The sequence below is a fragment of the Vanellus vanellus genome (assembly GCF_965231255.1).
Source record: "Vanellus vanellus genome assembly, chromosome: Z".
In the NCBI taxonomy this organism is placed as follows: Eukaryota; Metazoa; Chordata; class Aves; order Charadriiformes; family Charadriidae; genus Vanellus; species Vanellus vanellus.
In genome coordinates this window covers 36685228-36829406 of record NC_138908.1, presented here as the reverse complement: position 1 = coordinate 36829406, position 144179 = coordinate 36685228, and positions in this window count along the sequence as shown.

Below are 144179 nucleotides of genomic sequence, written 5' to 3'. Positions count from 1 at the left end.
ATGGGCCCTCAACAACTTCTCTGGGCAACCTGCTCCAGTACCTCACCACCCTCATAGTGAAAAATTTCTTCCCAATATCTATTCTACATCTACCCTCTTCCTCTACCGTTACACCTCATCCTATCACTCCATGCTCTTGTAAAAAGTCCCTCATCCCAAGTGAAATATGGAAACAAATGAGAGCTTCCGTACATCTTGAATTTCATTTCAAATACTGACCAAAGTGTGTTGTATTGAGTCATTTTAACTTAGTAAATTATCTGCTTTTACTTAAAAAGTAGACACTATTCTGTCTACAGATAGAAAAGCAAAAATGAATAGCAGTCTATCTGTATTCTGTAAATGACTGAAAGCCCCAAAGTCCCATATCTGCTTCTAACACGCTTTGCTTGATACCAAACAAATATTTTCCAAGGCTCTTCTTAAGCCAAACTTACTATCTCTTCACAGAGACACATTTACTGCCCAAATTTGAAACAAGAGATGTTTCTGTGTGAGAAAAATCCTTCCCTCCATGTCCCCTTTTAGTCCTCCATTCACCTTTCCTTTTGTACCAGCTTACAGTAGTGGTCAGCTGTGACTCCGTGCAGATCACTTTCTAAGATGTAACCAGTTACTGCACAACCCTGTGGGATTTCTTTGAGTTGTTTTCATTCACAAACCCTTTCATTAACTGGTTTCTTCATAATTTTCCCCTACCTTCCTGTCAGTCCTGCTGAAGTAGTCAACAGGAAGACCAAGTGCATGTCTTTATGGCTTACAGACAGGGAACTGCAAAACAGATGGGGAGTCCGGGGTGGCAGAAAGTTAAGATATCTAGAAGGTGGACATTGGCATGCATCAGAATGACAGAATTATCCCATAGTACCCAGCTAAGAACTGCATTTCTTCAGAAAGTCAAGCTATCTTCCCTGCTTTCCATCCTGCAGCTGCAGACTTTTCTAAATCTGACTGGAAGCACCAATAAAGAATTTTATGAACACATGCTGACAATAATTAGGGAGACACTCCAAAAGCCTTTGGAAGCGGGTTTTATTAAGCAGATAAAATCCAGAGCAATACTGGAAAGCTTCTAAACAAGAATTTTTATTTCCTTTTGTGGCAGTTTAGTCTTGGCTGGCTGCCAGAACTCCACTCAGCTACTCTCTCACTCTGCTTCCTTAACAGGACACGGGAAGAAAATAAGATGAAAAAGCTCCTGGGTTGAAATGAAGTCAGGGAGATCAGTTACCAATTACTGTCATGGGCAAAACAGACTCAACTTGGAGAATTCAGTTTCATTTATTGCTGATTAAAAATAGAGTAGGATGCTGAGAAACAAAGACAAAACTAAAACACCTTCCCCCTATCATGCCCCTTCTTCTCACATTCAGCTTCTCTCCTTCACTCTCAAGTCTTCAACCTCCTTCCCTTGCAAATGGCACAGGGGCATGGGGGTTACAGGTCAGTCCATAATGGTTCCTTTCTGCTGCTCCTTACTACTCGCACTTTTCCCCTGCTTAAGTATGGGGTCCCTCTCCACAGGATACAGTCCTTCATGAACTGCTCCTCTGTGGGTTCCCCATAGGCCACAGCATCTGCCAGAATACCTGTTCCTGCGTGTGCTTCTCTCCATAGGCTGCAGCTCCTGCCAAGACTCTGCTCTGGCATGGGCTCTTCATGGACTGCAGCTTCTTTCAGGAAATCTCCACCTGCTGTGGTGTGAGGTTCTCCACAGGCTACAGTGTGGATATCTGCTCCACCATGATCCTCCACAGCTACAGGGGAATCTCTGCTCCAGTGCCTGCAGTACTTCCTCCCCTTCCTCCTTCTCTCACTTTGGTGTCTACAGGGTTCTTTCAAATTTTTGTTACTCTTCACTCTCACGCTGCTCTACAGCATTCTTTGCCCTTTATTAATTACATTTCTAGAGGTGCCACTGGCTTGGCTGAGGGGCTTAGCTGTGGGGCTCAGCTATGCTCTGCAATAAGTCTGGCACAGGGCAGCCCCAGGCTCTGCTCACAGGCAGCACTCCTGCAGCCCCTCCCATCCCCTTGCTACCAAAACCTGGAAATGTAAATGCAACACACATTTGTTAACACTTTCTTCCTCTCACACCAAGCTAGCACAGGAAATGTCAGCACTCACTTTCTTTTCTTCAATCCCTTGCCATAAAAACATCATAGAAAATAGCACTGTTCGTTAGAATGGGAGGGGACTAAAGATGAAATTATTTCTTCTTAGGGAGAAAAATCTGTGAAGAAATTTCTTCTTTTCCTATCTCACTTCTTAACCATGCAAAGAAATGTTTGTAGAATAGGCATTCCAATCTGATTTGTTTTCCTGTTGGAAGTAATTTATTTCTCTCAGAAAGAGCAGAAGTCAGAAGGAAAACAGTACCAAGACAGTCAGAAAATGTGACCTTGAGAAAGATACCAGAGGTGTTGCATCAGGACAGGACTGATGGGCTAAAGAAATTGAGTGGTTTGCAGAGATCACTGAGGGACAAGAACGTGCTCTTATACACACATACATGGAAACACAAACTCACACACAAACTTAACTAGTTTTCAAGTCAAAATTCATTATTTTTAGGGCCTTGCAACATAAGTAGCAGGATAAAGAGTTCCACAAGCCAACCTTCAAGAAGGAGGATAGAACATATTTTTACATCCATGGCTGAAAGCATAAAAATGAACTAAACGTTAGGACAGGAGAAGAAAGTATGAGTCAAGGGTGTTTTCCAGATGAAACCAGACCTGGCAGACTTTCTCTTTGTTAGATTTACCATCAGTGCTTTTTAGGAAAACAGAGTCAAACTTCCTTTCCAGGCAGCTCAACCACTGGACCCTTTCATTTGTCAAAGCCACTCTCACTATGGTGAGAGCTGCTACCTAGCTGTAGCCCCAGCTGAGATAGGCAAGAAAGGAAGTAGAGAGTACCGTATTTGGCTGGGATGGAGTTAATTTTCCAGATAGGAATTCATATGGTGCTCTGTTTTGCATTTGTGACCAAAAAAGTGTGGATAACACAGGGGTGTTTTAGTTCTTTTTGAGCAGTGTTTGCACAGCATGAAGGCTTTTTCTCACAGTGCCCCCACCAGTGAGAGGGCTGGGGGTGTACAAGAAGTTGCAAGGGGACACAACTGGGACAGCTGACCCCAACTGACCAAAGACATATCCCATACCATATGGCATCGTGCACAGAAAAAAAAAAAAAAATGGAAGAAGGAGGAAAGGGTTGCATTCAGAGTTATGGCATTTGTCTTCCCAATTAACCATTATGAATGACAAAAACCTTCTTTCTTGGAAATGGCTGGATGCCTGCTGATGGAAAGTAGTGAATGAATTCCTTATTTTGCTTTGTTTGTTCATGCAACTTGTGCTTTGCCTATTAAAATGTATTTATCTCAACCCGTGAATTGTATCACTTTTATCCTTCTGATTCTCTTCCCTATCCTACCGGGAGGAGGCGGGGAAAATGTGTGAGCAAGAAGCTGTGTGGAGCATAGCTGCCCACCAGCATTAATACACACACAGGGTTTTATCAAGAAATGGAACAGCTTGCTTCTAGGACAGAAACGGACTTCATCAATTTTCACTGCTAACTGGCATGCCATAGTGAACACCTAGGAAGACAGGTGGACTGCAACTGGAGCAGCTACTGACACTGTTCCATGGACAGTAGAACACAGAACACAGAACACATAGGCAGCTGTGGAGGAGTACCTGTACTCTAAAGAGGTGTGGAAGGAAGTCAAGAGCCCCACTTGCCCACTACTCCAGTATTCCCAGTGTCCACACTACTCCCCCAATTCTCCCTAGTATGCTCTCCAATACCTTGCATTACACAGCTAGCTGCAAGGAGAGAGCCTGCAGCCTTTGTCCCCTTCTCCTGACAATTACAAACTATTCTGCTTCCCCACTCTTCTCCAACTCACCAAGCACTGTAGGAGGCTCTAATCATGTTCAACTGGAGCTTTCAAGCTTAGCACCTACCAGGTAGGTGTCTGCTAATCACAGCAAACCAATTTACAGTGGCTTAAATGCCACTGCAATCAAAAGGAACCTGCCGCAGACCAACCCTCTGTATGCAACAGTCTGCAGAAGTCCTACACTCCTAAAAGTCATGTTTTATCACTGGCAGTTTTGTCTGTGTGTATGCCTCTATTGGATAGCAGGTCTGGACATGGCATTATTTGCTACTTCAGTCTTTGTCCTGTCACACAAAGACAAAAAATAGTTGTCCTGGTTCCGGCAAGGATGGGGTTAATTTCCCCAAGGAGCCGGCAGGGGAGGCAGGTATTCCATACCACGTGACCCATGCCCCGCTATAAGAGGAGCTAGCCGGGGAAAGGGAGTCAGTCGCTACTTGGGGGTGGGCTGGGTGTCGTGTCTGGTTGCTGCGCTGCGTGGGGGTACTGTAATTGCATTCTTATATTTCTTTATCGGTGTTATTGTTTTTTCTTTCTTCTTCCATTTGTCTGTTCTGTTAAATTATAATATTTCAACCCACGAGTTTTGCCCTTTTCTGCCCATTTTTCCCACAGCTGTGGGAGTCGAGCGAGCAGCTGCACCGTTCTTTGTTGCTGGCTGAGGCCAAACCACGACAATAGTCCTCAAACATTCTCTGAAATAAGGAGCACCCTCTTTCCCCCCCTTCATAAACAATTGCAGTGCACTTTGTGCACTTTCCAGATAGGACTTCAGCTTTCAGTCTGCCCAATCTTCAGTGATTCCAATGGGTTACAACATCAGTGTTTGTATTGGCTTCTTTGGACAGTGTAGTAATACCAGGTGAAAGAACTACAGAAAAAAGCAAGAGTCATTCCATGGTATATGTATTCTGCTTACTGGGATACTGGTGAAGGCAGTGTTTTACTCCTAACACTAGTAAACTGGACAAGGACCTAGCAATGACTGCCCACCACCTGGCCCGTAAGCTCTCAGTAATTTCGTGATTATCACATCCATGCTCCTGGTTTCAAAATTAGGTTCCTTTAAGAACTGAGAACACAGAAAATTTAGTTAGGCATGGGAAAAATCTGCAGAAATAGTTCCAGGTTTGATCAGTCAGCATTTTTCAGGCTATACAGCTGTGCTGGGAAGCTCCTGAATAGCTTGGTGGTTGAAGCCTAATAGTGATAGATCTGTAGCATAGGAGCCAAAGAGTCAATCCATGACAAATACAGCATGACAAACAAAGGCAGTAAGAGCAACCTTCACTCAGAGAGCTGTGAACACACTGAAGAAGATTAACCATTACTTAGATGTTTGGGCACATACTGGATGTAAGACTCATTTCTCAGCAAACAGGCAACAGTAATCACAACTCATAACTTGCAAAAGGGCTTTAAGAAGGCATTGCTCTCATGGTATAGAGGCTAACAATGAAGAGGAGGAGGTAGAAGATTTGTGTATTTCAGCTGGGAGACCTTAGCAGTCTCCTTTCCACAGGTGAGATAAGAAAGGTATGTGGGAGTGGAAGGATAGATAATTCAGCAACCAGATTTGATATCACCAGAAAAAAGAGCAGAGTCAGGAGGCTAGTTTAGTAGAGGAAAGCAATATTGATTCTGAAGGATACTGAAGATTCTTCATGGTGAACAGGGGTGAGACACAGAAGTGGATTACAGACTGTTAAGTTGGAGATGTAAGTGAGAACCAACCTCAGCAGCAGCATTTTAATAGCCTGCTGTCACTAGGGTACTGCAGGCCCACATAGGACTTTGCTCAGATGTTCCAGCTGTTGCAACAAGTAACCAACAATACCATACCCTTACTGGGGATACAACAATGAGGAGTGAAGCAAGGCTTAGGAAAAGACAGGGAAAAACACTCAGGTCTAAAGAACAAGGGAGATGGGATGGATTGGAAGGCATTTGCAGCATGAAGGCTGCAGGCCAGCATCCCTCACAGAATGAACAGTGTTTTAAGTAGTATCATTCACTAGCCAACAATCACATTCTTTCCCATAGATGGAGTTGTTCAATGGATCTCCAGAGCACTTCATTTGTATGGGAGATGGACTGTAAGCAGACATGCTTCAGGGCACATTTTGGGTGGGAGAGTGGTTTGTAGAAGACCAAGATACTAAGCATGTGAATCAAACACCAAAACCAAGTCCCATTTTATAAGGACTCACTTAGAATCATTGAATCATAGAATTGTTGTAGTTGGAAGGGACCTTTAAGGTCATCAAGTCCAACCATTAACCTACCCTGACAAAACCACTTCTAAACCATGTCCCCAAGTACCATGCCTACCCTTTTTTTAAAGACCTTCAGGGATGGTAAATCCACCACCTCCCCGGGCGGCCTATTCCAATGTTTAATAACCCTTTCAGTGAAAAAATGTTTCCTAATATCCAATATAAACCTCCCCTGACATAACTTGAACCCATTTCCTCTCGTCCTATCACTTGTCACAAGGGAGAAGAGGTCAACCCTCACCTCTCTACAACCTCCTTTCAGGTAGTTGTAGAGAATGATAAGATCTTCCCTCAGCCTCCTCTTCTCCAGGCTAAACAACCCCAGTTCCCTCAGTTGTTCCACATAAGACTTGTCCTCCAGACCCCTCACCAGCTTTGTAGCCCTTCTCTGGACACGCTCCAACACCTCAATGTCCTTCTTGCAGTGAGGGGCCCAAAACTGAACACAGTACTGGTGGTGGGGTCTCACCAGTGCTGAGTACAGGGGGATCATCACTTCCCTAGTCCTGCTCACCACATTATTCCTGATACAGGCCAGGATGCTGTTGGCCTTCTTGGCCACCTGGGCACACAGCGGGCTTATATTCAGCCGGCTATCCATTTGCCAGATTCATGTACGTTATTCTGCCTGGACTTGGTTTAAATGTGAAATACAAAACTAGACTCAAAAGATTTCTTTTCTACTTACATGCTCTGACTTAGAAAGTGGTTTTAAGAGTGGATTCAAGTGATTAGTTTGGTCCTTTGAGTAGTTTCCTTAGAAAGTCAAACATTATATCAGTGTATTCGCATTCTACAGGGTTGTGAATAGGGGAAATATTGAGAATTATAACTCTTCCAGGCTACCCAGAAGGCATGCCAAAAAACAAACCATGATCTCACTATCAGCTCTGTAGGGACACTGTGCTCAACAGGTCTTGGCAAGAGCAACTGGAACTGGTACAGGCTCTTTGTCTCCCACTAGTAGACTCCCATTTCCTTTTAAAGAGAAGGCCAGCAGACTGTTCAAAAGCAGCCCTGCACTGCACAGACCACTGCTTTGTTGCCCTTTTGGAGAAGCAGGTTGCCATCTGGCAGCAGTGGGTCTCACCCTTTCTTGAACAGAGCAGTTTTCCTATCTGTGTTGCTAATTCCCAGGACATCTGCAAGTCATTTCTCCCCAGAGCTAGTATAAGAAGGACCTCACCCCAGCTTGCTGCTCCTCCCCTTCAGTGCATCATGAGTGTTCATGTAAAGACTGTGCCAAGATAAAGGTGTCCTTCAACCACTTTCAGTGCCAAAGCTCTTACACCAGTGGACTACAGCTTTCAACAGCTGACCCTTATGCGGACTGAGGCTTTGGCAAACCAGCATGGTTATTTAATCTAATAATTTTATAAATTGGAGATTTCTAGGATAGACAGAATGCAAAGCAGACAGTGGTTTTGCTAGACAAACACGGGGGAGGGAGGGCCAGGCTTCTGGCAACACCAGATCTATTGTAAAGTATGTATTTGAAAAGGGTTTTGAAGACCAGTCAGCATGGTGCACCGGATGGTGGGATGTGATTACAGAGGAGTCAAACTCCAATTATAATGTAATTACACTACATATGATTTTTTGATAATGTACAACTAATTAATCCAAACTAGATTATTAACTACATTTGCAAGACTAATGCCCGTTTGCCTTCATATTCATGTGGCTGGGACTTACACTGTAGGTTAAATGTTTTCATTTTAGAGCCTGGAGAGGCTATGCAAATCTTAGCCTGTATTTTTGTGACTGAGGACCATTAACCATACTGTATTGATACAGAAATAGATCTTCATCATTTGGTTAATCTTCTGGTTATGTGAAACCACTAGTAACTGTGACTACAGAAAACCAGATTACGGCAAAATTAGACACTGTCTTGTAGAGCAAAAGCAGAAATTTAAACTATGTATTTTTTCTGCCACTTCTTCTGTGTGACACCAAGCTCCCTCACCATTGAAACACAGTAAGAACCTGTCACTCCATGGTTCAGATATACATTCAGTCACAAGCACTCACTTTCCAAGTCCTGCTAGATTTAGTTTTGGACTGGAAAGGCAGCATATGAAGAACAAGACTATAACCTCGCACAAGGTCTGCAATATGAGAGCTGTGGATTTTCAGCCTTTCCCAGCCACTGTAGAGGAAAGGCAAGTTCTGGCTTCGACAAGGTTATCTTCAGTTTTCCCATCACTCATGCTCATGGTTTGCCAGATTGAGAAGAGAAACCCACGGAGCACACTGACTTGGGGACCTGTGGCAGTTCTTTGAGAGTGGCAGATGTGCGTGACAGTTTGTAATAGGAAGCCACCTTTCCATAGAGCTGGGCTGTGAGTGTCTGCTGGACAGCAAGACAATTCTGACAGCCAGCCTATCCTGGGGGCTTGGCTTTTTCTTCTGCAGAGGCAATGGTCTTATCTTTTAAAGAATGATTTTCTCAATCCTGCTTATTAAAAGAAACCAAACAGAGAAAATTACCTTGAATTTCAGGCTTTTAAAGCCTTTAAAAAAACATACCTGGTGCTGTTGTTTTTCTGTGGCTCATACTCACTCCTCAGAAAAGCCATTCCTTCTTTTGCTTCTTTCTGACTTTCATTCTTGGGATGGTAAGCTAGTCTTAGCTGGACTTGCAGCTAGCAGCTTATTTCTGGTATCAGTTCAGCAAGGACCAGAAACTGGCTGGTGACCTTTTCTGTATTGTAGTAGGAAACATTTGTCCAGCTTTTGTGACAGCACAGAGAGGAAAGGTAGTCACTCTTTAAAATGTTGTCTGTGCTTTTTTTCTCAGAAGAGGCAAAGGAATGACAATCTGATTCTTCTTCAGGCTGAGTGATGGACATCGTTTCTTAGGGTCCCATTTTTCAACACCTGGAAGTCTTACAGAGATGAGGCCAAATAAGATTTTCAACTGAAAGTGCTTTCCAGTGAAGATGTGAATTTGTTTACAGTCAATTTTTTTTGGCAGTAAGCCAGCATGAACTCTCAGTTCTCAGATTTTCCCCCGCCATAGATAGTTCTCTTGCTGGGAAGACACCCACAAGAATGAATGTTTTGTGCTCTAGTCTGACAAAAGGGATAGGAAGACTGCCACAGAAAAGGAGTTTCTTACACAGGTCTCACATATTTCCAGCTATCACAGGTCCTAAGTTCCTTTTTACACCTCAGCAGCAGCATTTTCAATGTCTCAAACGCTAATTCTAACTCAGCTGAAGTATCCAACTTCCCACAAAATTTAATTATGTTTATCATGGGATGCCGTAAAATAAAATTCCCTGAAAGGACATACTCTTTAATTACAATCACATTTACAGCACATTTGTGACTGTTGTTTTGACTACCAGTAAGGAGGATTAAACCATTTTTCTACATGAGTGAATTAAAGCTGCCCCAAGGCTAATAGGTTCTGGCTATTTATTTTCTAACTAAGTAGATCACTTGGCAAGATTAAGCTGCTAACAGTAATCAAATTGTCCTCTTGCACTATCATAATTAATGTGAAATATATACTCTTAATATTCTCCTCATTAGCCCACAAAGCTGAGGCATAGCATGAAGTGAATAAATACAACATAACTTTCTATCCTTTTTTACAGCTGATTGCTTCATAAACCCTACTGCACTGTTTGGTTTATGCAATTGTCTGAGTACTCCTCTGGAAGATCAGGGTAGGCCTCTGATCAGGATGAAAGATGATACTGCTGCACTCATTCAGGATCCAGAAAATGAGGAGTTTGCTCAAGTTTGGTTTGCAGGATGAAGGACCATCTGGCGAATTCCAAAAAGATGTTGCATAATGGAACTTGGGCCAGAACTATATTTGCCATCAGAAAGTTCCTCCTAACATCTTCTTGAATTATCCTTCTGGCTTTTTAAATATATTGCTAGTTTTCCATCCTCACTGAAGACAGACAACAGCTTATTCCTTTACTTGCTGTACCAATCTTCTTTATCTGAAAAATAGATAATGACCATACCTCTACACCATAACCTGGAGATGAGCAGTCTCTGGCTTATATGGCAGCACATTCCCAGCTTTGAAGAACTACCTGAGGCACAGACTGTCCACACTTGCTCGATTCCTGCAGAATTATTAAACTAACGGAAAATCAAAAGAGAGATTGTAAGCATGAAAACTAGAGAACATGCACCACTGCAAACATGATTTTAGAGCAAGATGCCAGCAAAATGTTTTGAAAATGATGGGAGAGTTATGTGTGCCAAACTGCCCTTTGCCTGTTTTGAATGTTTACATTTCATCTGAGTTAACACAGTTGAAAATGCAATATTATCTGACTGCTCATGCCTCAGGTAAGGAAAACAGATTCTTCCTAGACATAGCAAGTTCTCACAGTGAATGAGGGAAAAAATGTGAAAAGAGAAGTACTAAGAAGAAAGATAGACTCATCAGGTGAAATGTTCCTGAAAGTAAAAAATCCATACTATCTACCACTGGTTGGTCATGTCACATTGAAAGCAAGTGAGAGAAAGCTGAGGGAAAGCTTAATATTCATTTACAGTGTAAAACCAGTTTTCCTTTCCCCCGGCCAGTCCTCCCTGCACAAGGTCTTACAGATATGGCAGAAACCTCACACAGACCCACACCACAGGCTTGATGAGAAGCGTCTCTCTGTAACCTGGGCTCTCCCCCAGCTCTTAGGGCCCTGCCACTCTTAGTGCCAGCACTCTTTCCTCTGGGATCACTCGCAAGCACCTAAAACCAGGCTTGATTGTTTTCTCCTTCTCCCTCAGCCAAGTTCTGTACTAGAGAGGGGGACTGTGGGAAGAGTGATTATCACTGGGATTTGATTGAATGTTTGTTCAAAGGCCACTTATGTGGGGGAAGGGAAGGAACGAAGTGCTTCTTCTGAGCCATCTGTAAAAAAGGTAAAGGTAAAATTGGCTGAATAAAACATAGGACAAAGCACTGCAGCTCAGAGCTAAAAAGAGAAGCAGAGTGCTAGTCGGGGATGAGGGAAGTTCTGTAGCACTCATAATTTGCACAACAGATATGAAGTTTAGAATCCAAGGACAGGGACATGATAAGGTGGGTAAAGATCAGTCTATGCTAGAGGAATCACCAAGGTCAGGTCAGTCTATTCCTGCATCATGACCACTTCTACAAAGAAAAAATGGTGGGTTGTTGTCTTAAGCGACTCCCTTCTGAAAGGAACAGAGGGTTCGGCCAGAGCTGCCTTTCAGGGAAGCTTGCTGCCTCCCTGGGACTTGATTTAAATATGTTACCAAGAAATTTCCTAGACTGGTACGGTCCTCAGATTATTATCTGCTACCGCTTTCTCATGTGGCTACCAACAAAGCCATAGTGAGAAGTCCAAGAATGATCAAAGGAGAGTTCAGGGCTTGGCAAGATCTTGGCAAGGGATCAGCAGTGCACGTAGTATTCTCCTTTATCCTCCCAGTTGTAGGGAATGACATCAAAAGAAGCAGGCAGACCCAGTTTATCAATACCTGGCTCTGAGGCTGGTGTCACCAGCAGAATTTTGGATTTTTTGGTCATGGGATTATCTATACAGAACAAGATGTATGATTATTCTATAAAGAATTAAGGGAAATCTCTAGATCAGTTGTCCATGTCCTTATGGGCAACTTCAACTTCCCAGATGTTAACTAACATAAAGCAGACACAATCAGGTCAAGGAATTTCCTGAATAGTATTGAAGATAACCTTTTGATACAGGTACTAAGGGAGCTGACTAGGAAAAGTGAGCTCTTAAATCTGTTGTTTATAAATAGAGATGATCTTGTGGATGATGTGATGATTGGTGGCTGCCTTGGCAACAGTGATTATTAAACGGTTAGGTTTAAAGTGTTTGGTGGTATGAGAAAAACTGTCAGAAGAGCTACTACCCTGGATTTTGGAAAAGCAGACTTCAGGCTGCTCAAGAAACTAGTTAGAAAGGTCCCCTTGTTTTCAAGGGTATTTAGGTCCATAAATGCTGGTCACTTTTTAAGAGCCACCTTTTAAGAACACAGGAGCAGGCAATTCCCACGTGTAAAAAGTCAAGCAAGTGGGGCAGAAGGTCAGCTTGGCTGAACAGGGATGTCCTTCTGGACCTTAGGAGGAAAAAGAAAGTGTATGGCCTTTGGAAGCAAAGTCAGGTGACACAGAAGAACTACTGAGATGATTCCTATGGCCAAAGTTCAGCTGGAGCTGAAGACTAAAAGTACTGTGGTGGATAACAAAAAAAAGGCTTTTTTAAAGTATGTTAACAGCAAAAAGGATTAAAGAAAACACTGCTCCATTATTATGATGACGTTGGTCACCTCACAAATAGAGATGAAGATAAAGCGGAGACATTAAATGCCTTCTTCACCTCTGTCTCTAACACCAAGAATGGGCCTTGTGACCCCCAGAACCCTGGGTGGAGGACCATGACTATGGGAGTGATATGCTCCTGGTCAAGTTCAAACTCGTGCAGGATTTGCTGCTGCAACGGAATGCACGTAAGTCTACGTGGCCCAACAGGATTCATCCCAGGGTACTGAAAGAGTTGGCCAATATTATTGCAAGACCTCTCAGTTATTTATCAACAGTCTTGGGAATCTGAAGAGGTGCCAGATGACTGGAAGCTAGCAAATGTTATTGCCATTTTCAAGAAGGGCAAGAAAGAAGACCCTGGTAATTACAAGTCTGTCAGTCTCACTTCAGTGCCTGGTAAAATTATGGAGAAGATTATTCTGGGAGTTATTAGATTATTCTGGGAGATATTGAAACAGACCCCAAAGAAAATGCAGTCATCAGTCAAAGCTAACATGGGTTTGTAAAGGCAAAATCATGCCTTACAAACTTAATGTTCTTTTATGACAAGGTTACCCACCTAGTGGATGAAAGGAAGGCAGTGGATGGGGGCAAGGGGTATTTTAGCAAAGCTTTTGATACTGTCTCTCACAATATCCTTTTGGACAAAATGCCCAGCATACATTTGGACATGTACACAGTATAATGCATGAACAACTGGCTGAAGTGTCAGGCTCAAAAACTTGTAAATGGGGTAACATCTGGCTAGTGACCAGCCATTAGTAGTGATCCCCAGAGCTCAACTTTAGGACCAGTTCTCTTCAATGCTTTTATCAATGAACTGGACACAGAAGCTGAGTGCATATTAAGCAAATTTTCCAATGGTACTGAGTCAGGAGGAGCTGTTGGTTCCCTTGAGCGTAGAGAGAGCTTACAGAGAGACCTTGACAAGTAAGAATGCTGGAAATCACCAACTGTATGAATTTTACCAAGGACAAATGACAGATTCTTTTCCTGCGATGGTATAATCCTGGATGTATGGATAGATTTGGGAACTACAGGCTGGAGTACTGCCCTGCAGAAAGAGATCCAGGAGACTTGGTTGATGATTAGCTCAATGTGAGTTAACAATGTGCCCTGGAGGCCAAAAGGGCATTAAACAGTGCATTAAGCACACTATGGATAACCAGTCACAAGTAGTGATTGTCAAATGATACTCAGAATGGTGCAGCTTCAACTTGAGTGCTGTGTGCGGTTTTGGGCTCCGCAATATAGGGAGGATATCAAGATATTAAAATGTGTTTAAAGGAGGACAACAAACATGGCAAAAGGCCTGGAGGGTGTGATTTTGAGGAGCAGCTGAGGATACTAGGTATTTTTCAGCTTTAAGAAGAGGAGATTGAGGGTTGACCTCATGGCTATCTACAACTTCTTCATGAGGGGGAGCAGAGAGGGAGGTGCCGATCTCTTCACTCTGGTGTCCAGAGATAGGACATGAGGGAATGTCTTAAAGCTGCATTAGGGGAAGCTCAGATTGGATATTAGTAAAAGATTTGTTACTGAGAGGGTCGTCAAGCACTGGAGCAAGTTCCCTAGGGAAGCAGCCTCAAACCTGTCAGTGTCCAAGAAGTGTTTAGATAATGCTCTTAGATAAATGGTTTAACTTTTCAGTTGCTCTCTCTGGAGTCAAGAGTTGGACTCAACGATCCCAGTTGGGTCCTCTACAATGCAGGATGTTCTGTGATTCTATGATAACTGAGATGAAAGAGCTCTTACCCCATTGTCAGCTGGCTGCATTTCTGTAGGACCCATATGAGAAACACATCATCAGACTTTCCCACCTTCCTGCCCCCATAGTCCCTCAGGTTTCACCAGGGGAGATGTCATGGGCCTGGTGTGTAGCAGTCTTTTCTGGTACTTTTTTACTGCTGCACTTCACAAGAGTACTGTTGCCCTGTGAATCTGGACCTTGGCGCTCAGACCTCGTTGGGCCTGAGCAATTGTTTCTTGTGTGAGTGGAAATTCCAGGACTATCATTCAACCTGCAGCACTAGATGTCCCCTGTCGTCTTCCAGTCCCAGTCCCAGGGGAAGATGTCCTGCTCTCTCCAAAGTTTTTCCTCTATAAATCTTCATGTGGACCAAAGGAAAGCAGTTGCTAGAGCCTGGTCAGCTACCTCCTCTTTCCTTGAGACAGCATGTGTCTGTTCGCAGAAGTGTCCACGAAAACAATTCCAGAGTCTGCCTCCAAACAACCCTACCTGTCTGCATATCTGAGCTAGAAAATGTGCATTTCCCCAGCAGGACAGTCCTTCCCCTAGGCATTCTACAGACAGCTGGAAACAGCCTCACTGTCTCCCATAACATCCTCATAGGTAAGCATAGGAAATGTGGGTTATATGAGTGGGCAGTGAAGTGGACTGAGAACTGACTGAGTGGCAGAGCACAGAGGGTTGTGATCAGCGTCACAGAGTCCAGTTGGAGGCCTGTAACTAGCGGTGTTCCCCAGGGGTCAGTACTGGGTCTGGGCTTGTTCAACATATTCATCAACAACCTGGATGAGGTGACAGAGTGTACCCTCAGCACATTTGCTGATGACACAAAACTGAGAGGAGTGGCTGACACACCAGAAGGCTGTGCCGCCACACAGTGAGACCTGGACAAGCTAGAGTGTTGGGCGGTGAGGAACCTCATGAAGTTTAACAAGAGCAAGTGTAGGGTCCTGCACCTGGGGAGGAATAACTCCATGCAGCAGTACAGGTTAGGGGTTGACCTCCTGGATAGCAGCTCTGCAGAGACAGACCTGGAAGTCCTGGTGGACAACAAGTTGGCCATGAGCCAGCAATGTGCCCTTGCGGCCAAGAGGGCCAATGGTCTTCTGGGGTGCATTAAAAAGACCGTGACCAGCAGGTCAAGAGAGGTCATCCTCCTCATCTACTCTGCCCTGGTGAGGCCACATCTGGAGTACTGTGTCCAGTTCTGGGCTCTGCAGTTCAAGAAGGACAGGGAACTACTGGAGAGAGTGAGCAGAGGGCTACAAAAATGATCAAGAGAATGGAGCACCTCTGTTATGAGGAAAAGCTGAGATACATGGGTCTGTTTAGTCTGGAGAAGGGAAGACTGAGAGGGGATCTCATCAATGCTTATAAATATCCAAAGGGTGGGTGTCAAGAGGATGGGGCCAGACTCTTTTCAACATTGCCCAGTGACAGGACAAAGGGCAATAGGCACAAACTGGAATACAGGAAATTCTGTCTGAACATATGTCATGGTTTTGGCATCAGGCAGCAGCAAAGAACCAGGCAGCTGCTCGCTCAACACCCACAGCTGCGGGGAGGAATCGGAAGAAAAAGGTAAAAATCGTGGGTTGAGGTAAAGGCAGTTTAACAGAACAGCAAAGGAAAGAGAAAAACAACAATAACACCAATAAAGGAATGTACAAATGTGATTACAGTACCACCGCTCACCCACTGGACCCGGACCACCCCGGCCTGCTCTGCGCAGCCACTTCCTGCTCCCACCTGCGGCCAGCTTCCCCTATAGCCTGAGCATAGCCCACATGTTATGGAATACCTGTGTCCCCTGCCGGATCCTTGGGGAAATTAACCCCATCCCTGCTGGAACCAGGACAACATAAGAAAAAATTTCCTTACTTTGAGTGTGGCAAAGCACTGGAACAGGCTGCCCAGAGAGGCTGTGGAGTGTCCTTTGCCAGAGATATTCAAAACACACTTGGATGCATTCCTGTCCGTCGCGCCTCTACGTGAACCTGCTTTGGCAGGGGGGAGGTTGGACTAGATGATCTCTGAATGTCCCTTCCAACCCCTACCATTCTGTGATTCTTTGATTCCCCGGTCCTGGTTCTGTGTTTACACAGGCTAAGAGAGACCCTTTGATGTGACACAAGATACCAGGCCAGATGCTTCTTACTCTTACTGTGGCTGTGTGGGTTTAGGTTCATGGATGTGTACCCAAGATAAGTGCTAAGGAAAGACTTCTGATAATGGAGAATTGAACACGGGCCTTGGTGAAACTCCCTTCCTGTTAAACTGGCACCAAGCAGAGAAAGAATACATGCCAGTTAAGCAAAGAATGGAAGAAAGGGACCCATCTGAGCATGTCTGCGTTGGCACAAGAGGTATTTGCTCCATGGCAGAGATCACAGAGTCATAGAATCATAGAACCATGGAATGGCTGGGTCGGAAGGGAACTTTAAAGATCATCTAGTCCAAAACCTCTGCCATGGGCAGAGACATCTTTCTTTATATCAGGTTGTTCACAGCACTTTCCAACTTGACCTTTAACAGTTCCAATAATGGGGCATCCAAATTTCTCTGGGAAACCTGTTCCAGTATCTCACCAGCCTCATAGTAAAAATTTCTTCTTTATATCTAAATCTAGCCTCTTTTGGTTTAAAACAGTTACTCTTTGTCCTATCATGACAGGCCCTGGTAAACAGTCTCTCTCCATCTTTATTATAAGCCTCTTTTATATACTGAAAGGCTACAATAAGGTCTTCCTGAAACCTTCTCTTCTCCAGGCTGAACAACCCCAACTCTCTCAGCCTTTCATCATTGGAGAGGTCTTCCTGCGCTTTGATCATTTTTGTGGCCCTCCTTTGGACTCGCTTTAATAGGTCTGTGTCTTTCCTGTACTGAGGGACACAGCTGGATGCAGTACTACAGGTGGGTTCTCAAGAGAGCAGAGTAGATGGGGAGAATTGCCTCCCTCAACCTACTGCCTGCACCTCTTTTCAGGCGGCCCAGGATACAATTGGCTGTCTGGGCTGCAAGCACACTTTGCCAGCTCATATCTAATTTTTCATCTACTGATGTCCCCACGTCCTTCTCCACAGGGCTGCTCTCAATCCATTCATCCCCCAGCCTCTATTGATACTGGGCATTGCCCTGACCCAGCTGCAGGACCTTGGACTTGTTGAACTTCAAGAAGTTCACATGGGCCCACTTTGCAAGCCTGTAAAGGTTCCTCTGGATGGCATCCCTTCCCTCTAGCCTAATAACTGCACCACTCAGGTTGCCATCATCCACAAACTTGCTGAGGGTACACTCAGTCCCACTGTCTATGTCATTAATAAAGATATTGAACTGTACTGGTCCCAGTACAGACCCCTGAGGGACACGACTTGTTACTGATCTCCATGGACAATGCACAGTTGTTCAAATAAGATAGCAGACGTGTTCAAATTGAGAAGTGTCCAGAAAAGATGGAAGAGGTGTTCAAAACTCCTAAGTGCCATTTCTTTAGATTTTCCTAAAAGTAACAGCTTTCAAACCATGTGATACGCGATGTAGTAAATCTGTTCTGAGTAGATGTCTGACGGTGGGGAAAACAGCTAAGTGGGATCGTACATGTCCGTGCTTCTGTCCAGATGCAGGTGACCAGATTCACTCGTGGTGGGAATACAGAAGAGAAATTCTTGGCAACAGAAGAGCATGTCCTGGAATTTCACTTTATGTCACCTCCAAACTGACAAGGCAAGGTAGTGTTTGTAGATGACTCTGGTGACTCTCTTCTGCATAGTCGGTCAAGGGAGGAACGCTAGGGAAAGAGGCAAAGAACTAGACAGACACAGAGACAGCTACATTTTTTTTCTAAAGCATTTTGTCTAGAGATGAGAAAAGCAAGAGGTCTTGGTCTCTAAATTGTTTCAAGGACCCAAGTTCCAAGAAAGCAGCAGCTAAGAACAGCTCAAAGAATATAGCTAGCTGAGGACAATGGAGCAAAGGGAGATTCAAGGAAGTTTATCTAAGGGTTGTATATGCTTACTTTCTACTGGCTCTGTTGTCTGGTATTACTAAAACATGAGGTAGGTAGGGCATTCTCAGATCCCGAATCAGAATCTACTGTGTAGCTAAAAGGTTGCCCCCAGAAAAAAAGCTGTATTTTGTTTATAAGAAGTGTCAAACAGCAAAGGTTAAAGCTCTTTCCCCTAGTGTGCAAATGATTTTAAACAACAAATTTTGTTTATTATAAACAGTGAAGTATTTCTTTATTTTACTGTCCTCACAGCTTTTTAAAATATATATAAATATATATGTTGCCACGTCTGTATGAACAAAAGTCAAGATCATTAAAAACTCAGCCCAATAGAGAACAAATTCACAAGTTAGGGCTATTACTGTATAGGGATTCATACAGGAATGTATGTCTCACTGCTGTCTCCAGCTGCCACTGTTAAATGTTCTCTTGTCCTTGATATTTTCTTGTCAGAACATCCTGAGACTGCCATCATTACTGGAAGCACTTGTTCCTCCATGCCGTAGCTCAAATTCTACCCTAGGAAAAACCCTCACAGGCCATTTAGGTTGTGGGTGAGGGAACAGATGTTACTGAAGTCAGAGCAGCTCACACTTAATGTCCTACCAGGGCAGTTTTAAAGCATCACTAATTTATTCCACAATGTTGGTAAACTGACGTCCTGGTTCCAGCAGGGATGGGGTTAATTCTCCCAAGGAACCGGCAGGGGACACAGGTATTCCATCCCACGTGACCATGCCCAGGTTATAGGGGGGAGCTAGCCGGGGGAGGGAACAGGAGCGGCTGTGGCGGTCCGGGTCCGGTTTGTGAGCGGCGGCACTGTAATCGCGTTCGTATGTTCCTTTACCGGTGTTATTGTTTTCTCTTCCCTTTGCTGTTCTGTTAAACTGCCTTTATCTCAATCCACGAGTTTTGCCTTTTTCTTCCCATTTTGCATACGGCTGTGGGAGTTGAGCAAGCGGCCGTGTGGTTCTTTGTTGCCGGCTGAGGGCCAAACCACGACAGCTGACCAGAAGCAGTTTAATTGCTAGCACAGCTCTAAAGGAAGCTAACTCATGGGAAAGGGCTATTCTAAAAATTAAGAGCAAATAAATTCCCCTTGCAGGCAAACTTAGAGGGAAGCCAGCTCTGGGAACAGTTGTTAACTAAATTAATTGCTCGCTTATAAAGGACGAGAAGAAAAAAAATCTCAAGCCATCAAGTGTTTTGTGGTGTTAGAGTACATGCTGGATTCCCACGTGAGTGGCATTAAGATGGAGTTAAAGGGCAGAGTACACATTGGTAAATTAAATTGCACAGATGGTGTAATTCCCCAGAAATAAACATCAGAAACACAAAGAAGCTAAGGTTGCACTTAAAATGAAATCTTAATATATGTAAATGTCATTAAAGCACTCAAAGATATTTAACTCTGCCTTATAGTGACACTACAGGAGAGAGAAGGGAAAGGGGGGAAAAAAGCACTAAATGCTTGCAAATTCTACCAAATTAAATGTGTTCATCATAAATATATGGGCTTTCTCTTCCCCTACAGCAAGACAAGGGATCAACGACTTCCAGCTTTTCATTGCTGCTAGATTACAGTCCTGACCCTTTCTCTGCTTTGGGGGACAGCTTCTAAGATCTACAGGTCTTGTGTGGGGGAACAACTCTTCCCCCCAGTGCTGAGATCTAATACTTGGCTTATGGGCATTCAGCAGAAAGATTTCTAGACTTCATTTCTAGGCTTAGTGACAATGCTTTTAAATCATATGATTTTCAACAAGCACAGGAAATTACAGTCAAGCAGCTACTGGTGTTCCTGAAGAGACTGAAAAGTGTGGTACGGGAGGCAAGGACACAGCCCGGGACTGTGAGTATGCCATAATGAGGGCAGGATCACAATCATCTCTCTGCAGCTTTGTAGCACAGGCTACTGTTTGAGATTTTCTGAAGTCAAATAGCTAAAGGTCTGAAATGAAGGACCAACATCAGTTCAGCAGGCTGTTAATGTCCAAGTTGTTTTTTTCATAGAACCACAGACTTATAGAATAGTTTAGGCTTGAAGATCATCGAGTTCCAACCCCCCTGCCATGGGCAGAGACACTATCCACTAGACCAGGTTGCCCAAGGCCATATCCAGCCTGGCCTTAAACACCTCCAGGGATGGGGTGTTTTGAAGGACAGTGACTTGGCACTAGGCAGTGGCCTACCAGAAAACGATGAATGGATGCAAGTCTGTGCTAGGGGCAGCAAGTGAACCCCCTCCTTGCCCACCTCCCCTCCCCAGGTACCTCTGTACAACAGGTACGAGGCCCTGGGCATGGTAGACTAACCAAAGGACAATGAGATTGACAGTCCAAATACATCAGAGGAGTTCCTAGGACCAGAAAGGCCTACTCACCATACTCTACCTCTACAAGAAAGAAAAGGAGGGTTATAGTTTTTTGGTGACTCAGCTCTGAGGGGGACAGAGGATCCAATATGTAGAGCAGACCCTACTCTTAGGGAAGTCTGCTGCCTCCCTGGGGCTGAGGTTAGGGACATCACGAAGAAACTCCCTAGTCTGGTGCGGCCCTTGGACTACTACCCACTGCTTCTGTTCCACGTGGGGGGCAATGAAAGTGCAAATTGGAGTGCGAAGATGATTAAAAGAGATATCAGGGCCTTGGGACAGCTAGTATGGGAATACGGAGCACGGGTTATTTTTAGTTCCCTGATTCCAGCTGGGGGCAATGACATTGAAAGAAACAGACGACCTCAGTCTATTAATATGTAGCTCTGTGGCTGGTGTCACCACCACAATTTTGGGTTTTTTTGACAATGGAATGGCCTATGCGGCAACAGGCCTGCTGTCAGCAGATGGGGTTTGTCTCATTCAAAGGGGCAGAAGGGTCTTTTCCCAAGAATTAGTGGGGGCTCATTGACAGGGCTTTAAATTGGGGGACAGTGGTATTATCAGGCTTGCCTGTGGCAAGCCAAGGGATGATGCACCAAGGAAAGAGGAATGGGGTGCTAGCAAGGGCCTGCAGCCATTCGCTTCAAGATGTGCTGGCTACACTGCAGCACATTCAAAGGCTTATGTAGATGGGCCAGGAGCTCCTGGGGTAACAGGAGACAATGGTGAGGCGCCGTTAATACATGGCAAAGGAATGCCTCCTGGAGAGCAGTGCAAAGTAATTATAACTCAATGGAGACACAGCTGAAGTGCCTCTATGCAAATGCATGTAGCATGGGGAACAAACAGGAGGAGCTAGAGACTTGTGCACACGTCCAGGGCTACGATCTCATTGGCATCACAGAAATGTGGCAGGATAGCTCCTACAACTGGAGTGTTGGCATGGAAGGTTAGAAGCTCTTCAGTAGAGACAGGCAGAGAAAACAAGGAGGCTGTGTTGCCCTATACATCAACGACCAGCTGGAATTCATGGAGCTAGGCCTAGGGATGGATAGAGAGCTGAATAAGAGCTTATGGGTCAGGATTAAAGGGAAATCAGGAGGAAGGGACATTACAGTGGGGATCTGCTACAGACCACCTAACCAAGAAGACCGAGCAGATGAGGCCCTCTATAGACAGATAGGGGCGTCATTGTGTTCACAGATCCTAGCCCTCACGTGCGACTTCAACCACCCTGACATCTGTTGGAAGAGTAACACAGCAGGGCATAGGCAATCCAGGAGGTTCTTGGATCATCTTGGCAACAACTTCCTTCTCCAAGTGGTAGAGGAGCCAACGAGGAGAGGAGCTATGCTGGACTTTGACCTTACCAAGAAGGAGGGGCTGGTAGGCAGTGTCAAATTCAAGGGTAGCCTGAGCTGTAGTGACCATGAAATGGTCAAGTTCAAGATCCTTGAGGCAGCAAAGGTGTGCAGCAAGCTGACCACCCTGGACTTCAGGAGAGCTGACTTTGGCCTCTTGAAGAATCTGCTTGGTATGACGTGCTGGAGGGAAGAAGGGCCCAAGAAAGTTGGTTGATATTCAAGGATCATCTCCTCCAAGCTCTGGAGGGATGCATCCCTACAAAGAGGAAGGCAAGAAGAAAAGCCAGGAGGCCTGCATGGATGAACAAGGAGCTCCTGGACATGATCAAAAGGAAAAAGGAGGCCTATAGGGAGTGGAAACAGGGCGGGTAGCCTGGAAGGAATACAGAGGAATCGTTTGAGGAGCCAGGGATCGGGTTAGACAAGCTAAAGCCCAGATAGAACTAAATCTGGTGAGGGACATTAAGACAAACAAAAAATCCTTCTTTAAGTATGTCAGCAAGAAAAGAAAGACTAGGGAAGATGTGGTCCCTCTTTGGAAGGAAACACAAGAATTGATCACCCGGGACAGAGACAAAGCTGTCCGGTGAGGTCCCTGCTGACTGGAAAAGGGGAAACATAACCCCAATTTTCAAAAAGGGAAATAAAGAAGACTCAGGGAACTACAGTCTCACTCCTGTGCCTGACAAGATCATGGAGCAGATCCTCCTGGAAACTCTGCTAAGGCACATATAAAATAAGGAGGTGAGTGGTAGCAGTCAGCATGGCTTCACCAAGGGCAAGTCATGCCTGACAAATTTGGTGGCCTTCTATGATGGGGATTCAACAGCAGTGGACAAGGGAAGATCAACTGGTATCATCTACCTGGACTTGTGCAAAGCATTTGATGCTGCTGTCCCACATGATATCCTGGTCTCTGAATTGGAGAGACATGGATTCGACAGATGGACCACTCAGTGGATAAAGAACTGGCTGGACAGTTGCACTCAAAGAGTTGTGGTCAACAGCTCAATGTCCAAGTAGAGACTAGTGATGAGTAGCATTCCTCAGGGGTCGGGTCAATACTGGGACCTGTGCTGTTCAATGTCTTTGTCGGGGCATTCACAAGCACAAATACAGGCTTGGCGGGGAACGGATCGAGAGCAGCCCTGAGGAGACGGACTTGGGGGTGTTGGTTGATGAAAGCTCAACATGAGCTGGCAATGCGCGCTTGCAGCCCAGAAAGCCAACTGCATCCTGGGCTGCATCAGAAGAAGCATGGCCAGCAGGTTGAGGGAGGCGATTCTGCCCCTCTACTCTGCTCTGGTGAGACTCCACCTGGAGTAATGCATCCAGCTCTGGAGTCCCCAACATAACACAGACAAGGACCTGTTGGAACGTATCCAGAGGAGGGCCATGAAGATGACCAGAGGGCTGGAACACCTCTCCTATGAGGACAGGCTGAAAGAGTTAGGGTTGTTCAGCCTGGAGAAGAGAAGGCTCCAGGGAGATCTTATTACGGCCTTCCAGTACCTAAAGGGGGCCTACAGGAGAGCTGGGAAAGGACTTTTTACTCAGGCATGTAGTGATAGGACGAGGGGGAATGGCTTTAAACTGGAAGAGGATAGATTTAGATTAAATATTAGGAAGAAATTTTTCACTTTGAGGGTGGTAAGACACTAGAACAGGTTTCACAGAGAAGTTGTTGAGGCCCCATCCCTGGAAGTGTTCAAGGCCAGGCTGGATGTGGCCTTGGGCAAACTGGTCTCGTGGGAGGTGTGCCTGCCTATGGCGGGGGGGTTGGAACTCAGTGATCTTCAAGGTCCCTTCCAACCAAAACCATTCTATGATTCTATGATATCCATCTGAATCGGTGGAGTGAAAGTGCACCAGATTTTTTGTTATACTGATCAAAACTATGAAAAGTGGCCAGCAGAAGCAGCCAGGTAAAAAAAAAAAAACAACAAACAACTTTTGATACCAAGAGGAAAGGGAAGGATACACATCTTGCTAATAGGTGTGAGTGCTTGGGTATCTAGGGTTGTTGCTTTAGAGATTATAAGCATTTTGTTTCGTATCTGCCAGCTAACCAAGCTTCCTCACACCCTTGCTTATGAAGAAGCATCAACCTTCTAGTACAGAGAAGTTATGACAATACAGATTATGTCATCTTGCAAGACATTTCACATACGAAGAGCAGATGCAATGACAGAATGAAGTCCACAAGTGAACTGTCTACCAGTCAGCCCTCCAGTGAGATTATATATGGAAAGTGGGAGGGTTTTGTGGAGGATTAGATAAATGGCTTCCTGTTCAGCACACCACCTCCTACAGCTCCACTGTCCCTTCGTGAAAAAAGTCTTAGAAGGTTAACAGCATCCAATGCTCTCAAACAAGGTGAGGCTGGTACTTGGGAGACCTACTGGAAAAACACAGATGCTGGAAAAGCCAAGGAGCGGCCAATTAGTCACTCAGCAGCTCGTGCACCTCCTGGCCATCTGACTCAGCACTCTGGCATTTGGAAGGGGTTATGAGAACAGAAGCACAAGCCATTGGACCTTTAGAACCAAAGAGGCATTTTTATTGCCACCATGAAACCTAAGTGAATTTCCACCCAGCAAATTCAGTCTGTATCTGATTTTAATCACGGCTATCGCATTCAGTTTTCACTTATCCTAAAGCTACTTCTTCCTTCCTCACCAAAACAGCCGGAGCATATAGGTTCACTTCCCTCTATGATCTGAGGTGTTTCAGACACACCTAGCAAAGCACCCCCTTGTGCCAGGATTTGTTCATGAGGAGCAAGGAAAAGCACTGAGAGGTCTCAGATTCTCACCAGGAACTTGCAATCCAGCACTTGTTCCAGTGTCTCATCCAACAGCAGGCCTTGGAGATACCTTCAAGAGAAGGTGATAGTCTGTGACTTTAGAAAAAGATGGCAGCAGCCAAGTGTCCCACAGAGGTAAGATTTCAAGACACACATACTTGCAACTGCTTGCTGATGTGGTGTCTTCCAAGTCAGGAGAGCAGCTAACATGTGTGCCCTGCTCTTTGAAGTACACAATGATCTGCTCATCCTTCAAGCAACCTTCAAGCAATTTTGTGTGCCAGGACCTGACCACTTGGATACCTTGCCTTTAAATGCCTTGAGGAAGTTGGTCTTCATCTTTCTGTACTGTGGTTCTCACCTGCAGGTGGGGTTAATAGCACTCTGTCTTTTGGGAAGGACTAAATTAATTAGTGCAAGGAAGAAAATGTGGTGGAATAGATCAGGTAAAATCCTCCCTAAATTAAACACAAAGCAAATGCAAGAACTATGACCTCAAAAAACAAAGAAGTATAGGTCATGATTTGAGCAACAGTCTCACACAGAAATGCAATAAACACAACTGATGAAAGGTGTCAGCATCATTTGTTAAACAATACTGCTGTCTTATTTTATTCTTCTCAGCAGTGGAAAGAACTAATCACAATCAAAACTGAGTTTTAAGGAAAAAAAAAAAAAAGGAAACTCCAGTTCACAGCTGCCTCCTTTTCCAAGACTAGGCCTTTCTTTGAATGCTAAATATAAGGACTTTTCATGTGCATTCATTGACCTTATCAAATGTCTAGATGAAGGGAAGAGAATATGATGATTAGCTATTGAATATGCTGAAATAGGAGTGAGGGTAAATTGTGTGTGATCTGAAACGAATTTTTGACATTTTGGGTTTCTAATCTCATTTTCATTTAACACATCAAAAATACAATTTGTCCTGCAAGCTGTGGTTTCAGTAATATCAATTAGTCAGCCTCAGGGCATGTGTGATTATCAAGAGATGAGTATAACCTTTAGAAGATGGGAAGATTTTTGTCTTGCACTTCTTCTGCGATATAATTATCTCTCTACAAGTGTATCTTTCACTATTAGTGCTATTTATTAGTATTTTTGCAGAGTTCATCAGAGAGAGTGCATGTAGAGAGAGTCACAGCCAGAGACACAAATCAATTTAAACAAAAATAGAAAATTAATTTTCTTCTTAATGCTTCAACACAATAAAATTAATGGTGTATTAGAGATCACACAGATAACCAAGATCTCTGCTTGAGAAAAAGATGATTAGCACTGGCTATTACCAGTGCAGTCACCAAGGTGACAATACCATCATCAGTCGGAATTTGCACCTGAGCCATGATGGAAAAAACTTCCTGTTTCTCCAGTGGTGGGAGACTCCCATTAACCTTGGATCACTCTCAGCAAAATGGCCACTGCTGAAAAAGGAGGAGGAGGAGAGTTGTCTTCATATTGTGCTATATGCTTTGGAGGAGCAAGAGTCAGATAGATTTCGGCTATACACATCCTTCCTCAGGTCTGAAGCAGAACCAGTAAAGTTGGAAGCAGTGCCACAAGTTGAACTCATGAACAAGAAGTGGAAACTTTTTGCAAAAATGTCCCTGGAATTCATCTCACACAAATTGCTCCAAATACAAGCCTGGTAGAAAAACCCCTGAAGTTAACCAGCCACAAAAGTATGCAGGCTCCATCGTGGTACAAGTGTCATGTCACAGTCTTTTTATTCATTACCGCTTGAAACTCTCAGCATTCGACAGACTTTTTCATAAGGACTGGCTCTTGAACTTCTGTTTTAGCTGAAGTCCATAGCGTGGACAATGGAGTGCTGTGTTGGGATCCTAAGCTAGAAAGACCAAGATATGATGAAGCCTGTAAAGTCTTCTGTTTCTACAATGTTTTGCTCCCTGAGGACACAAACAGGGTCTCAAAGCCTAGAAGCAGAGCACTTCTGCTAGTAAATATGTACATCTATGTCCTGTCATCCAGCAACCTTTCTCAGATAAATGGCATCTGTTTCAAAGACAGCTGAATTTCTTCTGTCCCACCTAGTGCTTAAACAGATCATCTGTTTGTGCTTACTGTTGCATTGGGTGGAGGTGACCACCACTTCTTGTCTGTCTTCCAGAAGTCTCTGTGTCTTCCCTCAGTGGCAACTACTTGATTCTCTAGAAACACTCCCCACTACAGTGAGTGAACCAGCAGCATCAGTGCTTCTTGGGAGAAAAATAAATTGTTCTAGTCAGCAAATCAGCATCCAGAAAGGTTGGCTTCCCCCCCAGCCCAGGCCTCAACCTCAGTTCTGTGCACAATGTGTTCCTTTAGCAGAAGGTCACAAATTATATCCTTCTTTTGTCCTTCTTGACCTGGAATTAATCCTGGCTACATTTATTGTAAAGAGTCTTGACGTAGACACTGCTCTGGAAGCCATCCAACAGGAGAAAATAGTACCAGAAGTCACAGGGATTGTTTCCCCAAAACCAGGATGCTAGGAATTCCCCTGAGAGCAGGGCTTTTCTTTTGTTTTAAGGCACTCTGAGTAAGCCTGGCAAGCTATCTTAGAAACAGCCAGTACCTGCCTATGGAATGCTACTTTCCCTCTCTGTTAATGAGTAACTGACTTCTGAAGTCCACGAAGGATTTCCACCTGGTTTTGATCTAATTAGCACCAGGACTCTCAACTCCAGCAAGCATTCACACTTCCCAGCTACTGGTTTGCATGATTTTAGGAAGCATCAGTTGAATGGCCAGTGTGTTGCATGGTTGCTGTCCTCATACACAAATTGAATTAAGACAGATCTCAAGGAAGTGTGATGTGTCATGAAAACTTCAAATATGCTGGGCCTGGGCTATATCATAGATGCTCCTCTGAGATCCTGACGTCAGGATGACATTAGCAGTCTCTTTGGAAAGAGAAGAGGAGCCTAAATTGGGATTCTGTCTTGGGAGTTAAGACCGGGAGTTAAAGTCATCTTTATCTTCTCTCCCCCAGGCCTGGCAGACTCACAAAACTGGTAGTGCTTTCTCACATTAAGTCTTTTCCACACTTATATGGACTTGCAGCCAGCAGCAGCAGAGGTGATAATAAGCAAATAATTAATTAAAGGCAGAAATGAAAATCTACCAGTCTCCTGTGAAATTTGATCACTGAATATTGATAAAAGAAGTGCACTAGGCCACGGAAGAGTCTGACTGCACTTTGAGCTGCAAGAGTTATTTCTTCCTGTCACATGAAACTTTAGATTTTAAATAAATTCTGATTGTTATATTTAAATTTTTATGAAATCATAACCCTCTCCTCTCTCAACAGAGAATCCCAGTCAGGATTGGAAGATTAATTTGAGAAAATAAATCCATATTATTATACATGTATTTTTTTTAATTTTCAATAGAAGTGGGAAGAAAGGGTAAACATTTTGATGAAGAAATTTCTTAAAGGAGAAAAGAGCATTTTTCACAATCCATTGGGAGAGGAGAGGACAGAAAAGAGCTGACACGAAACATTTCACCTAATTATTGTCTTTATTTTGCATACGGCCAGTCACATCCAATGTACCTGATATTAGAGATATTTGAAAGGTCTAGCAAACACCAGGGAATAACATCAGGAACAAGGTCCAACTTATTTGATCTGGTATGGTAACAACAGAAAGCTGGATCATGTCCCTTGTTATGCTAGGATCTGTACAAACAATACCACAAATTTAATGTCATAGACAAAGAAACATCTAATAAAAAGTTCTCCTACCAGTAGAAAAGCATCTGTACTTTCATAAATTTATTTACAGCCAGCACAGCATTCATCTCATACATGCACACATATCCCCCCCCTCTTCTGTGTCTCCCAGATCCCTAGGGGAGGCTATTCGCTCAGGGTTAGTTGCATTGAGTTGGATATAAAGAACTTCATTTAAGATACAAGAAGAAAATGGAGTATGATTTTTACAGCATGATTATCCTCCAGAGAACTATTACTATTTAAGATACAAGGAAAAGATACCTCTCCACAAAATACAGAGAGCTCAATTCAGAAACAATGCACTTAACGGCTCATCATTGTAGTGACTAATTAGACAAGAGACACCAGAATTTTCTAACCTGTCAACAGGATGCAGATTAAATTTTTCCAAGGAAAGGACCACTTTTGCTTAACTCCAAGATTCCTTTTCTCCTGACACAGAAAAAAATCAATTATTGAGAGTCAGAGCAGGCTCCTGGTAGCTACCTAGAAATGGAAGGCTACCTAGGAAAGAAAAGAAAGGATATTGCCTGCCAATATATGAACCAAATGGTGACAGAGTAAATTCCCATTACCTAAAGTAGTGCCTTCAAGATACTGATTTACTGTGCCTGATGGACAGTTCTGATACCAGCTATGGTTGCTGGTTGGCTTGGCCTGGAGGCACAGTGTATAACAGAGAAAAATCATTGCTTTCCAGAGAAGAATAGAAGCATGCATGGGCTGAGTTCTGCCCTTGGAAATAAGACAGCTTTTGTTTGTTTTTCCTTCTTCAGTGAGAATCACTTGTGAAGGTCCTAGGCAAAAAGATGTTTTTCAACATACCCCAGCAGTCTGAAAATTTGTCAAAATTGCAATGTTGGATTCCTCTGTTGCTCATCTTATTCAGATGACTTGGAGATGTAGCTTATTTCTAGATCCCATTGCCTGAATTTACTTTCAATGTGTCTGGCAGCTTAGATGATTGACTGGGGCCCACATCACACTGTAAAAGTGCATGTAGGCATTGCATAGGGTAGCATCTGTCTACTTGATTTGTAATGCTGGCAACACACTGATGTGTCCAATTAGTCATACACATCAGCACAGGTTCTGACTACCTGTTACCTCCTTAGAGATGGTTAGTTATGGTATGCCAACTTTATGCAATAGAAAGCAATGTCTGTAGCTCTGACCGAAGCTGGGATGCCCATATGGTGCAGTACTTGAGTCCTAGAAGGAGCAACGCACTGCCTATAATTCTGGAGCTGGACAGGCCTCAACCTTCTGCATCTCTGGAGAGAAAGGCACATGCCACTCTTTGTCACCATGTGACCACCTCTTGTACTTAGCCTAGAAAAAGATCTGCTACCTTAAGAATGCTATTGACACTTCACTTATTGTTGTTTGACTTAATTAAATGGCCCTGAGTAGTAACTGCCTGGGAAATGAAGGAGAATGTTTTTAACATGAATGCAAAAAAATGGCCAGTAATGTGTGTTGGGAAAGGTATTGGAAACATAATTTACCTGCTTTTCTGGGGAGCAAACCTGCCTTTACTGCTCCAAACTTAATGGTAGATTTGTGACTCAGGAGGACAGCACTGACCTATGATTTGTGAAGGGGCAGAATTTCTTACTGTCACGCAGCTTCCAGATCAATATGGTCCAAACTAGATTGACTCATAGTCATATCATTAGTGGCATTACTGCTGGATTGTGGACCCTGTGTTCTGTCCCACTCCAGCCCCCACTGATTTGTTTGACTGGCATTATGTTGAGCTGTGATTCTGGTCACCAGAACACTAGTACCTCAACACCATGGTTCTAGGTGTCCTCCCAAAACCCCTTTACTTTCTAACCAAGTCAGCACATTTAATTCAGCAGTTCTACAGTGAGCATTATCCTACAATATGTCTACATGAGCTCATAAAGTGTGACAGAACTGAAGCGCTGTTAATCATATAGACAGTCAGACACAGGCTGTAACTCATCAGTAGACCTGCATAAGAATAACTTTACTTCCATTCCTGTTGCTCATCCTTCAGTATTCCTTCTGCCAAGAATTTGCCCAGTATAAATATTTATGGCTGAGTTGATTTCCTGAAAATAAGCCTTTGTAGTGGAAACTGTGACAGAACTGTAACTCTAATGATGTCACAGACATCACTGTAATAGTCTTTCAAACCAAAATGAAATCTAAAAACTGACTGTAAAATATGTAATAATTACTGTTTCTTATTGTCCCTAGCAAAGTAACTTGTGCTCCTATGTAGATTTTCAATCCAGTAATCACATAAGGATTACAGACACAGCTGTCGTTACGTACACATTTAGAAGAAAAACTTTGAGAACTTGTTGTCATGCAGTCAGGGAAAAATAATGCATTTTCCAATTCCATGAATACTACAGTTTCTTCATTACTTTTAATTCTTTGACCTCCCTGGTTTTTATCCACAATTTCAGGAGACTCTTCAGGGCACTCTGAGGAAGCCTAGCAAGGTACCTTAGCGTGGGGAGGTGAAGATGCCACACCAATCACTGATAAATCAACTTCTGTCAAAGGCCTGGCAGAGACAAGCACAGCTACAGGAATCAACCCAACCTGACAAGAGCAGCTGGTATTTCTTTTTTTTTTTTATTTTATTTCTAATGCATGGTACCGTGGATGGGATTTATTTGAAACTTTCTCTCCTCAATAAGGAGTAGTTCAGCGGGGGAAGAGGTTCATGCCTCCATCCTAAAGACAGGTGAACTAAGTACCTTCTGGAACCACACAAACAACTCTGAAGGACACTTGCCTTTTCTAGAGAACTGAAGCCAGCCCAGCTGGCTTTCTCTTCTGGAGTTAGTCACCTTCATTAATAAACCCCTCTGTTTCCACAAGAGGGATCAAATCCCTCCCTTCTTGTATCCTTCACAGCATCATAGGTATCAATATGCTCGCATGCAATGATTCACCTCACATGTGCCACCTCCAAACACCATACACAGCATACACACACACAAACACACAAATCCCATTACCCGCATGCTTCTTTGTGACAGGGACTGAATTCCCTTCAGGAAGTAGTGGGTTGGTTGGCATTAGAGTTTTTAAAGACTATACGCGGGATGTGACTGTTCTGAGAGATAGATGGTCCTCAGTAATAGGACCATCTCAGTAAAAGTAATACTTTTGTGAGGGAGTAATTTAACCTTCCCACTGAAGTCCATTTAAGTATGAACCTGTAATCAAGGTTTAACACTGGTGAAATTTAAAGATTTCTGCCACTCACAGATTACTGTGCTACAGAAATATTGAGAAGAGGGACAGGAGTGTTGTGACTGGCTGTCTCCCACTCTGAAATCATGACAGAGTTGGCTTTATCTAATATATTCCTCTGAAAGATATATATCTAGCATGTTCTCCAGCAAGACTTTCATCGTCCTTTCACCACTCCCTCCCAGTACTCCACTATCTTTGCTGTAGAATGCTTTTCTCAGTTCTAGGTTTCTTCTGTTGCAACTTATTCCATTCTTCATCATTTTTAGGAAATCATAGTATTTCAAATTGAATTCTTACCCGTGATTTTGGGCAAGCTGTCTTGTCTAAATCCACTGCAGAACAATAGAAGACTTTGTCTCTAAGACCATTTAGTTATTCCATTTGGACTGGGTCAGGCATATTGGAGCAGAAGCTTTTGGATCAGAAAGCAGGACATAATGATGTAAAGAACTGTCAGCCTTATTTTACATTTCTAACAGTTGTTAGCTTCTGAAATAGGGATTTCGTTTTTTAAAAAACTTTTTACTTTAATTGTTGGTAATCACAAAGCCATGGCAATTACATAACATATACAGAAAGAGCCTTAATTTTATTTAGTACAATGCATTATACATAATTTTCTTAACACAAATCAGATTTTTAGTTATGCCATTATGTCAAGTTGTTTGAACAGAAATTGAAATTAATTAGAAGCCTCCAAAACAGCTTTTAAAAATCTGCTTTTATTTATATTGTCTGCCTTAAATGTGTTGAATGTACAAAGAGAAAAAAGTTAATCACAACAGGTTTTGCATCCTGAAATGGATTTTTTAAACAAAATAAACACAATTAATAAGCAAATGGGTTTAATTTCCCAGTTGCAATCACTATGGCTTTTAAGATCTCAGATTCAGTTCCCACTTAAATTACGCAGGAAAAAACATGTTCTGCTGACCTTTCTCCCAACTTCAACCAGTTTCCTCAACTCCCAGTAAACCTTTATTGGTAAATAAAAGAAAACCACAAGGACATTCTTCCTGCTGTATGTACATGGGTGTCAGGACGAGCCTACCTTCCTACACCAATATGGCCAGGTTTTTCACTAGAGCATTTCACAAGCCAGATTTAGCCAGTGTTTTGTCCCTGAAAATGCACAATAGAGGTAAATTGTTATAGCAAATGCTAGCAAAGACAGTTACCTCCAGAATTTATAATAATAATGATTTTTTTTTTCAATGAGTAAATGTCTATATTTATATTCAATATTTTCATTTAAATTTCTAAGAAAAATTGCATTCACTTGGAGCTACAAAGCAATATAGTAGCCTGAGGAAGGCAACAGAGACATCTTCAGGCAGGAATACTTGTCTTTCTCTGCAGATATAGAGATTACACAGAGCAGCAGACCTATGTAAGTCACAGCCATTCATAAGTAGATCAAGTATCCAAAAAAGATTATACAGTGATAGAACGTTTCTCTGGTACCTTTGTTTTTCTCTGTAGTTATATCATGAAGCCATGATGCCTTTTTGGAAACCTTCTAACTACCAGAATCAGAATCCACAGAGTCACTACGAAATTTTTATCTTGGTTTATGTGTTTTCCTGTGGCCATTTTCCAGTGGAGTCTTTTCTTATTTCACTACCACCATCTACCTGTCTTGTTCAGGATGTCTTGATGTTTAGCCAAGAGAAGCACAGCTGCTTTCAGTTTCCAAGTTACCTTGTAAGAACCATTAGCTGGTCACACAAGAGAGGATATAAAAGGATATAAAACAGCCTTAGGGTTTCTTGACACAGAAGCCAGAATATACACTTTTTTTTCTGAATATCTGCACTTCCAAACTTGTTAACATGACTATGTACTTCAGGAAAAAAATCACCTTCAGCAACAGGACCCCTCTATATCTTGCCTCTCCTTAGCAACTCGGAGAAGGAGCTAGCTCCAGAAAGGTGCAAGATTTGGATGCATAAGACTTCCTGGGTTATCTGTAAAGGATCCAGCTTCATGCTTACCACACCAACCCTGAGTATGAACCATGCATCTCCCATGCAGAAATAGACCTGTTACCAAGCTCTGCAGTTTGCCAGTTTTGCTGCTTTGCAAGATTGCCTCTCACAGCAGCATCAAAGCAGGATGTATTGCAATGTCATAAGCCTTTCGGCTCTGGTGATACCACTCAAGAGGCAATCTCAAATTCACTGAGTCCTCTAGCCCTGTGCCACACGTTTACATTTCTTCTTGCAAATGTCCTGAGACACGACAGGCTACTGAGAATAAACTTTCTCCAATGTTCTCCAACCTCAAAATGCCCTAAAAGCATGGGGCTTATACATTGTAGAAAAGCCAGGCCTGTTACTGGTGTTCACACTGCATGTATGTCATCCTGAGGCCCTTGCTAATAAGCAGTGTATAACAAAGCCCTCTTCTCCCACAATGCAGCCAATGTGTAACCTTCAGCTCACACTTCATCACCATCTTGGGTACATCCAACATAAAAAACTGACCTGTAAACAAGCTTAGCTTAAAATGCAAAAGATTGTGTGGCCCAGAATAATCCATGTGCTTGTTGCTACAAGAGACAGTTTGTAATTTAGTCAGCTGTCCCTAATATTTAGGATACAATTATCTCTTCAAAGCCATGGATATCCAGTGTCTGTGCTAGGTAATGTACAAACCTTCAGAACAAGAAACATGCAGTCAGCACCTAAGGAAACCAGAGCATATCCTGGCAACAGAAATTGGTCTCCCGGATCAGGTCTGCTCTTGGGTTTCTATTTAAAGGCAAAGTGTACGTGCATATGGACACACACATAGATATGAGCTTTTAAAATTATGTCATTTTAATAAAAACTATCAGATGGTGATGCACCTACTGCAGATACTCAGTATTTTTTCCATCACAGTGAAAAAAACTCAGCATAATATTCAGAAAATACTGTACCAATTGTATAAAAAAAATAAACACTTTTTTTTTATGTAAGGTTCCAAGTAACATGCAAATGTTCTGGCTTGATTCAGCAAGCCATTTTTTTTTTTTTGTTTGAGCCAGTTCTGTTTGCTCTGTTTATATTTGAGTATGGCAGTTCTTCAGATCTTTAGTTTATTTGCAGCCTGTGACTCTGCCCTGTCTCTCTTATGCTTTCTGATTTGGGTTCCCTGCCTAGGTTATGAATACATTACTCTGAGAAAAGGTTGTTACTTATCTTGGGGTTCTTTATTTGCAAAATTAAAGAAAGTGGTATTTAGGCATTATTGCTCAGTGGTGAGTCTGACAGTATAAAGTATTATATTTATTCTCTGTTCAAATAAAATTGAAATATGTTAGCAATTCTAAAGTGAAATGCTGAAAATCTCCTTTTTAAACAGAATCAAAACTCTCATTCACTGTAGAATATTTCACAACATTGACATTTCCCACAGGATTGATCTTTACAGAAAAAAGTAGACTGAGAGAGACTTCTAGAAGTTTCCAGTCCTGCCCCTCTGCAAAGCAGGGTCAACTAGATCAGCTTCCCAAGAGTCATCTCCAGTGAGAGGCTCAATATCCCCAAGAATGTCCCCACCTCTTTTGTACAGGGCTGCACAGCTGTAAAGGGAAAGAAGTTTTTCCATATGTCAGGTGAGAATCTACTTTATTCAATTTATGGTCATCATCTCTTATTCTCTCACTGTGCACTTCCAGAAAAATTCTGTGCCCATCTACTGTGCAGTTCTTCTATGAGAGGGACTACATATCCTGTCCCACCACACACCACCTTGGCAAAACTGGTAAAATACAAATGTGAGTGTAAATAGTGCACGTGACATACTCAAAATTGCCTGAGGTGGCAGTTATATGCCAGGCAGACCCTCCTCTTAAGGAAGTATGCTGCCTTCCTGGGGCCTGGGTTAGGGACATCACTAGGAAACTTCCCAGCCTTGGACTATTACCCACTGCTACTCTTCTGTGTGGGTGGTGATGAAGTGGCAACACGTAGCCCAAGGGTGATTAAAAGAGACTTCAGGGCCTTGGGATGTTTAGTAAGGGAATCTGGGGTGCAGGCTATTATTTTTTTCTCTCCTTCCAGTTGCAGGCAATAACAGACATGCTCAGTCTGTTAATACATTGCTCCATTGCTGGTGTTACCAACACAATTTTAGGGTTTTCAATAATGTGATGGACTACATGGCACCAGGCTTGCTGGTGTCAGATAGGGTTCATCTTTCTCAAAGGGTGAAGAGGGTCTTTGGCCATGAGCTAGCAGGGCTTATTGACAGAGCTCATTGACAGGGGGTATTATCAGGCCTGCCCATGACAAGCCAAGTGGCCACACACCAAGGCTTGAGGGATGGGGTGCTAGCGAGGGCCGTCAGCCTGTTGTGCTGAGATGTGCTGGCACACTTGACTGCAGCATACTTGAAGTCTTACAGAGGTGAGCCAAGGACTCCTGAGGTGTCCTGGTTCCAGCAGAGATGGGGTTCATTTTCCCAAGGAGCTGGCCTGGGACACAGGTATTCCATACCATGTGAGCCTTCCCAGCCCTGGAGCTGGCTGGAGGAGATAACAGGAAGGCACAGCTTGGGAGTGGGCTGGGGTTTCCCAGGTTCGGTAGGGTGAGTGGTGGTACAGTAATCGTGTTTGTACATTCCTTTATCGGTGCTATTGTTGTCATTTTGCCTTTTTCTTCTGATTTTCCCACACAACTGTGGGGGGTTGAGTGAGAAGCCACATGGTTCTTTGCTGCTGGCTGGGAACAACCATGACAGTCCTTTTTTGGCGCCCAACATGGGGCCCGAACGATTGAGATAACAACAGATCCAATCAGGCCCTGTTAAAACAAGTTTGTTATATGCATTTCTCATATTAGTTAGACAGTCGCTGGTCACAATGTTGCTTCATTGGTTTGGATGGTTGTGTTATGTAAATTCTTATATGTTCTATGAACTCCCCATGAAGCTGTTTATCACTTCTGGGAGAGGGAACAGGATTATCATTTTGCTGTCCTGTGTAATATCAACTTATGGTATGATAATATCACTCTTCAGATGTTTATGTTGGGGTGTTTAGGCAGTATTGCTGTCCTGCCCTTACCTTGGGCACCATTTCTTGAAATTTACTAATAATCACACCCAATCTATGAGGGAAACGGGGGGGGGGGGGGGGGGGGGCAATACTTTCCCCAGTCCTTTTGCCTTCTTTTTCTCTTTCAGGCCAGGTATGACAGCTTTCGAGAATTTTAAATATCCTTGGGATGTTCAAACCAGCATGGACCTGTTGCTATGTCTGCTGAACATGTTTCAGGTCTTGCTTAGGGTTAAACACCTGTTTAAGACTGCCACCCAGAGATCTGCCTCGAGGCTGGATAGTCAGGGGTGGTAGAATGTGGGAGACTATGGGCAGGTATCTAGAGAACTTTTGGCCTCCAGTGGTTTGGGACTTAACTCCCGAACAACTATAGGACCCTTATAAAGTGATGGAATCAGAGAATCACAGAATAACAGAATCATAGAGTCATAGAATTGCTGAGTTTCGAAGGGACCTTTAAGATCAAGTCCAACCATTAACCTACCCTGACAAAAACCACTTCTAAACTATGTCCCTAAGTACCACATCCACCCTTTTTTTAAACACCTCCAGAGATGGTGAATCCACCACCTCCCTGGGCAGCCTATTCCAATGTTTAATAACCCTTTCAGTGAAAAAGTGTTTCCTAATATCCAATCTAAACCTCCCCTGACATAACTTAAACCCATTTCCTCTCATCCTATCACTTGTTACCAGGGAGAAGAGGTCAGCCCTCACCTCTCTACAACCTCCTTTCAGGTAGTTGTAGAGGGTGATAAGGTCTCCCCTTAGCCTCCTCTTCTCCAGGCTAAACAACCCCAGTTCCCTCAGTCGTTCCACATAAGACTTGTCCTCCAGACCCCTCACCAGCTTTGTAGCCCTTCTCTGGACACGCTCCAACACCTCAATGTCCTTCTTGTAGTGAGGGGCTCAAAAATGAACACAGTACTCGAGGTGGGGCCTCACCAGTGCCGAGTACAGGGGCATGATCACTTCCCTAGACTTGCTCACTACACTATTCCTGATACAGGCCAGGATGCTGTTGGCCTTCTTGACCACCTGGGCACACTGCTGGCTCATATTCAACCAGCTGTCCACCAACACCCCCAGGTCCTTTTCCGCCAGGAAGCTTTTGAGCCACTCCGCCCCAAGCCTGTGGTGCTGCATGAGGTTGTTGTGACCCAAGTGCAGGACCCAGCACTTGGCTTTGTTGAACCTCATACCATTGGCCTCGGCCCATCGGTTCAGTCTGTCCAGATCCCTCTGCACAGCCAACCTACCCTCAAGCAGATCAACACACCCGCCTAGTTTAGTGTCATCTGCGAACTTACTGAGGGTACATTCGATCCCCTCATCCAGGTCATTGATAAAGATATTAAAGAGAACAGGTCCCAGCACCAAGCCCTGCAGGACGCCACTTGTGACCGGACAACAACTGGTTATGAATATTTGAAATGAAAATGCTGTGGCTCTTCCAGAGAGGAAAAACTTACCGCACTGTGCTGGGCCCTGGCCAGTATCTGCCAAACACAGCTCAATATTATGCAACACCCTCAGGGGAAAGACAGAAAATCCAGAAACCAGAGATAATCACCCGATCCGTATCCCTGAGTGAGCTGCGAGATATGTGAAAAGATTTCAGCTGACTTCCAGCTGAGCACATTGTCACCTGGCTGCTCCGATGCTGGGATAACAGGGCCAGTAGCTTGGAATTAGAAGGCAGGGAAGCCAAGCAGCTGGGATCCCTGTCTAGGGAAGCGGGCATTGACAAGGCGATTGGGAAAAAGACACAAGCCCTCAGCCTCTAGAGGCAACTCCTGTGAGACATCAGGGAAAGGTATCCCTTCAGTGAAGATGTTGTATGTCACTCAAGGAAGTGGACCACCACAGAAAGAGGTATCCAGTACCTGAGGGAATTAGCCATGTGGGAGGTGATTTCTTATGACCCAGACAACACACAGTTACCCACAGATCCTGATGAAGTCCAGTGCACAAGGCCCATATAGCGGAAGTTTGGCTGACTCTGGCAATACGAAAAAGCTCTCTCTTCCTCCCTCATCTCAGCTGTGGAGAAACTGCCCCAGAAGGTCCAGTAACTTGAAGAGAATATGTCTCATGCCCCACCTGTATGGGCCAGTATCTTAGCTATTAGGAGCAGGCATTTCTCTGCTCAAGAAGGAGAATATAGAGGGTACACACCAAGAGGCACCATGTGGTTTTACCTGTGTGACCACAGAAAGGACATGAAGAAGTGGGGTGGACAACCTACCTCGATCCTACAGGCACAGGTGCATGAGTGGCAAGGAAGAACAATTACAAAAGGGTATGCTGCTCCAGTTTCCCGTGGACAGTTCCCCAGAGGGAGTACATCTTACCTCTGACCCTCTTAAAGGGACTTCCAAGTCATTTCTGCAAGCAGTGAGTAACAGATACTATGACCAGGATTAGAGGGGCCCTGCCTCCAGCCAGGTGGGGGAAAGGGACAACCGTGTTTATTGGACTGTGTGGATTCAATGGCCTGACACATCAGACCCACAGGAGTATAAGGCTCTAGTGGACACCAGCACATAGTGTACCCTAATACCATCAAGCTAGAGAAGGGCAGAACCCATTTGTATTTCTGGAATGGCCAGATAGTTGACTGTACTGGAGGCAGAAATGAACTTAACTGGAAATGAATGGCAAAAGCATCCCATTGTGACTGGCCCAGAGGCTCCATGCATCTTTGGCACAGACTACCTCAGGAGAGGGTACTTCAATGACCCAAAAGAGTACCAGTGGGCTTTTGGCATAGCTGCCTTGGAGACAGAGGAAATTAAACAGCTGTCTACCTTTCCTGGTCTCTCAAGAGGACCATTCTGTTGTAGGGTTGTTGAGGGTTGAAGAACAACCCTTGCCAATCAGTACCAAAACGGTGCGTGGGCTCGTGACTGAGGGGTGGACTTGACCATGGACACTATTGCATAGGTTAAACATGTGAAACATGTACCTCAATTAAGCAAGCCAAGTGGTTAAAGCCTCTTTGGTACAGAGGACGATGTTTAAAATATAAACATGGGGAGGCCTGGCAGATTGATTATATTACACTCCCGCCAAGGCAAGCGCCATGTGGTGGAAGCTGGAAACATACCCTGTGCCCCGTGCCACTGCCTGGAACACTGTCATGGGCCTTGAAAAGCAAGTCTTATGGCAACATGGCACCCCAGAGAGAATTGAGTTGGACAACAGGATTCATTTCCGAAACAGCCTTATAGACACCTGGGCCAAAGAGCATGGCATTGAGTGGGTATATCACATCCCCTATCACGCACCAGCCTCTAGGAAGATAGCATGATACTTAATTAGATTCTTAATGATAGAATTAAGCTACTTAGTTAGTCAACACCAGGGGATCTGCCAATTGACCTGGCCCTGCCCAATCAAAACTTCCACATAATAAAGTCCCTGTAGTGCACGTGAAGAACACGTAAGGGAAGACAGTGTGGGTTAGTCCTGCCTCAGGCAAAAGCAAATGCGTCCATGGGATTGCTTTTGCTCAAGGACCTGGGTGCACTTGGTGGGTGATGCAGAAAGATGTGTACCTCATGGGGATCTGATTTGGGGTGAGAATATCCAATGAATCAAACTGTATGATGTTAAGTGCTAAATAACCATGCCACTGTATGTCGTCATTACTATAATTGCTATCAATTGTACTACAGTAAGAATCATCCAAACTAATGACAGATGGACTTTGATGAAACTGAATAAAGTGCAGCAGTGATGGGATCAAAACTGACCTCAGCAGCTAGCACCCAGCAACTTCCTCGAGGTCGACATCTTCAATGTGCGGACTGTGGGCATGGGCCACACAGGTACACCAGCCACGAGCTCCAAATACAGCATGCAAGAGTCCAGCACCACACACCATCTCACCTGCCCTGAGATACTGTTATAACAGATGGAGCCCAAAGTCGTGAATTGCATGAACTCAATGGACATGTGTACATATGTGCATATTATACATAAAAGTGATGGTAATTAATTGGGAACTGTAAGATCTGGGCATGACGTAGATGGTATAGAATAAGGGGTGGATAATGTCCTGGTTCTGGCAGAGATAGGGTTAATTTTCTCAAGGACCTGGCCTGGGACACTGGTATTCCATACCATGTGAGCCATGCCCAGGCTATAGCCAGGGAGCTGGCCAGGGAAGGAGGCAGGAAGTCATGCTTGGGAGTGGGCTGGGGCTCCCAGGGTCTGGTCAGTAATCATGGTTTATGCATTCCTCCGTCGGTGGTGTTGTTGTTGTTTTCCCCTTTCCTTCACTGTTCTGTTAAACTGCCTTTATCTCAGCCCACATGTTTTGCCTTTTTTTTCTGATTTTCCTCCACAACTGTCAGGGGTTGAGCAAGCGGCTGTGTGGTTTTGTTGCTGGCTGAGGCCAAACCACTACATGAGGTAATAGGCATCAACGAGTCAACAGGGAACCATGGGTAAAACACCTCAAAGGAATGCCACTTGGAGAGCAGCACAAAGGAACTGCTGCCACTCTAGCCAGTTAAATCAGCTTCAGCAGGCACCCAACTTAAATGCCTCTATGCAAAAGCACTTAGCATGGGGAACAAACAAGAAGAGCAAGGAGACATGTGCATGCCTGCAGGGCTATGATGTCATTAGCAGATGGATGGCTCCTACCACTGTAGTTTTGGAATGGAAGGATACAAGCTCTTCGGGAACAACAGGCAGAGGAAATGAGGAGGGGGTGTTGCCCTCCATGCCAGTGACCAGCTGGAGCGCATGGAGCTCTACCTGGGCATGGACGAAGAGCTGGGGGAGAGCTTATGGGTCAGGATCAAAGGGAGGGCAGTGGCAGGTGACATTATAGTGGGGGTCTGCTACAGACCACCTGACCAAGATGATGGAGTGGGTGAGGCCCTCTACAGACAAATAGGACTGGCATTGTGTTCCTAGGCCCTAGTCCTCATGGGAGACTTCAACCACCCCAACATCTGTTGGAGGGACAACACAGCAGGGCATAAGCAATCCAGGAAGTTCTTGGAATGCAGCAATGACAACTTCCTTCTCCAAGTGGTAGAGGAGCCAACGAGGAAAGGAGCTATGCTGGACCTTGTCCTTATCAACAAGGAGGGGCTGGTGGCGAATGTGAAGCTCAAGGGCAGCTTTGGCTGCTGTGATCATGAGGTGGTAGAGTTCAAGATCCTTAGGGCAGCAAGAAGGGTGCACAGCAAACTCATTACCCTGGACTTCAGAAGAGCAGACTTTGGCCTCTTCAGGGATTATGCTTGGCAGAGTATCATGAGATAAAGCACTGGAGAGGAGAGGGGCTCAAGGAAGTTGGTTAATATTCAAAGATCATCTACTCCAAGCTTAGGACCAATGCATCCTAAAAAAGAAGTCAGGCAGAAAATCCATGAGGCCTGCATGGATGAACAAGGAGCTCCTGGACACACTCAAAAGTAAAAAGGAGGCCTACAGAGGGTGGAAGCAAGGACAGATAGCCTGAGAGGAATACAGAGAAACTGTCCAAGCAGCCAGTGGCCCAGTTAGGCAAGCTAAACCCCAGATAGAATTAAATCTGGCCAACGACATCAAGGGCAAAAGGAAACTCTTTTGTAAGTATGTCAGTGATAAAAGGAAGACTAGGGAAAATGTGGGCCCTCTCTGGAAGGTAAGGGGAGACATGGTCATGGGGGATATGGACAATGCTGAGGCACTCAATTACTTTTTTGCCACAGTCTTCACCGGCAAGGACTCTAACTACACCACCCAAGTCACAGAAGGCAAAGGCAGAGACTGGGGGAAAGCAGAACTGCTCAGTGTAGGTCAAGATCAGGTTCAACACCATCTAAGGAACCTGAATGTACACAAGCCCATGGGACCTGATGAAATCTGTCCAGGGGTCCTGAAGGAACTGGCAGATGAAGTTGCTAAGCTGCTTTCCATTACTTTTGAAAAGTCATGGCAGTCTGGTGAAGTTCCCACTGACTGGAAAAGGAGAAACGTAATCCCCCATTTTCAAAAAGGGAGAAAAGAAAGACCTGGGGAACTACAGGCCAGTCAGTCTTACCTCTGTGCCCAGCAAGATCATGGAGCAGATCCTGCTGGAAACTGCTAAGGCACATGGAAAATAAGGAGGTGATTGGTGACAGCCAGCATGGCTTCACCAAGGGCAAGTCATGCCTGACAAATTTGGTGGCCTTCTACGATGGGGTTACAGCGTTGGCAGGTAAGGGAAGATCAACTGGTGTCATCTACCTGGACTTGTGCAAAGCATTTGACGCTGTCCCACATGACTTCCTGGTCTCTAAATTGGAGAGACACAGATTTGATGGATGGATCCCATGGTAGATAAAGAATTGGATGGATGGCCACACGCAAAGAGTTGTGGTCAATGGCTCGGTGTCCAAGTGGAAACCAGTGACGAGTAGCATTCCTCGGGGGTCAGTATTGGGACGGGTGCTGTTCAACATCTTTGTTGGCAACATGGATGTTGGGATTGAGTGCACCCTCAGCAAGTTTGCCAATGGCATCAAGCTGTGTAGAGCAGTCAACACACTGGAGGGAAGTGATGCCAAACAGATGGACCTGGACAGGCTTGAGAGGTGGGCCCATGCCAACCTCATGAATTTCAACAAGGCCAAATGCAAGGTCCTGCACGTGGGTCGGGGTAATCCCAAGCACAAATACAGGCTGGGTGGAAAATGGATTGAGAGTCCTAAGAGAAGGACTTGGGGGTGTTGCTTGTTGAGAAGCTCAACATGAGCTGGCAATGCGTTTGCAGCCCAGAAAGCCAACTGCATCCTGGGCTGCATCAAAAGAAGCATGGCCAGCAGGTTGAGGGAGGCGATTCTGCCCCTCTACTCTGTTCTTATGAGACCCCACCTGGAGTACTTCATCCAGCTCTGCAGCCCCCAACATAAGAAGGACAAGAACCTGTTGAAGCAAGTCCAGAGGAGGGCCACGAAGATGATCAGAGAGCTGGAGCACCTCTCCTATGAAGACAGGCTGAGAGAGTTCAGGTTGTTCAGCCTGGAGAAGAGAAGGCTCCAGGAAGACCTTTATAGCAGCATTCTAGTGCTTAAAGGGGCCCTACAGGAAAGAGTGGGAGGGAGTCTTTATCAGGGAGTGTAGTGATAGAGGACGAGGGGTAATGGTTCTAAACTGAAAGAGCGTAGATTTAGATTAGATATGAGGAAGAAATTCTTTGCTCTGAGGGTGGTGGGACACTGGAACAGGTTTCCTAGAGAACTTGTGGAGGCCCCATCTGTGGAGGTGTTTAAAGCCATGTTGGATGTCACTTTGAGCAACCTAGTCTAGTGGAAGATGTCCCTGCCCTTGGCAGGGGGTTGGAACTAGATGATCTTTAAGGACCTTTCCAAACCAAACCCTTCTGTAATTCTATGATCATATGACTTCTGCATGTTCAGTTTGCCTAAGTATTGCCTGACCTGATCGTCTTTCACCGAGGTATGTCTTCCTTGCTCCAGACTTTACCCCTGATCTCTGGGGCCTGGCATTCCTGAAGGCCAGTCTTACTAGTAAAGACTGAGGCAAAGAAAGCATTGAGTACTTAGATTCTGCAATGTCCCGTGTCAGCAGGACTCTCACCACATTCAACAGTGGGCCCACATTTTCACTGGCCTTTCCTTTGTCACTATGTACTTATAGAAGTCCTTACAGAAGCCCTAGTCTGGATTCTGAGTGTATCAATCATTCCCTGGTTAATCATGTGTGCTTAATAAATCAATAAACCAGTTGGATATTGATTTGATTAAGACTAAAAGAACTGATCAGTTTTCTCTTGAGAGATCTGTCCAGGTAGATGTAGCAGCAATAAGAGCTCCCCTTCACATCCTCATTTCTAGGCTGAGACAGGGTTCTTCTCCCCTTCTGTTTTCAGATGTCTCTCCAAGCCTGTCCTCATCTCAATTCCCTCCACTGACTTGCCATGGGAATTATGAGACATCTTGTCTTTTCTGCTGTTTTCCAGGTAGCATTTACAAATGGAGATCTCTGTCCCTATACCTGGAGACCTGTGTTACCAACTCCCCATATTATATGAGTACAATTTTAAGTCCTGGGAGCATGCAACTGCTGGTAGAGTGTATAGCACTCCTGAGTAGTTCAGTATCTGCTTATTATTTTTGCCACTCTCTAGGAAGTGAAGCACTTAGCATTTCTTGTCTCACAGAGGCAATTTAATTCTTCATAAGTTTGAAGACTTAAAAGTGCATTTTACTCTGTCAAAGTGAGGGTTATAACAGGTATTTGCACCAAATGGGAACAAACACAAAAGAAAGCACATAAAGATGATACAGATTACAAAAAAAAATATATTTTACCTATTTAAATGCCTTACCCTAAGCTTATTTCTCTATCATTTTATTACTATTAGACACCCTTCCAACCCTCCTCCAGGAGCAGGAGTTGTAGGAATCACAAAGCTCTACCTGGTCACTCTTTGCCAAGCCATGATAACCATTCTTATTTCCTATTTCTTGCAAAATTGTAACTTTGTGGTGCTGGTGATAGGTATGGGATGTCACATGGAAATTCATACAATTCTATTTTTTCCTTGTTTTTTCTTGTTAAAATTTCTTCATTAGTGCACTTACAGTATGCTCATAATGATTTTTCTTCCCCCACTGTAGCTGTTCGCTGGATTATCTTCTAAGGATCTCTGAAGACAGAGTATCAAAACATAGTTTATGACAAAGAAACAAAACAATCCTTCTATAAGTCACCTGATTTAACTTGCAGACATTTTGTGAGCATTCTTTAAAGGGTTGTCACAAGGGAAACCATGGTGAACTCAGGAAAGGAATAGTTTCAAAGTGTGATACCTTCTCCTGCTTTGTATTTTCTTCATGTCTTGGTAGTGTTCTTGTGAAGGTGGAGAGCTAGAAGCTGAACCATGGAAATGATCATAAAAGCAGTGTTTGCAAGTGCTGACTTTTTTTCCATAAGTACAAGTTAAACTGTCCAGGATGTAAAGACCTGGCAACCAAGTCTGATGAGGGTACTGAAGTAATTGTACAAGCAGTCCTGCAAACCACTGAGTATTGGTGTAAGCTCAAGGCTAAAGGACCGGTTCTGATACAACAAACATGGTGAGATCTCTGAAGTCAAGACCTTCATTATAGACTCAGTACATCTGATAAGTCAGCTTGTGCTTCTTTATTTACTACAGCTTTGTTCTTACTAAAAAAAATATGCTTCTCAGAGCTGTCCAAAGAATCAAAACCAGGTACAATTTTCCTGTCCTAGCTTTCATGTTTTTTTTCTCCAAAATGTCAGTGGCACTTGCATTTGGCCAATATTTAATCTGCTAACATGTGCATGCTGGAAAAAAGAAGTTTTTGAGAGGGAGGGGGAAATTAGGCTGGAAGACATGCTTTGCGGAAAATACTCTTTGAAGGCTTCAGCAAAGAAACTGCACAGAAAGATTACTAAGTGAAGGAGAACAACAACTATAAAAGCAGCGCTCAACATCATAATAAAACTAAAAATACTCATAGTCCTAAATCCAACAGCCAGCACCTGTAACAAAGAACTCAAAGCAACGGAGACTTTCATGGGAGCAATCTGAGGTAGAGTGATGTCACTGACATCATAGCTATCAGGTGTAATCTGATCCAGTATAATAGGCATTGAAGTAAGAAGAAAATTTTACTTTCCAAAAATTTAGTACAGTCTTTGGCCCTGGCACAAGACAGAATAGGACAGCAATATGGCTGGAACAATTCTATGCAGTCATTCTGTATTGACCACAAGCAATCTAGGTCAAAAAACATCTTCAAAACTAACTACAGGACAATGTCAAAGATCCTTCAGACCATGCATCACTTAGAAACATGTTGAGCCTTTTCCTGTGAATGCTAAGCTCTTATGAATCACTCTCAGAAAGACAGTATGGGGAACTTCAGTGAAATGAGCAAAGGTTAAAGGAGGACGAAACTGTCCCATTGCCTAAAGCTGCTGTTCAAAGTCTTGTGAGAAATACCCTTGAAATTATTTTTTATTCCTATACAAAGTCTTGATATATTGAAATCACAAAGGAAAATACTCCTCAGTTTTAATTAGGTCAATTATTTCTTCCACCCTCTTATGCTGTCTCTTGGATCAGCTAAGCCACTGCCTGGACAAGGCAAAAAGGGCAGCAGCACCATGTGAGGGAGGGCCAGTGTCATTTATTTGCTTTTCTAACAGCTGCACCTACAAGTATCATCAGAACAAACTTGCATAATATGTATGCTCTGTCTTCTAAGGGCAAAACAGGGGGCAGAGGCAGATGCAGCCACAAGACATTAGAAGTTTATATCTGAACTGCTCACAGTGAACAACAGTCTGGGGCTTTTTGTGTAGAACCAGAGGTGTTTGCCCCCTTTAAAGCCAAGGAGAAAATATTCTTATGTAAGAGATGACTTGTAAATTCCCTGAAGCAAATGATGAAAGATGAAAGAGAGGGGGAGTAGGTCCTCTGAGCCTCACTGAGGAATGTCTCAAACACTCAAAAGTACCTTGAAATATAGCTATAGTCTTGGGGTAGATAATGTGGAGTCTGGATAACGTAGGCCTTGTACCCAAAAAACTGATAAGGCTAACGCTTATCTCATGTGACTCATCTGAATAACATAGGATGTGTTTGGGGGGAGGGAGGGGGGAAGTCTTGTGAAGACAGGACTTTCTGCTCAACTTGTGAATCCTGTTAGTTCTCTGTTTTTAGGGTCATTGTGTCTGATGAATGACCTTTGCCTCATTATCCATGAAATGCATATTAAAATTGACACCCCTGATTATGCTAATGAAGATTATCAAGATTGTGCTAAACATATGTGACTATAGCACAAAATTCTCCACCCAAATCATGCTACATGTCACCTGCAGGGGGAAAACCTGAGATGAAACTGCCACTCCAACCATAGGGCATACTGATACCACAAGCATAAATGGGGAAAATAGGTACCACAAATAGAGGGTCCGCAGAGGAACACTCCTATGAACCACAGACCCCCATTGGCTGGACCAACACTGGAACCAGGACTGGTCATCAATTTATCACTTCCTCCCTCTCTCCCTCCCTTTTAGATTCTAATTCTAAATTCTAATTCCCTTAGAATTGTTAAGTAACACAAGGCATACTTGCCATAATTTGTTATATACCAATTATCGTGGACCTAGTTAAAACATATATTCATCACTGTGGGAATCTAATAAATATTTTGTATGGACTGAGAGTTGTTTCACCTTAGCCCACACCATTGGGGATTTGCAAATCTGAGTCGCTCCACCCCCCTATCTTTTCTGAGTGGGGCATGACATCTTATCTAGTTCTTGCAGGAATCTGAGTCAGAGAAGGAAAGGACATATAGTCATATCTAGAGAAAATCTAGAGTTTCCTCATTAAAAACAGCAACTACTATTTCATTAAGAAGGATAATAACAGGTTAGAGGAAAAATAGTACCCCTTCCCTGAGTCACCAATAGTCTTGGCAGCAGCACAGCTATGCACATGATGAAAGTTAAAAAGGGCTCTCAAAGGCATGGTGCTATTTAACAGAGTTCATATGTTGTTTGTGCTTGTGAGAAGTAGTAATGCAGATCTTTCTGTGAGTGTGCAGCTTGGGTTACCAGCTCATATCTTGGCAGTCAGAGAGAAAATAGGAAGAGCTGTGAAGATTAGTGATGACATATTTGATCCGTCATCCAGTTTGGCAAGTGGTAACACAGCTTCACCATACACCAGCTGTTTTCCCACATACAGAGCTTTCTGTAGATAACTGGATTTCTACAGTTTCTTCTGTTTTGTGACTCCCAACCCAGAGAATCTTGTTCTTGTAGTTCAGTTCAGACTTTATTATTGTTCTCTGGTCATTCTACACTGGAATTATCACTGGCCAATGCTTTCCATTAACTCTTGTAAGCTATCACTTCCAGTTTTGCAGTCCTTGGTGCACCCTTTGGTTAATGTAAGACTGGATCTAGCCCATGAAAAGAGATCTTTGCAGATGTAGCTGAAAAGGGAATAGGTTATGTTTGCAGCAGGGTGCCTACAATCCCATTTCTTTTTGAGTCCTGATGGCCTGCTTTCTGCTCCCAGCCTTTTCTTTTGCATAGCTGACTATACTTTCTTCTCTTACCTCTATGCCTTTCTGCCTCATACTGTGATCTCCAGCCAGTTCTCCTGCCTTTTTTTTTCCCCCCATGTTCACACTGATCATATATGGTTTTTAAATACCTCTGATTCATGAAGATGTTTGTAGGTGCTGGTACTAACACTGTCTGATAGTACATGGACAAATCCCATTAAAAAAGTCTAGAGAGAAGCTCAACACCTCAACTCTGGGTGTTCCTACACAGAGTGCACACTTTTCCGTAACACAGTTCAGTCAATACGCTGCTAGCAAATCACCTTACCTGTAAAGCAGAAGGGTAGGAAGGCAGTGACAGTCTGTAGAAATTCCTCTCAGCAGCAGAGCTGGGGTTACAGCCTCTGAAGGACAAGCAAAGTGACACAAGAAGAAGTTTGGCAGGACATTTTTCTAACCAAATGTTTTTGAAACCAGAACAGTCCAAAGTACCAGAAGCAAAAATATGACGTGCAGGCATGTCATTTCAGCGAGAGGAATAAATAATCTTGAATGGAAATCTGGAAAGGGCCTTAATATGAGTGCAGTATGTTCCTTTTGACCATTTCTAACTGGATTTTTTTTTACCGCAGAATCTTCTGCAACATTTCTGAAGGGTTAAAACTCAAGCTTAATTCACTTTTATGCAGTGGTATCTATATTGCTGGATGGGAGAGGTAGTAGAAAAAAAAAGAGTCTCTGTCATGAAAAGCATTAGTTGCTTAAGGTGAGTTAAACACTAAGAACATTTCATAGGAACATAGTAAAGTAGAAAGAGAGGGACCTATCTGAAGCTGCTAAATCTCAATTTTTAACATTTTTGATCCATTTTGCAACAGAAATCAAACACAAAAAGAAATAAATTATTCATCCTCACTCAAACAGGCCACAGATTCTGTTCCTTTCCAGCACCCATAGCAAAGGCAAACTGTCTAGGAAGAAGAATTACAATGAATATGTGTTTTCCAAAGCATGGAAGACAGGATAGTGGGAGGAAGACTATGAAATGATTGGAGATTTCCTGTGTGTCCACTGCAGGGCCACACCACCACATGGAGCAACCAACAAAAGAAAATTCTTTTATGACATCTGGTCTTTCTGCCTGGCAGGACAAGTGTTAAAGACATCACAGAGAGAAATTACATGTAAATAAAAAATGGAAAAAATGTTTGACCCCTCACCATCATCATCAGCATGATCATTATCATTATCTTTATCTGAAACTAAAATCTTCCTGCGCAAGTGTACCAGGAGCCAGGCTTTTTTGGCATGAACCTTTGAATTTCTTCTGTTGTTCCTGGTATTGGAAAAAACTAAACATCAGACCAGAACTAGCAAGATAATTCTGAGAAGCAGTTTCCACATACCCATGAAGTTGGTATCAAAGGCCAGCTGACTTGGCTCCTTGAGAAAATTAACCCTATCCCCACCAGAACAGGACATACTAAATACATTTTTATGTGACATAAAAAAAAAAAAAGGTTTACTGCATTTTAAGCATTTTTTTTAAATGCAGCATGTTGCAAGGTAACATTTTGTTTTGAACAACATCAGTACCAAAAATGATGCATCATGTGATTTTTGTAACGCTTTGTCACCTTTCTTCCTGTTGAAAATGAAGCCAGAAACAAAATACATTTTTGAAGACCCTCAAAATGATTTCTCCCCCCAGTTAAAAAAAGTCACTTAAAGATTCATCTATGTCTTGTTTCTTCACCTCTGATATGAGGAGTCATCCTTTCTTTTTTATTGCCTTTACATACAACATTATGATGTTTTGCTAACAAAACATGGTTGGAAAATGTTCTTTCCACAAGATCCTTTCTTTCTCTTTCTCCAAGCTTCTCTAAGTGTTTTGTTGGTTTCTTTTATGGTTTGTGAATAACTGAGCCTGCTTCTATGTCCATTTTGCATTTCCTGCAGACCTAAGGGCTTGTATCTTCTTTCCTTACCTTGGGGTCTAGTATTGCTTGAGAGGCCTCCAAGATTTTGTGTTACATTATGGCGAGAAACCAGTCTGCATATCACCATCATATAAGAGAATTTCCCTTTACAGAATTCCAGGATGTCTCATTTAAAAATTGGTGACCACCAGCCCCAGTCCAAAACAAATCACAAAGACGGGCCAATGAGGAGTGCTCCTTGATGTGCATCCCATCTAAAATCTGTTTAGTAATCAACCATTGAAGTAGTACATTGCTTGGATATAAACCTAACCCACAGGAGAGCTGGCAGTAAAAGCAAAATCCCATTCTCTTTTGATACCAATTGGCAGTTCATTAAATCCACAAAGGGAATGGTTTGGTTGGTTTTTCTCACCCTAATTCCAAGATCTCAGTAAGGCCAGAGAAGGCAGCTGCCAGGTAGGGTGCGCTCCTTCCCTCCTTCCCTTTCTTTTTTTTTTTCTTTTTTTTTTTTTTTTTTGGAGGTGTAGGAGGAGGAAAGTAACATTGTTAAGCGAATTTTCTCCTAGAGGAAACCCAGTCAGGTCTCATCTGGTTATACTCTAAGCCTCACACTTCTCAAAGACAAGCTGTCATCCTGGAAAAGTTCACTATATTCACCAATAGAGCTGTATGAACCAGCTCCAAGGAGAATCAGAGCGTCTTCCGTGTCTTCCTTGACAGGAAGTTCTCTCTATAACTTCAAGTACTCCCAAATTTTGGGACCCCAAGGCAGAATAGAGAGGAGAGCCTTCGGCACATCTACATGGCAACATCAGTTTTGCCTCAAAGCAGTGTTGTGACACTAATGCTAGAGAACTTGTTCCCAGTGGTGTCTTATTCAGTGTCAGGAGTAGACTATATGTCATTGTCCTTCGTGTTGTTTACACAAAGACCAAAATACTTGGGTAAATATGCAGAGAAGAGGAGAAGGGGTCTTTTGTAGGGCTGCTTATCCCACTCATTTGCTGTCTTGAGAGCCTGCTGAGACATTCCATCTGTGTACCCTCCATGAAAACAGCACCAGGAAGCAAATCTTGAAGGGCAGTTGGGCTGGATGTCTGTTCTGCAAACCAACAGCTCCATGCTGGACCTCCCAGCTCCACGATCTGGGGCACCATCGTGAAGACAGCAGACCCCAGAGCCCTCTGCATCCTGTGTGTGCGCCCAGGCCAGACTTGACAAGGCTTCACCCATCTCCATGGGTATTCAGCAGCATGATAGGCAAAGTCCCTTCTCTGGGGCTGCCCAGAAAGACTAACATCAGTAACCAGGCTCACAGACAGGTTTCAAAGGCCATAAACAGGAACATCTCAAGAAGCTGCCAGATAAATGACATGACAGAAGGTAAACAGTGTCTGCCAGCCTTCCTGCTCAGTGTACAGGGTGTCCTGTGGAAGTCATTTGCCTGTGGTAGGGCAGATGGTATGTACATAACAGGGTCTGAAGGACTGTGGGAAATGCACCATAACAAGGATTGAGTCCTCTTTATTTTGGAGTGAGAAGAGACTAACTGTGTGCATATGAACTAGGCTGCCAGGCCTTAGAGACAGGCATCTTTTATTTAGAGACATAGTCTAAAACTCCTTCAGAAAAGCAGAGCTGTCTTTTCATGGAAAATATAGGGAAAACAGTTGGAAATTCCTGTATGAGATTGTTGTCCCAAAGTGGGGTTGTTTACCTGGTGTGCAAGATGCTAATATACACGTAGAGTAGAGGCATTTATTTAAATCATTTCTGCACAGAGATGGGTGCTAGGTGGTAATCCACAAAGCTAGCACACTGGCCTAGAAACTCTTTGGAATATTTATACAGCTCAAAACACAGAAATACACACCCTTAATTAAAATTATTGGTTAGTACCTTATCTCATCAATTTCTATTGGTTAGTACATTCTCTCACTTTCATTTAAAGCCACAATGTCCTTTAACTGATGTGCACATGCTCCAGTATGGGGAGGGGGGCGGGGAAGCAGTTCTGTTCAGTCTCTAATTGAGTTGGTTGGAATGTCCAACTGCTGCCTTTGCCTTCTCCCAGTTACTGCAAATCTTTCTTGACTTTGGGCCTCTTCCAGCAGCTGTCTGGTTTTCTGCCAGGCTGAAACTTGCCTTCTGCAGTGGGATGTTCCCTTGTTATCAGCCTTTTGTTCTTCTGCAAGTGTACTTTCATTAGCAAGGCATGCATTGTTTATACAAAGTGTCTTTTTTCACAAGGTTTTATAACCTTTTTACAGCTTTTTGGTTTTGCTCAGTGAGAAATTCTACCTTCTAAAATACATTCTACATTTTAAAAGTAAATTTTATCTTTTAAAGTACATCAAGATTGCCTCTAAGACACTGAAAACTTCTTGGAATAAATTATTTTCCATGACAGATGGGTGTCCTATTGAAGGAGCGGTTGGGAGTAGCAATGGCTAAAGTAATTCATCTGATGAATACTGGTTTTTGCCTGTATTAAATAAAAGGGAAGAGATAAGAAGCTACCAGAATAAAAAGAAACATTTCATTTGTTCAAAAGTAATGATAAATCAGAGGAAACATTTATTTGTGAGTTTAAAAAAGTGCTAGTGAGCCCAAGTGTGACTAATAACTCTGTCACTGCAGTAATTTGAGTTACTCAAACTTTGGAAATTGTGGTTTGGGGTTGGTTTGTTTTAACATTGTGCAGAACTCACCAACAGAAAAGGAAATTGCTAAATTTACCATCTCGCATTTTCAGACCCAGATGGCAACTTTGGATACCCAAATGATATATCAGTGAAAGGCACAAAAAGTTATGTCAAAATTATGGGGTCCTGAGTCTTCGTATGGCTGAATGATCTATTTCTCAGGCACAGCTATGGTTCAGCCACATGATAGGACACCAGGTGGGAATCAGCCTGTACAGTGGATAAATAACCTCTCTATGCTACGTGGCATATTTATTCCAAGTAAGGTATCTAAGCCGGTTTTGGAGTTCCAGCCCTGGCTTAGAGGTTGGCCAACAAACTATACTGCCTAAAAAACAGGCAGACCTGGAGCATGCCTGAAAACTGTTGGTGCAAGGGAGTCCCAAGGGGGACAGAAGACTCTACCCTGGGCCAAGGGGTAAAACAGACCCTTCAGGAAACATAAAATAATTGTGTCTATCCTGACCAGGACAGACAGATAGGTACCACTGGGGCACTTGAGCCTGCAGAGAAAAGAATGTAATTCCCTCCAAGGCCTAGACATCTGCATTGAGGAGTATGCTTTGTTTGATTTACAAGAAGTATTAAAAGCCAAAGTATTCCCAGAGTCCTGTGTTGACAGCAGCACCTTGCATCAGGTATCATTGCCCAGCTTCACATTGTAATAGTCAGCTGCCACACAGCAAAAGGTATCCTCTGCATCTCTGTCCCTTGCTTCTCTTCCTCCTCCCTGTCTATCTTCCCTGCTTTCTTCTTTTTCCTCCTCCTCATTGTCTTTGCATGACATTTTTATGCTTTGCTCCCACTCTTGCCCAAACTCCACACCATTCCCCAACCCCATAATTTTTAGCCTCAACGCTCCAGCATCACCCAAGGAAGATGCTGAAAAGGCTTAAATTTTTATTTGATACTGGATCCAAATCACAACTCCTCAAAGCTGGTCTACATTTTTTTCCATCCAGAATTACAGCAAGAAAAGTCTTAAAGTTGATTATTTTCTTGGAGCACTAAATATTCCCTCTGCCTGTTTCTCCAAAAGGTAAGACATCTCCTTTCTTCTTCTATTATATCTAGACTTCTCACTCCTGTTCTTCCTACTCTCTTCCCTCTTTCCATTGGGGTAGTGGGAGTGACCAAGCAGTTAAGTGAGAGTTTAGCTCAAGCTCCACCCCACTACATAGTGAAAATTAATAATAGTCATCCATTGAGTTGCCTCAAGAAAAATGTGTGGCTTAAAGGACTGAAACTTAACTAGCTTCTACTGTATTTTAACTTCAAAAATTGACTTTTCTTGTGGAATTTTGAACAGTATTTCGCTCCCTCCCATCAACTCTTATAACCTTAGAAGGGCAATAATAAATCCACTTTCTCTAGACCCAGAAGTTGCATTTTCTCTCATTGATTAGATGCATTAGAGGAAAATAACTAAGATTTTGCATGCTTTACAGACAGCATTAAGTCCAACAGGCTTCACCACAGCTGTTCTTGGAATATCAACAGCAGAAGATCACTCTTCTTGTAAGCAGAAGACCACTGAAAATAAATTGTACACAGAGCAGGATCAAGCACTCCCAAGAAGCTCCTTTCAGCTTGAACTTGCTCAGATATCATCTTACTATTTCTCTAATAATTTTTGTAAACAGTGGTTGTTTCTATACCCATATGTCTATCAAATCTTCCTCCTTTCTATTCATTTTGGAGACTGTCAGTCCACTTCAATTGAATCTCCGAGTGATGTGATAGCCTGGAATGCAAATACTACCCAAAGTTTTTATGAAAATATATGCTTTATAGAGAAGAGCACCAGCATTTAGTAGACAAATGTTGATCCTATAGTAATGAACGCCAGGAGGACCCCACAAATATAACAGAGCTTGGCAAAAAAGTGGCAGCTAAGCTTTAGTGTAGGCAAATGGAAAATAACACCTCACCTCTAAGGAAAGATAACCCAGACCCACGATTCTCCATGGCTGAAGAAGACCACCTGTGGGTTCCCATTGGCACTGGTATCCCATGAACAAGATCTCTGATTATACTTGCATGTCTCTTGGAGACAGTGGTGACAGTAGCAGGCAGCCAGGTCTCATGCCAGACAGATCTTACAAGCATAACGAACACCACAAATAAGTGAGCTGATGTGGGATTGTCCCTGCCTGGAGGTAACAGGTCACTAAGAAAGGATCAGCAAGAGAGTTCTGAGCAAAATAAAGCAGTGTTATCTCCTTCCCTGTCCAACCTTCATTCCCTTTACCCACAAGGGTGAGGCATTCTCTGTTTTCTCTGGCTCTTATTTCCCATGAACTGAAGGTGGCTGTAACCATAACTGAACATTTCTGCAGTGCTTTGAATACACAGTGCATTAGGAACATGCCAGCCACCACTGAGACCAAGGAGTGGGGAAAGCATATAAAAGTAAGGTGTTTTCTCTACCCAGCACACTGCGACATGTGTGTCATCCTTTGACTATGTTAAAAGCACAAGGTACTCTAAATACTAACTCTGGTCAGTAGATTCTGTCAGCAGAAGAGCATTTCTTCAGAGTCAAGCTGGGCTGAGGACAGCAATGATCTTACAGACCAAGATCACATTTTTTCCCAGCAGACTTGCTAATTCATTCAAACTGGAAAGTGTTCCTTGGGAATTTGCCACTATAATAAAAATTCCAGAACAATGAACTCTTTCATGCAAATGAGAGCAATGCACAGATTCAGTTGGAAAGTGCTCAGCCCAGGACTTGCTCAAGGTGTCCCTGATCCATCAGTAATCATAGAACCATAGAATCATAGAATCATTTAGGTTGGAAAAGACCTGTCATGGTTTAACCCCAGCCATCAACTAAGAACCACACAGCTACTTGCTCGCTACCTGCGCTGGGGTGGGGGAGAGAATCAGAAGAGTAAAAGTGAGAAAACTTGTGGGTTGAGATAAAGACAGTTTAATAAGTAAAGCAAAAGCTGCACATACAAGCAAAGCAAAACAAGAAATTCATTCACTACTTCCCATCAGCAGGCAGGTGTTCAGTCATCTCCAGGAAAGCAGGGCTCTGTCATGCTAACAGTTACTTAGGAAGACAAAACCGCCATAACTCCGAATGCTCAGGGGAGGGCTTTTTCTTCTCCCAGTTTTATATGCTGAGCATGATGTCTGCTCATCCAAAGGGATGGAATATCCCTTTGGTCAGTTGGGCTCAGCTGTCCCAGCTGTGTTCCCTCCTAACTTCTTGTACTCCCCCAGCCTACTCGCTGGTGCGGTGATGTGAGAAGCATGAAAGGCCTTGACACTGTAAGCTCTGCTCAGCAATAACTAAAACATCCTTGTATTATCAACACTGTTTCCAGCACAAATGCAAAACATAGCCCATACTAGATACTATGAAGAAAATTAACTCTACCCCGGCCAAAACCAGCACATCAGGACATGGCCAGGGAAAATATGGACTGCAGCTTATTCCTCTTCCTAAAGAAATTATGTTGACAGATCCTGTCACAGAGCCCACTCCTTTCAAACTGGAGGCAAAAGCCCATTCTGGCCCTACTACTGCATCCAGCTGATGATTGTCACCAGAGAAGCAGGTTCTGCTGGGCATATCCACCTCTCCCATCCAAGACAGGAGAGCATATCTACTACTTTTCAGTACCAGCATCAAGTAAAAGTCAGCCCAACCCTTTGCTTACCAGGTCTGAGCTATAATAATGTGTTTGAACAGCAACAGCTTCTCTAGTAGTCCCTTGATCAATCTGCCTGCTCATTCTTCATTCCATAACTCCCATGGGCCTTTCTCTCTTCTCTTTTCTGACATACTGTAGTCATGGAAGCAGGGGGTTGGAGACAGGAAGGACAAGAGATGTGACATTGTGTACCTCTCCATGCCCAAGTCAGAGGGATGCTAATCTAGAACAACTTCATCCCTGGCACTTGATGTTATAGATACTTATTTCCAACTTTCCTAGTGCCTAATTCAATGTTACCTCATGGCTAGGCTAACATTTGTCATCTAAGCACTGAATTTTGTTTGCTCCCCCCTCAATTAGCATGGTTCTAGCCACTGGGGAAAATGAGTTTGCATTAGTGCGTGTCAAAGCAGGCCCAGGATAATGAGGAGAGAAGAGAGACTTGCAGTGAGGGATTCTGTGTCTTGCACTGCTGTGGCTCTTCTGTAACTTTGCTTTCATTCCCATTACAGATTTTTTTTTCCAGCTCAGATATCACTCTGTCATGTCATTTCTATAGGTGAAAGACTTTTCTTTACAACACCATTTCATGCCCAAACAACTTTTCTCCATGTTGTGATGAAGAACTCCATCAGGAAGTTTTTTGCTTCCATCAGAAAGGTTTTCCCTTTTCTGCTGGTTCTCCACTCTTCCACCAGTCATCCAGCCAGATGGAGCAATAATAATAATACTTCCTTACCAAAATGATGTGATGTTTACAAGAAGGGGACACCAAGGAAGTCACAAGAAACATCATAAAATAAGTAATTTTCACTCCTTTCTCAATTTTGGTGGAAGCACCCACACTCACCAAACAGTAGCTCAAGCCCCAGACCACTGTACAGTCAATGCCAAAGTGTGCCCTCATCTAGGGAAAACAAAAAGTTTTCCCCAAACTAATATTACAGTTTAGATGAAGCAAGAGCATGAGAGCACAGAATCAGCCAGGACCGAGTTGCAGCTGAAAAGCCTCTGAGAGGTGAGAGCTTGAAGGCTCTGCAGATTACTGGTTAGGTTTTTAAATTATCATAGCACAGCCTAAATCAAAGATTGCATCAGGCCTTTCACACCTCATTAACAACTCCCATGGTGTCTGGTTAAAGACACAGATAAGACCTAGCCTAATGTGATCAAGAAGAGGCAGTACAGCTAAGTTCTTTCAGTGACTAAACCCCACAGCTTGACTGCAGAGGCCATCCACGCTCTCCAGAGAGTTGTGGCTGTGGAGGACATGTGGAGGCAATGTTTGACTGACAAGAATACAGGCTCTGGTATTTGAAGATTCAGGAAGGACTAAGACCTCTCCTTGTGCAGCCTGTCTTGTATAGAGAAGGCCCAACATTGTGTGGGAAGATAGTGATTTTGTCAAAAATTTGGGTAATCAGACCTGGTGTCAGGCTTATGGGAATAGAAACAGTTTATCCGGACTTGATATCCAAATGAAAATTAAAAACTCACAGATAAAAACTGTGAACACAGCACGACTGGGGAACAAGTGTCTCAACAGCCGTGAGAGAAATTTAACACTTTGCAGGATCACAGAAACCTCCATTCCTAAACAGTGGCTCCAGTGACTGAATTGGTGTTGGTAATGAGATATGATTCTGTCAGTTATTTGTTTTGGAAGAGTACCTGTCCCTCTTGTGTTGGTGACAGTAGCAATTATTCCATAGTTCACTAATTGCTCTGAGCTGCAGCATCTCTCCTTTGCACTCCAGACCCTTTGTACATTGCCAGTTGACTCAAGCTTACATAGCCTTCTAGCAGCTCAATGTGTAACTCAGCTCACACTACGGTGAGATTCTTATTTTCACTTCCTTACTCACTACTGCCTACTCCAGGTGACTTAATACCTGTGTTCAAAGAGCACCAACTGGTTTCTCTTTACTTCACCCCGTCCTCATCCTGCTGCAGTTTAAATTGCTTATTATGTCCTCATCTTCATTATCTCAAGCCAAATGTACATGCTTTCTATACAAAGGAACAGCTTGTACTTACTACTACTCCCCGTGGGCAAATGCGGGTCACTGCTCTATCATTGCGTGCCAGCAGTGTGACAGGCAGGGATTATCCAGGAACTACCATCGCTCACCATAGCTGGCATGTCACGAATAACTTGAATTTTGAGAGGAGGTTACAACCGTTCATTTTGGTTTTTTTGTCTCAGGTCTACACCACCTTGACAGAGATCAAGGACCCCCATACAATAGGCACTTTTTGCTGACTGAAAAAAGCATGGTGTACTTGCAGGATCAAGAAGATTTTGTCTAATAACGGAAAACAAAGACCATCAGAAGCTTACTACAGACCTTTTTAGTGTGCTTGCCAAAGATGGTGGCTTTCCATCTATTGGCCTGTTGAGAGTAGTTTGGTCAGCCATCAGTCACACCTTGATGTTTAGTGCATTCCTGGACTGTGCTTCTAAAACTCCTCCATCTGTTACTGCACTGAGTTCCCGTGCATCTTAGCAGTCACTGGGGAAACACTAGATGGGGACACGAAGATGGGAACAATTCCAGTGCAACTTTGTAGTGACCTATGAGCTTCACATGCTTCAGTGAGGCATTACATTGTCATGTGGAAAGAGCATTTTTCAAAAGCAAAATCCATGTAAAAATGATAACCTGGAGAAGAGCAGCAGATCTTCAGTGAGTTCTCATAGTGAATGAACCAGGATGGATCACCCTGGCGTGCAGCAGCATAACCCAGAACTAGCACAGCTACTGGGCCTGACTCCAAAAGCTAGCAACAACAAACACAGGCAGTCTGCACTACTGCAAAAACCTGGAAATGGTTTCCAGGATTAGTAGCTCCATCATCTTTCCGGAGATCAAGGTAAGGCTGAACGGTATATATTTCTTCAGGTCCACCTTCTTGCCATTCTTGAAAATAGCAGTGATATTTGCTTTCCTCTAGTCCTCAGGCTACCTCCCAGTTACCATGATCTGTCAAAGATAGTTGAGAATTAACACAAAATTTCCAGCCAAATCCCTCAGTACTCACAGGTGCATCCTATCAGGACCCACAGACATACTTATTTCCAAGTATTCCCTAACTTGAATTTCTTCCAACAACAAGAGAACCAAGTCCTCCTTGCTCCAGACTTGCCCCCTGCTCTCTGGGGCCAGTGATTTCTGAAAGTCCAACTTACTGGTAAAGATTGAGGTGAGTATTGCATTCAGTACGTCAGCCTTTTCCAAGTCACATGTCACGAGAGGCACTAACCCCATTCAGCAGTGTACCCACATTTTCCCTAGTCTTCCTTTTGCTGCATATACACTTATAGAAGGCTTCCTTGTTTCCTTTGACTATCCTTGAGAAATTCAGTTCCAGTTGGACTTGGGCAGTCCTGTGTCTCTGCATGATCAGTGTCTCTGCATTCCTCTGAGACTGCCTGTCTTGCTTCCATCATCTTTATGCTTCCTTCTTGTGTTTGGATTTTGCAAGGAGCATCTTGTTCATCCATGTAGGCCTCCTGGTATCTTTGGTTGACTTCCTGCTTATTGGGATGACTGATCTTGTGATTAGAGGAGGTGATCCTTGAATACCAACTAGCTTTCTTGGCCCTCTAGGGCCCTTTTAGGACTCTCTGAAGCAGATCCTTGGAGAGGCCAAAGACTGCTCTCCTGAAGTATGGGAGAGCAGAGCTCTCCTCCTTCCTCTCAAGATCCTGGACTCCACTATCTCATGTTCACTGCAGGCAAGGCTGCCTTCAACCTTCAAATACCATGGGAGCCTTTTCTTGTTTGTAAATATCAGGTCCAGTAGAGCACCTCTTCTCTTTGGCTCCTCTATCACTTGTGTCAGGAAGTTGTCATTGATGTTATCCAGAAATGTCCTGGATTGTTTATGCCCTGCTGTGCAAGGCAGATATTGGGGTCTTTTAAGCCCACCATCAAGACCACCACCTAAAAACGTGAAGCTACTATTAGCTGTCTGTAGAAGACCTCATCCACTTGTTCATTCTGGTCAGGCAACCTACAAGAGACACTCAGTACAATGTCATCCACACCAGGCTGCTCTTAATCCTTACCCATAAGGTCTCATTTGGCACATCATCCACCCCTAGGCAGAGCTTCATGCATCCTCTAAAAAGGATGTAAAAGTCTAGTAAAGTTCACAGGCCTAGTGGTCAGTACTCTGTACCACACATCTCTCAGGAGTAGTAGCTCCAGAGTACTTTCCCAAACACAGATGCCTGTCCTTTATTTGTCCTAGGGAGGTGCTGCTCTGATAGACTGAATCAGCAGCACTCACTGGTATCTGTAAAGCCACATTATGGCAGTTTTTAGTCATCTTCTCTGTTGCTCCCATGAAGTCCTCCTGATAAGAAAAACACAAAAGTCTCAAAAGTAATTAGTGACCAGGGACATGGTCTCTTCTGGGACCCAGGAGACTGTTCAGTGATGATATACAAACAAAAGCCTTTTGTTATAATGTAAGGTCACACCATGTAACTGAGCATGAGGTGCATGTTATTGCACATGGTATGAATGCAAAGGTTTCCCAAGAAGGTACAGGGTCTGCTGAACTACCCAGAAATGCTGGTAGTGATCTGAAGGAACCAAGTACAATATGAGGTGCATCCATATTGTATGTCTGGAACCTGCTGGCTCAAACTATGCCAAGATTCCCAGCTACAGAAAAACATGGTTCGCTCTGGATCAGAGGTGAGGATCAAAATACACATAGCATGGACAATGCAGGAAGTTGATTTCTAAGAGAAATAAAAACCCCATGTAAGTCAGGATGCATCCACTGCTATTCATTGCCTAAGTCAGGATGCAAAACAATCACCCTGATTCCCATTTCCTTCTGATTTTCTTCTAGGTTTGAAAACTGCTATTGAATTGAAGGGCATTCAGTCATTTTTAGGCCATGAACTGAAGCTAAAAATGTTCCTGTGTTTCCTGAGCCAGAGACTGGTGTGATACAGGTTGTCCTAGAAATTCAGCAGCTATAAAAAGTCACCCTAGTTAGTCTTTCCCATTGAGCCTCACTACCTAATCACTATTGCAGGATATTACAAAAACTTAAAACAAGCAAAAAAAACAAACCACCCACCCTAGGGATTCTTACAGGCAAGAATAAAAGTCAAAACAATTTGTAAGAAACCATCACAGTGTAAACAACCATAGCCAGGTTATACCAATGAGGATCTGTCTCTAGGTATAAATGTCTGAGAAAAGCGGGGACCTGATTAGGACACAACTTAGATTTGCAGGGAATGTATAATGATTCAACAAGCCACAATGTCCCTCCTCAAGTCCATGCTCAGTCACTTAAAAGGGCAAGTTTAGAGACACCATATTGCACTTGGATTTGCACTAGGCAGCAGTGATTTGACCACTGGGATTCAGCGATTATTAGTGCAGGTCACCAACAGTATCATACTACAGAAGTATCAGGAAAACTGCATCCTACTGCTATTGTGTTGTCTCTCTGCAGCACTGTCATATGCCAAAAAGCATATTGCACTTTTATGCTTTGTGGAATCCCTCTTTATCTCCACTTCTAAGGGAGGAGAGATCTGAAGCAGTGAGGACAGCAGAACCAGGACGAACATGGTGTTTATAACAGTGCACTATAACTCTGCTACTAAAGTGATTTTGAGCTGATTCTGCAGCAACTAGCCCTGCTCTTCACACTACAGGGGCTAGGATGAGGCCACATGATTTAATTTGTATATAAATACATACACAATTTTCATAAAATATATAAATTTAATTTATATGGGTTCATACTTTTGTTCAGCCACATGCTTTGCTTGTTATCTTTCTGGTCCAGTTTTCTACAGGGAATAAATTTCCTAGGCAAGCTAAGAACCTGTACTTTTCTTGACAGTAGGTAGTTCAGTGTTGGAAGAATGTAGCAAGAGAAGTTGACAGTTAGTGTCTGTCCAGTCCTTTGGGGGAGTCATGGCAGATGCTTTACTGTAGTCATAATGCTCCTATATTCTTGATGGAGCACCTTATCCAGTGTTACAGTATTACACATGGAGGAAAATCAGGCAAGCATCCACCGAATTTCTTTTGATAGGGTCCCAGAAACAACCTGAATTCAAGACAGCCAGGATCCTGGCACACATAATTGTTTCTCTTGAAAAGTGTAAGTTCATGTTTGCATTTTATCTGTTTTAGCAATGGGCGGCATCCATGACCTTCTAGAAAGAACATAGTGCTACTGTCAAGGGAGAAAATTTGTCACCTCTGATGTTGCATATCAGCAGCTGAAGGGCAAATAGGAAAGCTGGAGGCTGACAGGAGCTAGGACTTATTCATATGGTTGGACTTGATGATCTTAAAGGTCCCTTTCCAACCTCAGTGATTCTATGATTCTATGATATTGCTGTGAATGGGCTTTGTGGAGGCAGGATTTCCAAGCTCCAAATGCACTAAGGTTTTCCCCTGAATAATACCAGCAACCATAATATCAGAAACCCCGCTTCTATAGTTGGCCAGTGAGTGACAAGGGGACCATTTTGCTTCAAAGGTGCCTGGAGGGAATATGCTACATAGCAATGCAGATGCAGTCTTAGAGAGCTAGGAGACATGGTGGAGAGAGACAGTAACCCCCAAGCTGAAGTGGCCTTAGCAGCCTTTATCCCAGTGTGATGCTCTTTGCCATATGCACCACACCCTGAAAGGCTGATGCATTATGGTTAAGCACATATAAACTTGCCATTGCCACTAGGGATCATGAACTTCACCTGTACCCTGGTCAGAGAATCCTAAGTGATTCTTTCATTTAATAAATTACATGCTATTTACTATTGTTTCTTTAGCTTATATAAAACAAGGAATGAGTTCATTCAAATGACATTATAAACTATATTTCACAATCTGTGGGGTTTTACAGTAGCCAGATTATACTCCTTGGATTTGCCACGTGATATACTGTTAGCTTTGACTCTGTCTGACCTAACATATGGTTTCTCTTTTAAAAAAGAAAAAATATATAAAATAGACAAAGATTATACCCTAAACCATTTCCATATTTCTCATTTTGCATGATTTAATATTTTTCCCTTAAATTAATTTGAAGAGAAGATTCTTCATGCAGGTATATACACAAATCTCTTTTGAACTCCAGTTTGACTAATATGACTACAATCATTCCACAGCAATTTTCTTTCCCTTGATTTCTTTTTTCCTTCTTCATTTCTCTATAAATACTAAAAGTACAACACATCAAAACAAATAAGCCAGTTTTATTCAAGCCTTTCCTAAATAAGGACAATATGCAGCATGCAAATCATTCCTCATTTCCTCTTTAGAAGAAAATATACACTATTCATGATCCCTCTGATATCACATTGAAACCTTTGAGAATAGATAAGCACTGGACAGGGGTAAAATTTTGGCAGAGTATTCCAGTTCTGCCTGAGGAAAGGCCCTAAGTGAATGCCTGGTACACCCCACAGTGGCTCTTGCAGCTCACCATTTTGCCATTGCGTTTGGGAATGATTTCGTTCCGATATAGAGCATTACTTTACTCCCAGCTTGGCTGATGATTTTACCTCCAAATTTGAACACCTAAGTAGACAAATAATTAGATGTAATCACCTAGTGATTTTCACGGTTGAGAACCCAGCTCTACGCAAATGACACATCAAGCTTTCTAAAGATATTAACTCTTCCAGAGACTAGCTTAGTCCTCTTATGCTATGTGTAAACACTTGGTTTGTAATATCTCATGTAATACATCATCTCAGGGACATATTTGACATACTCTGTTTCCTGAACAGAAGTAGCCCAGGTGGGAACGGAGAGTGCGGGAAGGGGACATGCTGCAGAGATGATGTCAAGGTAAACCCAGGTGAGCAGGCCAACCCAGCACTTTGGAGCACCACAGAGATGCATCCCAAAGCCATTTTTGCATACCTAGGAATCACAGAATAAAACCTTAAGGACATACAGGAAACTGACATTAATAACTGTTATTGTCCTCGTCGTTGAAGTGATGCATTTTCTGCAACAGCTTTTGGAAGTTAGCAAGCATTGATGTCCTGCTGCAGATTTTATAGGTGACTCATGGGGTTACAGATCCCCTCCCTGCCTCATTAGCAGATGTCCTTTTGTCTCTGCACTGCTCTGCCATGGCCCTGTTCTTGCAGTGTAAGCCTCAGTGAAATCATATATCTGAATAACCATTCCACTTTACAGCAGTGTTGATGACTCTAGGTTCCCTTACTAAAGTCAGAGGGCACACAGTACAGCTGGGCATTTTGTAGAGAATTCACTGCAAAGTACTCTTTAGGAATACATAACTTTTCTGTGAATTTTTGTGAAGTACAGTTTGAAATTATATTATGATTTTGGCTGAAATTATTATTGTACTATTTTGCTCATCCTGTAAAGAGCACATTCACATTGTAAATAACAATACGTTGATTTTGAGATAATAATTAATTTTGCTTTTAAAATAAATCTGAATGGAGGAAGACGTACCAGGAAAATAATGTTGAATACTCAGAAAAAGGAAAAAGAATAGTACCTTTTATGGTGAGGAAAATGCATATGTCACCCAGAAATAATTATTTTTCAGTATTTCTGGGTTTTCCACCAGAACTAAATAATTCATTACTCCCAGAGGTGTAAAACTCAGCAATTAAGAGAAGCTAAATGCTTGGGTATCACAGTAAAAGTCAAGATTTTCATCTGGAAAAAAGAAATCTAATTAATTTTAACAACAGAGTGCATGTATTTAGTGAAAATGTTGCCCTAAGAACTTTGATCTAGGCAATAAAATTTATCTGTAGACCAGGAAGCTGGACAATATCCCTATGCTTTTGGGGAGCTGTAGATGTGCTTTTAATTTCTAACCACTTAATTATGGGTCTTATATTTTTTGTTGTTTTTCTTTGAAGTCTCAACTACTATATTAATGAGATTAAGTAAGAATCTAATCTCGCCATGTTTAAAAATGTAAATTTTTGTTTTCATACTGTTGGAGAAAATTAGAAATGTGGCCCAGGAAAATCGAGGAAATAATTTAAGGATACATGCTTACCAGAATTTGGAAGTTTCACCCATGATTTGAAGGATACAGCCAGATGATCATTTTGAATCCAGTCATGAGTAGAAGATTCACAGAAGAAGAACCTTTCAGAGGCCGATGCCTGCCATCTAAGTTAGAAAAGAGTACCCAGCGAAAACAAGAGCCTCTAGTGGGCAACATGCACACACAGACCTTCAGCACCGTGCAAAGGGCTGTTCTGGTGGTCCAGCCACTGTGTGTAGCAGCTGAGCTGCCAAGCAGCGTCCAAGCGTGTCAGGATCATCACAATTGTTGATGTCCCCTGGGTCTATGGTGTCAGTGTAGCCTGGACTGGAAGGGCAGGGACAGTTGTATGTGTGTCTATGATAAAATAGCAATCTTAAAATAGAAATTTCTAACAACCTTCTTTATGCATCCCACTTAATAAAAATCTAAAGTGTGTCACTGATAGTGTGGTTTTGCTCTTGTGGTTACCTCACACCTGTCCAGAGACAGACAATACATTGCCTTCTAGACAGAGGGATGGACATGGGACAAGCTCATGGTACTGTAATTCACTGTCCTGTCTCTGATGGAAGGCAGACTTTGAAAAGAAACTAAATTGCCCCCTAGTGAGGCAATTGACAGAAAGGACACAAAAGAAGAAAATAAACAACCTACATGGATAGGTGCAGAAGGTTTAGAAAAGAAATAATTTGTCCAAGATGACTAACAGTCTTCCATTGATTCTGTGGGTCTTGGTTTCGTGTGTTGTCAGCTGAGCCCTGTATACAGGCATGGAGCAAAGCCCTCCAGGCTTCCTCTGGAAAAGAAACATCTCTTCTGAAGCTCCTGTGCATCTTCATTTGTGTGCACAAATGGCACCAACTAGCAAAGTGCACAGGCCTAAAGAAGCATTTCCCATGACTTCTATACCTTCTGCTTACCTGTGAAAGGAGGAGATGGTTGTCTGCAATATGCTCAGAAATCTCTTGTGAGCCTCTGTTTACATTATGTAGAACCAATTATTAAAGCAGGTTATACAAATTATATTGGAAACATACCTCAGACTGTTTGCCAGCTAGGGCTCATGAGCTACAGTCCCGAGGGCTGAAGATGAATATTTATTAAAAAGGTATGAATATATAATATAAAACAATACATTATTAAATAAATTAATTATATTAAGAATTAATATTATAGTATGATTATTATTATATTACTATAGTATAATACTATATTACTACTAGTAATAATATTATAAAATATTATTACTATTAAATATTAGTTCCTCCCTGTAACATTACAACTAATTGCTCACATTTTAGTTCCTAATGACAACCTAAGGTGACTTCATTCCAGACACTTGTTTTCTCTGCTGCCAGTTCTTTTCCAGAAAATCTTTCCCACTCCCCAAAAGTTGGATGCATGTTGCAGAAGTTTCTTCTTAGGAGACCCTTTCTTCCGAGTTCCAGATTCATATCATCTGACATTTTACCAGGACACCACTTTTCCACATACAAATGCGCAGTGGGCAGAACTGGGTTTCTTGACAAGACCGTGATTCCCCTATCTAATTCCCACACTGGTTCTCCGACTTTTAAAATGGGTGTTATACTGTCCCAGTCTTGGAAGTTCCTTCAGGAACTTCCTGACGAGATGCTTTGCTTGAAAGGCACAGTCACTATTGAACTATTGCTATCCCTGGATCCCTCCTTCACCAAGAAGGTAGAGATTATCTTGTGGAGATGTGCCAGGTAGATCCTGAGTTCATGTTCAACTTTCAAGCACCCTAAACTCACCTTTGTACCTTGCATCATAAAACCTATGGAAGCCACCTCCCTGCAACTGCTGATGCCAGCTTGAGACCTGACTGTGGAGATCCTCTTCTCCTTGAATGCCTCACAGGGTGAGAAGAAAAGAGAAGCATTCTGTCAGCTTTTGGGGAGGGGCTGAATGAAAAGGACTAAAGGACAAACATCAGCAGACCTAATCTCCAGTCTTCAGATGTGACAAAAAACAGATGTGTCACAGAGTCAGAGAACTACCTAAGCATTTCAATTGCATTGAAAGAAATATGGGCACCCAGCTCTGTCCAAATGTTCCCAGAGAGTGAGGTCACCTTGGTCTTATATTGTTGGCAGCTATTTTGCAGGGTATCTAGAAGAAAAAGGGAGAATGGTTTTCATTGGAGAAATCTCTTTTACTGCCAGAAGCAGGTGTGAGTTTTCTACATCACTGTAGTTCAGCCGAGGACCTGCATTCTCTGAAGAAGATGTTATTGGGACCTCGCAGAGAAAAGCAAGTGGGAGGATCAGTTGGCAGGTATGGCTACTGGCTACCAGTAGCTAGCACGAATGGTTGACAAGAGCAATGGCTCTGTTCTTCAGGGTGAACCAAACCTCAGGTGACACCTCTCAGGGCAGCAGCCTAACTGGTGAGAGCTGGTAGAGTTCCACCACTTGACATCTTACCAGGCCAACAGTTTATGAGGAGCAGTGCCCTTGCCTTGATGTAAGCCAGCAAGCTGCTCAAGAGCTTTGCCAAGGACACTGCCAATTCAGTCTGTTGAACTGGCTAGAATCCCTGTCTCTAACACAAATTTCCAGGATGACCTTGACGAGTCACTTTTTGCGTGCCTCATGGTCAAATATTGCTTACTTGAGCTTGTATTGTAAAGTCTTCACTCTACCATTTCTAGGCCTGGGACAGTCTTTGCTGGGACAGTAATAATATAATTCATATCTCAGCTTGGCCAAGACCTCTGAGCTTGAATTGGGCAACCTGCCAGTTGCAGGATATGTCTAAAGTGCATACACGTTGCAGCATGTCTGAGTTCTGATTCCATAATTGTCCATAGCATGAGCACCACTGCTTCCTTCCATGGAATACACCTCTTTGGACTGCTTGACCCTCCAGTTTACACATTACATAAGTGAGTTCTGCCATTTTGTCTGGGTGAAACTGGTAAAGATACAAAAAGCAACTGAACGGCATGTTTGCTGTACCGAACACATGAAAACGCAGCTCCTATTTTCAGCAAAAATTGTCATATGTCACCATCAAGTTCTGCATAAGCATGCAAGTCAATATCAATTCTGGCACTATGATCTGGAATTAATGAAAGTACCAGTTAAAAAAAAAAAAAAAAGAAACCAAAAGGAGAAGGAAGACCCTACAGGTTTACTTTTCACTATTTTTTTTTTTTTGCCCTTCTGTGGTGGGTTAACCAGTAACTGTTAAGCGATCTCCCTGTCTTTATCTCAACCCACAAGATTTTTCATCTTATTTTCTCCCCCTGTCTTGTTGAGAAGGAGAGTGAGAGACTGTCTTGGTGGGTGTCTGGCAGCCAGTCAAAGGTTAATTCCTTACACCTTCAAATTGATTTCTTCACAAAACTGTTAATGTTTATTTGATTGATTTTTGAATCTGTCCATAAATGACCAAGGTTTATTCACAGTCAATCAATTCCAGTTTTAGAACTTAATTAGAGTCAGTATTAGTACAAAATAATGCTGATGCTTCTGCTGAACTTATTCCTTTAAAAGATTATAGGCTTTATGAGATGCATATTAACTGTGGAAAAGTGGAATGTAAGTAAGTTCAGCTAAAAAAGCTAACAGTATTCCTATACATTATACAAGTTTTAATTAGTTCTCTACCACGCCAGTGAGTTCAGGGAAAGGAATTCTGTCAAATACACATTTAAACTTACTGTAGGTAAGTTTAACTGGCTGTAGGTGGACCAGTACATAAGACTTTCCTACTACAGACATACAAAAGAACACACAAATGGAGACCAAAACTAAACTGAAATCAATAGCGTTATCAGGTTTGCAGCTTCTGAAAGTAAGCTGATGTACTTTGGATTCCTTGCAAGTTTTGCTGGACTGTCACAAAGAAGGAATGTGCTTATTTGCAATAACACCATTGCTCTGTCATTAAAGAGGATGCTTGGTTTTCTTCTCTGTTCGTTTGGTCCAAACACAGAGATAATATTTCATAAGCAGCTTTTTATGCTGAATTAGTTTTCTAAACTCCTAATGCCAGCAGATGAGAGAAGTATCCCATGAATGGTTTTGAAAAATTGCAAAGAGCTCCACACTTGGTTGTAAGTATGTAGAACAGGTAACAAAACAAGGGCATTCTGAAGGTGTCTTCTATTTTGGTACTGTAGTAGGCACATTTGTTTTATCTAGAATGTGGAGTATCCATCCTTCTCCAAGACAATCTAAAGACTAGCAACAGGCTGAATCTTGGAGGCAAAATAAAACCTCAACACTGAGGCAGATCAAGTTCCAGCTTTACAAGTTGTTCACATTATAGATCAGGATTAGAGCCTGAGTTAGGCTGAGAAGAAATTTTGAGGGAAGAATCACAGAATTTTCAGAGTTGGAAGGGACCTCTGGAGATCATCTAGTCCAACTCCCCTGCTAAAGCAGGATTGCCTAGAGCACATTACTCAGGACTGCATCCAGGTGGGTCTTGAAAATCTCCAGAGAAGGGGACTCCACAACCTCCCTGGGCAGCCTGTTCCAGTGCTCTGTCACCCTCACCGTAAAGAAGTTTTTCCGTGTATTTGAACAGAACTTCCTGTGTTCTAACTTGTGCCCATTACCCCTCGTCCTGTCACTTGGAACCATTGAAAAGAGCCTGGCTCCATCCTCCTTCAACCCACCCTTTAGATACTTGCACGCCATAATAAGGTCTCCCCTCAGCCTTCTCTTCTCCAGGCTAAAGAGTCCCAGCTCTCTCAGCCTTTCCTCATAAGGCAGATGCTCCAAGCCCTTAATCATCTTAGTTGCCCTTCGCTGGACTCGCTCTAGCAGTTCCCTGTCCCTCTTGAACTGGGGAGCCCAAAACTAAACACAGTATTCCGGTTGTGGCCTCACCAGTGCAGAGTAGAGGGGGAGAATGACTTCCTTCGACCTACTGGCCACACTCTTCCCTATGCAGCCCAGGATTCCATTGGCCTTTTTGGCAACAAGGGCACATTGCTGGGCTATGGATAATTTACTGTCTACCACAACCCCCAGATCCTTCTCCTCCCAGCAGGTCCACCCCTAACCTGTACTGGTGCCTAGCATTCTTCCTCCCCAGGTGCAGGACCTTGCACTTGCTTTTGCTGAACCTCATTAGGTTCTTCTCTGCCCAGCTCTCCAGCCTCCAGGTCACACTGGATGGCAGCACAGCCCTCTGGGATGTCAGCCACCCCACCCAGTTTGGTATCATCAGCAAACTTGCTGAGGATACACTCTGTCCCCTCATCCAGGTCATTAATGAATATATTAAACAAAATTGGACCAAGTATTGACCCCTGGGGGACACCACTGGTTACAGGCCTCCAACTAGACTCTGTGCCGCTGATCCCAACCCTCTGAGTTCTGTCCCACAGCCAACTCTCAATCCACCTCACTGTTACCTCATCTAGCCCTCAGCTTCCTAATGAGGATATTATGGGAGACAGTGTCAAAAGCCTTGCTAAAGTCAAGGTAGATGACATCCACGACTCTCCCCTCATCCAGCCAACCAGTTATAACATCATAGAAAGCTATCAGATTGGTCAAGCATCATTTACCCATGTAAATCCATGTTGACCACTTCCAATAACTTCCTGTTCCTCAGCGTGTTTGGAGATGACATCCAGAATGAGTCGCTCCATTACCTTCCCAGGGACAAAGGTGAGAGTAACTGGTTTGTAGTTCCCTGGGTCTTCCTTCTTGCCTTTTTTGAAGATAGGAATGATGTCAGCCTTTCTCCAGTCCTCAGGCACCTCTCCTGTTCTCCATGACCTTTCAGAGACAATGGAGAGTAGTCTAGCAATAACATCCGCCAGCTCTCTCAGCACTCGCGGATGCATGCCTTCAGGGCCCATGGACTTGTGAATGTCCAGCTTGGCCAAGTGGTCTCTGACACGGTCCTCCTCAACTGAGGGAAAATCTTCCTCTCTCCAGACCTTCCCCTTTGCCTTCAGAGTATGGGATTCATGAGGGACAGCTTTAGCAGTGAAGACCGAAGAAAAGAAGGCATTCGGTAACTCTGCCTTCTCTTTGTCTTCCACCACTAGGGCACCTGTCTCATTCACCAGTGGGCCTACATTTTCCCTAGTCTTCCTTTTTCTATTGATATACTGAAAGAATCTCTTCTTATTGTCTTTAACTGCAGTGGCCAAGCTGAGTTCTGATTGAGCTTTGGCCCTTCTCATTTTCCCCCTACATAGCTTTGTTATATCTTGATAGTCCTCATAAGTTGCCAAACCCCTTTTCCAGAGAATGTAAACTTTCCTTTTTTTCCTGAGGTCCAGCCAAAGTTCTCTATTTAGCCAGGCTGGTCGTCTTCCCCATTTGCTCATTTTTCGAGACAAGGGGATGGCCTTCTCCTGCGCTTTTAAGAGCACCTGCTTGAAGTATGCCCAGCCTTCCTGGGCACCTTTGCTCTTCAAAACTGCCTCCCAAGGGACATTCTCAACCATGCTCCTAAACAGGCTAAAGTCTGCCCTTCGGAAATCCAAGGTGGCAGTTCTGCTGGCTCCCCGCCTTACTTGATCAAGAATTGAAAATTCTATCATTTCGTGATCACTCTGCCCAAGGCGACCTCCAACCTTTACATCCCCCACAAGACCTTCTCTGTTAACAAACAGTAGGTCCAGTAGGGCACTTCCCATAGTTGGTTCCTTCACCAGCTGTGTTAGGAAGTTGTCTTCCACACACTCCAGGAACCTCCATGACTGTTCCCTCTCTGCTGCATAGTATTTCCAGCAGACGTCTGGGAAGTTGAAGTCCCCCACAAGAATAACGGCAGATGATCATGAGACCTCTGCCAGCTGCTTATAGAATACTTCATCGGCTTCTACATCCTGATTGGGAGGTCTATAACAAACTCCCATCACGATGTCTGCCTTATTGGCCTTCCCCTTAATTCTTATCCATACACACTCAACACTCTCATCCACACTGTTAAGTTCCAGACATTCCAAACTGCCCCTAACATAGAGGGCCACCCCACCACCTCTCCTTCCTTGCCTATCCCTTCTGAAAAGTTGGTAGCCATCAATTACAGCACTCCACTTGTGTATGTCCTCCCACCACATTTCTGTGATGGCAACTATATCATAGTTTCCTTACTGTACAATGGCCTCCAGCTCCTCCTGTTTATTCTCCATGCTGCGTGCATTAGTATAGATGCACTTCAGCTGGGCTAATTGTCCTGCCACTTTCTTGGGGGGACAAGCCCTAATTCGCACCTGATCATACTCAGACACTACTGTAGCTACCAAATTATCAATACCCCTCATGTCTTTGCTGTCACACAATTCACCATCCCCCACCACCACTGGGACAGGCTGCAAGACCTTGCTAACACTTTTACCCAGAAGCACTGGTACGCTTCTCCCAGGCACCACTTTTGTAATCCTGGTTTCATCCCCCTCCCCCTTCAAACCTAGTTTAAAGCCCTATAGATGAGCCCTGCTAGCTCTTGTCCCAGGATCTTTCTTCCCCTTCGGGTTAGGTTTCCCCCACCTGTTGCCAGCATGCCTGGTTTCCTGTAGATGAGCCCATGATCAAAAAAGCCAAAGTTCTGCCAGATACACCAGTCTCGGAGCCAGGAGTTAATTTCCTGACTCCTCCTATTTATCCCCTAGTCAACCCCTGCAAAATGGTGGGATAGAGGAGAACACTATTTGTGCTCCTGATCCTTTAACCAGCTGTCCCAGGGCCCTAAAGAAGACTCATATGAAATGGTTGTAGCCTAAAGCAAGAAACTTTTGCCTTCACAAAAACAATGGGTGATTCTGGAGACAAAATGGTAAGTGTATCTACCTACCAGATTTGTAGGAACATGCGTATATAGCTGTTGGGAGTCAATAGGTCTGACATCAAATATTTTGCATTCCTTAGGATGATGGGTCAGCTCAGACTATGGTCTTGTTTGCAATAAGTATCCCTGGCTGAAGAACAGATTGAAAGTAGCATGGACACAGAAAGAGGAATATGCTATGCACCTTAAGTGCCTTATTGTCCCTATAACCAACTGCCCTCTGGGAGGTGTACCACTCAGGCTACTGCACAAAAGAAAAAAGAACATTCATCTGTCTCTGTCCAACAGAGTATGCCTCACATGTAATGATTCTATCACATATCTGTGGTGTTAGGAAGCCAACTAAATGTAAATGGAAATGGAAAACTCTGTTAGACTGTGGAAGCTGTATAGAAGAGATATGCTTTATTGCTGAAATCATACAGCTTTTATCATCTTGTAGTTATGCCGTAAATACATGCAGCTTTTTGTTCTCTCAAGTCATAAAGGAAAAAAAAAGTTAAAATCACACTTAAAGGTCTGTTTTTATCTGCATTTACATGTGCCTTGTACGTGCAAAAAACCGCATAAAAATCGTTGTGTAATATTATAGTCCTGAACATCTTTGCTGACTTTCAACATGGATTTCTAACAAGCAGTGAGAAGGGGGACAAAATGGGGAGCAGACAGGTTTAGGGAAACCATCTTTGGGTTTGGAGAAGTAGATACTGAGGCTTGTTTGGTAATCCCTAAGAATCTGCATCTGCACAATAAACACCGAACAGAAACTGTTGTGAGAACTGACACAGTCAAAAGTAGGACATCAACCACAAGAAATGTGTACCAACAGTCTAGCACAGGAAACTTATTCTTTTGGGGAATGTTTTCAGGAACATAATGGAGACAGTGGCTTGGATAAATGCAGATATCCAAAGGGATGTTGAATGAGATCAAGTCAATTTTATCTGATAGAAGTATTAGAATGAAGTGTTGAAATGCTGAATGGAAGGCAAGTTACCCAGGTGCCTTGGAAATCCACACAAATTCTCCTGGTGTTGAGCTCTTAATCCCTATTTGTTATCCTAGTATGAGCATGTAAGTGAGCAGAAGCTAGTACACTTTTGCTTTGACAAAGATCAGAGTTTGAATCCTGCCCAATGTTCCAAGCTTACTTCACCAGCCATTCTTTTGTTCAGTTGTTGTTTCTTTATTCTCCAAACACTCATGGAAGGGTCACAGAATATGAAATCAGCTCCATAGCTCAGAAAAAAAAACAACACAGGTGCTAGACAGTCAGAAAGGTCTAAACTGCAAAAGCACGGCCTAGAGCTAAACTCCCATCATGTTTGGCTCTGTTTGTTCTGACGGGTGAAAAAGCCCTTCTTGTTGACTAGCTTAACAATCCTTCTCCAGTTCTATCTAGGTGAAAATGTTAGGGTTTTTTATTTCTTAATTTGTTTAGGCATCTGATTCTTATTGACATCAATTCCCATGCTATGTCTCTGCAAGCATATGTAGTTTTTTAGAGGTTTTTGCATTTTATCCCTCATAAAATCCCATATTTTCAAATTTACCTTTCCAACACTGTAACAAGCACACTGGTATGCACAGAATTAAGCAGAATTAATGACACCTGTGGTATAAACTGCAGCACAGTTATACAGTACAAAGTTGTTGCCAGAAGTCGGGCCTTGGAAACTGAATGCAGCTATAGAAAGGAAGTAAGAAAGTAACTTGATCAGAAAAGATGGTCTCTGTGCACAGCAGTACAAATGCAGTGCAAAGCACTGTAAATATGAGACCTTTGTCTGAGGCACAGCACTGTGGCATAAAATTTATTTTTGAGTGCCTGCTCTCCCATGTCAAAATGCAGGTTCTGAACAGCAGGACTGAGAGACCTGTCCAGTTCCATGCCAAGATGCAAGACAGGTAAAACCCTGCTCAGCCCTCCCTCATTTCCATGGGGCAAAACGGGGCCACAGCATTCTCTAGCAAGATTCTTGACATAGACAACACTGGGCAAGATCACAACAAGTGCCAGCTCCCACATCTGAGATTTCACCCAAAGGATCTTCTGACAGTGAAACTCGAGAACTCAATACTCATGGTATAATCCAGTTATCATTGTCATGAAGGGACACAGGGGTCTCTGGGTGGGACGATGAGCCAAGGACACAGTTGCCTGAAGTTAAAAGAGGGCCTGAGATTTTTTCACTCCCTTGTCCCATGGGATAGAGGGCTCTGACAAATTGATACAGAGAATCCCCATATATTATAAGATAAAAACCAAAGCTCTTTCTTGCAAAAGCAGGACTCTTTATTGTCACCTCCTGTTGTCCAACTGTTCTGACTTCAGGACTATCTGAAGATGTGACTGACATATATCTCATCCTCTCTGGCAACCAGAGGTGAAAAACTCCCACTGTTGAAACTGCTACTGTACCTTTTGGGGTTTTGGGGTTTGATTAATTAAAATGTATTTCAGTGGCTCATTTAAAGAACATTGCTCCAAAATGACAACAATGAGATTATTGGAAATCTAGAGGCTCAGAGAAAATGTTTGTGGAGATCCAAAGTATTCTTCCAGGGCTCAGAGAACTTGATAAGGTGGTTTTGAGCCAGATGAGTTCTAAATTATCCTTAAGTAAAAATGCATACTGGTCATAATTTAAGATCACTATAGCAACACAATCACTCTTGCCAAGTATGTGACAATTACAGCAGATTTCATAAAAAAAAACCAAACAAACAAACAAAAAAAAAAACAAACAAAAAAACACAAACAAACAAACCAAAACAAAACAAACAAAACACAAAAAAAAACCAAACCTATTTTCTTCCAATTTTTAAAAAATTAGATTTAAATCAGTATTGTGATAAGTGGCAGCATTTGTTCGGGGTCAAGATCTGCTTTTCTTCTGTGGTTAAGGAAAAACCATTAGAGTCATATGCTAGTTAAGTTTTCCGCAGGTATCTCCTGGAATATGGAACCACCATGTTTTCTAAGGGATCCATGAATTTTTAAGTGGCAGAAACAGATGATACAGTAAGATCAGGATAAGAGGAATGATACAAGGAGACTGTACAGGGCCAATTGTGCAGCAGGAGGGAAGACTGAGGTGTATGGCAAATCCTTCCCCACAGACTTTCAGCCATTTGTGTTCAAGGGGGAGATACATATTTTGCACAAGAGCAGAAATGACACCTTTGTTCTGGATTCTGCACAGTTCATCTGGATGCAGAGCTGAGGAGCCAGACAGAGTAGCAACCTCAAACTATGCCCTGTGATGTGTACCACCCAATACCTCAGCTACAAATGAAGCTTCTCAGCTCATTTCTTTCCTGTGCTTTAAGCACAGATGAGGTTCCTGAGAAAGGATTGCACACAGTTCAGTCATGCTCTTACTTGTTTTGACAGCATCAAGACTCCATGGGCCTCAGTGGGAACACTGCTGGGAACATGCACAAAACACAGTGCTGATAGCATATTAAATGCAGCACCTTTGCTGGGGCTGGCACACTCAGCTTCCTTGAACAGTAGTTTTACTGGCTTTACATAATAGCTTTGCTGCAGCCTTGCAGGCATCTATATCCACTAAACCACCTGGGCTGGTGCCAAACCCAAAGATAACCTTGAACCAGTGCCAGACTTGAGAAAATCCTGCAGACTCATCTACACCTACAATCGGGATTTCAACATGTACAGGCACATACTTGTATTTACAGAAGCTTTGGGGACCTCTGAATTTGGGATGTTCAAATGAAAAGAGGGGTCTGAATTTTCATGTACTCCTCTAAGGAAAGTTCATTCCCTGCCAGCCACAGAACAGGGCATAAAACAGCCAGATCATTTCATACACTGCACCGTCCATCACACTTTTTCTGTCACACAAGTTACATGGTGTGCTCAACAGTCTTGGGCTGCTCTCAGACCAGTCTTCCAATCTTGTAGAATGGGAAGGGGCTGGGTTGGAAACCTACCAGTTCTGAGTACTGGGTGAGGCACAGATAAAAGTTTGCAATGTCACTTGCTCCAGCAGGGGAGCAAGTGGCTCTAGAGGGAAGTGACTCAGTGAAATTGCAGGCAAGCTGTTCTGGGCAGAGGGCTGGAAGATGAGCCTTGACAGCATGCTTTCAGCATCACTGCTAGGAAAGGGAGAAAGAAAGAGAAAGTGCCTCCCCTCCCCACCCCGCTGATGGCTTGCAACAACAGACATACCTGAATCTAACAGAAAACAAGAAGATCTACCTTACTCTCGATGGGACTTTTTTAGTGAGGAGGAGCTGGTATCACTATACAGCTAAAGCAGCAGGTGGTAATTTGTGGCAATCAATACTATACACAAGTGCAGCAGTGTTCAGCTGCTCCATCAGTGCTTCCCTTCCCACCTGTACAGAAGTAACAATCCATCCTCAACCTGTATGGAATTGCCCTGTAGTCAGGCTGAACACCACTGCCTGGTTCCAACCATCCTGCAAGCATGTGATGATCTTTAAGTGATGAGCTATTTTTGGGCACCCTGAGTAGCTCCAAGAGCAGCAGTCCAGAGACCTAGAGTTGATACAGAAACTGAGGCAGTACAGCTGGGCTCACAGGCAGCACTTCAGAGTGGTCAGCTTGATACACTACAACACTCCCATGGTCATGTATGGGGGAAGGACACATCCAGCGTGGGGAATCCGACACCAAACTTTCCCACCAAGATCCAAGTGTTTATGAAAGACAGGGAGAGGAGAGTGGAAGACTGGGATGGCTCCTGTCAGCAGACTTGAACAAGATTAGTGAGAATATAATTCATAAATGTCTGTTCCACATTGATTTGTGTACAGTGAATGATTGCTGCATATGTATTTTATATAGTTCAGGATATTACTTTTTCTGAGCACCAAACACTTCACTATCAAGAAACCTCTGATTTTTAATAAGAATGTCATTGTCTGCCTGCCTGTCTGTCTCCATTGAGCTGTATCTCTCTTTCTTCTCACAAAGAAAAAGCAATCAAACAATCAAAGGACAAAGGAGGAACTTCACAACAGGGAACGAGAAATTTTTTGAAGAGGGACCTTTTCTTGCATTTCATCTCATTGTTTACAAATAGCTGTCCGACTAAGCATTGGCTCAGCCAATCCCCAGATGGGAGCCAATATGCAAGGAGGATATGGAGGATATGCAAGAAGCAGGCACACGTGTTTCAGAGTGCCAGAAGACTGAAATGGGGGCAGGGAGGCAAGACAAGCCACTTTTCCACTTCTAGAATGAAGACAGTTCTCTCCCAGCTCAGGAGGAGGAGGCTGGCAATGCACTTGTAGATGCAATGTCTCCTCTGCAGCAAAGTCTGTCCCTTTTGTTAATATCCTGAAAGCTAGAGACAATCAAGTGCTGCAGTGACCCTGAATGGATATTTTGGCTGGGTCAGCTGTGATACCTCACATCCTTGTAAGGAGTACCACCAAGTCTACTTCAGCAGAATGAGAGTGACAGGTCCTTTTAAATATGCTTCTAGCAAATGTCAGCGTCATCTCCTTTGTATCTGCCCTCTTGGGCAGATTCCTGTTTTCTCAGGAATTGATTCTGTCAGACACATCCCTGGGCCAGGACAAAACTGTGGATTGTGCTGATGCCTCCTCTGACTGATGTTATCCTGTCCTTTGAGCCTGTAAATGGTCTAGAGAAGCCAGTAGTATAAGCACGACAAATCATAGAATCATAGAATTGCTGAGGTTGGAAGGGACCTTTAAGATCATCAAGTCCAACCATTAACCTACCCTGACAAAAACCACTTCTAAACCATGTCCTCAAGTACCACATCCACCCTTTTTTTAAACACCTCCAGAGATGGTGAATCCACCACCTCCCTGGGCAGCCTATTCCAATGTTTAATAACCCTTTCAGTGAAAAAGTGTTTCCTAATATCCAATCTAAACTTCCCCTGACATAACTTAAACCCATTTCCTCTCGTCCTATCACTTGTTACCAGGGAGAAGAGGTCAGCCCTCACCTCTCTACAACCTCCTTTCAGGTAGTTGTAGAGGGTGATAAGGTCTCCCCTTAGCCTCCTCTTCTCCAGGCTAAACAACCCCAGATCCCTCAGTTGTTCCACATAAGACTTGTCCTCCAGACCCCTCACCAGCTTTGTAGCCCTTCTCTGGACACGCTCCAACACCTCAATGTCCTTCTTGCAGTGAGGGGCTCAAAAATGAACACAGTACTCGAGGTGGGGCCTCACCAGTGCCGAGTACAGGGGCATGATCACTTCCCTAGACTTGCTCACTACACTATTCCTGATACAGGCCAGGATGCTGTTGGCCTTCTTGACCACCTGGGCACACTGCTGGCTCATATTCAACCAGCTGTCCACCAACACCCCCAGGTCCTTTTCCGCCAGGAAGCTTTTGAGCCACTCCGCCCCAAGCCTGTGGTGCTGCATGAGGTTGTTTTGACCCAAGTGCAGGACCCAGCACTTGGCTTTGTTGAACCTCATACCACTGGCCTCAGCCCATCGGTTCAGTCTGTCCAGATCCCTCTGCACAGCCAACCTACCCTCAAGCAGATCAACACACTGCCTAGTTTAGTGTCATCTGCGAACTTACTGAGGGTACATTCGATCCCCTCATCCAGGTCATTGATAAAGATATTAAAGAGAACAGGTCCCAGCACTGAGCCCTGCGGGACACCACTTGTGATTGGACACCAACTGGATTTAACTCTATTCACCAGACAGTTTTTTACCCAGCGAAGAGTACTCCTGTCCAGCCCACGAGCAGCCAGTTTCTCCAGAAGTATGCTGTGGGAAATGGTGTCAAAAGCTTTGCAAAAATCCAGGTAGATAACATCCAGAACTTTTCCCTCATCCATTAAGCGGTTCACCTTATGATAGAAGGAGATCAGGTTTGTCAGGCATGACCTGCCTTTCACAAACCCATGCTGACTGGGCCTGTTCACCCTATTCTCCTGCATGTGCTGTGTAATGGCACTGAGTATGATCTGTTCCATGACCTTCCCAGGTACTGAGGTCAGACTGACTGGCCTGTAGTTCCCTGGATCCTCCTTCCGGCCCTTCTTGTGGACAGGTGTCACATTTGCCAACCTCCCATCAGCTGGGGCCTCCCCAGTTATCCAGGACTACTCATAAATGATGCAAAGTGGCCTGGTGAGCACTTCTGCCAGCTCCTTCAGTACCCTTGGGTGAATCCCTTCTGGCCCCATAGATTTGTGCACCTCCAGGTACTGAAGCCAGTCCCTCACCATTTCCCTTTGGATTACAGGGGCTTCATTCTGCTCCCCACCCTTGTCTTCTAGCTCAGGGGTCTGGGTACTCAGGGCACAACTGGTCCTAAATGGATACCAGTAAGCTGTCACCTCCTTACCCACATTATAGCTCTGTGTGCTTGCATGTAACGCACATATTTGAAAACAGCTTACTGTGTCTCTGCAGTGATTGGGGACCTATACTGGGCCTAAGCTTGTCTCCATCCTCAGACCTAGTAGCTTTGGATATCCATCTTTCATTTGGCAGAGCTTGCATTCAGTCTCTGCATGTCAGCAGCTCATTCTGGTGCTTCACAATGCACAGGCATGCCAACTGCAACATTCAGATGGCAACATGAGAGCCTGCCCACGGGATTGTGTTGACAGCAGACCCTGCACAGAAGCAGGAGGAGAGATTATGGTTATGTAAGTGTGGAGAAAGCCCTCTTATCCCAACTGCAAAGGCCTGGAATATCTGATCTGTACCTTTCAGCAGGGACTCTGCCCTTTTTCAGAAACTTTCTAGTTAAGATGAAGAAACTGTAAAATGACATCGTGTAACTCCACTGGTGATGGCTTGTGTAATTTGTCCAGTAGCTGTCCTCTGATGGGCTCTGAATTGTCGTGGAAAGGCTAGAGTTTAGCAGCACACACAAATCCACGCATAGTGCTATTCAAAGATTGAGTACAGACCACCTGGAAATTAATGTTACTGTGCAAAGAGAAGATTGGCAGATTACAGAGACTGTGCAGAGAAAGAGCCATAGGGGACACTGCTTTTTCTTGGGCAAGATTGTGCAAATATCGGTTGATTAAAGTTGATGATTCTTTCTGTCTCCAAGCCTGTCGCAAATTGCAAGGTTTGAGAGGAATTTTTGACTCTATTGTTTAGCATAGACATTAACTAAAGGCTTGGTTTTATCAAGGAATTATGTATCAGTATGCATGTTTCTAAGACCAGCACAATTTTTGCTAAGTGCTAAAAGAAGTAGGTTTTTTCTGTTGTTATTAAATGTGTGATTTTTTGTCAAATTACTTTCTAGATTCATGTCTCAAGTGTAATTTTGAACTTCATTTTGAACTTCATTTAACATTCCTCTCATCACAGCTATAATTCCATTAAGATAAGTAGCAGGCTGATTATTCTACAAATAACAGAAATTATGTGTCCTCATCTTTAGTAGAATAATGCTGGTTTTATTGTCACCTTCAAGCCATTATTAATATCTTTCCTATATGCGTGATGTAGTGTTTCTTCCAAAGAATCTTGTTCCAAAATTCCAAATATGTATATAGTTGTACATAAACATAAGTTCTATACACAGAGAGAATAGGAGAGATCCTAAATTAAAATTGTTTTTCGAAAAAAATACGTATTTTTTTTCTTTGCAGCAGGGAGAAATGATGTCCTTGTTTGGATAGATCCCTTGCTGGGATAGAGTTAATTTTCTTTCTAGTAGCTACTGTGTTTTGGAATTAGTATGAGAATAATGCTGATAACATATATTGGTTTAGTTGTTGCTAAGTGATGTTTACATTAGTCAAGGACTTTTTCAGCTTCCCATAGAAGCTGAGAGGGAGCATAGGTGGAACAAGCTGGCCAAAGGAATATTCCATACCATAGATGTCATGGTCAGTACATAAACAGGTGTTGGCTGTGGGGCAGGAATCTGCCATCGTTGCTCAGAACAAGCTGGGCAACCAATCATTGGGTGGTGAGAGCAGCTTGTGTTGTATCACTTCATTTTGTATATTCTTTTACCATTTTTTTTTCCCTGTTCCGTCCCCATTATATTAAACTGTCTTTATCTCAACCCATGAGGTGTTGTTTTTTTCCCGGTCTTTTTCTCCCTCTTCTCCCTACCCTACTTGGTGGGATGGGGGAAGGGTGGGGGAGTAAGCAAGCAGCTGAGTGGTCCTAGTTGCTGGCTGGGGTTAAACCACAACAATGGTCAAATATATTATTTTAAGTCTTTTCATAGTGCATTACTTTCAGTGTAACGTCAAGGATACCAATAACTGTTTATAGCATGATTAATGCTATTAAAGCTTCTGGTAATTAGCTTTGTCATTGCAGAAAAACCTATTGTCGTTAGAAGCCAAAGCCCTGATGTCTGGAGGGAATACGAGGTAACTACTGCTGGCCCACAAGAACCGGAAGTTGTCTAGTGTCTGGGGGACACAAGGAGAGTTGACTGAACAGCTCCCGTGGGCAGACTAATCAGGATTTAACATAAAGGGGCGTGCCAGAGCTTGTGGCATTTCTGCAAAACCAGCCAAGCGTAGCACTGGAAGAAAGATGACGTTTGTGATTCTTCTGGGAAAAGTCTGAGCAGCATGCAGGAGCAGAAGCTGTCACTGAATGTTGTCACAAGCAGCCTTGGGTGGAGAATGGGGGTTAGGAATAAGTGAAGAAAAGGAGGAGAGAAATAGGCTTTAGAACATCTCCTTTTGATGGAATTCTTGTGTTTCCTGTGTATCACTATATTCTGGCTCAGCAGCAGATATCACTAAGATGCAGCTATCAGAGAGGTTTTTCTGGAACTATAAGGATCAGATCAGGAGCACTGAGGATGGCTTGCACATTCAAGGAAAAATCTTCAGCAATCTCATGTAGTAACAGTTCCTATGGGGGGACTGAGACAAGCAGATTCCCCAGCTATACAGACTAAGGAGTCTTGCCAGGACTGGAAAAACAATGGGGTGCCAGGCTCCAGCTGCCTACACAGCAAGGTAGTATCCTTTAAGGGGCAGAGTGCTAGCAGACACCATGGGCATGCTTTGGCTGAAAACCAAGATGGAGTCCAAATACACTTGTGTCTGGAAGCTGGATGCAGACACAGAACATGAGTTACCTGAAGATAAGATGAGTGACTAAAATGTTAGTTTTCCACCATTACCTAGTGCCCAACTGTGCAAACACTTCTGCACAGGGATAGCAGGGAGGATTCATGGATTCATCACCTGTACAGCATTGTCCACTAGTCTGCAAAACAGACTAGGTGCTGAGAGGAAACGTCAAGAGTAAGATCATCCTCTAAGTCCATGTTTTCTTAATAATTTCTCAAGCATTCCCAAAGAGGCAAAATATGAGGTTTAGGTGAGCCTTTTTTTCGAGTCAGAATAGCTGTTACTTGTTGCTATTAACATTTTAGGAAACTCCAGGTTGGATGTGAAACATTCTTGACATATTGTTGTTCGGTCAGGGAAGCATCTGGAAGGAAGCTGGAATCTACCTGGCAGGTAGGTTATGACTGTTCATGCGATTGTAAGAAACTGGCTTTAGGTGTAATCTGTCATCCATTCTGTTAACTGCACCTAATTCAAGATGGTCTAGAAAGCAGGATACTACTGAGAGAACCTGGAGTTGTTGCGGCTACTATGTGCCTTTGAAGAAGACGTTCCCAGCTCAGGGACAACAACTGCACTGTGCTGTGTATTTATTCCATGGGTTCTTGAGCTTAGCAGAGGCCTGGAGGTGTTGCCACAAGTGAGTGGGTAAAACCTGTTTTACCCTGCTGTCGTGTATCCAGGCCAGCAATCCTGTGCTGAGTAATTCCCACAGAAGTAAACAGGAGAGATCAGATTGATGGTTTGATTACAAATTCCTGTATGTTCCATTGGAATGAAGACTGATTGCCTTTTGTGAAACAGATTTTTCCCATTTATTGTGATCTAAGCCCCAAACCTTTTAGGCAGTGCTAAAGTCTTACAGCTTCACTAGTGAAACAAACAATGGCATGGCAAAAAAAAAAAAAAATCTATAAAAAAAAATTACTGTCATATTCTTTTACCCACTAAATTATTCTTGGAAAAGAAGAAAACTATTTTTGCTGGGTTTGATTCTCCATCCCTGAAAAGAGCTGAAATCCATTTCAACCAATGGAGTCATGCCAGGGTGAAAGCTGTGAAGAGTCACAGAGAAAGTTAATGTATGAGTGAATGTGACATCTCTTGCCACACCTATCAAGTGGATGGACTGCAAGATGAGGACTAGGGGAGCAAAGTCTGTAAGAGACGCTCAGGCTCGTGATCACCCAAAGAACTTGAACACACAGATGTCTATGGGACCTGGCGAGATGCATCCCAGAGTCCTGAGGGAATTGGCTGATGTAGTTGCCAAGCCACACTCCAGGATATTTGAAAAGTCATGGCAGTCAAGTGAAGTCCCCGGTGACTGGAAAAAGGGAAACACTGCACCCATTTTTAAAAAGGGTAGAAAGGAGGACCCTGGAAATGACTGACCTGTCAGTCTTACCTCCATGCCTGGGAAGATTGTGGAACAGATCACCTGGAAGCTATGCTAAGGCACGGATAGGGAGGTGATTTGAGACATCACCAAGTGCAAGTCCTGCCTGACCAAACTAGTGGCTGTCTATGATGGAGTGACTACATCAGTGGACAAAAGAAGAACTATGAATATCATCTATCTGGACCTCTCCAAGGCCTTTGACACAGTCCCCCCAACATCCTTCTCTCTAAATTGGAGATATGGATTTGATGGGTGGACTGTTTGGTGGATGAGGAATTGGTTGGATGGTCTCATCAGAGGGTAGTGGTCAATGGTTTAATGTCCAGATGGAGACTAGTGACAATTGCTGTCCCTCAGGGCTCTGTACTGGGACCAGTACTGTTCAATATCTTCATCAATAACATAGACAGCGGGATCAAGTGCATTCTCAGCAAGTCTGTGGACAACATCAAGCTGAGTGGTGCAGCTGACGTGCCTGAGGGGTGGGATGCCATACAGAGAGACCTGGACAAACTAGAGAAGTGGGACTGTATGAACCTCATGAGGTTCAATGAGGCCAAGTGCAGGGTCCTGCACCTGGGTCAGGGCAATCCCCAATATCAATGCAGGCTGAGGGATGAAGGGATTGAGAGCAGCTCTGCCAAGAAGGACTTCAGGGTACTACTGGTTGATGAAAAGCTGGACATGAGCTGGCAGTGTGAGCTAACTGGAACAGGCTGCCCAGGGAGGTTGTGGAGTCCCCTTCTCTGGAGATTTTCAAGACCCACCTGGATGCAGTCCTGAGTAATGTGCTCTAGGCAATCCTGCTTTGGCAGGGGAGTTGGACTAGATGATCTCTAGAGGTCCCTTCCAACTCTGAAAATTCTGTGATTCCGTGATTCCGTGATTCCGTAACCACAAAAATTACCCACAAAATCACCCACAAAGAAAACATAGAATGTTTTAAATAAGGAGAATGGAAGAATTTATTTGCTTTATTGTAGGCACTAGTAACAATGTTACTAGGTTTACAGAGAATGTTACTAGGTTTACAGAGAAGAGTTGGTGGCAAGCCATGTTTGCATCAGCCTCCACTTTTTATAAACACCATAAAGTTTCTCTCTCACACACACACAGCTATCAAGCTGTCAAGTTGCCTACACAACTTCATGGGTGAGATCCAGTCCTCCAAGGAAACCCACAATCTGCAGATTGCTTCTAGGAAAGGCAAAATGCTCTTTTGAAACCAATGACAGTGTTCTGGAGGTGGAGGTGGTATGCAAGGACAAGATTCTCTCACAAGACTATTACACTATTTCACACCACTAGCTTTGCAAGCCTTACCTTTTCTTTACCTCTGGATCCCATTCTCTCCTCCTTCTCCCTGATTCTTCTTAAAAAAAAAAAAAAGTGAGTCTGCCATGGTCAACTGAGTGGCTGCAACCCCAAGTCATCACAACCCTTCAGCTTCAACATCTCTAGGACAACCAACAGCAAGATGAGACTTCATGGCTCTACTCTTTGTCCTACAGATGCATATGTCCAGGGATTGAAGTGAGAGGTGGTGAGAATGATCTTGGTGGAAGCTCCCTTTCTACCCGCAGTCTGGACTGCAAGAGGCAAACACTTACTCATGCAGGACAAAGCAAGAGATTGTTTGCAAACACCAGAGAGTTGGAGAACAATCTTTCTTTCAGGAAGATTTCCTTCCCTCTCTTAAGAAGATGATTTGCTTGTGCTGTTCTAGCCAGGTTGTTGGTCTGATTTTAACAGCCTCTGGAGTCTGTGTTGGGATGTCAGCCCATTGTGCAGTTTTATATATTGAGGTCCAGCACTGTTTAGCACTTTCTATATGTGGGTCCTCTTAAGCTAAGCAGTTGATGTGGAGCACCTTGAGTGTATGTACTTCTCTTCATGTCCTATGCTTCTCATGGTGTTTCCACACAGGTCCTTGAGAGCTGGTTCATACATCAAGTGAGTGAGGGTAGTCAAGAAGGGTTGAGAGGAACAGCTTACCTGCATAAGTGTTTATCAATTCAGACCTATGAACCTGACTACTTCACTAGCCCAAAGGTCTGGCTCATGAACTTCTCCTTTCCTATTAAGGAAGGAACAGATCTCGTTCCTCAGGTAGGACAGCCTGGTGGTGACAGGTACACGTTGTCCAAAGGCCTAGTAGTGTGTCCTTGCAGCAGTCTCACACTTGCCTGAAAGGACTTGCAGTGCAGAGGGAACATCATCACTGGGCAGCCCTCAGTCAGCATCCAACTGGGAGCAGGGTTTCACTTGCTGAATGACACTCATCTTTTGTCTGCCCACCCAAATACCAGCCTTGACCATGGGGTCACAAGGCAGGCAAATGCCTGTGCAGGAGGGCATGCAACACAAACCTGTTTCAGCCAAGAACAAAACTCCAACTGGAAGGACAGCCCCTTCTATCCCCTTCACCCTGCGTGATGCACTGCTAGGAACAGCCACAACATGGTCTCTGTCCTGCTTGCTGTAGTAAATAGAGCAAGTCAGAAAATCCCACCTGGCACATCACAGTGCCCACAGACCAGGAAAGAGTCTATGATGTCTGCACATGCTACCATTTTATCTTCGGGGCAATAAGAATAGAAATTTGTTGTGGATATACTACTGAGATCTGAATCAAACCCCCAGTAACAGAGAGTGTACAAAGGTTTGTTTTCTGGTGCTCAGGAAAAGAGCACAACACTGACTCCATTGCGCTCTGGAAAGTGGTAGCATGGAGGGTATGGACAGTTCTTCTTAGAACTGTGGCATCAAATGCACAAAAGTACAGAGGCAAAATAATCAGTAGCAGTAGTGGCAAAACTGAAAAAGAGAGCTGTGATCAGGCCTGCCAAAGTGTTGTGTCTTTTTGGACATATGTCAGCAAGCATATCTCTTGATCTCAGTGGCTGACAGCTGTTGGAGACTGCTTCTTACCAAATAGACATGACTCAGCTTCTGAAAAAAACAGGTAGTCGAGCAATAACTGTTAAAGTTTCATGAGCCACTGAAAAACACAGAGCTGGAAAATGAGAAAGTAAGCTGAGGGCCTTGAGCATTGCATACTGAATGTCTGGCACTCCAGAGCACTTGCAAATACTCCTGGGGACCAGTGAGAATAAATAACCTTGCATTGACTTTGGTGATGCAAGACAAACTCTGAGTATCTATCATGAAATAATGCCTGCAATGCTAGTGATAAAACATGAAGAAGTGATAAAAATCTACTAATGGAAGATGTCAGGTCTATATTACAGACAGAAATGGCTAGAGTTCTGGACTAGGTCACAGATGTGAAGACTACAGTTGACAGCTACAGAGGTAGACATACTAGTTCTTAAAAACTGAAGCCTCTGCGTGCGCCCAAATTGTGAGCATCTGTTGGTGATCCTGGAATCTCTGAGACCAAGGAGAGAGCCAGTCATAAGCTCACCAAATTCCACCTGATCCAAAAAACACACAAAGCAGGAGTTCTCACTATTGCACTTGAACTGTCTATTTCTCCATTTTTAATAACAAGGGAAATTCTCAATTTATCTCGAAGTAGTATTCATGCAACATGCTGAAGAGTAAACTCTCCAGTATCAGATCCACTTGACTTCTCTGGCCAGAATGCTCTTGAAGCTCCATTGCAGCCCAACACAGTGATGAACATGCAAAGACGGATTTATGTGGTTCAAATTGCAATTCTGCTTTCAGTTTAAATTTCTGACATGTCAGTGCAACTGCTGTTGCTACTGCAGAGGGGCTGCTCAGAGTCCTCATGTATTTGAGACCCCCAGAGTTCTCTGTACTGTTGAGCTGCCAAAGTTATCTGCACAGCTGGAGCAGACAAATCTTTTGCAAAGATCATAGAATCATAGAATGGTTAAAGTTGGAAGGGACCTTAAATATCATCTAGTTCCAACCCCCCTGCCATGGACACCTTCTACTAGACCAGGTTGCTCAAAGCCCCATCCAACATGGCCTTGAACACCTACAGGGACAGGGCATCCACAACTTCTCTAGGCAACCTGTTCCAGTGTCTCACCACCCTCAAAGTAAAGAATTTCTTCCTAATATCTACTCTAAATCTATCCTCTTTCAGTTTAAAACCATTACCCCTCATCCTATTCACTACATTCCCTGATAAAGACTTTCTCCCTATCTTTCCTATAGTCCCTCTTTAAGTACTGGAAGGCTGCATTGAGGTCTGCCTGGCGCCTTCTCTTCTCGAGGCTGAACAACCCCAGCTCTCTCAGTTTGTCCTCATAGGAGAGGTGCTCCAGCCCTCTGATCATCTTTGTGGCTGTCTTCTGTACTTGCACCAACGGGTCCATGTCGTTATGTTGGGGCTCCAGTGGTGAACACAGTATTCCAATCGGGGTCATAGAATAGAATCATAAAATCATATAGGTTGGAAGGGACCTTTAAGTCCCTTGAGTCCAACCATCAACTTAACACTGCCAAAACCACCGCTAAACCATGTCCCTAGGCATGACATCTACCCATCTTTCAAATACCTCCAGGGATGATAATTCACCCACTTCCCTGGGCAGCCTATTCCAATGCTTGATAAGCCTTTCGGTGAAGAAATTTTTCCTAATATACATCCTAAACTTCCCCTCGCATAACTTGAGGCCATATCCTCTTGTCCTATCACCTGTTACTAGGGAGAAGAGACTGACACCCATTTCACTACAACCTCCTTTTTAGTTGTAGGGAGCGATAATGTCTCTCATGAGCCTTATTTTCCCCAGGCTAAACAACCCCAGTTCCGTCAGCTGCTCCTCATAATACTTGTTCTCTAGACCCCTCACCAGCTTTTTTGCCCTTCTCTGGGCACACTCCAGTACCTAAATGTCTTTCTTGTAGTGAGGGGCCCAAAACTGAACACAGTATTCAAGGTGCAGCCTCATCAGTGGGAGTACAGCAGGACAATCACTTCCCAAGTCCTGTTTGCCACACTGCTCCTGATACAGGATAAAATGCTGTTGCCCTTCTTGGCCACCTGGGCACACTGCTGGCTTGTATTCAGCTGGCTGTCAACCAATATCCCCAGGTCCTTTTCCACCAAGCAGCATTCCAGTCATACTTCCCTAAGCCTGCAGCATTGCATGGGGTCATAATGACCCAGCTGCAGGACCCAGCGCTTACCCTTGTTTAATCTCATTGGTCTCAGCCCATCAATCCGGCCTGTGTAGATCCCTCTGTAGAGCCATCCTACCCTCAAGCAGGTAAACACTCCCACCCAACTTGGTGTCAGCTGCAAACTCACTGAGGGTGCACTGGATTCCTTTGTCTTACGAGACTGGAGTAGAGGGGCAGAATGACCTCCCTCAACCTGCTTGCCACGCTTCTTGTGATGCAGCCCAGGATGCAGTTGGCTTTCTGGGCTGCAAGCATACATCACTGGGTCATGTTGAGCTCCGCATCAACCAACACCCTCAAGATGGTCTGTGCATCCCTTCATAAAAGAAAAAATAGGATATCTCTCCTGTGTCGGGGAGTAGCTGGAAGATATTAAAGGGTGTTGAGGACACAAAATTCATTTATAGTCTTTGGGACTGCTTTGAGTTGCCCATACTGGGTTCAGTACTGTTTTACCACTTGTAAGTCTAGGTCCTCTGTAACCTCTAGGTCCTAACCAGGGCGAGGTAGTCTTCTCCAGAGATTCATTATGCCTTAGCTTCTTTTCTCATACATCAGAGGAATTTTTTTTTTTTTTGAAAGGCAGAAGCCTGATCTTTAAAGTGTGTTTTTCCATGTGGAGTCTCTCTACATAAGGAGAGCACAAGCTCTATCCTCCCCTGTAGTCTGTAGTGCATCGGCTAGAATTTCACACAAGAAAATCATTATGCAAAGTTGAGCAACATAGCCATTTTAGTTTGTTGCATGTTTTAAAAACAGAAACCGCTATAAACACCATGAAAGCCAGGCTTTATTTTCCAACTCAGTGTTTCTTTAACAGAGACTGTAATGGACTATGAACTCCCAGACACTTCAAACTGATCAACTAAATTCTGTACTGCTTTAGATCCTCCCAGTCAGCTATGAAGGAAAAGGAAATATATTACCCATACAAAAAAAAAAAAAAAAAAAAGGTTCTGGAGTCATTAGTTATTCACTTATTGTTCAACTATTATTAATTATCAATGAACATTCCTATATTTTTCTTGCACTCACAATACAAATGTAGGACCTATCTACGGAAGAAGTTTCCAACTCTTTTTCTACAGTCCTACAAAAAACAAGCTGTACAGCAAAAAGAAGTTTTAAAACTCACCAGATGAAAATGCAGGCAGGTACATTACTGTGTTTATAAGCTTGAGGTTCTTACTTATAAAAGTTCATAAACATTTGCTCCAGTATCATAACAAAAACAAATACTGACACAACCACTTGTAGGACTGCATTGTCTGCCCATCATAGATATGGTTTAATCTGATAGAGCAGAGGAAGGATTCCTATGATTTCCAGCAGAATGTTAAAGAATTCCCTTTAAAAATAATTGCAAAGTGAGCAGAAGATATGTGGGTGGGAGAACCTTGGAATGAACTGATAGAATCCACAAGTACCAAGAGTGATTTCAACGTTACTTACAAACAAAAATAGCTGACCAGTCAAGAGAAGAATTTCAAGGACACAATTAATAGTAAGTATGGATTTTTAGACTGTATTGATTTTTTGATTCATTCAAAGTTTGCCCTTGCCAAGCAGCCTGACTATCCTAAGGGAAAAATTAGCAGCATATGGACCTTCACCCTCCCACTGTTTTCTTGTTCTGGTGACCCAGCAATAAACTCCAAAGCACTCTACTTATGCAAAGGTCTCATGAGAAGCTGTAACTACAGTAGTTGCTGACCCAGGAATCAACACTTTCAAACTTACTGCTTCATCCATCTGCAGGTGCCTATTGACCCCATTTTGGAAAGGCAATACTAGAAGACCTTGGAGGGCTGGAAATGCAAACCTGAGTCTGTTTTCCTGACCTCTCTACTACAGTTGCCTGCTTGCAGACACATACCAACCGAAGAGAGGATTTGACCTTGGTGTCCTTCTCAAGGCCAGACAATGCAGCTAGGTTTTGCACCATGTCATTACTGACACTCAGGCTTCTCCAAGGCTACTCAGTTCTGGTTTTGATGAGAAAATCCCACCCAGGGTTTGCAGGCACACCTTCAAAAATGCTTTATTGAAATCTAGTACATTTCTTGCAAAAAACTGTCATTTTCACACACACACATTACCCCTGAAATGTCTTCTTTGAACTTGTCCGTTCACATGAGCACACTAATTGGCAGCAAACAGAACAGATCCTAAGGAAACTTCATCCTCTTGGTCACTAACAGTCTGTGGGTTATTTTTTTCAATTACTGTCTCAGCTGGGCTAGAGACCAACTGTCCTCTAAAGAAAGCACTAGCCAGAGCCCCAGGGGGAAGAACCTTGGTTTCAGGGATAAGGAAGCATTTGAACCTGCTGTCCTGGTTTGAGGTAAAACAGGACAAATTTTATTCAGTAGATTCGCTTCTTAGCTGGGCCTCTTCTAACTACCAAAATTAACAGCATATTTCGCAGACACCGTTTGCTCTCAGGTGATAAGACTTTGTTTATAATTGATGCCGAAGCACGGTATGCAGAGAGGCTCTTGCTTGTGCTTATTGCTATAACACCCAAGGCCAGCTAACTTTGTTATTTGCCCAGTTGGAGTTGGAAGCAGAAAAGCATAGAGGAGTTGCACCTGTGGGGAGAAGCAGACAGGACAGGTGACCCAAACCTGACCAACAAGGTATTCCATCCCATCTGCCTCACGCTCAGTATAAAAGCTGAGGTATCAAAGGGTCAGCCATCTTTCTTCAATGGCTGGTGTCTGAGGAGGACTCTGTCTGTTTGTCTGCCTTTGATTCTGATCTGAATCTAGATCCAGAATCCAGCTCCTGTCCATCACTGCGTCCAGTCCAGGACTTCCCCAGTGCCAGCTGGTGACGTGATCCTCATCCTGGGAGCTTGTTATGGTTTTGTATACATTTCATTATTTCTTTTTATTTTATTACTGATATTTCATTAAAGTAGTTTAGTTCCTTCTAAACCCATAAGTCTCTTTCCCTCCTCTGCCTCTGTCTTTGAAGAGGGGTAGGGGGGAGCATCCATCACTTGCCCAATGGCTGAGTCAGCCTAAACCAAGACACCTGAAAAAGAGGCAGTCCTCAGCTACACTGCCCAAGGAACAAACCAAGGACTTAAGATGCCACCTGGATGTGATGTCCATCATCCTCTGGTCTGACTGCCTCATCAAGTAAAAGTACACCTGGGATGCTCTACCATCTCCCAACATCTTATCAAGTTTCTAAACCCTCATGTTTGAACTTGCTGCTGAATGTGCCTCAAGTGTATTCTTTTAGCTTTGACCTTCTCTCAGGCTGAGATGAAGACAAGAACTAGACTACAGCAGAAATCAAGCCTGACATTGTGAATAAGACATTGGCAAGAAAGGGAGACAGATTTTTTTCCTCAGTCTCTGCTTTCCCTCTCATCTACTTCCTGGATTCTCCATCTATTACTAGGAGCCTATTGTATTTACATTTTATCTCTTGGAGGACAGTAAAACATATACGTTAAAATTTCCATATAAATTTGGCTGATCATCATGCAAATACTGCATCCTTGTTTTCCTTTTTGTCTGATAAATATCGCATGCTTTTCTGAACTAGCAAGCAGTTTTCCAGAGCCCGCTGTAGAAAATGCTAGTGCAATTTTGCAGAACCGTGAAACATTCGGTATGGCTGTAACATTTTGGCAGTGCTACCCATGCTATTCAACCCCCAGTGAGAATTTTTTCCTGTTGTGCCAAATTAACTGCTATGAGCTGTGGGAACACGGGAGCTTTCCCTAGCAGGTCATGAAATGAGTCTTAAGGAAGCCACATCCTGAATGAATCTGTGTGTTACATGGATCACATGTTAAGGGAACAAGTAGTCTCACTGAATACATTTTCACATCCTGAGAATAAAGCAAGGATAACATTTTGGTGATTCTGTTAGCCATAGGCATGATTTCTCTTGGATTCAGCCTCATCTGTACTCCCTCTTTCTTTCTGGACAGATTCTATTCCTCCCTGGCAGAAAGAATAAATACTATTCACTGTCTGTGATACATCTAAAGATATATCTCTGCTCTCATGTCTGAAGCACTTAGCCTAAGAGTCTTATGATCCCTGTGCTTCATACAGCCAAACCCCAAACACAAGCAGCACTGTGGTTTCTCTTTTGCCTCGTAAGCTTCTGCATCAAATAAGAGATAGGATACAGTAACATCCAGTCACAGAGTAGAAAAAAGAAGTCTAAGAATCTGCAATGCATTCAGGGACTGTGTCTGCTTAGTTTCCTGTGACTGTCTCCCTGTCAGACAAGAGTCAGAAAAAAAGTACTTTCTTCAGGTCTCTTGAGAACCTGCCTAATTTTTCCAACAGCTCAAAGCACACAAACATACTGAATGTATAAAGCAGCCCGGGCTTTTAATAACATGAGGAGCCAGAAGACAGCAGCCTTGTCACGTTCAAGAGAACTCCACATCTGAGAAGGACTCTATTTCCTCCCAACACGCTTTCCATACATCAGGTTCACATCATCCTGTTACCTATCTCTATAATCAATCTCATGTTGATATCAGACAGTCATATGACAGATGATGTGTCAGAGACTGCTTTTGGCAAAGGAACAGTCCCTTGCTTTCAGAATCTCATTTTCTAGTTTATTTACAACAGACCAAGCAATGGTAGCCCTACCAGCCCTCTACATAAGAGAAAGAGTGGCAGATGATACCCAGAATCCCATAAGTGTGATACCACTGATAAGAGCCACATTGCTGGAGGTCAAAAATGAAAGACAGTAGGCATCTCCAAAGGCTGCAGATTGCATATAAATTTGAAAGAAGGTTGTAAGTGCTGTCTGCATGGACATTAATGAAGTATCCAAAGAGCCAGTTCCATACTTTAGTGCCATGGCTAGCCACCAAAGCACTGCTATTGGCAACTGAAACCAATGAACCACAGACTGAGTATGAGTGAGTGCACGTTTGTGCATGCAGCAGCTTTAGCTAACAAAACTTTAGATGTTCTTTCCCTTGCAATGACCTTGCTTAATTCAATCAAGGATGTTATTAAGAACTATTGTTACCGATGATTATATTTAAAAGGTAACAGTGAAAGAGCACGTCCTTCCAAGACAAACTCTCCAGTCCACCCAGTATCTTACCAGAGCTCATCATCTTAAAGGGAGATAGATTTACAAAGTCACCAAAAGCTTTGAGTCAGGCCAGCTCATGTTTCCTTCTGTGACATTCTGAGGCTGATCTCAGTCAATCTGACCCTCTGTTCATCTGCTTGGAGAGCTGACTGGCTTACTCTAGAAGAGCATCGGAGGACAAACCAAGATGTAGATGTTTGGAGAGTGGTAAAAAGTGCAGGGAGGCCTTTGTTCCTACTTGTGTACAACGTATAGCATGGCTCCTTCCTAACCATGTCAAATTCATTCACTGACATGGCAGCACTGTGAAGTAAGGGCAGTACCATCCTATCTAGCATCCCTATCTGGGTGAACCAAGGCACAGGGTACCACATCATAGTAAGCACTTAGGGATAACACAGGAATTAATCCCAGGTCACCATTTAGTCTCCCTTTCACCATGCACTTAGTGTTCCCTGCCTCCCATGGACTTGTCTCCCTGATTAATGATCAAACATTGCACCATGTTGTATAACATAGGGACTGCGACTGAAAGTCAGGAGCCAAGAGATGCCTTGCCAGTCTAGTTTTTAGAGTCGCTATCTAATGGGGGCCCTGCATGATGGCACATCCCCGTCCATTGCACCATTTCATATCTTCCCTCCTGCTGGGAACATTGCATCCCATGCATTTGTTGTCCCAAAAGCCACAGATAGATTTCCTCTCAAGCTACTTCATGTTCCTCATCTGGTGCAGAGGGATACAACTGTAGGACTGTTGCCTAGGTTTGAGAGAAAGCTGTTTTATCTCTCCTGGGGTCTGATTATTGCCTTGTGTCGTGGTTTGGCCGCAGCCAGCAACAGAGAACCACGCAGCCGCTCGCTCGACTCCCACAGCCGTGGGAAAAATCAGCAGAAAAGGGCAAAACTCGTGGGTTGAAATATTATAATTTAACAGAACAGACAAAGGGAAGAAGAAAGGAAAGAAAGAAAGAAAAACAATAACACCGGTAAAGGAATACAAGAACGCGATTACAGTACCACCGCGAAGCGCACCGACCAGACCCTCACCGCCGCAGCCCGCCCCCGAGTGGCGACTGACTCCCCCGCCCCGGCTAGCTCCTTTTATAGCGGGGCATGGGTCACGTGGTATGGAATACGTGCCTCCCCTGCCGGCTCCTTGGGGAAATTAACCCCATCCTTGCCGGAACCAGGACACCTTGTACCTTTGCTATGTGCACTATGGATTCTAAGTGAGAAGAGGGTGTAGGATTAAGCTTCAGAACATCTTCAGAGCTGTTCAAACCCTCCTTTGACATGTGACAAGCAGCACAGCATTTCCCAGAGTCCATTTAACAGGACCTGGTCCTGCCTTAAGTCCATCGTTTCTCTCCTGTTTCTCTTCATTACCAGCAAATTCTTCTCAAGATGCCACAGGTGAATGTCAGAATGCTCTGCTCTGCCTTCTGATGTCCCATGCACACCACAGGAATGCTGGTGCAGCTGGGAGAGGGACTCCTTTCTGTGCAGTAGGTGGAGGGGTTTCTCTGCGGCCACCTTTGCTGCTCTGTAAAGAGCAGAAGCACATTCACAAAGTTGTCTGCTGCTTCCACTGCAACACCAAGCAGATCTGACAAGGCAGAGAGAGAACATGTGAGAAAGAGGGTTTATTTTTAAGTACAACTTCTGCTAATAGTTCATGCTTTCAAGCCCAGCAATGTTTGGAACTACACAAATCAATGCTGAATCACAGTGGCTTAAAGAAGAAGGAAAGGAATAGAGACCCAGATTGTCACTGTCTCCTATACTGCAGTCTGGGAAGGGAAAAGTTTGCCTGATGAATCCAGTGAATTGCTTCTCCTTCATATTGCCCTGTCTCTGTCATTTGTAACATATAGGTTTTTTTGGTGCTGCTGGAGTAGCCAAAACTGATAGAGTATGAAGGAAGGAGCCTGTGCCTCTTACTGTTTGAGCCGTAACAGACAAGTTAGGAATAGCACATCCCACTTGATCCCCTCACTCTCTTGATTTGCTGTGAGCTGTGACTTGGACCTTGGTTTCTATGGCTTCATCTGACAAATAGTTTAATTTCTTCCTCTCTGGGAGTGGGGCTGGGATTTGGGAATATGATCCCTGAGAGGAAAGGTGATAGTTTAAACCCAGACCTGAAAGTCAGCCCTGCATCCTCCTACTTTTTGTCCTTACGAAACCCAGTAGGATCACCGCCCTGAAACATCACAGTCTCCAGCCTCTCCACCAGGCTGCAGGCAAAGGAGAAAACATTCCCAGCACCAAGCACACAGGTGCTCTCTCCCCACCCAACAAGCTTAGGTAAAAGCTGGCCAGCCTCCACTGTTAAACACGTAGCCGGGCTCTCCTTTGCTCAGTCTGAGTCTGTTTACACATGTTTCTGGCCAGTTTTAGTCATGGCCTGAGTGCCCCAAGTCACCCAACAGCCGCTACACATAAAAATCACATCCTAAAGGCATAGACTTTAAGCATAAATCCCTGGGCCCTGCCCAAATCTTTTGCCCAAGCCTAAATCTAAGAACAGGCACTAAGATAACCCCAATCCTGTTATAAAGCTCTCACCATGCCATAGGCGTGCTTCTTGTATTTCTCATATTTATTACCTCTTATCATGGCACAAGCTGTATCTTTAGCACCCCAGCCAAAGCTATGATTACAGCCATCTGACAAAGGGTCCTCCAGGCCTACCTTAATTCTTTCCTCCAGCTTTAGACCCACAAACACACAGTCTCAGCCTTCACACCTGCATGTTAGTATGCTCCTGTGGAATCAAAGTAAAAGGGGAAAATAGATGTAAACCAGCAATGCCCAGAGCTTAGCTTAACTTGAATTCAGATGTAAGCAATGAGATTCTAGGCTGAAAAAGTTGATCCATGGGCTTTCTCTAAATACATCACATGATTTTCTAGCTTAAGAAAATGGGGGGAAATTACATTAATTATCCTGCAATAACTTGAAAAAGCTAGAGGACTGCTAATAATAGGGTGCTGTGAATTCAGTTGCCAAGACCAAGGAGGAAATGCAAAAGGTATAGGTCTGCATGGAATTTTTGGACAAACCTTCTGTTACATAAAAACCTTTTACAAATTTATGTCATATTTTTTACAAATTTATGTCATATTCACTCAGTTCTCCATATTTTAAACCAGATTTTTCCAGAGCATTTGTTTAAACTATAGATTGTATTTAATCTTGAAAGGTACCTTTTTAGAATCATAGAATCATAGAATTGTCTAGGTTGGAAGAGACCCTTGGGATCATCGAGTCCAACCATCTACCCTACTCTACAAAGTTCTCCCCTACACCATATCCCCCAACACCACATCTAAATGTCTCTTAAACACATCCAGGGATGGTGACTCAACCACCTCCCTGGGCAGTCTATTCCAATGCCCAACCACTCTTTCTGTGAAAAATTCTTTCCTAATGTTCAGTCTCAATCTACCCTGTTGGAGCTTGAAGCCATTCTCTCTTGTTCTGTCATTAATTACCTGGGAGAAGAGACCAGCACCAACCTTTGGTTACAGTGTCCTTTCAAATAGTTGTAGAGAGTGATGAGGTCTCCTCTCAGCCTCCTCCTCCTCAAACTAAACAGTCCCAGCTCCTTCAACTGCTCTTCATATGATTTGTTTGCTAGGCCCTTCACCAGCTTTGTTGCCCTCCTCTGCACTCGCTCCAGCACCTCGACATCTCTCCTGTATTGAGTTGCCCAAAACTGGACACAATACTCAAGTTGTGGCCTCACCAGTGCTGAGTGCAGGGGCACAATCACCTCCCTACTTCTGCTGGCCACGCTATTTCTAATATAAGCCAGGATGCCGTTGGCTTTCTTGGCCACCTGGGCACACTGCCAGCTCATGTTCAGCTGCTTGTCAATTAGCACCCCCAGGTCTCTTTCTGCCAGGCAGCTTTCCAGCCACACCTCCCCAAGCCTGTAGCGCTGTGTGGGGTTATTGTGGCCCAAGTGCAGAACCTGGCACTGCCCTTGTTGAAACTCATACCATTGATGTTGGCCCAATGATCCAACCTATCCAAGTCCCTCTGTAGAGCTTCCCTATCCTCCTGGGAATCAACACTCCTGCTTAACTTGGTGTCATCTGCAAACTTGCTGATGATACACCCTATGTCCTTATCAAGATCATCAATAGACGTTGAACAGAAATGGTCCCAACACTGAGCCCTGAGGCACACCACTTGTGACCGGCCACCAGCTGGATTTAAATCCATTGAGCACCACTCTTTGGGACCTTCCAGTCAGCCAGTGCTTGATCCAGCCGATCGTATGGTCATCAAGGCCATGCAAAGCCAGTTTTTCCACGAGTTTTTCCACGATTTCTTAAAGAAATCCTTTTAAATAGAGCACATGTGCAATACCTGGTTCAACCTGAATTTTTCAGTTCCCATTTTATTTGATTAAAAAGTAAAGTGGGTTTGGTTTTGGAAAGGCAAAACAACTTACCCTGAGCTTCTGCCCCAGCTCCTCATCCTGCCCAGCGATTCTGTTTCCATTTCCTCATCATTCTAGTCGGCTGGAGCTGAAACCCATTTCAACTTTCCTCTGTGGAGATAAAAGATCACCTTGCCTCCTGCAGCTTCTTGTGTTGACTGTTCTTCCTAGGAGGCAGAAAAACAGAAGGGCAGAAAAAGGGGGTTCCCCTCATCAGTCCAACATCAGGAGGCTTAGCTCTGCTGGCAACTTACTTCCAGCAAGGAATTAAGTGCTTCACACAACTGTGTCAATAACGGAGGAAGCTACAAGAGAAGAGCCACATCCTCTGCACTGGTCTTGCAGGGATAATTTAGCAGGAAGTGAATAGTCCCTCTGTCAATTCCAGCAAGTAGAAATGGTGGCTTATTAATAGAGCCTGTTGCAGATAGGGAGCAACCCCCACCTCACTCCTCAAACCATGGGGCTTTAATGTCGATTCAGGTGGTCCTTGCACTTTCAGAAACCTGAAGAGATAATGGCTTTGTGGAGTTAGTAGGGAGAAGGATCTGCCTCCAAGCAGTGGGCAGTGCACGTAAGGAATTAAGTGTACAGAAAAGGGATTTTATAGAAGATTAGCTGTAGAAACAAAGTTATATGTTTGTCTTAGAGAAAAACTAGCTGAAGAAGGTGTAAGTATTTTTCTTTTCTTATCTCTCTCTTTCCGTAAAGGCTTTTAACTTATGTAAATGAGCATGTGGTACCTTGTGAATACTTTTTATAAGACACAAATGCATAGAATTAGGGTAGAAAGAAACGCCAAGATCAGTCTTCATGTCACTCAGCAAAAGGCATCACAGGTGCAGGGCTCTGCTTCTGGTGGTGCACAGCATGACCAGAAGCTGCTTATGGAAATTCTTGCAGCTCTTCACAGAGCAGTCTCAGACTGACGTGTTGCAGTAGCTATTGGCATCAGAAAATCAAAGCAGGTTTTGAGCTGACTGAACCCTCCACATTTTTCCATCTCTCATCTATGTTTCAGTGGAGGAGGTTGACATAAAGGCATATATTGTAAATGAATAACGGTGTGAAGCAGTAGAAATATGTGATACAACAGGCTTCCTTCACTGGAAAAATTCCTTATCTTTGAAGAGGGTGATTGACTACCTTCAGTGCAACTATAGGAACATGAAGTACCAGTACAGACTTTCCATGACTCCAATTTTCTTTTATCTTACAGCTGTTTGGCCATTATGGAACAAATAAAGAGATTCTTTAGAAGTGCTTTCAGAACACATAGCATTAGAAAAAGTAAGAATTTTTTCTCGTGTCAATGGAAGATCGGTTCAAAGAATGTGCATGTTGCATATTATTTTATATATATTGAGATATTGAGTTGGGATTATCCAAAATAAAGCCTTCCTGAAAAGTTACTTTAATCTCTTGAAATGGTACTGGATTCTTTTCCAAGTGGTTATAAATAGAAATGTGGCATTATATAAACCTGTATGAAATGCAGAGATTCAAAATCCCTCCCACCAGACAGTCAATTATTCTATACTGTTCTCATCTTCTATGAATAGTTAGTTCTTTTGCAGTGTATTTTGCCTATAAATCTTGAAGAACATCTATAAGGATGAGACACTTTGCTCAGCCAGGTGGCATTCTCTTTGTCAGCTCATTGAATGTAGTGCAACAACTTCTGAGTGATAGCTACAAGAGTTTACTAAATTGTCCATGTTAAGGGCAGTAAGCTCCTTCTGTTCTCCTTCTGACCGAGGCCTCACGAGGATCTCTCCCTGGTTAGCAGCAAATCCATCAAGATCTAAGTCATCAACAGAAAAAAGACAGTACAAATGCCAGGGTGCTAAGAAGCACCCATCCAAAAGTTTCTTAGAGCTTAACTAGGTGTTATAGACATCAGAGAACCCTCCCCACAAAATATGCCATGAGAGTTTACATCTTCTCTGCACAAAGATCTTCTTTAGATAATTCTCCCTGCTAATTACTTCCAGCAATTATATTAATACATAGGGCCACAAATAGAAAAATAAGATAATGTGATATCAGCTTCCCATATATTTAGAGTTTCACTTGCCAGCTAGAGGAAGGAGAGGTAAATAAAAAGCCCAGCAAAGAAGAAAAAGGGCATCGGTCGTCAAGTATAATGAAACAAGTATAACAAACACAGCACCACACAATTAATGCAATGACACATCAGTATGATGTGAAAATGCAAGCCATCCAAGTGGAAAACATCAGCAATTGAAATTCCCTTTAGCTACATTTGCTTCTATTTTTCTCTGTTAAATCAAGTCTAGGTTTGGAGCTTCAACAAAAAGGGGTTAATCGGCCTGTTTTTCCGAGGTAAGGATTAGGTTGAAGTAATGATACCAGACTGGAAATATGTCTTCAGTTGCCTATCATTGTTGTGCCAAATATAGACACCATGTGTCACATTGTCACATTCCAGCCAAAGTGATCCAAAAGCGTCTTCATCTGTAAAGTCCTTTTTGGTTTGGGAAGAGAACAGCTAAACACACAGACAGCTGAGGGACGGAGAAGCAATTTCCACTGATTCTGGTGAATCAGTGGTCTATCTAAACTATGCTTCTCCAAAAGATAATGTCAATTGAGAAAAGGAGGTGTACATGTTGCTGTAAAGTAACAAAAAAGATATTCAATTTTTGTAAAGGATTTCTGGGTTTCGAAAGAGAAAACACCTACATTTATTTTAAAAAGCCAGAAACAAAATGTCATTTGTTTTCCTTCTCTTCTCAAACAGAAAATAAATAAGATAAAAGGAAAATGCTTGATAATAACCTCTCAGAAGATAAAAACATTTTCACTGAAATGTTTACTAGCATAGGGAGTGAAATTTCCTGTTTGATAATCTAGGAAATTCTGAAAAGTGCAGTAAAGAACATAACAGCCAAGCAAGACTCAGTAGGTTGTTTCTGAACGCATAATGAAGCATTCACCACAAATATAAACTAGCTCAGAAAGATACTGACCTGCCCCCTGATTTCCAAAAATCCCAGGTATTTCAGTGCTCCATTCTCATACTTCCATCAGCCTGTACACAAACTCCAAAGACTAGGGTGCTTTTGAGATTCAAAATAGAGTATGATTAAAAAGAAATTCGGGATCATTCTTTTTTTAGCTGTCCACAAGACAACTTGCCAATTACTGACCCATAGCAGGTTTTTATCGATGTCTTTGGTACTTTTCAGTGCACAAGATACTTTTAAAGGTATATTTTGAAAATGGACATCTCTGTCTTTACTTGGATTGGATCTATCTGAAAAAGCCCAGGTACTGAGAACCACTGTGAGCAGAAATAATCTAGACTAACAAGAGGAGGCTTGGATAGGCTTGATAAAATATTTCCTTGTGAACAGTTAGGAATTTTACAGATGATCTCATTGTTGGTGGAACAAAGTTCAAATCAGCTGCCTGGTATCTTCTGGGGAGGAAGAGAACAGAGAAAGAAGGAGAAACCACAACTGAGATCCCCTTATAACTGAAAACACATGTTAAACAAAAAAGTTTGTTTAAAAATGCTCACAAAATCTTAATTTGATGTGCAAATCCAAATCCAGAATCATCAAGCTATTCCAAAACAGAGCTGATTGTCCCACCTCCACCTGAACTACTATGAGTCAATCACAGCATCACAAAACCTTCAAGGTTTTATAGCTGCCTTTTAACATAGAGATCTCTCTGGCTTGTTACACTTGACATTTAGGGTGAATATTGTGTCTTTACAACAGACTTAAGTTTTGGTTCCCAGACCGCATAAATTGGTAAAAGTTGTCACGTATCTCCATTGATTGTTTCCCACAGAAGAGCTGATCCTTACATTTTGCCTTTGTCATATGCAGCAGAGCGGAGAATGCAAAATATCTCCAACATGCTCATAACCTTTCAATGATCAGCTTTTGGTGCAATAATATTGACAGGTACAGAAAAAATGCAGCCCTGTTACTCCAAACTTTTTCAAATGCTACAGACATCAGTGGATTTAGTATTGCTTTATTAAGAATTAACCATACCCTCTTAACTTTGAAGAAGGTAACAGCTGATAGCCTTCGTGTGTCAGAAGAAGCATCTTCTTGAGACAAGAGCAAGCATCCCTTGCTTATCACAAGACTCAAGCATTTGCCCCAGTGCTTCTAGCTGACTGTATAGGGCATTAGCCTAACAGTCAGGATACTGCAGGGCTAGCCTCAGTCCTGTCCTGTTCGTGACTTCAGAGGAGTCACTTTCTCTATGCTACTATTTTACTACAGTGACATGGCAATAAAGGAACCCTATCTTTTGTAAGCTGTATTTAGGTATAGAGGCATGGAGCTCTATTCAGGGCATATGGATTATTCTCAGTCACAGAACAGGCTTTGCTTCTGAAGTAAACCTTCACAGCCAGACTAAGGGTATATCCTGTTCTATTTTGGTTATCCTTCCAGTGTATTTTATCTTCTAATTGTTAAAAATAAGGACTAAGCCTACAAGGTACAATTTTTAATGTTTAATCATAATTAGTACAAGAAAGCTTAAATTATACCTGGTCTTAGTGTTGGTCATTTCTGCTTACACAAGTGTTTGTAAAAGGACACAAAAGCATTTGTTCTTGCTAGCAGGATGAAACCTAACCTGGATTTAAAAGACAGAGTTGTTTCAGGATAAAACATGAATTAGCAGGATCCAGGGCATTAATGGGACACTCACTTAAGAATTCTCATTCCTGCAGATACTGTCAGGGCAGCAGGGAGCTGGAATTTTATGAGGTATTTTAAGAGACTATTAAAGCACATTGTTTTTCTTGCTCTGAAGAGCAAGTAGTTTTCACGGGCTTTATCTGGTCTGGAAGCAGAGAAAAACCCATGATCCAATAGCTAAGCCTATAATGTCTATATTTAAAGGTGTAGGACCCAGCAAGTCCCCAGTGATAGCAGCTGAATGCAAGTGACGCGCTCTGTTCGTCAGGCTGCTAATCGGGGATTTTGGGTGCTTAGTTTGGTTGTCATCAATTTCCAGTGCTACATATTCTCAGATCAGTAGTCAACTAACACACCAAGCATCACATTATGCAACAATCAATCCATCACAGGGTAACAACAACAAAAGTAGTAGTACAGGACAAGAATTATTAGAAACCATGCCATTTATAACATCAGGAAAACCAATACTACCAATTTAGCAGCTGTATTTTTAGAAATAATCTGTGACAACCATTGTCTCAAAAGTACCAGAAAACAAGATGATGAATGCCACAGAACAAGAGTGGGAAACCCTCTTCTGAGCAGCAGTAAACACTAGAGTTAGTCCTGTAGGAGAATATTGCAGTAGGAAATCAATTTGTTTACTTAGGAAAACCTGCTGAGATTAATGACAGGTGAAAACCTGATATAACTCTTAGATTTTAGATCACATTCCCAAAAAACAAATGTGCTTTTCCAAATGGTAATTCTGTATGTTGTATGTGGTAGAGGCACCTATAACATTAATATGGTTTATTCATGTGATTTCCTAGGGAAAGCGTTAACAAAAAAGATACCATCTGATCACTTCTGAGTCCTTCGGAAATATTAGAACTGTCAGACCAGGCTAAACATATTGTCCTGGCCTGTGTCCAGTGCAGTGCCTCAGGGTAATAAGGGAGGTGTGGTAGCCATGTGGCAAGCTTTCAGGTGTTACGTGCATTCTGCATATCTGTTAGCGAGTGCAGGGGTGCACAGGATGGGGGCTGCAGGCTGCATTCACTCATTCTCTTTGCAACCCTTCTCTTTGTTCCCTTCCCTCTCCTTCTCACCTTCTCACTGCCAGCATAGTTTTATTATTCCCATTCTTATTCCCTTGTATTGCTCTTGCTTTTATTACAACAGGCCTGAGGAATCCAAATGACTTCACTTCCCCTTAGCATGTTAAGAAAGCTTCTGGTAATGTATTTTGTAAGCGAGCTCAGTGGGCCAAAGAAGACTGTGTGAACCTCTCACTACTCGAACCTGCAGGGCTTGAGTTTTCTACAGAGTTCTAAAGGATTTAACACTGTTGCTTCTGTTTGTTGCTGATCTTTTGCTAATATTGCACTTCCACAACCATATTGAACCACAGGCTTCTCTTTACCACAGCAACTTGGCATCGCAGTGGAGTTCCAAAACCTGGGGGTTCTCGGTATATATTAAAACGTTGGATAGTAGTTGCATGGTTTGCCAAAAAACCAGGCTTCTGTGTCCTACCTGCTGGGACACAGTTACCTAAATATATTGTACAGAGTACAGTGAGAAGTGCCAATCATATACCCTATAATGACAACCTTCAGACTCCTTGGGTGTACCTCATGATCACGCCTTTTTGGTGCTTGGTTTCTTCAAGTTGTATTCAAATACTGTAATACTTTATGTGGCCTGACTACCCTCATTTTTTCTGATAGAATTTCAATCTTTTTAGTTCCCAGCATTTTCTTCTTATTATCAAGCTAAGTGTCCCTTTGACCACATTGGTTACAGAGATCACAAATAATTCCTGTCTTTTCTGCTCTTCTGCATCTCTCATGCACCTCTGTTCAGAAGAACCTAAGGCTACGCTACACCACCCTGACAATTCCACTACCGCTGCATCCTGTCAGTAGCCAAAATCAGGCTATGAGGTAAGAACAGAAGAATAGATCAAGCCCTATAGTTTACTACCCTCCAGTACTTCCTCGGTTTGCAACAGCTTATGCGCCAAGCAAATCATAAACAACAGCTGATGACTATCTATTTGATAACACTCTAAGGATTTGTCTTCCTTGACTTGCCCAATATCCTTCTGGAAACCATATAAATTTCCAGCATCCTCAACATCCTACAGCATGGACTGCCACACGTAACTGCAAACTAAATGAAGAAACATTTGCTTCATTTGTATTAAAGCTGCTAGCAACTACTTTCATATCATTATTCTGCGTTCTGCACTAGAAATGACAGTGAACAGTCAACTCCTATTCATCTTCTGTGGCATGAAACCATTTATTATTTCAAGAAAATCATAGTGCAATTTTCATTTTGCTTGGGTCATATCAGGTTCTCTGGTTTTATTATTTTTTTCCACTTCTTGGCGTAAGCTATGAAGTACACATGAAGCAGAATGTACTGAAGCAAAGCAAAATCGGAAAATTAATATCACGCAATTGTTGTCAACAACCTAAGTGATACTAACACATAAATATGGTCTTCAGCATGAAATGCTCCCTGTGCAAAGAGGGGCAGAAAATGTTAGGAATTTCCCTTCCGCACAACTGTTCCAGGCTGTGGGTGGATTGTCACATCCTCTGGAATCTCATTTCCCTGTGATCAATACTACCTGTCATCTACTGATAGTATCAAAACTGGGGCCAGCGCCCATCTACTGCTGGAATGGACATGCTTGAAGCATGTTTGTGTCTACATCCCTAAGTCTTATGAGGCTATGAAGCACTAGCAAAGATGAGTTCTTTGGTAAATCGCAAGTTAGAATATTTTGTTCATCTCTGTAGTCAGCAACACTTAATTTTGACATATTTTTTTCTACAGGTTTTGGTGAGAGTTTTGCAATAAGTTCAGTTTACAACAGCCACATTTTCTCAATAGTCACTGATTGCAAGATCAAGTAGACAGTACATATCGTTGTTCTGATTTGGTGCCTTTGGTGTCATGGCTAAGCATTGCATGAGATTAACAGCTAAGGAAAATTTCTTAGATTTCCCACTAAGTCCTTTCGAAAAGGACAATCCGAAGTGTATGTGTTCGATTCACTCAAGAATAACTAACCTCGAGTAGTCCCATAGGCAGAAGGCTGGTTTCATAATTTTTCTAGATCACAGGGTCACATTCTGCCCTCAGACATATATGATCATCCTCTCTGAAATTTCCAGGAATGGGATTTTTACATTAAAAGAGCACAATTGGCAGCACAGTTAGTAATTCAGTAAAGTGCTTAAGAAGGTAGTGTACTGCAGTAGACAAAAGGTCTTCACTATGTTGTAGATCCCCAGTGAGCTGCTGTTCTAGAAGTCTTCCTGTGTGTCAATGTGCAGAATGTGCAGGCCGTTACCAGCATGTTCTGCAGTACCTGGTAGTATGGTGATTTTTTTCTGGCTCCTGGTGTATGACAGAATCACAGAATCACAGAATGATAGGGGTTGGAAGGGACCTTCGAACATCATCTAGTCCAACCCCACCTGCCAAAGCAGGTTCACCTACAGCAGGTTGGACAGGAATGCATCCAGGTGGATTTTGAATATCTCCAGAAAAGGAGACTCCACAACCTCTTTGGGCAGCCTGTTCCAGTGCTCCATCACCCGCAAAGTAAAGAAGTTTTTACTCATGTTGAGATGGAATTTCCTGTGTTCCAGTTTGTGGCCATTGCCCTTTGTCCTGTCACTGGGCACCACTGAAAAGAGTCTGGCCCCATCCTCTTGACACCCACCCTTTAGATATTTATAAGCATTGATGAGATCCCCTCTCAGTCTTCCCTTCTCCAGACTAAACAGACCCATGTATCTCAGCCTTTCCTCATAACAGAGGTGCTCCATTCTCTTGATCATTTTTGTAGCCCTCTGCTCACTCTCTCCAGTAGTTCCCTGTCCTTCTTGAACTGCAGAGCCCAGAACTGGACACAGTACTCCAGATGTGGCCTCACCAGGGCAGAGTAGATGAGGAGGATGACCTCTCTTGACCTGCTGGTCACAGTCTTTTTAATGCACCCCAGAAGACCACTGGCCCTCTTGGCCGCAAGGGCACATTGCTGGCTCATGGCCAACTTGTTGTCCACCAGGACTTCCAGGTCTGTCTCTGCAGAGCTGCTATCCAGGAGGTCAACCCCTAACCTGTACTGCTGCATGGAGTTATTCCTCCCCAGGTGCAGGACCCTACATTTGCTCTTGTTAAACTTCATGAGGTTCCTCACCGCCCAACACTCTAGCTTGTCCAGGTCTCACTGTGTGGCGGCACAGCCTTCTGGTGTGTCAGCCACTCCTCCCAGTTTTGTGTCATCAGCAAATGTGCTGAGGGTACACTCTGTCACCTCATTCAGGTTGTTGATGAATATGTTGAACAAGCCCAGACCCAGTACTGACCCCTGGGGAACACCGCTAGTTACAGGCCTCCAACTGGACTCTGTGACGCTGATCACAACCCTCTGTGCTCTGCCACTCAGTCAGTTCTCAGTCCACTTCACTGCCCACTCATATAACCCGTACTTCCTAAGCTTACCTATGAGGATGTTATGGCAGATGGTGTCAAAAGCCTTGCTGAAGTCAAGGTAGACAACATCCACTGCTCTCCGCTCATCTACCCAGCCAGTCATACCATCATAGAAGACTATCAGATTGGTCGAGCATGATTTTCCCTTGGTGAATCCATGTTGATCACTCTCAATAACCTTCTTTTCCTCTCCATGATTAGAGATGGCATGCAGCATCCATCGCCTTTCCAAGTAATTAAAGGCTGCCCATCCTCCAGTTCAGTGGGTCTGCTCTCCTTTTGAATCACTGTGACATCACAGGAAATTAAGAGATGCTCTGATTACATCCAAATCAGCTGTTGCAAAGCCAGAATTGAATTCAGAATTCTGAATGTGGTGTATCTCCTCACATGCTGGCATAGAGTACTTCAGGAAATTAGAGAGCTTGTTAGCAGCAGTGGCAAGATACAGGTAATACTGCCCTTTTCAGACAGAAAGAGAAGGGGGCAAGAAATGATCGATAGCAGTGAGGATACTGCAGTGTGGTGAAGAGTACATCAGTCTTTCCTCATTCCTCCACCTTCACTAGGCAGTTCAACAGTAGTCTTTTGAAGGAAGGAGGCATGAATATAGACCGTGTATGGGCTTGCTACAGTGAGCATCTTGGGCTATTTCTGACCTTCAGAGAATCTGAAAATCTGGTTCAAATGATCTTTCCTGCCCCTGTACTCAAATCCTGCCTGGGCATTGGAACATACAGAATAGCTGGTCTTTTTTCAGGTTGCTTTCCTTCTCTTGATTTTGCCTTATACCCAGTAGAGAAACACATGGGAACGGTAGTTAAAGGCCTTCAGTATTTGTCTGGACACAGGAATGCAGTGCTTACTATGAACGTACATTGAAAGCAGACTCCAGTGGGTGTGGCTGTAAATAGGAGACATGGTGTTAGCCATCTGTACACAAAGGCCCCACTGAAAATACAGTGGTAAACATAGATATGCCTTGGAATGTGCAAAACTACTAAGACTGCCTTCGAAGATTTTAAAGTATGTATTTGCAATGCCTTCATGAGACCTCAGGAAGTTTACCAGATCTACAATTGACTGCAACTCATAACCAATGGGCCAATAACCCGAAGAACCACCCAGAAGCTTTTGAGCCAGCGAAGCTCAGGGTTCTCATTGGTGTTTGCCTCTCTTGGGAACTTCAGACTTGTTGTGGTTTAACCTCAGCCCCCAACTAGGACCATGCACCCCCAACCTGCACCCCACCCTGCAGTGGGGATAGGGAGAAGAGGGACAAAAGGGAAAAAGAAACACCTTATGGATTGAGATAAAGACAGTTTAATAGAACAGTAACAGAAAATAAAATAATAACAACAACAATAATGGTAAAAGAATATACATAATGAGTGATGCATACACAAAACAAGTGAATATGCAAAACGAGTGAATGAAAATGAATGATGCAACACAATTGCTTAGCACCTGCTGATTGATTGCCCAGTTCATCCCAAGCAGTGATCATGGATCTCTGTCCCCTGGCCAACACCCATTTATATACTGAGCACGACATCTATGTTATGGAATATTCCTTTGACCTGCTTGGGTCAGTTGTCCCTGTCTACGTTCCCTCTCAGCTTCTATGGGAATCTGAAAAAGTCCTTGACTGCTCAACAACAACTAAAAACATTAGTGTGTTATCGACATTATTGTCATCCTAAATCCAAAACATACCACTGTACCAGCTGCTAGTAAGAAAATTAACTCTATCCTAGCTGAAATGAGGATATGGCTTTTCCCCACCTTAACTCAAATGTAATAAGCTGTAGTGAGTTCAGATGTCTTTAGGAGGGCTCTGACAGAAACTTCTAATGAAGGGGAAGCACATACCTATCTTCTGACAAATGTTTGTCTCTGGCTGTGAGCGGTGCCCCCTTCTCCTAACCCCTGGTGTTACAATTTGCATGACTAGTGCCATCTGGTGAAACAATTGGCTATTATTCATAAATGATCTGATCACATACCCACTTCTACTTTAAAAGCGTCCCAGGTGCCAGACCAGTCAGGGTGACACACACAGGGAAAAAGGGAAGCATAATATCATACAGGCAGTGCTTACAAAAATGCACAGCTGAGGGTTCCAGGTGTGAACAGGACCAGAGCTGCTGCTGAACAGCAGGCCTGTGATCCACCAGTGGTCAGGGACACCTACACCATTGGCTACTTCCTTGAAGGACTGAGTGACTTTTTTAATGTGTTTATGTTTATGAGCTCAAGTTATGATTGATGTGTTAAAATGACCCAATCTGCAGAAGGTCCAGGTCAATAAAGTTCTGATTGTAACAACAAGAACATTGTTGCATCATCATTCTACCAAGGATCTCCAAAGAATCTGCCTGTCCCCATAGTGTTTGGTGACACTGGTATGACAGGAAAGCATTGAGAACCAGTGAGGAGAAAACTCCTAACTCATCTGTGTTGTTTTCCAGGGTGTCAGGAGAGCAAATGGGTTTCTACCTGCCACACCACAAACAATACTAGTGAAACAAAAAAATTGAAGTTGCTGAGAAATCCTCTGAAGTAGGGAGACAGCAAGAGGCATGGTGCCCTGGTTTGAGGTGAAGCAGAACCAATTTTCTGTTCTTCAGCTAAGCCTCTTGGAACTAACTAGACTCTCTGAAATTAACAGACACTGTTCACTCCCAGAGTGATAAGACCTGATTGTTTAAAATTTATGCCAAAGTATGATATGCAGAGACGCTCTTGCTTGTACTTATTGCTATAACAACCAATGTCCACTCTGTTGGAGGATCTGAAGCAGAAGAGCATAGAGGGTTTGCATCTGCGGGGAGGAGCGGACAGAACAGGTGACCTAAAACTGACCAACAGGGTATTCCATCCCATCTACATCATGCTCAGTATAAAAGCTGAGGGATCAAAGCATCAGCTCTCTTTCTTCAATGGCCAGCATCCGAGGAAGACTCTGTCTGTTCATCCACCTTTGATCCCAATCCATGCGTTCCTGAATTCAGATCCAGAATCCCACTCTGTCCATCACTGAGTCTAGGCTGGAACTTTCCCTGTGGCTGCTGGTGACATGATCATCGTCCTGGGAGCTTGATACTGGTTTTGTATATGTTGTATATATTTCATTATTTTCTTTGTTTATATTATTGTATTTTCTTTTATTATTTTATTATTAATATTTCATTTGAGTAGTTTAGTTTCTTTTAAACTCACAAATCTCTTTCTTTCTTTCTTTTTGTCCTCTCCCTGAAGGGAGATGCTCTCCCTTCTCTGAAGGAAGAGAGGTCAGAGAGCATCTGTCATTCGTTTTAGGGGCTAGTCCAGCCACAACTCATTAATGGCAAAGCACCTTCAGTTTCCCAACAATCTTCCTCAAGAGGGTTTGTTTAGCACAGGAGTGGCCAGAATACTTAAACAGATTTCCTACACTCTTGGAAAATGGGATTCTCCCTACCTATGTGCTGGCTTTCATGAGAAAAGTGAAAGGCTGAGGTGGTCAACCTCTAAACTATCATTGAAGTCATGTATAGGATTTAAGTTCCAACTCCCACTAAGGTTCCAGACTAGTAATTTTAATACTCTGCTTAGGACATTGCTTAAATGACATTTCCAACCAAAAGACACTGTTAACATCCTCATTACAATGATGTTCTTCAAGCTATTAAAAGTTACCAAAGAGGCAGTGCATGTAGTTATGAAAAACCATTCAGAGCTGAAAAAATACTGTCATTTTTATTTGGTGTCAAAATTAATAGGAGTAATAAAATTAGACTTGTGCATAATTCAGGTTATTCCTAATATAACTTGGTCATTTTTAGCCATCTGTAAAAAGAGAGGGCTGCAGTTTAATTGGAAAACTTTCTTCTTTTTTTTTCCATTTTATATATTTGCAGTGTATGTGAACGTGCTCTACTGAAACAGAGATAAAACCTACTTTTACTATAAGCAAGTACCACATATCCATCAGCCCTCTAGGCTCATGGCAAAATACAGACGTATGAAATTATTATTTGTCTTAGGCTTGATTTCACATTGGAAAATGCCTACTCATGGACATAAGGAGAGAAGGATTTTTCAGTGAGCGAGCTCAGAGTCTCAACTGGAGACAAATCTGGCAGACCTTCCCAGAAAGGAGAGCTTTAATATTGAAGTGGGAAAGGGAGGGCAAGCAAGGGTACCCAGAGACAGGAGCTTGGAGAGGCTTAAAGAAGCTCAGGGAATGGTATTTGCAATACCAAATCAGCACCAATAGTCCTGATCAGCAGCTCAAGACGTGTTTCACAGGCTGCTCCCAGTAACTTTTGGGAGTGATGGTGGATGAAGACCTACACAAGCTAAATGTTTTGATCATTGTAGCACTGCTGTGTTTGCGAGTCAGCATTTAGGGTCTTCTACTGACCTGGGGCCACCAAACTCATTCAGATATTTAGCTGACTACTTTTGTCTCTCGGATATGGAGAAACATGTTTACATATGTAGAAAGAAAAATGCTCAGGCTTGCAAAGCCAGGGTGATGATTTGAGCTACCAGGCATACTGAGGAAGCCACATGAGACTGTAGCTGCTAACAAAGTAGTCTTTCCCTAGCACTCAGATTAATTCTATGCTGTGGTTTGCTGTGAAGCTGCCAAAGTGCTCACAAAACAGACTTTTATCTTTACAGACTGCATAACTGATGGTCAGCACCAGTTTATTCACCATTCCTCACAGGACCAAGAAATTACTCTCGCTTTAAAGAAGGAAATTTCCTTTAGGGAATTCTAGTGCCTGTGCATAGCTTCCTAGTGGTTTCCACACTGACAGAAGCTTAAGTTAAGAGGTAGAAGTCCAGCCACTCTTTCTTCCCTATGGTAATTTCTTGTTTTCATCCTCTCAGCAAGCTTCAGTCCACTAAAACAGACTCCTGAGGGTATGCATAAAAAGCAGAGGCCCTGATTCCTTAAGCAGATAAAGATTTAGCTGTCTATCTCAACATATTTCAGCCATGGGCAAATCCAAGATACAAAGATTCTACAGGTTTCTTGAAAATAAGCAGGTTGATAGAGGTTTGCAAATTAGAGTCCCCATTGCCATACAACCAGAGGCGTAATTCTAACAGTTATTGTTGTTCTGTGAGCCAGCCCATCATCCTGTATGGGTTTTCCTGCCAGCCAGAGTACACATCAGAGCTGCCACTATCCCTGCTGGACAGAAAAGCTAATTCTTGCTTCTCAGTAAAAACAGTAAATCACACTGTCACAGAAGGCTAGATGTCTCTAGTGTTAGAGACCTAGCAGGAAAAGAAAGATGTGCAGCCATTTGGAAAATGAGATTCCGGACCCTGAGTGCACCAATAGGTTCTGCAATCTCTTGCTCTTCAAGGATTTGGCTGCCTGTGTAGAAGTCCAGCTCTGTCATGGTACAGCCTTGTAACCTGGGACTGCAGGGAAAAGGCTGGATAAAAAAGGCTGTGAAAAGCTTCACTTTGACTTTCACCCACACACCCTTCACCCCTTAGCTTGGGAGCTGCACTGATCCTTGCCTGAGCTACTCTGTAGGTATGCTTGTACCTGACCATTTATCTTGCTGACCCTGACTATATACCTGGCTTGACTTGAGACCTGCCTCATCACTGTGGATTTGTCTGGTCAGAACTGGATTCTTGACTGACTCTGGCTACTGCTCTTCTTCTTCAGGTGCTGTGTGATGGTGCCCTGTCACGGCGATCAGTGTCCCTGCCTGTGCTGTGCTCACCTTTAGCTACTGAATTCTTTTCCCTTGTGAAGCAGCACCCCTTTTACTGCTCTTTGCACAGCTCTTTTGGACACTGGATGTCATCTCCAAACACGTTGAGGAACAGGAAGTTATTGGAAGTGGTCAACATGGATTTACCAAGGGTAAATCATGCTTGACCAATCTGATAGCTTTCTATGATGTTATAACTGGTTGGCTGGATGAGGGGAGAGTCGTGGATGTCATCTACCTTGACTTTAGCAAGGCTTTTGACACTGTCTCCCATAACATCCTCATTAGGAAGCTGAGGAAGTATGGGCTAGATGAGGTGACAGCAAGGTGGATTGAGAGTTGGCTGCGGGACAGAACTCAGAGGGTTGGGATCAGCGGCACAGAGTCTAGTTGGAGGCCTGTAACCAGTGGTGTCCCCCAGGGGTCAATACTTGGTCCAATTTTGTTTAATATATTCATTAATGACCTGGATGAGGGGACAGAGTGTATCCTCAGCAAGTTTGCTGATGATACCAAACTGGGTGGAGTGGCTGACACCCCAGAGGGCCGTGCTGCCATCCAGTGTGACCTGGACAGGCTGGAGAGCTGGGCAGAGAAGAACCTAATGAGGTTCAACAAAAGCAAGTGCAAGGTCCTGCACCTGGGGAGGAAGAATGCTAGGCACCAGTATAGGTTAGGGGCAGACCTGCTGGGAAGTAGCTCGGAGGAGAAGGATCTGGGGGTTGTGGTAAGACAGTAAATTATCCATGGCCCAGCAATGTGCCCTTGTTGCCAAAAAGGCCAATGGAATCCTGGGCTGCATAGGGAAGAGTGTGGCCAGTAGGTCGAAGGAAGTCATTCTCCCCCTCTACTCTGCACTGGTGAGGCCACAACCGGAATACTGTGTTTAGTTTTGGGCTCCCCAGTTCAAGAGGGACAGGGAACTGCTAGAGCGAGTCCAGCGAAGGGCAACTAAGATGATTAAGGGCTTGGAGCATCTGCCTTATGAGGAAAGGCTGAGAGAGCTGGGACTCTTTAGCCTGGAGAAGAGAAGGCTGAGGGGAGACCTTATTATGGCGTGCAAGTATCTAAAGGGTGGGTTGAAGGAGGATGGAGCCAGGCTCTTTTCAATGGTTCCAAGTGACAGGACGAGGGGTAATGGGCACAAGTTAGAACACAGGAAGTTCCGTTCAAATACACAGAAAAACTTCTTTACGGTGAGGGTGACAGAGCACTGGAACAGGCTGCCCAGGGAGGTTGTGGAGTCCCCTTCTCTGGAGATTTTCAAGACCCACCTGGATGCAGTCCTGAGTAATGTGCTCTAGGCAATCCTGCTTTAGCAGGGGAGTTGGACTAGATGATCTCTAGAGGTCCCTTCCAACTCTGAAAATTCTGTGATTCTGTGATTTTCAGGGTGCTTCTTTCTCTCTTGCTGCTCTTTGAACAGCAAGAGAGAAAGAAGCACCCTGAAAATGTCACCTTTTCACCTGATTTATAGTTTCGTTTCACTAATGAATTTTAGGGACTTATGAATGCTGGAAATGTGTATCACACCCTTCTGACTTCAGTATCCCTGGTTTTCACAACATTTCCCTGAAACACACTAGTCTTTTTGTGTTTATGCTGTAACAAATTTATTCACTTTAGAAAACCTTAATGTACATAGGAATACAGAGTACAACAGGAAAAAAATAGTGTTTTCATGATGCTTACAGCTGAAATTTCAATTCGTGTGAAGGATGTTGTAAGTGCAAAAAGTTGGCATATATTTAAAGGTAAAATGGATAGGTAATTTGCATGAGACTTACTAAATGGAAAAAACGCATTATGTTGATGGAGTTTTCTGAGCTAAAAATAGCAGCAAGCTGGGGAATCCTCAAGGGAAGTATCAGATATACATGCCCTGTTCTTATTCTTCTCTCAACATGTGCTTTGTACATGATTAGTGACAGGCTGCTCAGCTAGGGGGGCCTTCATCTGAGGTAGCACTGATATACTTATGTTCCTATATTGTTATGCTTAGATGTGCAACAGAGAAATTTAACTGGACTGCAGAGAGTTGGCACATCTAGCAAAACTTGTTACAGTCAAAAAAGAACAAAACATTTTTTTGTGCTAAACCAGCATTCCAGTGGAAAAATTCTGACCATTTCTAACAGCTTGAAGACATTAATCAGCAAATGGCAACCACAGATTAGCAACTGTGATCAAAGTGCTTGTCTTTCAGCTTCCCCATGAGGATGATGAAGTATGTAAATAGGACCAAGGTATTAGTCATGATTAAATTGTTATGAGAATACCCTATTGTCCCACCTAGGAAAGGAGTAATTCCTGTTGAACTAAAAAAACTGTAAAATTAGCAACCACAAACTAGAAGGCAGGGTATCTGTCACCGGTTCTCCCTCATCACTAGCAGACTGAATAGGCCATTGCAGGCCTAGTATAGGACTGAAGCTCCTAAATCACTGCTCCCCACTGTCTGTGCATCTAATAAACACTCGGACTTAAAAGCAATATGCATCTTCAAAGGAATAATAATCCAGCCTCCAACTGTCAGGTTATATCCCATTTCCACAACTGAGCTTCATTTCTAATGTACCCCATTCACAACAGCTTGTGGAGCAACATAGTGATCACATAATTATTTGGGATGTTCCCATGTGGGTTCATCATGTCTCTCCTTAGCAGCAGACAGAGCAGGTCACTCACTAGGAAATCCCGAGCTGGTGCTGATCCTGGTCAATGTACCTGCTCCTAGCTGAGTAACTAACATGGCAGACAGCCTTCAGAGCATTAACTGCAGCCACTCAATAGCACACCCCTGAGAATGATCAGTATTTTCCTTTGCTTTCTTTTTGTCAGTAGCCCAATTTCCACCTTCACTTGCTTGAAATGATAGCAGAATGAGGCGTGAATATTCTGTCTTGGAAGGCAATGACCATGTGCAGGGAGGGAGTACAGGCCAGAGACTATCAGCTTCCCCAGAAACATTAGGTGACTACAGTGCAGGTACAACATCACTGGAAACTCAGCTCACCCCTCATCCCTTGCCACTTGCCCCAGAAATATATGGAGTATGCCTCAGAGCCTGCCTTCTTATGATTAAAATAGCTGCTGCTGGCATTTCTCAAGATCTGCTGGGTCTCTAACTGTCCAAGGCAGGAGAGACAGGTTTAATGGGTCCTTTTCTGTTTGAGCTTAATGTGGTGGAGGAGCATAAGTGTTCCTCTTCAACACTGACCCCAACTCTGTCCTCTTATGCAACATTTCTATTTCTGGCCCTGCTTCAAGGTCACTTGAAAGTCAATCTGGGAAACAGATCCCATGATGGCATTTTTACCTACCTACTCTTCCTTATCCCTGTCACCAAAATCTCTGCTTTGCTAACTTCAGACAGTATTAGAAAGAACACAGCACCCAGCCTAGCTTTGGCAAACAGAGTGATTTCAATTGCAGTAAAACACCATAAGTATTAGTTCCCTGGTGGAAGCAGGCACAAAGCAAGGTTAAATTATTCAAGGGGGGGTAGGAGGTAGCAAGACTACAAAGCAGAATTTAAAGCTCTAAGAATTCAATGCATGTTACCCTGCAGGATTCCCAGCAGGGACTCTGTCTGCTATGATAACAGCATAAACATCCTCAAAAAATGAGTATGGGAGTAAATGAAATCATAGTAGCAACTCCTATGTCAATGAGGGATAATCAAGTTTGTCCACAGTATTCCCAAACTGCAGGACTAATAACAAACGCTTGCTGCTTGTTACATAAGACTGCATAGAGATCCTCTCTCTGCTGCAGACTCAGGCGTGACACTCACTGTGTCCTGGGTAACAGCTTTCTAATGGATGGCTCTGGTCTAGTTACTATGCAGATTTATTTGCACATAGAGGACAAAAGAGCAGAGAAGCAATTTCCATACCAAAACCAGTTGTACTCACTTGCACTCAGCTAGCTGAATGACTTCACTTTCCCAATTTTTCTTTTCAGAAAGCAGCACATATGTATATGTGTGTGCGTGTTTGTATGTGTGCATATGCCTATACACACATACATATATGCACACCTGACTGAAAAGATGCAAGAGCACAGGATTTGGTAAGTGGTTGGTCAGATGCTCAGCTAACTTATCAGCACATATGCCTGAGGTAAATTTTCAGAGGAAAGATGTTTTATTACATCCCTCCAGTCCCAACTGCTTTTGGAATAAAATAGAAAAAATGCTTTGTCAGAGCTCTTCAGCTTGAAACTACCCCTTTCACATCACTTTCCCTACTTAACTACTTCTTATCAGCACAAAAGTAAATCTTCCACCTTTCCCAAAACTCCTCTGAAAAGTACCGTCTTTTGCCCCAGGAAACCTGCTTACCACTTATGCATTGAAGGAACTGGAATATGTTGGTGCTTCCATCTTGAGGCAATCCTTGTGCAGTCAAGAAGGGGTGAGCTGGGTATACCATGACCCCTACTCCTTAACTCACCTGTACTTTTTTTCCCATGTGTTGATCACCTAAGGCACCCATACAGAGCTCACAGCTGCCTGTGCCATGCCATCTGTTCTGCACCAGCGGGGCCTGGGGTTAGAGGGGCAGAGATGGTGCAGGGCTGTTTCTGCATGTCAGTAAGAAATGCCCAGCAACAAATGGTGTAATAAAATACTTATTTCAATAAGATAGAATAAAAAGAGGAATAAAGAGAGTGAGTAAATCTTATGTTTGAGTTTTGAGAACCTTGCATTTGTGCAGCATTGAACCGGATCTGGATGGATTTTCCCACAACATGTTGTGCAGATCCCATCCATGGAGAGATTTTATCTTTTTGCTCATTTGAGATATTATATTATTTTCTTACAAGAAAACAATTCTATTTGTAAAAGATGTTCTCATGAGAACTTCTTGCCCCTCTGTTAGATGAAGGCAAGGCCATGCAGATGTAGTAATCACTGGTGCCAATTGGGAGCTGCTTGAGGTTATAATGAGCTGGCTGAGTTTATCCTGCCACCAAGGGATTGTGCAGCACAACACAAGCATGAAGGCCACACTGTATGTGCAGCACAGCACAGCACAGCACAGGTCTGAGTGTGCTCAGGTTAACTGTATTGTGGATCACTAACTCCTTGACATACAATGGCCATCTGGTCAGGAACAATACAATCCACCCCTTATTCCACATACAGTTTACCTTTCTCAAAGGTTATATAACTTACGGATTATATAAGTAAACTGTTCAGTTAATAGAAAGTTTCCCGACAGGTTGGGATGTTATCTCTGTCATGGCACCCACCCACCCACAGCACAGCCCAGCCCAGGGCATTGCTGTTCCCATATAGCAGCCACTCAAGCTAGGATATAGGTTGCTTAAACCTTAAGTACAAAGCCCAATGGGGCAGACATGGCCTGTTCAAGATCACTAACTCCACAAACACAATGCCTTCTGCAGGATTCCCAATGCACCATCCAATCCCTGAGATCAGCTCTCCAGGTTCACCTGACTGTCTTCTCACTTTTACAGACTTTCCTACTCCCAGTACACAACTGATGGTGCCACAATTAAATTGCAACATTACATTCATGTTCTTTGCTGTAATCAAGCCTACCTGCCCAATAGCAAACACAGTCACACTGCTGTATCTCTTGCTTATTAGGCATATCCTCATTATCAGTTTCCATAGAGCTCATTCAGTTGTTCTGCTTTAAAACTCCTGAAAGCATCTTCATTTCCAATCTCAGAGGAAGGCAAATCCATTTTCCAGGGTTCTTATCTCTTGATAGGATAATTAGAGTCCAAGATACTCTTGGTGATCTTCCTCCCCTCCTTTCTTCCCTCCTTCCTTCCTTCCTTCCTTCCTTCTTTCCTTCCTTCCTTCCTTCCTTCCTTCCTTCCTTCCTTCCTTCCTTCCTTCCCTCCTTCCTTCCTTCCTTTCTCTCTTTCTCTCTCTCTTTCTCTCTCTGTTTCACTCATTCTCTTTTTCTCTCTTTCTTTCCTTCTTTCCTTCTTTCCAACACTCAGCATTTTGGCAGACATTTAATGATTGGCAAAAGTCAGACATCTAGCCTTCTCTCTGTTGATACTGTTATTCCACATGCTGAAGAGCCGTTTGAATCCTTCCAGCTGAGAGTAAAAAATTCCATGTTGCATATTTTCAATTAATTAGCATTTTATACCCACTTCAGACAAGTGTGAGCAACAATATGAGACAGAACAGAGGCATAAATGCGCACATCTCAAGAGGGTTTGGGGTCATACTAAAGGGAGCACTCAAGGTCTTAATATTGCCATTTAGATTTAGAAAGTCCTCAGTTTTGTTCAGCAGAAGCATGAGAACAAGTCTCAGAACATTGTGTTTTCTGCTTGAACAGAATGTTTGTCTTCTGGTCAGATCTACAATGGCCTGCCACTGCTCTTGACGGGTTTCCACTATGCTAATTTCTTGAGTGGAAATTATTCATCTACCTTTCTGTCAGAACCTCATCTGGGCTGAGCCCTTAAAAACCTGTATCATCTTGTAGATTTAGGAAGATGGCAGTCTAAACAGCCCCTTCATGTGGGAAGGGCCAGAAGGAGTAGACATTGCTGCCAAAAGCATAAGGCCAAAGCCTCCTTCCAAAAAGAGTTCTATTTTGGTCTCTCTGAAGCAGCCTCTTTAAGTAGAGATGTACGCTCACTGTCACAATGATGGATTATTTCAGGGAGGGTCTCAAGGCAGCAGCCTGGTAAGGGTGACTGCAGAAGTGCGCAAACACTTGTGTTATTCTGCTGTACCTCATTCTGGCACAGATACTCAATAGCTTCAATGACTCCAAATGGCCTTTAAAAAACTTTATTTAAGGTGCTATTCTGCTGTTGCAACATTGCCTTTCCCTTTCTGCAGGACCCAGAAAGCCAGTTGGAAAGAGAAAGGATGGCTATTTCAGCAATATAAATCCATGGTTATAACCTAGCTCTGTGCTAGCTATCCGTATGCTAGGGGTGCGGAGAGTTTTGAACCCTTTATTCACTCTCCAGTTAGGAAACCTATCTCCAGTACTGGGTTCTGGATACCACACCTTGTTGAGGAATGGAAGAAGATGAGAAACTTATCAGGAGCAGAAGAGGAGGCAGACCTTGAGATACTGTGCTGAAAGCAGGGCTGGAGCTAACTACCAGTAGGATGTATCCATGTCCTTCCAACACCAGGGTCAAGAAAGCTGACCCATATTGAGGCAGTTTGCCACTGACTTAACCTGCCTGCAGCCTGTTATCCCTTCACTATGGGCTCCAACACAGCATTATCATAGGGCAATGGCCCTTGCAGCATTGGCAGGCAATGTCACTTGGGATCACCTTTCTACCTAGCACTTTGTCTAAGCTTCTTTCTCTAGTAGGAGCTGGGCATCTGAACAGGAGCTAAACTTCTAAATGCAGAGGCCTCAGTGTTTATAGGTCTACTTCTTAATGGCCTGGTTCTCTTTTCAACAGTAGCCTAGAGAAACGTGTGCTTCACTAAACAGAGGCAGAAACATATATCTCAAGAGCCTGGCTCTAGCCACAAAGGGCTTTTCTTTGCCAAATAAGGATTCTGAAGTATCTGTAAGTGGTCTTGGCTACAGCATTGCAAGGAGTGGTTTCCATAAGGCCTTATCCCCTGATATTATGTAACAACCTCATCTTTCTTTAGATAGTTTTTTCTAGTGCTCATGGTTGAGATAGAAAGCCAAGACAACTACAAGCCCTAAATTCTTCAGAGTGGCAAAAAAAAACCAGGACAAATCCTGTGTGCTGAAACTTGCACCATGGTAGAGCTTTATTAGACATGAGAAAATATTTTCTAATGGCAACAACTATGAGATCCAAACACTGCCTTCCTGGGAAAGCAGGTAGAAAGAGAACATTAGACAAACAACTGTCAGGAATGCTTCAGAAAGAATGTTTCAGAAAAAATCAATTCTGCCTTGAACAGCCACAGGCTAGATCAGCTCTTATCAAACCTTATAGACTAAATTATCAGCCATCCCATCCATGTGCCCTGAGTCATGACTTTTGACACAATAAGGTAGACAGCAATGCAGTTGCCCTGGGGCTTTAACAGAGTTACAGGAGCTGCGTTTCTCTCTGGGATGGTTGTCTTACGAGATCTTTCTAGGTGTCAGCTGCTTTGTGTACACACACAAGCTAAGTGCTTTCACAGCACACCAGCCTAGACAACAATGCTCTGACACAGCCTCATCTTGTGGCACTATAGGACTACAGCTGTTTGATTTGCACTGTCAGCATCAAGTCAAACACTTTCAGGCTTCCCCCCACAGTGCTTCCCTTGCCTCTGGAACCTCCAGTATGGACCCTGGGGGTAGAGCACACAGCTGTGGTATCTCCATTGTCAACACTGTGCCTTGTTTTTTATCATCCCATGCCTGTAGTCCTTTACACAACATCCTCTTTCTCCACTCCTCAGGGCCTCTGCTGTCATACCAAACCTGCATTTCTCTACACTACATCATTATGTTAGAGTGATGAAACCATAAAAAGCTAAGCAAAAGTAAACCAAATTAGCACCTGGTCAATCAGAAAAATTGCTGTTACATCTAAATCAGGTGAAACAAGCTGCAGGCACATCTCGTTAATTTCAGGAAAAGCAAGTCTGGTAGTAACTTACTATAATGGCAGTACTGTATTATAGGGCTACACAGTAACAGAGTACAACATAATGCCCCCATACACCTGTTGATCAGAAGGTGACCTGGCCCAGGGTCTCATCTCATTATGGCCAGAAGTGGATATCTGCAGGACAATTTAAAAACAGGGCAACCAAGGAGCGATACTTCCTCAGAACACTCTTCCAGCCTCCAAAAGTGTGCGTGTCAGGGCAAAATCTACATGTCCTAAGGCTACTGGCACAAACATTAAGTTTCCAGTTTCATTGGATGGAAGAAGAAAGCTAAAGATCAGTCTTAAATTTGATACCTGTGTTTCTTTCAAGGGGAAAATAATGGAAGCTGTGTGTCATTTCTCTGTGCCAGGGAGGTCATTGAAATAGACCTGTTTGCAGTTCTTCTGTTTTTATATCTAAGCAGTGCCAGGATACTTCTATTTCACTTCTCATCTGCCGATGTTTGCAGGCAGGATACCCAAAGTCTTTCTTTCTCTAACAAAGACCTGAATTTCAAGCAGGAATATTATGCCAGACTCACTGCAGCACCTGAATTTGACCTGAAGTTAAGACGCCATCTTTCATACACATATTGCTCTTTGCTTCTTTAAACCATCCCTCTGCCCCTACCACCAATCTCTATTTGGATTTCTCTACTGAGATACATGAAGCAGGGATTTGTCTGTGTAGGTCCCACGTTCCTGAGGTCCCTATCTCCTCTTTGCTTTTTTAGACAAAGAACATAACCATAACAGATGATAGAAAATTCAGTGTTTCAAAATTCACTTTCAGAAGGAAACTCTATGTGTAACTAAAATCACAAATTACCTGAGCGTCTTTTATTTTGTATCTTTGTTCTCAGGGAAGAAATCGTGTCCTGTGAGGAAGGCAGCTTGTATTTCTTACACAGACAGCTTCATACAGTCCATGAATGAGGTGGTCTGTATCCAAAGTAACTCCACATATCAACCGAAGTATCAGAAATCACAACCATAGCAGGATGCTAGTGCCCTGGATATAAAAATACAATAAGGTGTCGTGGTTGTCATGGTGAATTTCCATCTCGCTGGCCACTTGCAGATACTTGAGAATAAAGATTCAGGTGTTGAAATGCAAGGTGCTGTTACAGAAGGAGGTACTTTTAAAAGCCACTTCTTCTCTGTGTTAAATAAATTCTTTTTTTCATATTGTCTCTTGTGATTTACCATGGCAGCTTTAAAAAATAGACTGAATGTGCTTGAACCCCTTATCTGTAAAGAAGATCCCCTCTTTATACTTCTACCAACAGATCTCAGCTTCCTGAGTCTATGAACTCTCAGGAAGTTTACCCCATGGAAAGACTCAAATATCTCTAATATTCCTTGGGCAGGACATAAAATTTTTATGCTTAATTCACTTGAAGGACAATAAAGAATAACAAATAACAATTCCTTTTGAAAGGATAACCAAGAATTTTTGAGTTGGAAAAGCAAGAGGGAGCCTGAGGACAAACTACTGTTTCCCTTCAGAGAAAAGATGGGATTCTTGTACAATGACAACAGGAATCAATTGTAACAGTGATAAGTGTACTATAAGGGTGACCTTGTCACTCATCCAGACTTGTGTGATGATGCATCTCATTGCAAAATTTACTAAGTTGTTAGATGCTCTCTAAACAATTTAATTGAAGACATATATCCTTCTGTGTTACTGGGACTTTCCAAAGTGTGACTTTGCTTTCTGACTGGCCACTGAAGGATGACCATGTGATAAGCTGCATGTATGAAGAGGCTCCTGCCAAATGCAAATTTGCATGGCCATAACCATAACAGCTGCATGTTTCTGTAACATTTGCCAACATATGTGAGGATGTGACCCATCCACATGAGCAGACTGCTTTTGCCTTGTCCTGCAGCATGGTGCTGCTGTCAGGAACACAAATACAGCATAGGAGTTTCTCGTCAAACATAGGAATTGGGTCAGTGGCAAGCTGGTACTTCATGTCCCAACAGTTCTGCATAAACAGGTAACTCTCCCGTGATGCTCCTCTGAGTAGCACTTGGTTTCCTCTAGCAAATATCCCCAGTGATGAGTGGGAAAAGCAGAGCCTCACCTCATTGTGCTGTTTCCCCTAGTGCTGTGCGACTAGTGCAGAGATGAAAGGAAAGACTAGCTCTGTCCTTCACAGAGATGTTATTCTTTTCCTGAAGTCATCTTCAATACCCATCTCCTTTCCTGGCAGCGATCTGCTCAGGGGCGTACAACAAGTTGTCAGCATGTGTGGGAGCAGCTGTTTCCCAAAATATCCCCAAACATTCGCTCTTGAGTTGCCTTGGCACTTGGCTTGTCAAGATGCATGCATCCAGGGAGATTTTTCAGGCTCCTCACAGGAAAGTGGGATAGTCCCATGCCATTGCAAAGGGAAAGCTAAGAGAATCACTCTGCAACAAACAAGTGTCTCACAGCAGCAACAGCAAATTAGAAATGAAATAACCCTATAGTTTCTATAGTGGCATCCTGTTTTGGGCACTAGCTCAGAGCCCTGCCTGTTTCACCAACAGCCGAGTCACAAATTGGTGTCAGGATTGCACTTACTTGAGGAGTGATTTGCCAGGTCCAGCACTTTGCTCTGGCTAGTGTCAAGAGAAGTAAAAGGCAGTGGGGACACAGGCTTGCCAGGGAAGTCTCAGTCAGGGATCACAGGACCACCACTGCAGAAAACAGGAGGGGAAAGAGTTGTGCAATACTTGAACAGCCAATTTGTGAGATTTTGGGGTATACTCTACAGGACAACCGCCCAAATAGCATAGCAATACCTTCTCTCTGGCACCACAACATCCAATAGTGGTGCTTCACCTGATCAAACAAATCTGCCATATAGGTTCTTTCTCCATAGCCCTGTAATTACCCATAGTGCCACAGCAGAAAAGAAATTTAGGGCTAACTAAATGGGCTTGTGACCATTTTCTACTGAACTAAGCCTAAACTGTCCTTGAGGAAAAGAATTAAGACAAGGTCAGGATTTTGGAACAGAAGAAGCAAAAGCAAAAAACAGCCCAAGAAGATAAAAGGCAAAGGGGTGGGTGAAAAAAACAGAAGGGAGAAGATGGAGATTCTTTGAGACATGCACTGGAAAATACCTGGGAAATATTAGCTGGAAAAAATGCTGCTTCCCATGTCAAGGCATGGGCATGTGGAAAGGAGAGAAATGACCTGGAAAAATTTCTCAGACAAGTGGCTTTTTTGTCAAAAACAAAAAACAGAGATAAAGTAGAAGACAGAGTAAGAAATCAGCCTCAGCAGGAGAAGGAAGCAAGACCCCATAGGATGAAATAACAATCAGGAAGGGCTTGTTTAAAAACTCATCTTCTGATTCAGTAGGAGTTCAACAGTGAGCAGTATTCAACAGATTCCAGTTCTACAAACTAGTAACCTAAGAGGAGGCCACCTCTGCAGGTGTGCCTTTCAAGGCTACAGAAAGAAGAGACAGTAGGGGACTTCTCTGATCATGAAAACCAATCCTGCTGTCACGGGCAAACGTATCACTGAATACCTTCTGTAACTCTACAGAAGGAAAATGAGTCACACAGAAAGTGGGAGCAAAGGATCATACAAAAAAGGTTTTGACAAAAAACTTTCTCCATTTGCCTGGGACCACACAAATTTTGATAACTTTTCAGCCATGTAAACTGCACGCAGCATTTTCAACCAGTTCCAAGCCTCTCTAGATGTGTTAGCCTTATGTCATGAGTTAATTATATCACTTTTTAAGAGACTGCTTCTTAGTTTTATCAGATATTCCGTACTAGGAGAAAGAGATCTTTTTCTTCTCAAAGTCCATTTTGACCTTGCCAGTTTTCATCAAACTATTTAATTCAGGTGCAGCGTCTTGCTCTTGAGTATCCCTTTCTTGCTGTGGATTATGTCTTTAACACAGGTAGTTCTACTGAAATAGTTGTCTCTTGCTTTCCTGTAGGGTCAAAATATCCATGACTATGTGATTGCATTACGCTGCATTTAGCCAGACTGTGTAAGGAGAAAAAGTATCTTTAATTAGACCACTCAATAGCACTGGAAAAAACATGGAAGTTTGGGGGAGAAGTCCTTCTTCATGTTTGGCCAGTCATTTAGAGAGACAGAGACAAGAACAGAGACAGGAAAGGGAAAGAGGGCAGAGAAAGAGAAGGGGGTGAGTGAGAGGAGAAAGAGAGGGAGAAGATGGGGGAACAGAGTCTGAGAGAAGCTGACAGAAGGAACAGAGAGACACACAGTTAGAAAGAGTGAAGGGTGAAAGACAAGACAGGCTGCAGGGGGAAAGAAAGAGAGGAAGGCAGAGAGCACAGACAGACATCCAGAGAGGGAGAGGGGGTGAGTCAGAAAATTTGCCACAACAAATACTTTGGTGTTTTATCAAGTAATGTCGTATCTAGAATTTACCCACATTTTATTATAAATGCCTGAGAGTTTATTTGTTATTCTAATTATTTATCTATATTTCAGCATTCTTCTACAATAAATTCTGTGGAAACATATTGAAGTCCAAGCTCTTATTCCATAAATACTCCTGTTCAGCCTTCAAACTCAGTTGAAGGAGTTTAATTTTTGCTTTTACATGTAAGGATCTATTTTTAGTGCCTTTTTCTTTTTAGAAATCAAGCATGTAATTTGCAATTCTCACAAACTATTCATTATTTCAGTCACCCAAGAAAGAAACTCAAATATTCCTATGGGGCCTTCAGGACTGATGAAAAAGGGCTGTAAATATCTACCATAAATCAAGATTAACTACATAAGTTCACAAATGCTTGCCAAAATAATGAGGATTTTATTATCATTTCACAGACAATTCATGAACTAGAGAGGGGGAGAAATTAGTGTGCTTTGTTATATAAATTTTACCCTGTAAATCATTATTTGCTCATATTTGGAAGGTACAAGTCTGGCAGGGAGAAACAACACGCAGATTTTGAAGTGCCTTAGAAGGAATATCAGCTCCCTCTATGGAGCTTAGCAAATAATTCAGAGTAAATATTACAGTTGATGAACTTTTTTTTTTTCCTGTTTGCAGCCTGCCTTGAACAGCTTACAGTTAATTACAGTCAAAGCCAGATTTGGCCATCTAGCCCAGTAATGGAGAGGGCTTTTTAGACCTGGAATTTTTCTTCTTTTTCCTTTTCCACAGAAAACAGAGGTATGCTTTTTTCAAAAATAATTTTAGGTTACTTTTGAGAAATAATTTAGGCTGCAAAACCATATTTTTGAGAAATATTTTAGTCTGCCAGGGTAACCTGAAGGATGTCAAGAGTGACTACAGACCTCTGGGGAAAGGGTGAGGGTGAAGGGGATGGGTACCCAGGTGGCATCTCCTCAATCCTACTAGTAAAGGGGAAAGGCTGAAGCAGAAGTGGACTCATTTAGTGGGACAACACCTGGCTGCACAGCTGTGTTAAAGGCAGGGTTGTGGCTTCTGTGACCATTGACCTTCCGTAAGAAACAAGGAGTATTGATCAGGGAGTTTTATACATCTGACAAAGTGGGACAAGACTTGTCTTTGTAAGCAGACTTGCTAACCTAGTGAGGAGTGCTTTAGACTAGCTACGCCTGGGAGGGCATAGGGGGCTGGGCAAATGTGGGGGATAGCACAACAGGGGAAGCTCTCACACTTCCACTGTAAAAGCAGTAAGACTTGCAGCCTATCTAAAATACTTATACACCAATGCATGAAACATGAGGAACAAGCAAAAGGAATTAGAAGCCCATGCACAGTCGCAGACCTATGACCTCACTGGGATTACAGAGACAAGGTGGGATAGGTGAGATAGCTGCAATGGTGGGGTGCTGCAATAGAGGCATATGGGTTTTTCAGGAAAGATAGGGTGGGAAGGTGAGAAGAAGGGATTGTACTGGACATGAGGGAGTAGCTTGAATGCATATTAGTTTGTCTTTGGACAGGTGACGAAGCAGTATAGAGCTTGTGGGAAAGGATTAGAGGACAAACCATCAAATGTGATGTTGTAGTAGGTGTCTGCTACACAGCACCTGATCAGGAAAAAGAGACAGGTGAAACTTTATCTAGGCAGCTGGGGAAAGCTTCATCATTCCAGGACTTGATTCTTATGGATGACTTTAACCACCTTGATGCATGCTGCAACAGCATACAGCTGCTGGCAAGAAACCACAATGTATCTGGAATGTGCTGAAGGCAATTTCTGATGCAGGTGATGGATGAACTGACCTGAAAAGATCCTCTGTTCAACCTGGACTTCCAAACAAGGATGAACTTGTACAGGTGAGAAGTTTGAAGGCATTCTTGGTTGCTGAAAACAGGACTATGGAGTACAAGATCCTGAGATAAATGAACAAGCAAAGAGCAGAATTACAACCCTAGACATCAGAAGAACAGAATATGAACTGTTCAGGGATCTGCTTGCAAGAATTCCAAGGGAAACCTTCTCAGAGCACAAGAACAGCCCATCCCAATGTACAGAAGAAAGTCAAGCAAGCATGGCAGAGCACTAGTATGGATAAACACAGAGATTCTGACTGAGCCCAAACACAGAAAGGAAGTACACAGCAGGTAGAAGAAAGAACAGGCTACCTGGCAGAGGTCTCTATTCATGTCTCTACAATGTCTCTACTACAGAGACATTGACCACCAACATAGGTATGGGATCAGGAAACTCAAAGCTCATATGGAATTTGAAGGCCAACAATAAATGTTTGTATAAGAAAATGGGCAATAAAACAAAGACTAAGGAAAGTGTGGGCCCATTGGTTAGGGCAGGAGGTCTAATGAAAAGGGACACAGGAAGTGCTGAAGTATTCACTGCCATTTTGCCTCAGTTTTGCCCAGCAAGGCTTGTCCTCAGGCCTCTCAGGTGCCTGACCTTCCCAGCACAGTCTGTGGGAGTTAAACTGTAGCCACAGAAAAGGATGATAGGGCTAGGTATCATTTAGGCACAGACAAGTCCGTGGGTCCATATGGAATGCTTCCAGCAGGATGCAGATACCATTGCAAGGCAGCTCTATCTCATGTTCATTCCCCATTACAAGAAAAATTTTGCATTCCAGAGTCAGTCTAATATAGGCCATTAGGATGGTCAGGAAGCTGAATGGCATATCAGGAGAAGCTAACGGAACTGGGCCTGTTTAGCCTACATTAGAGAAGGTGAAGGGGACACTTCATTGCTCTCTGCAACTACAAGGTCAGAGGATACAGAGAAGACAGTTCCAGACTCTTCTCAGAGGTGCATGGTGATAGGACAAATGGTAATGAGCACAAGTTGGAACATGGGATATTCTGATAACATATTAGGTAAAAAAGATTTACCATAAATTTGGTCAAATATCGGATGACATTGCCCAGAGAATTTTTGTGATCTCCATCCATAGTCACAACTCAGTTGGACGCAGCCCTAAACATTCTGTTCTGTTTAGAGCTGCTTTGAAGAGGTAGTTGACCTCTGGAAGTCCCTCCCAACCTAAGTTATTCTATGATTCTGTGACCAGATTGGCCATTAGAACAGATGCAGAAAAGTCTTGTGAATAAGGTCTGAGCTGAGTTCCCCTTACCGAAAAAAAGCATTTTGTCTAGACCCACACTGATATTTAGGATCAGCCACAATTAGCCCACTCCTCAGGAAATACCTTCCCCTTCAATGTCCTCACCAAAACTGAAGTAAGGCCTTAACATATCATGCTTATCCTTTGCACACCAGCAATAGGTTGTAGGACAGAGAAGAGAAAGAAGCAGGACTAACAACTGAGTAAGAGCAAGGTAGCCTAAGTCTAAGGCAATCAAGCTGCCAGAGTTGTTCAGAGTGAGCCATGGGGTTGTCAAGTCTTTAAGAGTATCTGCTTAAGAAAGCAACTTTTTACTTCACATGCTTGCTTCAGAAATATATGTATTTTCAGCCTAAATTTGACTACAAAGAAAGGCTACAAGCCATGCTATTCACAGTATCATGATCAGCCAACAGCATGACCTCAACATCAATGTGTGGTCACAACTCAGCAGAGCTGAAGTTTACATGCGACATAAAAATTTCAGTGACAGGTGATGAGCTTGAAACTCCAGTTTCATCAGCAGTTTAGTGAGCACCAAATCTAATAACATAGCTTGAAAAGACCATAGTTCATAAAAATCATAGAATCGTGGAATGGTTTAGGTTGGAAAGGACCTTGAAGATGATCGAGTTCCCACCCCCCTGCCATAGGCAGGCACACCTCCCACTAGACCAGGTTGCCCAAGGCCACATCCAGCCTGGCCTTGAACACCTTCAGGGATGGGGCCTCAACAACCTCTCTGGGCAACCTGTTCCAGTGCCTTAGCACCGTCAAAGTGAAAAACTTTTTCCTAATGTTTAATCTAAACCTGCCATCTTCCAGTTTAAAGCCATTACCCCTCATCCTATCGCTACATGCCCTAGTCAAAAGTCCATCCCCAGCTCTCCTGTAGGCCCCCTTAGGTACTGGAGGGCCGCAATAAGATCTCCCTGGAGCCTTCTCTTCTCCAGGCTGAACAGCCCCAACTCTTTCAGCCTCTCCTCATAGGAGAGGTGCTCCAGCCCTCGGATCATCCTTGCGGCCCTCGTCTGGATGCACTCCAACAGGTTCATGTCCTTCTTATGTTGGGGACTCCAGAGCTGGATGCAGTACACCAGGTGAGGTCTCACAAGAGCGCAGCAGAGGGGCAGAATGACCTCCTTTGACCGGCTGGCCACACTTCTTCTGATGCAGCCCAGGATACAGTTGGCTTTCTGGGCTGCGATTGCACATTGCTGGCTCATGTTGAGCTTCTCATCAATCAGTACACCCATGTCCTTCTCCTCAGGGCTGCTTTCCCGCCATTCCCCACCAAGCCTGTATTTGTGCTTGGGATTGCCCCAGCCCACATGCAGGACCTTGCACTTGGCCTTGCTGAACTTCATGAGGTTGTCTTGGGCCCACCTCTCCAGCCTGTCCAGGTCCCTCTGCATGGCATGCCTCCCCTCCAGCATGTCTACCTCATCAAACAGCTTGGTATCATCGGCAAACTTGCTGAGGGTGCACTCAACCCGACTGTCCATGTCGCTGACAAAGATGTTGAATAATAGACGTCCCAGTACCAACCCCTGAGGAACGCCGCTCGTCACTGGTCTCCACTTGGACATCGAGCCGTTGACCGCAACTCTTTGAGTGTGACCGTCCAGCCAGTTCTTTATCCACCGAGTGGTCCATTTGTTGAATCATGTCTCTCCAATTTAGAGACCACAATATCATGTGAATACTTTGCACAAGTCCAGGTAGATGACATCGGTTTCTCTTCCCTTGTCCACTGCTGCTGTAACCCCTTTGTAGAAGGCCACCAAGTTTGTCAGACATGACTTGCCTTTGGTGAAACCATGCTGGCTGTCACCAATCACCTCCTTGTTTTCTATGTGCCTTAGAGACTGACTGGCCTGTAGTTCCCCAGGTCTTCCTTATTTCCCTTTTTGAAAACAGGCGTTATGTTTCCCTTTTACCAGTCGGCAGGAACCTCACCAGACCACCACGACTTCTCAAATATGATGGCTAGTGGCTTAGTAACTTCATCTGCCAGTTCCCTCAGGATCCATGGATGTATCTTATCAGGTCTCCTGGACTTGTGCACTTTCAGGTTCTTCAGGTGGTCTCGCACTTGATCTTCACCTACAGTGGGCAGTTCTTCATTTTCCCAATCTTCACCTTTGCATTCTGCATCATGGGCAGTGCAGCTGCAGTCCTTGCCAGTGAAGACTGAGGTAAAAAAGTCATTGAGTACATCAGCTCCGTCTCTGTCCTGGGTAACGAGTTCTTGCGTTTCCTTCCGGAGAGGGCCCACATTTTCCCTAGTCTTTCTTTTCTCACTGACATACTTAAAGAAGGATTTTTTGTTTGACTTAATGTCCCTCACCAGATTTAGTTCTATCTGGGCTTTAGCTTGTCTAACCTGATCCCTGGCTGCTTGAACGATTCCTCTGTATACCTCCCAGGCTACCCGCCCCTGTTTCCACTCCCTATAGGCCTCCTTTTTCCTTTTGGTCATATCCAGGAGCTCCTTATTCATCCATGCAGGCCTCCTGGCTTTTCTGCCTGCCTTCCTCTTTGTAGGGATGCATCGCTCCTTAGCTTGGAGGAGGTGGTCCTTGAATATTAACCAACTTTGTTCGGCCCTTCTTCCCTCCAGCGCTTCATCCCTGTCGTGGTTTAGGCCAAAATCCACTACTGGGGACCTGAGGGACCCCAGATGGGACCAACAGATGCTCCCTTCTACCCCTCTTCAAAGAGAGAGGCAGAGGAGGAAAAAAGAAACTTATGAGTTTAGAAGGAAGTAAACTACTTTAATGAAATATTAATAATAAAATAAAAAGAAATAATGAAATATATACAAAACCGTATCAAGCTCCCGAGATGACAATCACGTCACCGGGTGGCACTGGGGCAGTCCCAGACTGGACTCAGTGATGGACAGGAACTGGATTCCGGATCTGGATCACAGGCAGATGAACAGAGTCTTCCTCAGACGTCGGCCATTGAAGGAAGAGCGCTGACCCTTTGATCCCTCAGCTTTTATACTAAGCATGAGGCAGATGGGATGGAATACCCTGTTGGTCAGTTTTGGGTCATCTGTCCCTGTCCACTCCTCCCTGCAGGTGGGACCCCTCTATGCTTTTCTGCTTCCGACCCTCCAACAGGGCAAATAACAAAGTTGGTTGGCCTTGGCTGTTATAGCAATAAGTATAAGCAGGAGCCTCTCTGCATACCATGCCTGGGCATAAGCTATAAACAATTGGTCTCATCACTCTGAGAGAGTGAACACTGTCTGCACAATATGCAGTTAATTTCAGTAGTTAGAAGAGGCCCAGCTAAGAAGCGAAGTTACTGAACAAAATTGGTTCTGTTTTACCTCAAACCAGGACAATCCCATGGCACCATACCAAGCAGATTCTTCAAGAAGCCAAAGTCAGCTCTCCCAAAGTCCAGGGTGGTCAGTTTGCTGTGCACTTTCCTCGCTGCCTCAAGGATCTCAAATTCTACCATTTCATGGTCACTACAGCCCAGGCTACCCTTGAGTTTGACACGGCCTACCAGCCCCTCCTTGTTGGTAAGAACAAGGTCCAGCATAGCTCCTCTCTTCATTGGCTCTTCAACCACTTGGAGAAGGAAGTTGTCCTCAATGCAATCCAAGAACCTCCTGGATTGCCTATGCCTGGCTGTGTTACCCTTCCAATAGGTGTAGGGGTGGTTGAAGTCACCCATGAGGACCAGGGTCTGTGAACGTGATGCCCCTATCTGTCTATAGAGGGCTTCATCCACTCGGTCTTCTTGGTCGGGTGGCCTGTAGCAGACCCCCAGTGTAATGTCCCCTGCTCCCAACTTCCTCTTAATCCTGACCCATAGGCTCTCAGTCAGCTCTTTATCCATCCCTAGGCTAAGCTCCATGCATTCCAGCTGGTCATTGACACATAAGGCAACACCGCCTCCTTGTTTCCCTTGCCTGTCTCTCCTGAAGAGCCTGTAGCCTTCCATGGCAACACTCCAGTCATAGGAGTCATCCCACCATGTTTCTACAATGCTAATGAAATCATAGCCTTGGAGGTGTGCACACATCCCTAGCTCCTCCTGTTTGTTCCCCATGCTATGTGCATTTGCTTAGAGGCATTTCAGCCATGTCTTCATTGAGTCTGACTTGGCTGGAGCAGTTGTAATTACCTTGCACTGTTCTCCAGGTGGCATTCCTTCGCTGTGTATTAACGGTGCCTCCCCATTGGCTCCTGTTGCCAATGACTTTGCCAAAATGACTAATACAAATCTGATCTAAGCAGTTAGAGTTGCCCTAATTAAAATTATTTGCTAAAATTGAGTTCACATAAGCAATGACCTTTCTTAGCAGCATTCATTAGCTGGATTCTAGATTGTTCCCTCTATCTTTGCTTGGTATAATTCTGTTGGACTTGAGTGAGGTGAATTGGATTTTGAGCTACAGAGTCATTCATAAAATTGCTGGATGGGAGCATATGTCCCCCAGAGTAGCAATGATCCTATTTTTTTAATGCGGTAGAGATATGCTCATTGCAGAGAAATATCCAGCTATTACAGTGAAAGAAAAGAAATCTAGCTAACTTGAGCACATCACAACTAGTGCAACCATAGGTAAGACTCTCCTGACTCTTCTAGTAAATACTACAGGGAGTTTATTTTTCCATTTGGAAAACTGTCTCCACTGGGTACCTTTGGATCATTTAAGAGCAAAGTCCTTGAAGTCCTCTTAAGCAGTTACAGAGTGTATCTTCTAGCAGGAGTTTTGGGAAAATTTGCTATCTGGTTTCTTTTCAAAGCCTGCAGTTTCCTTTCCCTTTCTGGCAGGGAAGTGTCTGACTTGCAGCACAGCAGGGAACCATCTGGAATCCCAATGGACCGTGCCTACCTGGAGGACAGGAGAGAATTGCTCCCAGGGAGGCCTTTTGCCAAAAGCACACACCATCATCTCAGCCCTTTCTGCTCATCTGCCTAATATTCATTGCACTTAGGACCTGGCTGATGACTCTGTGACTCTATGGCAGAAACACAGGTGAACTGTGAACTGCTTTCCTTATGACTCAAGTGAAAACAAGAACAAAGGAGCAAGTTTGCATGTTGTTTCTCTATAGCAATAAGTGAAAAACTATTTAGTGTTACCAGTGCAGCTCATGCTACCTATGTCAGTATTATACTCTTATGGCTACTCCTCCTTGAACTCTATGCTAGCTGTCACATCAAACCAGAAAAAAAATGTAATCCCAGCCCTAAAGAGCTTAATGTCTAAGCATGAGGCAGGAAACAGCCTGGGGAAGCAACAAAACATTTTTAGGTAGCTACACCAGTACACCAGTACTGGTACACCAGTAGCTGTGGTCTCAGTACATCATCAGCTTCTTCAATGTAAAATGTATTAGTTTCAGCTTCCTTCTAAGCATGGAGGAAGCTCCTCCGTGAGGATGACTAGGAACAAGAAGAATTGTGACCAAGGAAGAAGATACAGATGCTGTATAATCACGCGGGGATGGGATTAGAAAAGCCAAAGACCATACAGAATTGAATCTGGTGAGGGATGTGAAGGGCAACAAGGAGGGATTTTACAAGTACTTATGAATGAAAGGCTAGGAACACGTGGGCTCACCACTAAATGGAGCAGAGACCACAGTGCTAAAGGAAAAGGTCAATTCCTTCCTTGCCTCAGCCTTTAACAGTAAGACTAGTGTTCAGCAGTCTGAGGCTCCTGAGCCAGAAAGAAAATCTGGAGCAGGGAAGACTTGCTCTTGGTGAAGGAGGGTCAGGTTAGGAAATACTTAGACAAATTGGACATGCAGAAGTTGATGGGACCTGACATCTTGCACTCACAAGTGCTGAGGGAAGCTAGCAGATATCATTGGGAGGCCACTCTTGACTATCTTTGAAAGGGAGAAACTTTGAAACTGGAAGAGGTTCTGAGGATTGGAAGAGAACAAATGTCAACTCTATCTTCAAGAGGGGGAAGAAGAAAGAGTTAGGGGAGCACAGGCCAGACCAGCTCACCTCAGTCCCTGGAAGGTGATGGAACAATTAATCCTGGAAACCATTTCTAGAAACATGAAGGACAAGAAGGTGACCATGAGTAGTTAGCATGTATTTACGAAGGGGAAGTCATGTTTAACTAGTTTGATAGACTTCTCCAACAAGTTGACTAGTTTGGTGGATGAGGGGAGAGCATGAACATTGTTTACCTTGACCTAGGTTGGCTTTGACACTGTCTTCCATAACACCTTAAAGAGAAACCAGCAAAAAAGCAGGTTGTGTATGTGAGCATTGAAGTGAATTAAAAACTGGTGGAACAGCTGGTCCAGAGGGTTGTGAACAGTGACACAAAGTCCAGTTGGAGGTTGGTCACCACCCTCAATTATGTACCCCTTGGGGTCTGTACTGGGGCCAGTACTGTTTAATATCTTCATTAATACTCTGGATAACTAGGTAGAGTGCACCTGCAGCAAATTCACAGAAGACAAAAAATTGGGAGAAGCAGCTAAAACACCAGATGGCTATACAGCCATTCAGAAAGACATCAACAGACTGCAAAAACAGGACAACAAGAATCTCATTAAGTTCAATAGAGCGAAATATGAAGTTCTGTCTGAGGGGACCCCTTCCTCAGGGTTCAGTACTGGGTCCAGTCCTGTTCAATACATTCATCAATGACCTGGATGAAGGAGTAGAGTGTACCATCAGCAACTTTGCTGATGACATGAAACTGAGAGGAGTGGCTGACACGCCTGAAGGCTGTGCTGCCTTCCAGTGTGACCTGGACAGGCTAGAGAGTTGGGCGGAGAGGAATCTAATGAAATTCAACAAGGGCAAGTGTAGGGTACTGCACCTGGGGAGGAATAACCCCATGCGTCAGTACAGGTTGGGGGCTGAACTCCTTGAGACCAGCTCTTCGGAAAGGGACCTAGGAGTCCTGGTGAACAACAGGATGACCATGAGCTAGCAATGTGCCCTGGCGGCCAAGAAGGCCAATAGCATCCTGGAGTGCATCAAGAAGAGTGTGGCCAGCAGGTGGAGGGAGGTCATCCTTCCCCTCTACTCTGCCCTGATGAATCCACATCTGGAGTATTGTGTCCAGTTCTGGTCTCGCCAGTTCAAGAAAGACAGGGATCTGCTGGAGAGAGTCCAGCAAAGGGCTACAAAGATGATTAGGGGATTGGAGCATCTTTCTTATGAGGAAAGACTGAGGGACTTGGGTCTTTTCAGTATAGAAAAAAGAAGATTGAGGGGGGATCTTATCAATACTCATAAATACTTAAAGGGAGAGTGCCAGGTGGATGGGAACAGTCTTTTTTCAGTGATGCCCAGTGATAGGACAAGAGGTAATGGGCACAAACTTGAGCATAGGAAGTTCCATCTTAACGTGTGGAGGAACTTCTTTACTTTGAGGGTGGCAGAGCACTCGAACAGGCTGCCCTGAGAGGTCGTGGAGTCTCCCACTCTGGAGACATTCAAAACCTGCCTGGACGTCGTCCTGTGCAACCTGCTGTAGGTGACCCTGCTCTAGCAGGGGGGTTGGACTAGATGATCTCCAGAGGTCCCTTCCAACCCTGACCATTCTGTGATTCTGTGAAGAGCAAACCCAGTCACCTGAGCAGGTCGAAGGAGGTGATTCTTCCCCTCTATTTAGCACTGGTGAGGCCACACCCAGAGTACTGTGTCCTGTTCTGGGCTCCTCAGTACAACAGAGATATGGACATACTGAAAAGAGTCCAACAAAGGGCCAATAAGATGATTAAGAGACTGTGGCATCTGTCATGTGAGGAAAGGCTGACAGAGCTGGATTTGTTCAGCCTGGAGAACAGAAAGTTTGGGAATCTTATCATCAGGGTAGTACAGAAGACAGAGCCAGGCTCTTTTCACTGGTTCCACGTGACACAAAAAGAGGCAATTGACACAAATTAAAATATATGTCATTCCATCTACATGCAAGACCAAGCTTTTTTCCTGTGACAGTGATCAAACACTGGGACAGGTTGCCTGGGGAGTTTGTGGAGTCTCAACCGCTGGAACTTTTCAAGATCTGACTGGTCACAGTCCTGGGCAACCTACTTTAGCTGACCCTGCTTGAGCAGAGGAGTTGGACTGGGTGATCTCAAGTGCTGTCTTCTACCTCCAACACTTCTGTGGACAGCTGTAGGCTACAGAAGCTGCACAGAATCTGCCAGTTTTGACTGTATTTTGTAGAAAGATGTTCTTCTGCTTGCACATAACTCACAATTTTCTCACAGTGAAAACAAAAAAAGATAAAATGTACCAATGATCAAACTAACTGTGGTCAAGCACTTGCCTCCTACTGCAAGGATAAGATGGCCTGCATACAGCACAGCTCAACTTGTCTTCCTCAAGGTTTAGGGTACATTGTTACAAATCACTATAATTTCAACCTTCTGCTACTTGGTAGGGACTATAAGCTGGGTACAGCTAATTTAGGGTAGTCATTTTCTTTGCATGCACCCTGTTCCTAAGATTTGATCTTTAATTTCCCAGAGATGTTTTATTCTTGTGTAGTGCAAAAGATACAGCTGGCACTTGATTCCACAGTTCTCAGAAGACCAGAGAAATCTGTTGCTCATGGAGAGATCTGTGAAGGCAATGAATGAGGCTGTCTGCGGATTTTGTGAGTATCACGTCCCTGCAAATGCACCAAGGGTGGACAGGGAGAGGAGGAAGGTGAAATTCAGGTGAAAGGGACTAATGGCCACCGGGTGTCACTGCTACTCCACAAAAGGTGATGGTCCGCACTGTAACGAGGGCTGGTAATTTCAGCCTGGAAATTCAGTTGCACTCCTGATGTCAGTGACAAAGACAGCAGGGACCTGGCCATTCAGGGACTCTAGTAACTGTTCAGAGCAGATATTTTTTTTAAAAGGACTGTGAAAGCTTGATGAGGGGTGAAGGTGAGCTGCTAGAACTACAGAATGGTTTGAATTGGAAGGGACCTTAAAGATCATCTAGTTCCAACCCCCTGCCAAGGGCAGGGACACCTGATAGACCAGGTTACTCAAAGCCCGTTCCAGCCTGGCCTTAAACACCTCCAGGGATGGGGCATCCACAGCTTCTCTGGGCAACCTGTTCCAGTGTCTCACCACTCTCCCAGTAAAGAATTTCTTCCTAATACCTAATCTAAATTTACTCTTTTTCAGTTTAAAATTGTTACCCATCTTCCTATTGCTACATTCCCTGATAAAGACTCCCTCCCCATCTTTCCTGTAGGTCCCCTTTAAGTACTGGAAAGCTGCTATGAGGTCTCCCTGGAGCCTTTTCTTCTCCAGGCTGAACAACCCCAGCTGTCTAAGTCTGTCCTCATAGGAGAGGTGCTCCAGTCCTCGGATCATCTTTGTGGCCCTCATCTGGACTCAATCTGACAGGTCCATGTCCTTCTTATGGTGGGAGCTCCAGAGCTGGATGCAGTACGCCAGGTGGGGTCTCACAAGAGCGGAGTAGAGGGGGAGAATCACCTCCCGTGGACTGCGGAGCACGCTTCTTTTGGTGCAGCCCAGGATACAGTTGGCTTTCTGGGCTGCAAGTGCGCACTGCTGGGTCATGTCGAGCTCCTTGTCAACCAACACTCCCAAGTCCTTCTCTTCAGGGCAGCTCTCAAACCATTTTCCACCCAGCCTGTATTTGTGCATGGGATTGCCCCAGCCCATGTGCAGGACCTTGCACTTGGCCTTGTTGAACTTCATGAGGTTGGCATGGGCCCACCATGCCTATCCACCAAGCCTGTCCAGGTCCCTCTGCAGGGCATCCCTTCCCTCCAGCATGTCGACTGCTCCACACAGCTTGGTGTCTTTGGCAAACTTGCTGAGGCAGCACTCAATCCCCCTGGCGATGTCACTGGCAAAGATGTTAAACAGCACCAGTCCCAGTACCAACCGCTGAGGTATGACACTTGTTACTGGTGTCCACTTGGACGTGGAGCCATTGACCACAACATTTTGAGTGCAGCCATCCAACCAGTTCCTTATTCACCAAGTGTTCCATCCATCAAATCCATGTTTCTCCAATTCAGACACCAGGATGTCTCTGAAATGCTTTTCAGAAGTCCAGGTAGATGATATCTGTTGCTCTTCCCTCACCTGCCAACACTGTAACGCTGTCATAGAAGGCCACCAAATTTGTGAGGCACGATTTGCCCTTGGTGAAGTGATGTTTGCTGTCACAGATCACATCCTTATTTTCCATGTGCCTTAGTACATTTTCCAGAAGGATCTGCTCCATGATTTTCCCAGGCACAGAGGTGAGGCAGACAGGTTGGTAGTTCCCAGGGTCCTCCTTTCTAACCTTTTAAAAAATGGGTGCAATATTTCCCTTTTTCCAGCCACTGGGGACTTCACCTGACTTCCATGACTTTTCAAATATCATGGAGAGTGGCTTGCAACTACATCAGCCAATAATCGCAGGACTCTGAGATGCATTTCATCAGGTCCCATAGACTTCTGTATGTTCGGGTTCCTCAGGTGGTCACAAACCTGATCTTCTCTTACAGTGCGAGGGACTTTGCTCTCCCAGTCCCTGCCTTGTGGACCATCCATTCATGAGGTGTGGGGAGAGAGGTTGCCAGTGAAGACCAAAGCAAAAAAGTTGTTGAGTACCTCAGCCTTCTCTTTGTCTGTTGTTACTAGTTTGCCAGCCTTGATCAACTCAGGGAGTATGCTTTCTTTGACCTTCCTTTTCTGGCTGACATACCTATAGAAACACTTATTATTCTTTTTGTCCCTTGCCAAGTGCAGATCAAGCCCCGCCTTGGCCTTCCTGTCCCCATCCCTACACAGCCAAGCAGCATCCCTATACTCCTCCCAGGATACCTGTCCCTGCTTCCACTGCCTGTGCAGGCAGTGTCTGTCCTCCTACCCTTTAGTTTGACCAACAGGTCTCGACTTGGCCATGCTGGTCTCTTGCCTTCCTTAACTGATTTCTTACACTTGGGGATTGAGAGCTCTTGTGCTGTGTGGAAAGCACCCTTAAAGATCTGCCAGTTCTCTTCTGCTCCCTTGTCCCCGAGGGCAGTTTCCCAAGGGGTCCTACTGACTAACTCCTTGAAGAGCTGGAAGTTTGCTTTCCTAAAATTCAGGGTCTTGACTTTACTCTTCACCTGACCCATATCCCTCAGGATTGCAAACTCCACTAGCGCATGATAACCGCAGCCCAGGCTGTCTCCAATCTTGACATCACCGATGACCTCACTTGGATTGGTGACCAAGAGATCCAGTATTGCATCCCTTCTGGTAGGGCTGTCTATTATCTGGCTTAAGAAGTTATCTTCAATGCACTCCAAGAGTCTCCTGCAATGCCTACAGCTTGCTGTTCTACTTTTCCAGAAGACGTCAAGGTGGTTGAAGTTCCCCAGGAGGATGAGAGCCTGCAAGTGCAATACCTCCCATAGCTGGAGTAAGAAGGCTTCATCAATAGGCTCCCCTTGATTGGGTGGTGGGCAAAACCATGACAGGCAGCCTGTAGTAGACACCAACCACAAGGTTCCCTTTGTTGCCCTTGTCTCTAATTCTTACCCACAAGCTTTCAACCTGCTCATGGCTATTCTTCTCAATCTACCCATTTCTTGATGTAGAGGGCAACAACTCTGTCCCTCCTTCCTTGCCTGTCCCTTCTGAACAGCCTGTAGCCATTGATAGCTACACTGCAGTCATGGGATTTGTCCCACCAAGTTTCAGTAATGGCAACTAGGTTGTAGCTTTCTAGCAGCACAGTGGCTTCCAGCTCCTCCTGTTTGCTGCCCATGCTGCATGCATTGGTGTAGAAGCACTTCAGCTGGGCTGTCAGCCATGTCACCTTCTTAGTGGAACACCCCTTAATTTCTGAGGTGTTTCCCTCTTGGCTCCTATTGCCTCAGGAGCCCTTGGCTCATCTCTGTAAGACTTGTGTCTAAGTGTGTTGCAATGTAGCGAGCACGTCTCAGAGCAACAGGCTGTGGCTAGCATCTGTCCCACTAAATTTGGTGTGTCATCCCACAGCTTGTCACAGGCAAGCCTGATATTATCGCCCTCCCCCTTCATGCCTAGCTTAAAGTTCTGTCAATAAGCCCCACTAGCTTGTGAGCAAAGACCCTCTTCCTCCTTTCAGAAAGGTGAACCTCATCTGATGCCAGAAAACCTGGTGCCATGTAGGCCATCCCATTATCAAAAAAAAAAAAAAAAAGTGGTGGTGGCACCAGCCACAGAGATAACATATTAATAGACTGTGCCTGTCTGTTTCTTCCAGTGTCACTGCCTGCAACTAGAAGGATAGAGGCAAAAATAATCTGTGCTCTGGATTCCTTTACCAACTGTCCCAAGGCCCTGAAGTCTCTTTTGATTGCCCTTCATCGTGCAACCATGTGTTGCAGCTTCATCGCCATGAACATGGAAGAGCAGCAGTGGGTTGTAGTCTGAGAGCTGTACCAGGCTAGGAAGTTTCCTAGTGACGTCTTTAACCCAGGTCCCAGGGAGGCAGCAGAATTCCCTAAGAGGAGGGTCTGTCTGGCATATTGGACACTGTTCCCCTCAGAAGGGAGTCGCCTACAACTATAACCTGTCTTTTCTTCCTCATGGAGGTGGTCATGATACAGTGGGTAAGGCCTTTCTGACCTTGGCAGAACCTCTGGTGATGATGATCCACATCATTCGTTGACTGACCTTCCATAACCAAAGCCTTGTACCTGTTGTACAGAGGCATCTGGGAAGGCAGGATTGGGAAGGAGGGGGTTTACCTGCAACCCCGAGCGCGGACTTGCCTCCATCCACTCCTTTCCTTTAAGCTACTGCCTTCAGACTGGCGGGAGGAGGACACAGGATCCCCTTGATCTTGTTTTTTTTCTGGTGGCTGTTCCTGTTTCTCTCTCAGGGAGGGCAGACCATGGTTCCCCCACTCCGTCTCTTTCTCAGACCCCCTGATGCTCTTTTCTA